General features: G+C 40.5%; 3 protein-coding genes across 4 annotated transcripts; 1 reads left to right on the top strand and 2 right to left on the bottom strand.

Annotated features, from left to right (window-relative positions):
* Positions 1-51040: 51040 nt before the first annotated feature.
* On the bottom strand, positions 51041-53400 carry chst2a (carbohydrate (N-acetylglucosamine-6-O) sulfotransferase 2a). Its single transcript, XM_036597713.1, has one exon. It carries the CDS (start codon positions 52927-52929, stop codon positions 51541-51543), a length of 1389 nt encoding a protein of 462 aa, XP_036453606.1. The 5' UTR covers positions 52930-53400; the 3' UTR covers positions 51041-51540.
* A 16270-nt stretch (positions 53401-69670) lies between these two features.
* Positions 69671-100421, top strand: pls1 (plastin 1 (I isoform)). Of its 2 annotated transcripts, none has more exons than XM_036596648.1 (16): positions 69671-69848; positions 70186-70293; positions 71881-72041; positions 74607-74736; positions 75052-75184; positions 75885-75966; positions 77591-77756; positions 78683-78825; positions 84759-84854; positions 87009-87204; positions 91636-91714; positions 93091-93205; positions 94426-94559; positions 95667-95790; positions 96295-96419; positions 100169-100421. In XM_036596648.1, exons 2-16 carry the CDS (start codon positions 70224-70226, stop codon positions 100305-100307), a joined length of 1893 nt encoding a protein of 630 aa, XP_036452541.1. In that variant the 5' UTR covers positions 69671-69848; positions 70186-70223; the 3' UTR covers positions 100308-100421. The 2 variants fall into 2 exon arrangements, with proteins under 2 accessions (XP_036452541.1, XP_036452542.1); XM_036596649.1 differs by having other exon boundaries at positions 69671-69855.
* Positions 100422-103525: 3104 nt separating this feature from the next.
* On the bottom strand, positions 103526-124824 carry pcolce2a (procollagen C-endopeptidase enhancer 2a). Its single transcript, XM_036597621.1, has 9 exons — positions 124402-124824; positions 122599-122716; positions 121249-121504; positions 119473-119594; positions 116956-117092; positions 113740-113906; positions 111112-111195; positions 108851-109018; positions 103526-105019 (listed from the first exon to the last, which is right to left on the bottom strand). Exons 1-9 carry the CDS (start codon positions 124470-124472, stop codon positions 104889-104891), a joined length of 1254 nt encoding a protein of 417 aa, XP_036453514.1. The 5' UTR covers positions 124473-124824; the 3' UTR covers positions 103526-104888.
* Between the last annotated feature and the right edge of the window lie 19355 nt (positions 124825-144179).

Raw genomic sequence — 144179 nt, 5'->3', positions numbered from 1 at the left:
CTGACCCCTTTTTGACTCTGTTTGCCTCTTTCGTGTTGTGACCTTTTGCTCTTGTCTTGCACTCTGACTTAGCTTAGCCTGTATTGCCCCGTTTGCCTGTGTATGACCCTTCGCCTGTTTCTGTACCTCGTTTTCGGATTACCCTTTATCAAACATTTTAACCACAGCCTGCTCTGTGAGTGTCTGAGTTCACATAGACTGAAATTAAGAATGTTTTTTCCTTCTCCTTTAAGGTTACCATTTCGGAGATACAAGGTTTTTGTCCGACAGCGACAGTATGTTGGATTTTGGATGCTGGTCAGCAGCAACGGAAGTTAATATGCTGATCACCACCAAAACAAGCGTGTGTTGTGTTTTCTAAGCTGGTCAAGCAACATAACCATGCTGGGCCAGCTAAATCAGCACCAGACCAGCACAAACTAGTGATGCGTTTCCCCAGTGGAGTCGACTCCACTTTATTTTAACCTCTTTATCTCCGATCCAAAACGCACTTCATATTCTTTACTTCATAGCTTTCATATTTCATAAGCTACGTTCAAAGGGTGGGTGTCGTAGGAGAGCTGTAACTTTCTTCTTTCCAGTCAAATTGACGGGTGATGTAATTTTAAACGCTTATAATAAAAGAAGCTGAACTCAAAAATATTTTTTCTTCTACTGAAAGTCGACCCGTTTTTCCACAAATCTGAGCAATAAAATGGATTTCAGATGGCGTCTCTTCAGTGATCTGCTCTGTGAAAATGATTTTTATAAAAAATACAAAGAGCATCTAAGATTTTTGGCTTTCAGCAGTAAATTGTAAGCATATGGCATTATGTTTATGATCACAAAACACATTTTCTGTTCATTTGAAGGAGTTTTCACAAAAAAACACCAATACTTTACATTTATTTCACACAGTTACTGAATAATTTGTCTAGGGATTTGGGCATGTAAATTCAGAAGGAAAAACCAAAATAGACCCTGGAGTAAAAGATTAACCAATATAGCGCCAGAGCCCATGATAAAGGGATACAGCAGAGATTTAATTATCTCAGACTCTTTCATGCTGGTCTAATCTGTTTTTTTTTCCAGCAGGGTATGAATGGCTAAATGGTAATAAAGAAAATAGCTTTTGAAATTACACTATTTTTGGTTTTCATTATCTCTTTTTCTCTCCACAAATGCATGTAACTGAGTAAAAAAGAGTCTGTCGTGTTGTTGAAGTGAAATACAGCAGCTTTACCTGTTTGGTCAGTGCAACTCTGTTGAATAAAAACCGTTCTGTTGGCCCCTGGCACCATTTATTTACATGCCAGACCAGTCTTTCTCCCTTATTAATCTGCCTAGCCTTGTTGTTATTGCCTTTAAGAGTGAATTAACCTGTGGAGCTAGAAACCAGAGGTCATGATTTGTACAACACAAATACAGTTTTTCTATGTAATTTTTGTAAAACAGTGGAAAAATAAGTTTTCTTTGGGTACTGTTTTGCCTCTAGGCTCTTTGCATGTACCTCTCCACCAGGGAAAAATACATCTTAAACCGAAAGCTTATCTCAAAATGAGCGGAAAACAATGTCACAGGCATCAGGAACTGGATTCATAAACATGCCATGTTATAATTTTCTGTGAGGGAGCTTTTAGAGGGGGATGTCTGGTTCCTTTCACCACCACTGTGAACAATTTGGTGGGTTTCTCTAAAACAGAGCATTTCACACCAAAGCACCCTGAAAGATTCCGGTCACACGACTGAATTCGAAAAATTGGTGGAATTCCCCTTTGAATGAATGTATGCATAATACAGAAGAAAAAGCAGTCCAGCTGTTTGCATCCAAAAGTCTGAGTGAGGGAGGAAAGGGGAGCATATAGGTACTGGGCATATAGAATATGAAAAAGAAGGGCCAGAGAATTAATACATATATTAATTCTTCTATAATTCTATAATTATATGGGTGGGTGTGTGTGTGTTTGTCAGGTAAATGCCTCAGGTAAAGTTATTAAGACGACATGTGAAATACACTTTGACATTTGAATTCATTGTTTCACAGCGCATTTGAATACATTTTACCGCAAAGCAGATCCAGAATGTTCACTCGTGGAACCACTTTCAGACATACAAACAAAACACTCAACCATTTTCAATTTCAGTCTTGAACTAGGAAGAAATTTTAACAATGCAAATGTTATACATAGAGTGTCTTACAGCTGCTTTAGGTAGTGGACTGGACCGTCAGTTTGCAGTCCAGTACTCTTCTATGACATTCTGAAGGTTACAAAGCTCAAGAAAAATACAGAATATCCAGAAATCTGCCATATTTCAAAAATTCAAACAATTCATATTCAAAAAATTGTGTTTTTTGGTGGAGCTCAGCACAAAAGTTGGAGGAAAGCTAAAGAACCAAAGGTCATTTGTGATGAACTATGTTTGAAATATGAATGTAAGCAGTATATACACTGTTTTTTTGGGATGGTGCACTAATTTGCTATATAGTAAACTGACTGGAAACGACTGAAAAATGTAATATTGACAATGCAGACAAATCAAACGACATGACAAACTATGTAGGGCACTATTTTTCTGCTAGGGAGCACTTTCAAGTGTCGCATTGCTGCAGTAAAAAAGAAAAAAAAAAGAAAATTCCTAAATTTACTTAAAATTTAATCCAAATACCAAACTTACTTCAATAAATGCTGCATTTCTCTTATATTTTCAGTGTGAGATTGAGATAATTAACCAGAAGATATTTTTTCATGACCTTTTACCAAGGGTGCTGACTGTATGCAAATGGCCTCTGTTCTGATTGGCTGCCCTGTATTGTGCCTCATTCAAAAGGCAGCCCAGAAAAATATGCCTCTTCTCTTGGATGTGTGGATCTTTGCAGAGCTGCAGTGATCCATTTACTTCCTGACAGCCATGAACAGCACAAGGTTCAATTGTTATCCTACATCTTCCATTCCAATATCTCTGCAAACTGTCTGCAGGAACAACACGCTTTATCACTTCAGCATGAATGGGCGGGGCTAAACTGCTGTGAGCTGAAGGGGTGGTTGATAAAGGGGGCGGGGCTAAACTGCTGCCATTACCTGCACCTTAATTTCGATATATGGGATAAGATATGGACTGGGATATGTTTTGAATGCATTAAATGTTTAGATAATACCAAAAAAGAACAAGGAAAAGTGGGTTTTCATGATATGGGCCCTCTAAGTAAAACTGTAAGGCACTAGACTGAAGAAGGGAAAGTGAATTGGCTTCCCGAAGGGCTTATAAACGGCCTGCTCTAGGGACCTTATGCACTTTCATTTGTCTGTTTGGAGGGGCTCCTCCTGGACCTCAGGATGATGTAATGCACTTAGTACAGTAATAAGCAGTGATTGCCTGCCTGTCTGTTGCCTTGTATGCTCCTGCCCATGACTGACTAGCCTTTACTCCACCTTGGCTGAGTGCCTCTCCATTAGCAACCCATGGCAGCTTAAGTCTCACAGGCTAGGCCAGCCTGGGGTCTCAGAGGAATTACGGTCCCAGTGGCAAGTGGGAAAAACACCAGCTAAAGCACTACTTACAGGAGGTTAACCCTCTGATCACTGTAATTTCACTATACATTCAATTTACATTAAAACAGAATTACATAATTAATTACATGTACATTCTGTATAAAAATTTGTGTGCTCATGGTTTTACTTGTATGAGCACAATTACAAATATAGTACTGTGCAAAGGTTAGAGACCACCCATCACTGTAAAACATAATAATTGCCCTAACCTAATTGTTTTGGTTTACTTTACTCATTTGTTAAAATCACTAATACAAATGTAGTAACACTTACTGCTTCTTGTATGATCCTTAGTTACCGAGTTACATCTAGTTAAAATCCTTTAATTTGGACTGAAGAGTCTTTTGTCCAAAAAACCTCACAGCATTCTTAGTGGTTTCGTTGGTTTCTGCTAATTAATTTAAAAATGATATTTTTACTTTCATGTTGTTGTTATTCTCACCATGATGGTGTTCTGTGTTCAGGTTTACCAGTTTACCCTATCACCATGAATGCTAACTGAATGGAAAACATGCATTAAGCTACTAGAAGTTAGCCAATGGTAATTATTAACAGTATTATTAGTCTTATAAACTGTAATTTTTTTTTTTTACAAAACCTTCAAAATGATCTTGTATAGTTTCCCATAGAATAAAAAGTAATAGTGTGTTTTTTTTGGCAGTATTCTTTTATATTTATGTATTTATTTATGATATGCTATATCTGTATTATATCTATATATACATAAGGATTCTTTGTATGCAAGTTTAAGTCATTCTGTACAAGAGTTTTTGATGAAATTGTGCGCTTTCATATCAATGGTCCTCATTCACCAACCGGTCTTAAGAAGAAATTTCGGTAACACTTTCTATGAATGTCACCTTTGTAAGCATCTATAAACACATTTATAACATGTTATAATGTATTCATAAGGCATTATAAACATGGTTATAAATATTTATAAAAAAGAATGACACTGAATTACACTTTATAGCCATGTTTATTATACATTATGAATTGTTAATATAATGCATTATAAATAGTGTTAATAACATGTTATAATGTCAGTGCCAAAGAAGTCAGTCCCAGCTTGGAGAGCGTAAAGTAAAGACAAATACCAAGCTAACGGTGGTGTACATTGACTTTCCCACACTGGGTAAAACACTGATGCAGCCCTAGTTTAAACTCTGACATTTGAATCCTGTAATGTGCTTTATTATGTATGTTTTAGTGTTTCAGTAAATCCTTCAGTAAATACTTCAACTTGAAGCCTCACTCTGAACACTGGAGGAGGCTTTAGTACAGTACGCTTCACTTTACTTAGAGCGGACAAATACGACTTATGAGCTCTTATAATTTGTTATGAACAGTACTTATAATGTATTATGTTAACAATTCATAATGCCTAATAAACATGGCTATAATGTATAATGCATTTTTATAAATATTTATAACTATGTTTATAATGTCTTATGAATGCATTATAACATGTTATGAATGTGTTTATAGATGCTTACAAAGGTGACATTCATAGAAAGTGTTACCGAAATCCACTTACGTCATTTTTACGAAGATTCCAACATTCACCAATGTTTTCTTATTCGGGAAGAACAGAATCTACACCCATTCGAGCGCAAAGGTGCAAACAGTTCTGCAGTTTAAGAACACGTCATGAATGACGTAGATTTTTTCTAAAAAAACCTTTTTCAAGAACACTTTTAAGAAAAAAATTTAGAGGAATTTAGGAAGAAATTACCTGCTCTGTGGTGGTCCCGTGGGAGTCCTGACCACTGCAGAACAGGGTAACAAAGTATGTGAGAAACAGATGGACTACAGTCTGTAACTGTAGAGCTACAAAGTGCACCTATATGGTCAGTGGAGCTGATAAAGCAGACAATGAGTGTAAAAACAAGGAGGTGCATTAACCCTTGGTCAGTTCAGATTGTGATAAAATGTCTCCTCTTTTACTAACAAACACAAATGTGCTATAGATTAAAAATTTTGAATATGCACTGCCAAATTTCTCAGCTTAAAAAAATAAAAAAAAACTTCCTTATCTGTCCATTCAGGTCATCATTTAGTTAAAGTCTTTTAAAACATTTAAAATTCTCACATTGCTGCTCTGTTACATCATGTTCTCTGGTTTTGTATTCAAGCCACAGATTTATCCTTCGCAGTTCAAGATCGCCTTTTTTCATTTTGGCTCTTGAAGATCACAGTACTGGGTGTGGATCTTGCCATAAAGGCTGCGTTAATGATTTAGACGCAGGTGTTGAAAATACGTCAAATAGAATAGGGCAACTTTATCTGCATGTTTATCAGCACAGTTTTACTGTGCTTGGTATAAGTGAACAAATCAGTAGGAAGCATAAGAGAAATATACATTATCAGTCAAAAACTTGGACACATCTGATTGAATGTACACTACATGGCCAAAGGTATGTAGTAAGGTCATCTATACTGATTGATGACAGGTGTTCAAAATCAAGCACATAGCCTTGCAATCTCCATAAACAAACATTGTCAGTACAATGGGTCATAACGAAGAGCTCAGTGACTTTAAATGTGGCACTGTCATAGGACGCCACCTTTGCAACAAGTCAGTTCATGAAATTTCTTCCCTGCTAGATCTGCCCCAGTCATCTGTAAGTGCTATTATTGTGAAATGGAAGCAACAGCTCAGCCACAAAGTGGTAGACCATGCAAACTCACAGAGCCAGGCTGCAGAGTGCTGAAGCACATAACACGTAAAAATCACCTGTCCTCTGTTGAGTCACTCACTACAGAATTCCAGACTGTTTCTGGAAGCAACATCAGCACAAAAACTGCATCCGGAGCTTCATGAAATGTGTTTCCATGGCCGAGTAGCTTCACACAAGCCCAAGATCGCAATGTGCTATGCCAAGTGTCGGCTGGAGTGGGTAAAGCCCACCACCACTGGAATCTAGAGCAGTGGAAATATGTTCTCTGGAGTGATAAATCACACTAGCAGTCTGATTCATGAATCTGGGTTTGGTGGATACCAGTTAGAACGCTGTCTACCAGAATGCATAGTGCCAACAGTAAAGTTTGGTGGAGGTGGGATAATGGGCTGGGGCTGTTTTTCAGGGTTTGGGTCACTTAGTTCCAGTAAAGTGAGCTCCATAAAACCATGGCTTGATTAGTTTGGTGTGGAGGAGCTCCAGTGTCCTGACCTCAACCCCAGTGAACACTTCTGGGATCAGCTGGATCATTGACTGTGAGCCAGGCCCTCTAGTCCAACATCAGTGCCTGATCTCAAATGTTCTTTTGGCTGAACGGACACAAATTCCCACAGACACATTCCAAAATCTTGTGGAAAGCTTCCCAGAAGAGTGGAGGCTGTTATGGCTGCAGACGAGTTGGGGGGGCAACTCTTATATAATGGCTTGTACTTCAATACTTAACATTTGTTTCTACATAGCAGAGTTTCTGATTCTACACTCTTGAAAATATGGTTCTTCAAAGGTTCTTTGGTGAAGACAATGGTTCTTTATGGAACCATGAACACTCAAAGAACCGTTTCATGTTTAAATGATTTATTGCATGGTGAAATGGTTCTTTAGATTCACAGAGAATGTGTTGCATATTGTATATTTTTTGAAAAGTCTTTCTATATAGTACCAAAATAGGTCTGCTGTTGTTATGATATCAAGCTTTTAACAGTAGAAGAGTTTTATATAGAACCGTATAAAACACAATGTCTGTCAATCTGAAGAACCATTTTATCCTGCGATAAACTCTTTGAGTGTTCATGGTTCTATACAGAAGCATTGTCTTTACTAAAGAACCCTTGAATGAATCATTTTTTTTTAAAGAATGTACTGTACTTTGTAAATGAACTGATATACTTGTAGTTCAAGTTAAGTATAAACAGCCTAATTGTTTATTGATTAATGATCAAGCTAAGAAAGTTGAAAAAACACAACGGTTGTCAATTTTCCCCAAATGCCCTGTATTGTTTTAATAAACAAGAATGTGCTTGTTCATACTTTTCTTTAGAGTGTTTCAACATCTACAGAAAGAACAATCACACAGTTACAAATCATGAACCGGGTGGAAAATGTGGTTAGCCTGCTTTTAATTCCATACGTCAGAAGTCACTCCACCCAGTGCATTTACAAGAACCTGAACATCAGTATCAGTCACGTCACTTATGCACATTTCACCCTGTTACGGGTGTCAATAAATGCAAGTTAGTGTGTTTTGTTCCAGCAAAGTCTGGAATGCAGGAACCTTTATTCTAACCATGACAATTCAGAGGAGACGGAAGAGTGTTGAACTTATGCCTTAATCCAGTGAAAGATGTTTCATTTTGGGGGAGGGGCATGAACCCTTGAAATTGTTAATATATATATATATATATATATATATATATAAACTTATATTGTAACTGTATTGAGTTAAAAGTTATATAGTGACGCCCCCCCTCCAAATCTACTTTTTGTATGGAGGCAAACAATATTTTTGAAAAGTTTCAGTCTGGATTTTGGCAGAAGCATAGATAAATGCATTTTAATGGATGCTGATTCTGCTTAAACATTGCTTGTTCTTTGCACAAACCTCGTTATTGCCATGGCAACGGGAATCAAATCTTCAACAACAACTTTGGTTAGTAATTTACTAACAAAGTGCTTATAAACCCGAAAAATCAAGATAGATACAAAGTAGGTAACATGATCGTTGTGCACCACTGTTGCCTGTCATAATGTTATGAGCAAATTACAGTGTTTGCCAGTCCATTCAAATAATAGTGTCAACATCAAGTGAAAATAATTAAATTAATTTAAAAATGTAATTTTGAACAGAGTAAAAATGCAAAGCCTTGTGCAGCACCGGTGTTTTGCATGCCGCAGAAGACGAGCATGCCTGGCTACGGCTGTACCGAGGCAAGAACCAGATTCCTGGCATCCTTTCTTTGCTGCAGGTACATTAATGCTTGGGCTCAGTTTCTGAGCTGCTGAGCTGACGTTAAGTGTTTATATTGGCTGAACTGCAGCTGGTGTGTTTGGTTATAGGACTGGTGTGGAATTGTGTGGAATTGTATAGAATTGGGGTGTCACTGCTGTCCCATAGACTGTTATTGAGGTAGGAGAGTCAGAGCACATTACATTGCAGTGCATGCTGGGGACTGTAGTGAAGTCATTGTGAAACGAGCTAATATTAATAGAAAATTAAAATCAAAAAAGTAGATTAATTTACTTGTTAATAGTATTATAAGTTAAAAATGCTCAAGAGAGTTCATCCATATATTTTATTTGTAGTCAAGTAAATGGAACTGCTTTACTACCCACCTCTGCTGTGAAGCATAATGTAAAGTAATAGAAAAGGAGACATATTATATAGGTCAAATAATATACAGGTCAGAAACAGAAAGCTAGAGCTCATCAACTGAAGAAAATGACTTCAGGCTAAAACAGCTACAGAGCCCAGTCAGGTAACATTCTCAAGAGTTCCCGTGCAAACAGATTGTGTTCGTGTAATACAATACATTTTAGCATCACAGCACTTGAGAACTATGTGGTGCATGCAAGAAGTTGGTAAAAGGGCATTAACGTTTAAATACAGCCAGCTCCTTAATTGTTGGCAACCTTGGTAGAGAGGGGTATAAAAGGGTCTTTTGTGGTTAATTAGCTCAATCTCACACTGAAAATATGATAGAATCCTAACATTTTAAGCACATATTGCACAAATTTGGTTGAAGAAAACAAAAATCCTGCAATTTTTAACAAAACCATGTCACATTATTGGCACCCCTGCATTTAGAGCTTTGTGTAACCAACCTTTGCCAACATGACAGCAGTAAGACTTCTCCTATAATGCTTAATGAGATTGAGAGTCTCTCCAGAGGTTCAAGGGTCCTAGGTCCTCTCTGTTGGACCCTCCTCTTCGGTCCACCCCACAGGTTTTCAATGTGGTTTACCTCAGGGGACTGGAATAGGGTGGTGACATCTTGATTCAGTGGTCATCTACCAATTTTGTGTGGATTTAGTATCTTTTGGATCATTGTCCTGCTGGAAGATCCAACCATGACCTAGTTTTAGCTGTTTGGTTAAAGCCATGTATGCTAACAAGGTTCCCAGGGCCTTTGGAGAGAAAACAATACCAACAACACTTAACAGTGGGGGTTCTTTTTATGCCAGACCCACCTTGAGCATTTGTCTTGTCTGACCATCGAACCCAGTTCCAATCAGAGCTCCAGTCAGTTTACAGTTGTGGTTACAATAAAAAAACACTTTCCAGATTTTTGGCATCAAGGTGGCATCTAACTGTAGTTCTGGGGACTTGGTGACCTCAAAATTTTCTGCAAATCTCCAACTGTGATCCTTGAAGAGATATTTTCCTCTTTTGCTGCCCTCCTCACTATGCTTGGGGCCAAAAATTATGGGTCCTCTTCCAGGCAGGTTCGCTACAGCTGTGGTCGCTTTAAACATCTTAATTATTCCTCCGACAGTGGATGTGGACTTATAAGTGTGTAATTATTTTTTATGGCTATTGGCTGCTTAATGAAGCACACTTTTGTCTCATTTCATTCATGTGTTCTCTAATAGATGACCGCTTAATAGTTCCCGAACATTCAGGTGGATACACTATATGGCCAAACATATGTGCTTGTTGGACATTCCATTCCAAAGCTATTCCAGTTATAACAGCTTCCGTTCTTCTGGGAAGGCTATCCACAAGATTTTGGAGTGTGTCTGTGGGATTTTCTGCCAATTCAGTCGAAAGAGCATTTATGAGGTCAGGCACTGATGTTGGGCAAGATGGCCTTTGATACCACGAAGTTAAAGCATATAATTATCTAAAATCATTGTATGCTGTAGCATTACCATTATCCTTCACTGGAACTAAGGGGCTGATGTTGCTTCCAGAGGCAGTTTGGAATTCTGTAGTAAGTGATAAAACATGATTTTTACGTGAATTTTACGCACTACACTCTTTAGCACTGTGTGTTTGCGTGGTCAACCACTTTGTGGCTAAGCTGTTGTGGCTCTTTTCACCATAGTAGCACTCATTTCCCAAACTGACAAAATCCAAGATGGCGCCAGCCTGTTGCAGCAGCTCTGCCAACATTTGTGTTTATTTGTGGTTTATTTGGATTTATTTGTTTATTATACACCAATCAGGCCTAACATTATGACCACCCTTGTTTCTACACTCATTGTCCATTTTATCAGCTCCACTTACTATATAGGTGCACTTTGTAGTTCTACAGTTACAGACTGTAGTCCATCTGTTTCTCTGATACTTTGTTAGCCCCCTTTTACCCTGTTCTTCAGTGGTCAGGACCCCCATGGACCCCCACAGAGCAGGTACTATTTGGGTGGTGGATCATTCTCAGCACTGCAGTAACACTGACGTGGTGGTGGTGTGTTAGTGCACATATAGTAAGTGGAGCTGATAAAATGGACAATGAGCGTAGAAACAGAGTCTGATTGGTGTACTATACTATAACATTGCATCTGGATTAGTTCATGATGGTCGCCTACACCTGAGAGCAGCTGTTGGGCTGTGGAGACCTGCCATCTTGCAGGAGATCCGCATGCCATTCTGGGGGTGCAGGCCCAGAGCAAAGCAGCCAGAAAAGCAGAGAAGGTACAAACCTACAGTGCCATGTATGATAATGGGCAATGTGAGATCCCTCTCAAACAAAACGGACGAACAAACAGCGCTAGCTCAGAGACAGTGGGAATACCGGGAGTGTAGTTTTATGTGCTTTACAGAGAGATCTGACCGCATGAACTGATTCCTGATGCTTCCAGTTGGTGAGAGCAGACTGGAATGACAGCGAGAGTGGAAAGAAGAGAGCAGGTAGGTTGGCATTTTTTGTGAACAGTAAGAGGTACAATCTAAGTCAAGTTACTGTAATGGAACAGCTGTGTACTCTGGACACTGAGGTATTGGTAGTTAGCATGCAACCATAATACCTTCCCAGGGAATTTTCGCATTTTATCGCAATAGTGGTGGAAATCCCATCGTCTGCTGCCGCTGTCATCCACAGCGTGACAGTGCAGTACAGACTCGCCAACCGTAAGCCCTGTTCATCATTTCTGGAGACTTTAATCATGTCAATCTCTCCTGCATTCTGCCCACATTCAAATGTCAGTCACCTCACCATGGAAATTGGACACTGGACATGCTATGTGCCAGTGTCAATGACGCATATAGCTCTACTGCACTTCCTCCACTGTGAAACTCAGATCATAACCTAGTGCACCTGAGGTCTCAGTATAACCCTCTTGTACTGAGGCAAACTGTAGTGTCCTAGTTGGAGAGGAGGTGGTCAGCTGAGGCTATGGATGGGACATTCATTATGAGCCCTTAGCTGAGGACATTGATGGTCTAACAGACTACATAAACTTTTGCGTGGACAAGGCTGTGCCATCTGAGACTGTGCATTGGTTTGCAAACAACAAACCCTGAGTCACTGGTGACCTGAAGGCCCTGCTGAACAAGAAGAAGAGGGCTTTGAGGGCTGGTCAAAGGGATGGTATGAAAAGTATACAGAGGGAGCTAAAAGGTAAGAATTAGAGAGGGTAAGGAGAACAGTGGGACGAAAATGGAGAGCAATCTTCAGAGGGGTGAGGTGAAAGAGGTGTGGAGCAGAATGAAGAAAGTGTCTATAAACTGCCCTGCAATAAGCAGGCTGAGGAGAGCTGGATGAAGGCAAATGAGCTGAAGACTTTCCACAAATCTATCACCTTGGAACATCACTGCATTACACCCTCTCTTAGTGTCCTCCCTAGTCCCGAAACAATGATCACCCCTTGCTATCCCCCCTCTCCTCCTCATCCAGACCTGTACATCACAACTGACCAGGTGAGAAGGGAATTACGACGTTTGAGGGGTGGGAAAGCAGCGGACCCTGTTTGTTGTTAAGTCATGTCAAAGTTTATTTATGTAGCGCTTTGTCACAAAGCAGCTTTGCAGAAATATCCGGGTCCGAGCCCCCATGAGCAAGCCAAATGGCAACAGTGGCAAGGTAAAACTCCCTAAAAGCAAGAGAAAGAAACCTTGACTCAAAAGGGGAACCCATCCTCCTCTGGTCGACACCGAATAGCACACAGTGACATAAGAAAGATGAACAGAGGACGAGGTTTTAACGTTTTAACATTGGATTTTAACACACACAGAGTTAGTTCTGTAAGGAGTGACTGATCACAGCTTACAGTGTTAAGGGTGCAGCAGAGACTCCGGCAGGTCAAGCTATTGCAGCCTCACTAAAAGGGAGAAACCAGAAAGGTAGCAGAGACATGAGGGCTTCCTGAGACGTCAGCACCCCTCCGCTCCACCATCAGCAAACTTGAGTGAATGCATGAGAGCAGCTGGACGATGGTGTCTGTGCGAAAGCACTAAAGGCCTGTGCAGACCAGCTGTGTGGAGTTCTGCAGTACGTATACAATCCGAGTCTGAGACTGCAGAGGGTTCCGGTACTTTGGAAGGCGTCTTGCATAATCCCAATGCTAAAGATCAAGTACCCCGAGAAACTGAATGACTACAGACCTGTAGCGCTGACATCACATATTATGAAGTCAGTGGACAGCCGGCTCAGTTTTAGGGGTTAAACTGGACACAGTGGAGAGAAGGATGCTGGCAATGGTGTCAGTGATAATGAAAGGGGCAAAGTAGGACAAAGAGCAGCAGACTGCTTCAGCCTCACTGCAGGGAGGAACTCTTTCGCAGGGAAATTCTTCCTGCAGCCATCAGACTGTACAGCTCTGCACTGTAATGAATCTGATTCATCTATTATTATAAATTGCATGGCTGTCTGCTTGTTTTAAAGACCTGTTAGCAAAAGGTGTGGTTGAAATACCTTAACTCAGTAATTAGAAAGGGTGTCTGCATACTTGTGGTCATATAATGTATAAATGGGAACATGCCTCAGGTGCATGTAATTTAGAACAGTTTCTAGTGGTGCTAATTATCGTGACACGGGTTTGTTCAGTTTATTTTTTGAAAGGTTTGATTCAATTCAGATTTAGTTAGAAGGTTTGGTCTTATATTTCCAGTGTGAGGCTGAGCTAATTAAACACAGGCATTTTTAGCATCATCTTCACCAAGAGTGCCAGTAATTATGGAGCTGACTGCAGTTAAATGCTTTTACAAGGAAACATGATCACTGTTAGCCTATAGCTGGCCTAAAGTGTCAGCTATTCAGAGGGTTGAATGGGAGCTTATGAATCATAAAAGGAGGCATTCAGTAGCAAACAATATACAGTATATTGTATGACAGGCAAACAATATAGGGTATAATCTTCTGCCACATATCAGATTTGGTTTGATTCTTATCAAGGTCAGCATTTTTGTTAACTTTTCACTGCACAGAGTGAATCAATCAGCCCAATCAATCAAAACCTGAACCTTAATACACAGTTGAGTTCAAGTTTCTTTGGGTTAAAGAGGGTCGACTTCCGTCTCATCAGTTCTCATGAAGTGATACAAGAGAACCAACAATGAGATGAAAAGTAAGAACGAGTCTGCTGGCTTTGTCAAGCCTGGGATAATGACTGCCTGACCCTCACTCGCTGAAATAGCCAGTTCCGGACATACCACCCACCCGTGCAGCTATTGAATTTCAGCCTTTGACATATAAATTGCAAAGTGCAGATGACACTGCACCCACGCCTCGTGCCGTTCTCCATTTACGCTTTCAGGCCACTGGAAGAACACTTGAGCCCAGAAGAACACCTACTGGTGGCCTGAAAGATGGGTTTACTTGCAATTGTGTCTCCTCAACCACTTGCATCTTATAGCTATAATACAAGCTGCTGCTCTCTGTTCTTTGCTTGACAGATTCTTAGCATTTCCAGTTGTTTTAAACTTCTAAATTTATTGCCATGACAGTGAAAATGGGGATTTTCAATGGTTCAGCTAGTTTGTTGTATCCATTTTCTGATTTGTGCGGCTCAACAACCTTTCGTTGCACATCACTGCTGTATTCTTTGGTCTTTCTCATAGTGATGACCAAGGGAGTTTGGCCTGTGTTTCAGCTCATATATATTCCCCAGTGAATCAGGAAGTCATTGCTGGCCATTTAAGTATTAATTGCTTTATAATATAACATATGAATAGGAATATACTTCAGTTTGATTTCACTCATAGGAATTCCTAGGGGTGCCAACAATTGTGGTACATATATATTTAAAAAAAATATTTATTTAATGATTTATTTTTTTTCTTTCAATCATGATACCTCGTTAGATTTTTGGTAATATTTTGAATGAAAGGTCAAAAAGTATAATTAAATAAGAATATTTTTTGCTCATGGATTCAGAGACAAATTTTTCAAACCTGTGTTTTTAAACACAGTGACACAAAACCCAATAAACAATTCAAATCGTATTAAACCAAGTTACCTTAATAGACACCAGTAAACATTTAATCAAACCTTATAGAAGTTTAAAGTATAATTGACAGCAACAGACTTTACTGAATCCAATGAACAGTTATTCGAACTTTATTAAACTGACTGACCCTCACTGAACCCAATGACTAATAATTCAGATAAACAAACAAACCATGTAGAACCCTATGAACTTATTTTTATTAAATTATTATTTAGATTATTAAAATTACCAAGTGATCCCCATAGAACCCAATAAAAAACTATTGCACCCAACCTTAACAGACCCTTACAGAATGCAATAGAATTTCGTTATATATATATATATATCGCTGCTGTCAGAAGAAAACCTCGTATCTCCATCTTTTAGTTTTTGACATAATTTTAAAATACCTGTTGCCCTTTACATTGTATGTAAATTTCCTGATGAATGGACTTAAAGAAATGACCCAAAATGACTTTGAAAAAGTCTGGTTCCATTGACTTACATTAAAAGTAAAGTAGGTTCCTTCTCCTGTAAATTACCATTTTGGTGATATGAGGTTTTCTTCTGACAAAAGCGATATATATATATATATATGTAAAATACATCTGTTGAAAATATATTTATTTAAACCATATTAAACCAACCCTTAACTAAATCAATAAACAATTATCCAATTATTAAATCCTTATTGAATACAGTTACAACTTATTTGAATTTTACTCATACCCAATGAACTGCACAGTTATTCAAAATTATAGAGAACCCAATGAAAACTTGTCATATTAAAACAAATTAATCGTATAGAATCCAATAAGCAATCGTTTTTTAACCTTATTAAACCAACTCACCCTTAAAAAACCAGAGAAACAACTATTCAAATCTTATTAAAGCAAGTGACCCTCATTTAACCCGAAACAGTAAATTATTCAAACTGCCTTTTCCAGCCTTACTGAACCCACTGAATGTCATTTAACCCAAAAAACTACTTTCACACCTTTTTAAAAGTAACTGATCTTCACTGAACACAATAAACCTTACTGAACCCAACAAACTTCACTGAACCCAGTGAACAATGGCAGTTGTGTTCATGCAAAACATTCAGCCAAATAAACAGTACATTTTGTACATTATTACTCAATTAATGGAAAACTGAGCTTAAGGCGACGCTAATACGTCTTTACATGTGCCATGACGGTGAAGTCGTGGAATCCTAGCAATTCCTAAATGCTTTGTCAGAGTGAAACCTGAAATGAGTGAAAAGTCAAAAGCATTGTGGAGAGAGACACACAATAGTGGGACAGTCACGAGTTGGGGGTGTGGTGGGACTACAAGAATAGCAGTCACATGATTTACTTCTATCTAGAACTGCAGGGGGATCATTCTCCCAAACCGGTTGGGAGATTTTTCAGACTTTCTTCTGACTTGGACTAAAATCCTTTTGTTTTGATTGACCCTCTACCTTAGTTATGTTTATTTTATTAAAAACAAATGATTGAACGTTCCATTTTATCACTACCAAAACAGTCATAACACTACCGAAACTTTACCAAATGTTTCAGTAGTGACTGTGGCGGAGACAATTTTAGCTCATTTTGAGGAGAACCCAAAAATGCTAGCCAGTATGTGACTAACAAACAGAGCTTAGAACAGCTGTACACACATAAAATCATCATTTTTTCATTAAAACATAAAAAGTTGGATTAATTGCAGAAAATGTTTGTTTCTGTAGAGGCAGTTCCTAATTTTCCACACTGATTTTCACACTTTGGAACACATTTATTTCAAAACAATAGGATTTAACTGCTCACCGTGTGGCCATGAGGGACAGGAATGCAGTCTCACTTCCTGCTCAAAAAAAGTTCTGCCCACGGACTGAAACTCTGAAAACATGGGGCATGATTGACTGATCATGATTAACCTTGCAAAATAATGCAATTAACTAAACAACACAATACGATTAATCACTAAACAAAATGATGTGATTAATCGTGATTAACTGTACACAGAAAAGTCATTAAGTCTGAGTAACTAAACAAAATGATGTGATTAATTGTGATTAATCGCATACAGAAAGGCGATTAAGTCAGTAACTAAACAAAATGATGTGATTAATCGTGATTAATCACACACAGAAAAGTCATTAAGTCTGAGTAACTTAACAAAATGATGTGATTAGTCGTGATTAACTGCACACAGAAAAGTGATCAAGTCTGAGTAACTAAACAAAATGATGTGATTAGTCGTGATTAACTGCACACAGAAAAGTGATCAAGTCTGAGTAACTTAACAAAATGATGTGATTAATCGTGATTAACTGCACACAGAGAAGTGATTAAGTCTGAGTAACTAAACAAAATGATGTGATTAATCGTGATTAATCGCACACAGAAAGGCAATTAAGTCAGAGTAACTAAACAAAATGATGTGATTAATCGTGATTAATCGCACACAGAAAGGCGATTAAGTCAGAGTAACTAAACAAAATGATGTGATTAATCGTGATTAACTGCACACAGAAAATTGATTAAGTCTGAGTAACTAAACAAAATGATGATTAATTGTGATTAACTGCACACAGAAAGGCGATTAAGTCAGAGTAACTATACAAAATGATGTGATTAATCGTGATTAACTACACAGCATAATGTGATTCATCACAATTGATTCATTGTTTGACAGCCCTAAAATAAATAAATATTAAAAATTAACCACAAAAGTGTTGCTTCATAATCACATGGATGATCTGTCATGTCATCCGTTGGCGTATTTCAACGTCATGGCACTCATGGAAAGACCTGGAGGCGTTTCTTATCACTGATTGTTTTATATTCCGTTACAAATGTTGAGAACTTGAATTGCTGCATTCCAAAGACTGGCAGTGTGCTGACGGTAAAAGATGGTTCTAAACTCCCATATGGAAAAACAATAGGTTCCAGATATATTTAACAAATATATATTTTGCAATATATGAAAATGGCCAAAAAATATATCTGTTAAATATATTTTTTAAAAGCATTTTAAATGTATTTTCCAAATGTATTTATTAAATATGTTTTTGTCATGTATGAAAATGGCCCAAAAATGTATTTGTTAAATATATTTTTAAAAGGCATTTATTTGTATTTGTTATTATATTTTTTAATTGTATGTAGTTTTAACAAAGGTTACAGACGTAGCTAAACAGTACTGTTCTGTGATCTGCATTGTACTTTGCATAAACCACGTACACCGATCAGGCATAACATTATGACCACCTCCTTGTTTCTACACTCATTATATAGGTGCACTTTGTAGTTCTACAGTTACAGACTGTAGTCCATCTGTATCTCTGCAAACTTTGTTAGCCCCCTTTTACCCTGTTCTTCAGTGGTCACAACCCCCATGGACCACCACAGAGCAGGTACTATTTGGGTGGTGGATCATTCTCAGCACTGCAGTAACACTGATGTGGTGGTGGTGTGTTAGTGTGTGTTGCGCTGCTCTGAGTAGATCAGACACAGCAGTGCTGCTGGAGTTTTAAACACCTCAGTGTCACTGCTGGACTGAGAATAGTCCACCAACCAAAAATATCCAGCCAACAGCATCCTGTGACCACTGATGACAGACTAAAGGATGACTAACAAAAACTGTGCAGCAGCAGATGAGCTATCGTCTCTGACTTTACATCTACAAGGTAGGATTGTCTAATAGAGTGGACAGTGAGTGGACACAGTGTTTAAAACTCCAGCAGCACTGCTGTGTCTGATCCACTCGTACCAGCATAATGTTATGCCTGATCGGTGTATTGTGAAATACATTTTAGTGTATAGAATGTATTTCAGTGTGAATTGCAATGTATTTGAAATGTATTTCAAATATATAAAAATATATGTCCATATAATTTTTTTCCATATAGGTAAGTATCTTCTTTTGTGCTTCATTTATTTATCAGTAGGAAATGCTGGAGTGGGTATTGAGGAGGGTCTGGGTCTGGGCTATTCTTGTAGTTTCATTCACTGTGGACGACATACTGTCATTATGAGTGGAGAAATGGTCCAAAACGAGCCTAAAAGTGGTCTGAAATGAGTCCCACTCCAGCCCTGCTGCTAGGCTTCCATTATGACTACGCCTGTATATTGTCCTTGATTAAATTTCACTGCCCCATCAATTACTAATTCGCATTTTAGTGGGTACAAAGTCCACTATTTCAATCCTCTGAATGGCTCAGCAGAGTTTCACCCCAACAGCTCCTGCTTTTGTGATTTCAGTCCTCAGAAAATAATTTTCACAATGTTCTAAAACTTTAAACACGGTGCCCAAACAGAGCCTCGGCTTCGTACTGTAATGCAATGAAAAGGTGAAAGACTTCGTTCCACAAAAGTGTTTGTTCACCGTAGCGATTGCCATAGTCCTCATGTGAATAGAGCTTATTTGCTGCCATGGCAACCTGGAGACGGAGAAAAGCGCACATTAGCTGTGAACAGACGATGAGCCGAAGCAAGATCCTGCTTTGTCTTGCACATTTTCTCAGAAACGACACTTATCCAGCCCCGAGGAACCCTCTGAGCAAGACGTTCTTTTCTCATTGAGGATGTAGAAGGATAAGGGCCTGGCTGTTTACACTGGTCTAGTCCTACAGCCATCTATTTTCACAAAATACAATCGAGATACTGTTACTCAAAGCTAATTTGCCATATTTTCTAAAAAGCTTTGTGGATAGAGTTTCTGCTCAAACAGCAAAGCTCCATTCATTACAACTACATAACAGGCTCATGAAGGATGAGTCATCATGTTGTCGGATCATTTAATGGACGCATCAGTGTTGGCTCTACCTAATAAGCGAAATAAGCAGCTGCTTGTGGCCCAACGGCCACCGAGGGGCCCCCCTAACAACTTTTAGATAACTACTTTAAGTTAACATTTTTTTTTTTTTAATTTTAAAGTTTAAAAACGCTACAAAAAATGAAAGTATGTATAAAATTTCATTTTGAGGTGTTAATGTTATGCTGTTTTCTGGCTTTTGCTTGGAAATAAAAAGTTGTCAGTTCTCTGGATGGAGAATGCTGGGACGGTTATCTGTAGTTAAACTGTAACTTATTAGAAGCTAAAAACAGACATTCATTAGCATCAAATCACCAGCAATTTACAAAATTTACACCACTTGTGGTAGTCACTGTTATAAGCTTCTAATTTTACAGTACATCAGCTAGCATGCTAATTGGTTTGCTAATGTTATGTAAACAAACTTAATATTCCTAACTTAGGAATGTTTATTTTTGACTATATCTAACGTTTATATGCACAAATGTTTGGGTTACATGAACACTGGTCCTTATTCAGACAATACTTCAGCATATCTTTTTCATACTAAACAAAATTAGACTGAAAATAAAAAAAAAAAAACACCATTTTTGAGATGTAATTACATTTTGCAGGTAATGTCCAAGAACTCAGGCCTTTATCTTCTGACAGGTAGATCACAGATGTATTGTGTCTGATAATTAAAGGCTCAGTGCTAATGTTATAGCCGTAACCTATAGCTAGCTAGCTAACTGCTGGACCATGCTTCTGGAACTGAGGTCACACAGGCTACCGTTATGAGTTGGCATATTTGCCTACACGGTGTCAGAATTTCTTGTGTGTCTTATTGTGCACCACAGCTGTGAAGTATAATCAAGAGCCTTGATGTTAGGGAGAGTAGCTAATGTTCCTACAGTTAAGGTGGATCGCTAGCGATCCCACTCTCATAAATGAAGTTAATCGCTTGTAATAGGATCCTGCAACAGGTGGCTAACCCAATTAGGAAGGATGCTACAAAAAACAGTGTAGTAAACCTTCATAACAAGCATTGTTCACAGATTTAGAGAAGCTTAACTAACCTACTTGCTGGGAGTTTTGTCTGGAACTCGGAACAGCAGGAGATCAGCCACTTTATGTGAGGGAGAAGAACGCGAGGAGTCAACATACACATATTGCTAACTTTGATCTGACGTCATTTTCACCAAATTTCGTCCAACCAACTCAAATCGAACTGAAGAAGACAGCAGAAAAAGTCATTTGAAAAATCTCTCAACAGAAAAGACCAACAGCGTTCTGTCTCTGCTACAGAGCCCCTAAGGGGCCGTGGTTGCAAAAAAAAAAAAAAGTTAATGACATTGCGTTCCCTCGCAAATGTTTTGCGTTCCCTCGCAAATGTTTTGTGTTCCCTTGCAAATGTCTTGTGTTCCCTTGCAAATGTTTTGTTTTCCCTTGCAAATGTCTTGTGTTCCCTTGCAAATGTTTTGTGTTCCCTTGCAAATGTCTTGTGTTCCCTTGCAAATGTTTTGTGTTCCCTTGCAAATGTCTTGTGTTCCCTTGCAAATGTTTTGTGTTCCCTTGCAAATGTTTTGCGTTCCCTTGCAAATAAAATGCGTTCCCTTGCAAATAAAATGCGTTCCCTTACAAATGTTTTGTGTTCCCTTGCAAAAGTTTTGCGTTCCCTTGCAAATAAAATGCGTTCCCTTGCAAATAAAATGTGTTCCCTCGCAAATGTTTTGTGTTCCCTTGCAAATGTCTTGTGTTCCCTTGCAAATAAAATGCGTTCCCTTACAAATGTTTTGTGTTCCCTTGCAAATGTTTTGTGTTCCCTTGCAAATAAAATGCATTCCCTTGCAAATGTCTTGTGTTCCCTTGCGAATGTTTTGCATTCCCTTGCAAATAAAATGCGTTCCCTTGCAAATGTCTTGTGTTCCCTTGCGAATGTTTTGTGTTCCCTTGCAAATGTCTTGTGTTCCCTTGCAAATGTTTTGCGTTCCTTCACAGATGTTTTGCAACAGTTTGCATTCGCTTGCAAAAGCTGTGCTTTGTTTAAGCTCAGACATGAAGCAGCTCATTGAATTTTCTGTTGATCTAGGATTGAAATATAAAGACGTGTCGCTTATCAAAATCAAACATGATTCTGCTGTTAGTGATGCAAACTGAAACTGAGGTCGAGGGTCCTCGTACAGTAAAAGCTACATTTACAGGCACTGCAGAGAACAACTGATGAATAAACTCAGCATAGTCTGGCGAAAACTGAGAAAACAGCTTTTAAGGTTAGCTATGCTAAAAACAAAGCTCTAATGTAGGCGATGTCGTTGGGCACCTCCGGTCCCACGTTTGCTTGCTGTCTGACGAGCATATATTTTGCGAGGGAACGCAATTTCATTACATTTTTTTTTTAACCACGGACCCTTATGGGCTCTTTACTCTGCCAGGTCACAGTATAAAATATCACAAAACTATTTACAATAGTTAGAAGAAGCTCATAAAAGCGAGTAGACAGGTGCTTTGAACAAGGCAGACAGGAAAACTGCACTGCACTGCAGTGGTAAACCGTGACTTTTAAAGCTAGGCCCTCAATTCAAGCCATAAATCTGAAAACTGGGTCAAAACATTTCCCAAAACACAGGGAAAAAACACCTCTAGGATAACGCTAGCTTCTGCTAGCATTTCAGATGTCCTAGAGACATTGCTATAGTCAGGCTGACAGCCACCAACTACCGCATGGCAGCTGTAGCTAGATTATACTTCAAGTTAATATAGAAATACAAAACCTTTAAAGTATTGATCAGACCTTGGGATAACAATGCTAGCCATTAACTTTCGAGAGAGTTGATTAGACCTATGATAACCAAAGCACGTTCCTCAACAATGTATTAACTGTTGGATTAACCCTTTATATCTGAATTTTTCACTTCAGGTTAATAAACTAAAGGTGCAGTGTGTAAGATTTAGTGACATCTAGTGGTGAGGTTGCAGATTGCAATCAACTGAATGCCCCTCCCTCACCCTCCGTTTCCAAGCGTGTAGTAGAACCTACGTCAAGTCTTCTCTTCTTTGAGGATTCACTCTTCCTCACTTTTTTGTGCTAAATAATATGCATGATCCTCCATTTGTAAAAATTTGGGTTCTCCAATTCACAACACAGTGGTTCGCCAGCACCGGCAGCAACCACTGGTTCTCCTTTTTTTGGCGTGTCCCAGCCGGAGCTACAGCGCCACCAAATTCAAGCCGCTTCCAGTGTTTGGTTTGTCTCTTCTGGGCTACTGTAGAAACATGTTGGCTCAACACGGCCTCTGTTAATAACGTGTCAAAAATTGTGGATTTTTGAATGAGCAGAACAACTGAACTACTAAATTGCTCCAAAACCACAAAATACAAAATATAGATGACTAGTCTCAAACAGACACACTCCATGACCATTTGTGTGCAGAAAAGAAAGCAAACAGTCATTTATCATACTCCCATATCGTTTTTCATGTAAGAATGACATGCCATTTGCAAACAATGGCTGGATCAACCTAATAACCTATGTGTGTAGTTCTCACACTGATCTTCAGGGCCCACCAGACAGTCCACATTTTTCAAAGTGTTGCAAGCTAAGTTGGAGGATCACTAGCTGTGTGATTGAACTGTATGTGTGCATACAGCACTGGGAAAATTTGATAGGAATACAGACACCCATTTATATTCTATCATCAAATCCATCTCATCAAATTGGCCAAATTGGATCAAAACATGAATTTATATATATATATACCAATCAGGCATAACGTTATGATCACCTCCTTGTTTCTACACTCATTGTTTTTATCAGCTCCACTTACTATATAGGTGCACTCTGTAGTTCTACAGTTACAGACTGTAGTCCATCTGTTTCTCTGCATACTTTGTTACCCTGTTCGTCAGTGGTCAGGACCCCCATGGACCCTCACAGAGCAGGTACTATTTGGGTGGTGGATCATTCTCAGCACTGCAGTAACACTGATGTGGTGGTGGTGTGTTAGTGTGTGTTGTGCTGGTCTGAGTGGATCAGACACAGCAGTGCTGCTGGAGTTTTTAAACACCTCAGTGTCACTGCTGGACTGAGAATAGTCCACCAACCAAAAATATCCAGCCAGCAGCGTCCTGTGGGCAGCGTCCTGTGACCACTGATGAAGGACTAGAGGATGACCAACACAAACTGTGCAGCAGCAGATGAGCTATCGTCTCTGACTTTACATCTACAAGGTGGACTGACAAGGTAGGAGTGTCTAATAGAGTGGACAGTGAGTGGACACAGTGTTTAAAAACTCCAGCACTGCTGTGTCTGATCCACTCGTACCAGCGCAACACACACTAACACACCACCACCACATCAGTGTTACTGCAGTGCTGAGAATGATCCACCACCCAAACAGTGCCTGCTCTGTGAGGGTCCGTGGGGGTCCTGACCACTGAAGAACAGGGTAAAAGGGGGCTAACAAAGTGTGCAGAGAAACAGATGGACTACAGTCTGAAACTGTAGAACTAAAAAGTGCACCTATATAGTAAGTGGAGCTGATAAAAACAATGAGTGTAGAAACAAGGAGATGGTCATAATCTTATATATATATATATATATATATATATATATATATATATATACCATCAGACTATTCTGAAACATGCTCATAAGCTTTAGGTTTGAATAGGTGTGAAACTAAGTTGCAAATATTCAATATTCAAATACATGATTTGAATGTAGTTAGCAGACAGGAGTGACACAGAGGTCTATGTTCTTTTACAGACACAAACTCATGACAAGTCATATGCAAAGTTGAATACCCCAGTTCAAATTACTTGTATTGTTATTTTTGTTGATGTGAACAAGTTAATGCATCTACAGGGAACGAATGCAAATATGGATTTTTTTTCTGCTAATAGTAATGAGCTTCTATGTATTTGCTGAGTTTAACATATTGCAAAAAATAAAACAACAGCAACACGTTATTTGACTAGAGGAGGCTAAACTTTTTCAAATGACTGGATGCTTCTCTTCTCTTTCGGACGTGTTCCACACTCATTATAGACTGTTGGAACTCAAACAACTACTTCGCTCTACAACTTCAGCATCTACAACATCATCAGCTCTGCATCAATATTATGTTCAAAAGGATTCCTATTCTTTATGGATCTATCACAGCAAAAGAAAACAGCACGTCCTTCAAAACGTAATGACAACTCAGAGAAAAGCATCATGTCCTTTAAAACGTAATGATGACTCAGAGAAAGTCTTTTATTTGGCACAAACTTAAAAGTTTGTCCAAGTTCGCAATCATGAAAACAGTCTCCAAACTCCTAAGTGGTTTGGTACACAGGACCAAATCCAACAAACACTCCAGGGATTGGGGTAAAACAGTCTTGCAAATAGAAACTCGTGACTAGGGGTGCATTCAATCTCAAAACGTTGTGCACTGTTTTTTTGTGGTTTCTGGGTTAAATGACATTCCATTGAAAATGTGCGAAACGGTGTGCAACAGGTTTTGAGACGAGTTTTTTCTTGTTTGGAGTCCCTCCTCACATCAGCTGGGCTTCTTGAACTCTGCATAACCGCCTCTTCAATAAAAAAATATGAGCTATCGCTGTATCATGGACACAGTGTTTAAAAACTCCAGCAGCACTGCTGTGTCTGGTCCACTCGTACCAGCACAACACACACTAACCTACCACCGCCTCGTCAGTGTCACTGCAGTGTTTCAACTGATAGCAAGTCTGAAGAATGTAGAGCTGTAACAAAGATAAAGAGTGGACACACTGAATATTGAAAAAGGATATTACATTTAGTGGTCAAGGCTTCTGTGTAACATCCTGTAGATGAAAATGAATACCTTGTACTTCATGGCTGGAAATGAATATATACTGTATACTGCACACCGCTGTATATAGTGGACCTATAGTTTAGGTGAAGCCAGTGCGTGGAAGCACAAGGTAGGTGTTTCTGATAAAGTGGCCAGTGGGTCATTAGCTGCTCAGGCAAAGTGGCAATCCAGCAACATGCGTGATCAGCAAGGTCAGGGAGTTTAATTATTCAGATCACTCCCACGTGCCTCCCTGCTTGAGGAACCCAGGTCAAAGCAGAAAAGCTCAGCAGGACCTGGGCAGTTTAAAAATAACCCCATTATCTTGACTTATGTAAGCGCAGAGCAGACAGGGAAACAGCTGAGTGTGCATGGAGTGTTCGGGCACGTGGGGGCTTCAGTCTGAGAGAGGAGGCGAGGACAAGGCCAGCTAAAAGAGCGTGCCGCTTTAAGACTCTTACCCTCAAGTCTTACACTGTCAAGCTGCCAGAATACCAGCCCTTTGCCCTCTGGTGTGTCTATTTACACGCACCCCAAAGAAGACTTAGGCTTTGTATTCTCATTATACAAGACAGAGGGACTTCATAACACATGCATAAGGCTTTTTAAGCATAGAAAGTAAAAGTACTTAGAATTTTGTGTGTATATATATATATACCGATCAGGCATAACATTATGACCACCTCCTTGTTTCTACACTCATTATATAGGTGCACTTTGTAGTTCTACAGTTACAGACTGTAGTCCATCTGTTTCTCTGCATACTTTGTTAGCCCCCTTTTACCCTGTTCTTCAGTGGTCAGGACCCCCATGGACCCTCACAGAGCAGGTACTGTTTGGGTGGTGGATCATTCTCAGCGCTGCAGTAACACTGACGTGGTGGTGGTGTGTTAGTGTGTGTTGCGCTGGTACGAGTGGATCGGACACAGCAGTACTGCTGGAGTTTTTAAACACCTCAGTGTCACTGCTGGACTGAGAATAGTCCACCAACCGAAAATATCCAGCCAACAGCGTCCTGTGGGCAGCGTCCTGTGACCACTGATGAAGGACTAGAGGATGACCAACACAAACTGTGCAGCAGCAGATGAGCTATCGTCTCTGACTTTACATCTACAAGGTGGACTGACAAGGTAGGAGTGTCTAATAGAGTGGACAGTGAGTGGACACAGTGTTTGAAAACTCCAGCAGCACTGCTGTGTCTGACAATGAGCGTAGAAACGAGGTGGTCATAATGTTATGCCTGATCGGTGTATATATGTATTACAGTGTACTACAGGGTACTAGAGTGACACAGTAAGTGGGGTGGTGGAGGGCCACCCTACGGGCATCTGGCCGCAGCATTCCCAGATGCTATGCAAGGTGCCTTTTTCGACAAAGGTAGTTTATATTTTTCACAGCTTGCATCTCTGCCATTCCACCTCACAATAGTGGAAGAGAAACTCCTTGGAGAGAAATTCCCAGAGTGCTGGAAGTTCCTAAGTGAACATCATTTGTTTTGTGTCACTGATTGATAAGGATACTCAGCTAACTGACTGAATGAGCAGAGTTAGCAGATACAGGTTAGCAGATAAAATTGAGCTGCCCAACACAATAGCATAGCAGAAAACTCACCTGTTTTATTTGATATCTAGATCTATTTTCTGATAGGTCTGTGGTTTGTTTACTTGAAACTCCTCTGCAAAATGTAAATCATTAGTGCTTTTTTCGTACCGATCTGTCTTTATGCGGTTGTTTCATCATGTAACAATATGGATTAGTTCATTGTAATCATGACCAGAGGGTGAGACTAGGAAATACAGCTATTATATAATGTATATGTGTGTGTGTGTGTGTGTGCGTGCGTGCGTGCGTGTGTGTGTGTGTGTGCGTGAAAAGAGTAAACTTTGGAACTTAAACAGCCCCAAAGCCTTTGCTTATATAGAGCTCTCCTCATTGTTCTTTGACAATGGCTTTCAAAAGCTTGGCTTTCTGCTTGTTTTCTCAGCATTACTTAAACACAGGGCTCGTAGCCAAGTCAAGCTTTGTCACACTGAGCATACTGTACTCGGAAATGAGCGAACACAACACAAAGAATGAGCTATTCAGAGCCGAGCTGTTGTGTTATGTCTGTTTCGCTAGATGACCAATGACAAGACTGTTCCTGCTAAGACAGAATGGACTTGTTGACCAGGTTCCATTCTGAAGACCTAATTAAGCATTCAAAGATCATGAAAGTCGTGCAAAAGCACACCAAGAAAAACGTTTTCTTCTGTTACCCTTAAGTGTTTTTATTTTAGTTTTACATCAATTTACCCCATTTTCCACCCATTAAGCTACGACTTCCCAGTCACATGATGGTACAAGGCTGGGAGGGTGAAGTCACATAAGCAACCCAACAACACAACACAATGCTAACAGCTGAACATGCTTAAAGGAGAACACTAATACTGTTACTAAGCTAACAGCCTCCTGTCTTTGCGTTGCTGGCTATTTAACATCAATTAACATTCATAGAACTACTCCTTTTCATTTTCTACAGTCTGCAATCAAAGCTTTTTTGGAGGTCAAGGTAAATTCTGAAAGTGGCCCGAAACACCACGCCCAACATTTAGAACTCGTCCAATATGGTGGGAAACCTAGAGCAGTGGTCACCAACTCTCCTCCTGGAAATTAACCTTCTTGCAAGTTTCACCTGCTACTCAAATCAAACACACTTTATTCAACTAATCAAGGACTTCTGAAGTTCTCATTTATCACTGATGCAATTATTTTTTATTTTCATTTTTAAAAAATGTCTTTTTTACCCTTCTAGGCCCCTCCTCCTCATAAATGAGCACATATGTAAAAACCCTCTCTAATTCGGCGATTAACATTACTGATACTGAGTGATGGGGGAGATGAGGTCAGTCCTTCCCATCCAGAGAGAACAAGGCCACCTGTGCTTTTTTAGACCCCTGGACACGGATGGCTGTGGCATCATTGGGGGTCAAACTCACAATCTCGGTTGCTCCACTTGGGGGCACTATACTTGTTTTTAAACTTGAACCTACATTTTAAATCAAATCAATAAAACCATATAGGCCAAAATGGCAAAAAGGCCTGGGCCACTGACAAGTGTCCTCCAACCATCCCTGTCCTGGGCCCGTCTTTCCCAGTGGCTTGATGACCGCCTCTAGGTCTTGCCACCAGGGCGTGCAGGGTTGTCCTCTTTTTCTGCTTGTCTTGAGGAATCCAGGTGCGGGCTTGCCTGATGTTAATAATAGCAGGCATGAGACCGACCTATCCGCAGTGTCTTTGGCAGCTGCTGCTCTGTGCTTTGCCACGGATCTTCATTTTCTTTTGTCTACGCTGCTGCAGCCTGAGGTGGGGTAGCTAGACCCACACCCACACCTACAGAAAAAAATGTATGCCACTGTCACTGGGGTGGTATCCCCCTCAAGGGTATGTCTTCAGTGTCACCACTGCCACAGGTGCGGGGTTATTTACGTTAACTGGGAGATGCCATTATGCGATTTGACACGCCCACATAGTTCTAAGGGAGCAGCAGGTTGAAATTTTTGGGGCGTTTCTCTATTTATTTGTATTCATTTATATATATTTACTGAGTTTAACACTGGGTACCTGCTTCTTCCTCAGCATTTCTTTACTATTACACCAATATTTTAAACGTTTTTGAACAGGGCCAGGTAAACAACTGGACCACAAGACCACTGCTGTGCCTTTGAGGGTACACTTACATTGTTTGTACCTTGGTGAGCAAAACTGTTCATGTACAGGACCCTTTTCTCACAGTCTACCTCTTTCTCAACACAGGCTCGGGCCCGACTATAGCCAACTTTCTTTTATTAATGCTATTAGCAAAATAATCTATGATGAGCAGCTCACACTGTCAAAGGCATCTGATGACTCTACTTGCTACGTTCCTGAACTCTACTAATGTCCTATAATATAATAAAGTCCTGAAAGATTTTGTTTATTCTGTCTGGGACTGAAAACGAGAAGGGGTGAGCTAAGCTCCTTCTTTAAGGAAGCCAGAGAAACAAAATCACCAAAGGCATCCACAGAATACATCAACAATAATCAAAAGGCTGCTGTGGCTGCGCACCGTTAGTCTTCTCCTAACCGCTGATGTGTTTGTTAGAGTGAATCCCACTGTGAAGATATTCATTCTTCCTTGTTTGTGTGGCAGCACTGCTCCAGTAATGATCTCTCTTATGGGAGGCTTTCCCAGAGGCCTGTGCTTCACTGTGTGGCTAAAGCAGGCCAGTATTCAAGACACCCCCCAGCAGTATTCAGTGTATGCATTCAGCTTGCATGTCTGGGGAATAAAAGAGAAGCACTGCACCATCCTCCACAACTGCACTGTTTACATGGTAACTACACACAGGTTTCTACTCCAAATTCAGTTGCTCAGCCAGGGTATGTTTGTGGTTGGAAGCTTGCTTCTTTAGTGTTGGGTGTTTTCTCAGTTTCTTCTTTCTCAGTTTTTTTCCAGACTCAGGACCGCTTGCTCTGTAAGTTGGGTACATTTGGTCAAATGTGAAAGCTGTTTTTGAGCCCAGGAGCAGTCCAGAGAACCGATCCTGCTAAAATCAGGTCTGGTTCACATCCAGGAAGCTATCCACTCCAGGTTGGCACCTATGGGCATCGCAGTGCTATGAGGCTTGGCAGCGGAGCCCGGCTGGAGAACAGCGGCCGGCTACAAAAACATGCACTATTATAAGCAGAAGAAGGCCTGGCGACGAGGCTGGAGGCCGGAGCCAGCACAGGAAGGCCCTATGGTGGGGCCAGCACAAGCAGGCTTGGCTTTGAGGCTGGCTAAGCCAGCGCGGCACCGGCGTACACAAGCAGCAGCTTCACTAGTGTCTACAATTCGGTGGGTGGCAGAGGAAGTGGAGAGCATCCCGCTACCGGCTCGTTTGGCCGTGGACGCGCGGGAGGCGTGGCCATTCCACCGTGGCAGCAGTGAGAGAGACTTAAACATGTATATAGTTGTGGTTTAAGTAGTATGAATGTGTTGTTCCTGGTGGTCTGTGGGGTTTAGTGCTTACCATGTGTGTAATACTCCATTTTCCTTTGTCGTTGTTGTTTTTGGATTAATCTGAATATCTGGGATCAAGCCAGTTGTGCTATATTGGGCCCTTTTTGGTGATTTGTGGGTTTTTTGTTTTTTTTTTGACAGTTTTTTGGGGTCAAAGCAGTCTTACTGCTGGACTTCTTGAGTGCTCTCTGTGGAACTGGAGTCTGTCAAAAAGAAAAGTTATGGACTTCTTTGGGGATATGAACTTTGGTTTTTCCATTCATCTAAACCCAACCTAAATGTTTGGGTTGAATGTTTGCTTGCCTGATTGCCCTGCTAGAAAAACCAGCATAAAGCAGCAAAACCAAGATATGTTGTGTTTTGGATGCTTGTATGCTGGTCATCAATTTGCAGTGTCTCAACTGTTAAACTGTCAACATTAGTTCAAGCTGTTACACAGTTATGTTAAATTTATTGTAAATTGTTTTGTAAATTAAGCTATTTCGATGCTGACTGGACGCAAGTTATTCACCTGGAAGTACAGCCAACCATTATGTTCACAGACATTCCGATCTGGTCTGTTATGTCTCAAACAAGCCTCTCTATCCACTAGCATCTAACATGAACCTTAAAAGTTTATGTTAGACTATCTGTTAAAGATTTTTTTAGTTGTTCAGAATGAGTATGTCATGTTTTCTATTGTGAAGGACCCCAAGATATCGGTTACCATGGTTGAGATGCTGCATTATGAGTACAGAAAGGTAAACAGGCGTCAGTGCTGTCTGTGTAGTGTTGATGGAAGCTAACGGATGACGTGTGTTGTTAAGAAACTGGATCTTTTCATGAGTCATGGTGATTACAATCGTGTCATTATCTATATGTGTTGCCCAATGTACATTTTCTGCGTCATGGAGACCATTGTGACTGCCCAAGTCTTTGCCATATTTATGCCCTCAGTCTGCACGCCCATGTACTGCAAAGCACGCCTTCATTCTGAAACTGCACGTTCTGAAAAAGAATGTCAACAAAGGCCAGAATGACTGAATGGTGACAGACGTTAAGGGTGAGATAACTGAAAAACAAGATGGCACATTTACACGTAGTAACTGGAAAGAATGTGAGATCATGTAACTGTTTATAGTGCTGACACTGAGATTAAAGATTAGATGGCCCAGACAACAGATTTGCAAGTTGTTAAAAGATGATATAATAGACACTTTCATAGTTTGTAAACAAAGATGACTTCGTAAATATTTGCGCACATTCTGGAAATGGAAACACAGCGTTCTGTCATTGACTTGCGTTAGCAGAACTAGGCCCAGTCCCATTTCTTAGTTTTACCCCTACCCTTTGTTTTCGAGTGTCACCTTGCCCCTTGAACTGAGTTACAAGGAGTAGTGGTTGAAATCTTCCCTATGAAATGGGACCCTCAAATAAAAAGAGCATCACTTCATTAACAGCTACCAGCGCTGCTCTGTAGGCGACCCTGCCAGTCTGCAGTGACAGCAGAGGAGGGTAAAGTTCAGCTCCTCACTGCTGGGCTTTAGTTACATTTAGGGCATCATATGCTTTCTAAGAGGGGGGCAATTATTTATTATCGCCCACCCCTGATTCTTCAGTGATATGAAGCTGAAGTCAGATATTCACCAGCTTCTTGTTCTGATTTTCTCATTCCACCTTAAATGGTGCAGCAGTTCTGGCACCTGAGGTGACAGGATGTAACTGCTGCACCATTTAAGGTGGAATGGGAAATTTAGCTAGCTAGCAACCGAGACATTAGCATACTACTAGTGATTTTATGCTTGTTATGAAGAAAAGGACCCTAATACATTGAAATGACCTTAAGCTAAAGATAATATAACAGTTATTATAATTTTTAACAGAGAAAATTCTCACATTTGTGTGTTTCTTTGGTCTCTTGTTCAGCCGTCTCTTGCCGGTTTTTCTTTTTTTCTCATAACACTCTGTTTAGAGTCTCTGAAAAACCTTTGGAGGGCCATCTAGCCCAAACACTTCGCCCTACCCCTCTATCTAACATCGAGACACCCTACCCCTAGACGTGAATGCACAAAACAGAGTGCTAAGGGCTCAGTGGTAGGGGCGAGGGGAGAAATGGGGTTAATGATTAAGAAGCTTTCAATTAAAATTAACACTGAATTGAATTGAACGGAACTGAGAAAATGTAATATTTGTCACTAAGACCATTAAGTTCTGCTAGTTTATTAAACATGCCTGCAGAGCAGAATCACACTCTTTCTGACTGAGCCAGCTGAGACTGAACTGATCTGTAATCTGTGTATTTCAAACCTATATTTAGTGCCTTGCAGCTTATCTCAGAGAGAGGAGGCTACTGATTGAGGTCAGTTCTTTTGCCTGATATGTACCTGTTGTAAGGGGATGGTCTCTGTGCCTAATACAGACTACAAAGAGACAGATCCACTGTGTGCCAGTTTAAAGAGTCATTTTTTGATACATTTTCCGGTTGTTGCTGCTTTAAAGGCCACCACACACCAAACACGCTGCGCCACATAGAGTAGCAGAGCGCTGCTGTAGAATGCTGGCAGCCAGATTCGAGTTCATTTTTATACCGTATTCGTTTAAAATTAATGAAAAAAAAAAAACTTGGCATTCGTTTACTACCTCTTCTCAAACTGGTTGTTTTCTAGCTGAAAGATAAGAGCTAAAAAGGCTAGGCTAGTAACATTAGCTGGTGCAACTTACCATTAACATTTGTCTGTGTGTCTGAAAGACTGACTGCCTTTCTCTGTGTAAACGTAATGATGCATTAATGTTAAAATTAATAGTAATGGTAAAATGATGCGTGGCGCAAAGTGACCTACTGAGGAACTGACCAGTGCTCAGTCATGGTGCGCACCTCCATTGTAAACAATGGTGTAGAGTTTTTGGACTTCGGACGGAGGGGAAAGTGGCCTTAAATGTTTGTGATGAATAGACATTTTGTGGCCATTAAAAAAAGCTCACCTGGGTGATCGTGCGCCCGGACCCCCAGTACAGGCTTAGCCCCCATTTCCTTTAACCTCTAATGGTGCCACTGAGTGGCATGATGCCATGCAAGCGTTGGCATGCTGACAGCATTATCAGTGAAACAGGATGATTATCAGAGAAGCGTCATGCAGTGTAGATTACTTAAGATGGAAAAAGGCAGGAAGGCGCTCTGTACTGATTTATTTTGTGTTGTGGGTTCGTCTGGAATTCAACGACAAGATGTTTGGAATCCGTGGCTCCTAAAAATATCAGCATCCGGTTTATTTCAGTGCTGTGGTCGTCAGCAGAAGTTGTGAAAACTGAATTCTTAACATACACTGCCGTCTAATTGACGTCGCTGTTGGTGGTGGCAGAGGTTTCCGGTTCGGCTCCTCCTCCTGCCAACATGTGAACGCAGCATTACATTATATTCCATCAAACTGTACTATATTCTGCCCTCTCTTGATTAGGCTGATCACCCAGTAGATAACTTAGCCAACAAGATAACAGGCCTACCCCAACAGTAGTAGAACAGGCTTTAAGTAATTTTCCACCTAATCCAGACGTAGTTGATCAGATAATGATCAGATCATGTTTCTTCTCTCGTGTAGACCAGGCATGTCAAACTACCATCTTTCCAGGCCAAAGTGCTGCGAAGATTTATACCCTAATCTAAAGCTCTGAATTCAGTTCATGAAGGCCTTGCTGATCAGCTGATGAGCTGAATCAGGTGTGTTTAATGAGGCAGGGAGCTGAAGTCTGCAGTGTTGTGGCCTGCAAGGACTGGAGCCTGACACGTGTGGTTTAGAGCTACTGGAGTTACGAGGCTAACGTTGCTGACAGAAACTAGACCTCTGAAAAAATCCATCACCATAATCAAGTGCATGAAAAATTCAGTTTAGTCCAATCAAACTTTGTCCCAGTCTTTATTAATGTGGCGCAGACACATGTAGATGTTGTCTAGAACACAATATGACTTATCGACCTTTACTGAAAATCTTCAGACTGCTGCACTGATTTCACATGCATTTAATAAACTGGCAGTCATTAAATCATGAACGTGGCAGTGTATGTTAGTACAGGGATGTTCCATGTAATTTTTCATATACATAATCCTGTGGTGATCATGCTGATTTGTTTATTACCTTTTCCATTGTAGCTTTGTCTGCTTATCCACTGTTAGAAATAAAGGCTCTGTGCAGGTCCTTTTCTCGACCAAGTTACAAACAATGTAAATGTGTGGTCAAAGGTACAACATTGGTTTTACGGTCCTGTCCGTATCTTTTGGGAACGTACGCTTCTGTCTGGGTATTGGAAAGCTATCCATCAGGCTCTCTGTACTATATTTCAGATGAATTTACCCTTTGAAAATGATAAGAGATTGCTGAAGGCCTTGCTGGCTGCAAGTAAGAACACTAGACAATGGCTGTCTGTTGAGCCCCCTCAGTTGCTTGACTGGTATGACATTGTTCATAAAATTTATATTATGGAAAATTCAGGTAAATTCTGTCAGATTTGGTTTGAGACCCCGGCGACCAGAACTTACGTAGGTTTTTTATGACCTACCTATTTATTTCCTCTCCTCTCTATTAAAGAATACGCTTCACCTTTTGTAATGGAAATAGTTTTTGAGGAGCTAATTTGAAGGGAAAGTCAGAAATTTTCATGTTTTTAGTTGGTAAAACCACTATTTTTTTTGATATTGACAGTATTATCAAAATATGTTTATCATAAGAAAAGCAAAGATTAGAAAAAGAGGATTATGTGTGAACATATTTATGTATTTATGTGTATAAATGTGTATGTTTGTATATAAAAGCATACCAGCATTAAAAGTTTTGTATTTGTAAGAATTTTCTTTTTATTGGGCAAAATCTTTTGAACCTTTAAATCTTTTTGTTCTTTTCAAAAGATTTTCCCCAATAAAAGGAAAATTACAAAAAAAACACTGGTTTTATGGTCCAATTGTGGACCTTAAATAAGTTTCAATAAATGTAAAAGTTCGTATTTGTACCTTTTCATAACCGAATCTTTTAAAACAGAACAGTAAAATAAAAGCCTGGAGACGAGACGGGGTGTGTGGAGTCAGTACAGCTTAGAACATATCATTTCAGTGGATTATGGTTCAGTTATGTTCCCTGACTAAAGGCACCGAGATGTACGCTTGAGGGTACCACCCCAGTGACGAGAGGGGCACTGCCCCAGGGACAGTTTAGTACCTTTATTTCCGAGAGTGGACACATTACGCTGACAGACATGGGTTTTGCGAACACTATAATCTATAGCTAGCCTTGCCCACAATACAGTCACATGGCATATACTGAATGATACCCCTTGCTCTTTGGAAAGGTCATGCAGTCGGCCTCTGCTTGGTGTATAATGGTGAATAATTAACACCGGAGGCTCATCGGTTTCCCATCTCCAGTTTCCAGAATGAAAAATTTCGCTGGGCACTCTCAGCGCTTCCTCTCTTTTTTCTTGACGTCTGCATCCGTCAAGAAACACGTTGAAGTAAGAATATGACATGTTTACTCCCTTCAGTATGATATGTCAAATCCAGTACCAGCTCGAATGTAGGATCCTAGACCAGAAGGCATTTGGTATTAGTTTCATGGGAGTCCTGGTGTATCTAATATGGGTCACGGTGCCGCTCTGTCTCTGTCTGACACTTTCACCTGTACCTTCTCCAGTTACACTCTCTGACGGAGCCGCCCCTCTATCTGCCAGGCTGGAAAAAGATCACCTGCTCTTACTCAGCTCTATCTGGACCGAGCCATCAGGTACCATACTTAAGGTGCGTATTTCATATCCAAATGGTCTCATTAGATACTTTCAATAAAAAGATGGCAAACTTTAACATTTGAAAGTGTTTAAATATTTTTAGATCTTGATCTTGTGTGTCTATATGTTCTTGTTTCTCTGAGATACACTTAATTTCTGTTTTCTTTCTCCATTATTTTTATTAGGAACTGATTTGGCTTCATTCAAAACACACTGAAGAAGTTTGTCAGGCTCACAATCATCCCAGATTTTGTTTCTGGATTTATAAATAATTCACATTTCCATCTAAATACACCGACCACCCACTTCACTAAGTACACCTCCTTGTTTCGGCACATACTGTCCATTTTATCAGCTCCACTGACCATATAGGAGCACTTTGTAGATCTACAGTTACAGACTGTAGTCCATCTGTTTCTCTGCATACTTTGTTAGCCCCCTTTTACCCTGTTCTTCAGTGGTCAGGACCCCCATGGGACCCTCACAGAGCAGGTACTATTTGGGTGGTGGGTCATTCTCAGCACTGCACTAACACTGACGTGGTGGTGGTGTGTTAGTGTGTGTTGTGCTGGTACGAGTGGATCAGACACAGCAGTGCTGCTGGAGTTTTAAACACTTTGTCCACTCACTGTCCACTCTATTAGACACTCCTACCTTGTCAGTCCACCTTATAGATGTAAAGTCAGAGACGATAGCTCATCTGCTGCTGCACAGTTTGTGTCGGTCATCCTCTAGTCCTTCATCAGTGGTCACAGGACACTGCCCACAGGACGCTGTTGGCTGGATATTTTTGGTTGGTGGACTATTCTCCGTCCAGCAGTGACACTGAGGTGTTTAAAAACTCCAGCAGCACTGCTGTGTCTGATCCACTCAGACCAGCGCAACACACACTAACACACCACCACCACGTCAGTGTTACTGCAGTGCTGAGAATGATCCACCACCCAAATACCTGAGCTTTGACGAACAGGGTAACAAAGTAGCAGAGAAACAGATGGACTACAGTCTGTAACTGTAGAACTACAGAGTGCTCCTATATGGTCAGTGGAGCTGATAAAATGGACAATGAGTGTAGAAACACTAGTCATTATTACTTCCATACTATAGAGAATCTAAATTGAATATAAAAGAAAGTTTATGACGACTTAATTACATGTAAACTGTATAACGGAACAACAAAAACAATTCCGGACTTTAAGGGGTTAAAGGGGAGTAGAGAGTTTAAGGGGTATTTTCATTCACATCCTTCCTTCTCTGCTGTTTTTGTTTTCTGCTTCTCCCTCCTAGTGTTGTCGCTTATTTCCAGCTGAGTGTGTAAGCAGCGAATGTAATTAGGAAGTGTGAAAAGCTGCATGTGAAGGAGGAAAGAAAAAGCAAGTGACCTTGAAGGCTTAATTACTAACAGCGGTGGGCACTCCCGCGTCTTTCCAAACAAAACCAAACCTTCCCCTCATTTGCAAGGCTTTTCCATTTCATTGCCATTTGTAATTCAAAAGTGTTCGCGAAGAGCAGCCGCGTTATTAACAGTCATGGCCTGGTATTAGTCGGAGAGCACTTTGGAAACATTTTAACATAATTTTCCATAGAAATGAACCAGCAATGACTTCAGATGATAAATAAATAATCCTGCCGCTTTCATAAGATATTGGATTTAAGATCATGAGGCCCTCTATCAAATGGGCTCTTCTGAATTTTTAATCGAGGGGTTCGTTTTAAGTGGAGGTAGAGCGGCCAAATTACCATTTTCGGGACAGGCGCTATGCTAATGATACCTCCATCTCAGGTCAGCCCGTGAGAGAAGATGATGCAAGCGCACGCTCACTGAAAGCTCGCTGAAGCGTCCGGTTATATCAGTGACTGAAGCTGTGGAGAGGGAGTCGGTCTGAATTAACGCGTTCATGCAGAATTCATACTGATGTAAGGCCTTGGTGGATTTAGCTCTAATATGGTCGTTCGTTGCACACCAAGAATCGAGCCACAGCAAACAAACCCAATTCAAATACCACTTGCAAAATCAATAGACCTTCGAAGTTATGAGAAAAATGAATAGAGTTTTCAGAAACAACAAAAAACAACAAACAATAGCGTTCCAAACCTAAAACGTTTAAGCAGTGGAACCCGAGAGGGAGTGCGTTATTGCAAAATAACATCACGGCTGTGATTTGGTCACCGTAGATCATCATAGCCGTGATGTTATACGTGATAACACACTCCTCGAGTGTTCTATTGCTTTTATACAACAGTTAAATAAATAAAGTAATAAATTAATAAACTGGGCCGTGAACGCGGCGTTTAATATGCTTTAATGTTCGCAGTTCCTTCACCAAATTATAGCTCCTTAACGAGCAGCTTGTTGCTATGTCAGAGTAACGAGCTCCGCCCACTCGCTGCACAGCCGGCAGTTCGTTCTCCAGCTCCTTACACTAAATTCCCAAACTGTCATCACCACTGAGCAGCTTTTTGTTTTTTATTGCGGCAGTTTTATGGCTCAGTCCGATTTGGTCAGACTCTGAAGATCAGACTACACGTTTGGCGGATGGTACTCGGTTCCTTCTGGCTGATTCCAGGTTGTTTAGCTGTTCTTCTGTCACAGCTGCCGACTGAAAAGCTGCTCAGTGGTGATGACAGTTTGGGAATTTAGTGTCGTCTCATCTTCAGAGTCTGACCAAATTGGACTGAGCCATAAAACTGCCGCAATATCAGGTTCAGCTCAGTTTTGTCGTTTTTTGCCAGATCCGAGACCTGTCTCATCCCCAACTCCGGGAAATGATGTCACATTGTTTTTGAAAGTCACGATTAAAAATGAAATTCAACATGGCGGACTGCACAGTGTACGAAACTATACAGCAAGCGAAAATAGTTAAATAAACTCTTAATATTTTGGCAAAACAACTTTCTTTTTTGTGTTTTTGACACAATTCTGTGATATATTTAGACGTACACCAAACTTAAGTCACAAATATATATTCATGGAATTTTAATATCAGTATGGTTGATTAGCAAACTAGCTGCCCAGCTAATATTACCAAGGCCGTTCTCAGAACCTCCATCAGGCTTGACTGGGATATAGGCAATGTTTATGTTTATTATAAAACATTCAATGACTAAGAAAACCAGCTAGCTGCTTTTAAGGCATCTCTTTTGTCAACAAAATCACGTGTTTGTTTTCTTACTGTATTTACTAATAACATGCTGGCTTAAGTCTTTCAATAACAACACTTAAAATCACTCATTTTAAAAATGATTGACTTAAATACACAATAAACAACAGGGAAAAATATAATTAAAGCAAGCATTTCGTTTTTTACTCAAAAAAACTGCGGAACGAAAAATCTCTCTAAAAAGGCTCTATTTGCAATACCACCCCACGACACCAGATGACAATAATGGCAACAGCACCACCTCCTCTCTGGGGCCTCAGATGGGTAGCTACCACAGGAGAGGTAAGCCTCAGGAATGAGATCTGTGTACAGACCCTTCGAATTTTGGGGAAAAAAGGAAAAATTCAATTATTTCTTCCCCCTAAAAAAACACAAGTTACCCATATATTACAGTAATTTGACTTGTTCTGAATCACATGGTGTCATTTTTGGTGTCATCTCCCAGTAATTTCTGTGTGAGAGCCATTTTCTTATTATTCTTAATGTTTTTTTAGTCTTTGGTCCAAAAAACTTCCTTTTGTTTGCAAATTTTGCAAGTTGTCATGAAAAATTAGTTCATCTCAGTTTGATCATTTCTCATGAAGCGATAAAAGTACAATAAGAAAACTGGACACTGTATCCGAACTGCTTTTCTTTCTCAGATTTGTGGCCAGTGAAGCTGTAAGAACTGCTGAAGTAAAGGAAACACAAAAATTCCAGGGTTAAACTGGCTAAAATGTCTTGCACAGTTACCAAGTTTAGTGAAGATCCATTAGATTTCCAAAAGAAGATTTGTGGCCTGTCTGTTCAAAGTCGTCTCCGTTTTCTCCCCCCAGACATTTCCACACTCTCCCCATCCTCTCTCATTCCCCAGACGTCTGCGCGACCACCATCTGCTCCATGTGCGCAGCGGGCATCTCTGGCCGCGTAACCGTGGCAACGCCTCGCCTCCGTGGCCGTAGCGAGCAGCGTACAGATGGTTGACACTTTGTAAGGAACTGGAGCGTAAACAGTGCTCACACTCAAAGGAGATGTCAATCAAACGAGACTTGGATAACAGTCTGTCAAAACATCTCAAGCAGCTGCTCGATCTGAAGTTGCGGTTATGGTGGTTGGGCGACAGTGTCTTATTAGCAGCGTGTCAAAGTTCCTCAGCAGAGAAAGAAGCTTATTTTTTTTTTATTTTCTTAATTTAGTATGAGCGCAGGCGTCGTTGTCGGGCCCCAGGCGTGGTGGAACATGGAACTTAGCTGCAGGTGACTGACACCCTTTGGCGCTCATGACTTGTCAAATACCAGCAAGGCGGGCTTGTTCAAATACCAGCAAGGCTCTGAACATGTGCAAAAAGGCCACAAATATTAGCAGCTGTCAATTACCTAAGAACCAAGAACCAAGTTCAGCTGAAGACTCGTTTTCTCTCTAATTTTTATTTTCTCATTTATGAATATGTGGCACAGTCTTCGTTGCTGTTAACTGTGTTGTGTATAAGGGTGGGCAGTACGTCAAAATGCATCGTAAGGCTTGATACACATTTAGAGAAGCCAGTTGAGGTGGTTCAGGAATCTGATCAGGATGCCCCCTGGACGCCTCCCGGTGGGGGGTTACCAGGCATGGCCTACTGGGACAAGACCTTGAGGTCATCCTAGGACGTGCTAGAGGGATTACATCTCTAAGCTTGTCTGGAAGCAGCTCAGGGTCCCCCGGAATGAGCTGGAGGAAGTTGCGGGGAACAGGGTCGTCTGGGATTCTCTGCTCCCCCAACTGCTACCGCGACCCTATCTGGACTAAACAGTTAAAGATGATGATGATGATGAATGCTTGAAAGCTTTTCATGATAAACAATATGTATCATGGGGCACATTTGCTACTATGTATCTGCTTTTGATGACACAGACCTACGAAGTTCATTTTGTGCCAAAAGTTTAAAGTAAAATAAAGTCCACAGGCAAAATGTTGAGTATTAAAATGTCTAAAATGTCACAGCAGCGATCATGAAGCTTCACTGACTGACAGCTGGGCTCATCACCCAGAATGTGTTCGTGTCTTCGGATTCTTTAAACTTTACTTTCAGACTTTTAACTGTTCTTTGACGCTGCAGCCTGACAAATGTGTTGTTGGATTGACGTAAAAAAGTCGCATGAATTCCGATCTGGCTGTTCAGACTGAGTCGCATTGCCTCAGGTCGGATACGTATCGGATTTCAGTACCACATATGAAAGCGTCTCAAATCGGAATTGAAAATGTCAGATTCAGTGTGTTTATCTGTTCACACTGACACACAGACACACATCTGCGTCACATATGAAGGAAAAGACCGGATTTGGGCCACTTTTACCTGCTGTGTGAACACAGCCATAGTGTTCTACCACTGATGGTGGCAGAATCTTAACAGTTTGTCTGTAACATTTAATCTTTTGGGAATAAATCAGGTGCACTGACTTCTTTCTGTGTGGAAGAGAGCTCGAAAACTCTGGACAACTCAGGGCCAGATGTACACACAGACGCAGCACAAAATTTATGTGAGTGCTCACAATGCACCTGAAATAACATTCACTTTACTAAAGCTGGCTCATGCGCCACTTTCTCCAGAACATCTGTGCAGAATGCATCAGATTTGAGCCTCAAAGTGGTGCGAAAGGCTCAGCACAGCAGGCTCCGAGTCTGTGACGTGCATTGTGTTCAGAATTTGCTGCTTTTTTTTTTTTTGCTGCCCCTCCTCAGAGACAAGACTTCAGCTATTCTTAAAGCTAATACGTTGTTTGTAGTTTTGCCTTCGCTTCACCACACACCTTCAAATTCCTGCGCCCGATGGCTGAGCCAAATGAACTGCTTCACTGAAAATCAAAAGGGGACGCAGAGCAGCTTTTTAAAATGTTTTTCATTCAAATAAGCATGTGTTAACATGTTAAAGGCTCTGACACGAAACAGTCCCACCTTTAGAATAACGTTAAAATGGCATGCATTTTACCTCTTTGTTTTCATATCAGTCCTCAAACATTTTAACGTTTGGGCCAAAAAGACGTGCTCATGTGCTCTTAACAGTGGAGAACTGTCAAATCACTATTAAGACAAAGCCTGCTCTTCATATGGAAGATACTTTGGTGTTTCTCCACTGGATAGCATGGTCAAGGTCCTTATAGGAAAGTCTGTTTACTCTTGCAATGTTGCCAGGCAGTTTATTCCAGCCATATAAGACCAGGCTCCTCTCTCTGAATGAGGAAAAAACAAAATATCATGGGTGGTGCGGTGGGTAGCGCTGTCGCCTCACAGCAAGAAGGGCCTGTGTTCGGTTCCCGGCCGGGCGACCAGGGTCCTTTCTGTGCGGAGTTTGCATGTTCTCTCTGTGTCTGCATGGCTTTCCTCCCACAGTCCAAAGACATGCCGTCAGGAAAACTGGACATGCTAAACTGCCCCAGATGCGAGTGTCTGGGATAGGCTCTGCGACCCAGAAGGATAAGTGGTTTAGAAAATGTGTGTGTGATAGAATCTGACAAAACCCCATAAATGGTTTGTAGCATTTGGCTCAGTAATGCACAAAAAATGTCTTTTTTTTTGGGGTTGTTCTGGCCACTAGGCTTTCACAGATCTCTACAACATGTGGCGTCCAGCAAGCTGATTGGCTATTTTTATTAAAGGGCAGGACTTTCCCCGTAAACACAAGCCATGTTGAGCCTTTCCCATTCATATTTTGACCAGTGACCAGCCTCCTCCTTTATAATGTCTCTGGTATGGTCTGAACCCAGAACTCTCTGTACCCCGATCGAGTACCTGTGTCCGTTTCCTTTTGCATAACAGAACCGCAAAAGTAGGCGGAGTTCTCTAGTGTGGTTGCATGGTTTCTCACGGGAGTTGACGGTATAAAGGTTGCAAAACAAAAGTTGCAACAATTTACCTTTTAACCTCCCTTTACCTTTTAATTTACCTTTTAAAAGTGAAGAGTCACAATCAGCGATTCTGACTAGCATTATTTTCCCCCGTTTTCTCGCTAATTTAGTCATATCCAATTCCACCCACTAGTTAGGACTCCCTCAATTACATAATACTACCAGCAAAGCACTCTCAGAAATAAAGGTACTAAACTGTCACTGGGGTGGTTCCCTCAAGGGTCCATCTCAGTACCTTTAGTCAGGGAACATAACTGAACCATAATCCACTGAAATGATATGTTCTAAGCTGTACTGACTCCACACACCCCGTCTCGCCTCCAGGCTTTTATTTTACTGTTCTGTTTTAAAACATTCGGTTATGAAAAGGTACAAATACGAACTTTTCACCTGGAGAAACTTATTTAAGGTTCACAGTTGGAAACTTAAAACCACTGTTGGAGCTTTGAGGGAACGTTTACACTGTTTGTACCTTGATGAATGAAACATGTACCTGCACTGAACCTTTATTTCTAACAGTGTAGGAGCGTGAAGGCTAGCACAGGCTTCGTCCGAGACCTGCGAAGCGCCGCCGCATCTTTTCGAACTGCCCCTAACGCAATGTCATTGGACAGCTGAACGCACTCGGAGGAGAACGTTAACCGCCGGTTCTGTTACTTCAGCTAACAGACGTCTGTGCTGCCTAGAATTGCGCTGAGTGATGGAGATAGGTGGGGGCCATCGTACCCTCCCAGAGAGAGCGAGGCCAATTGTGCTCTCTTGGACACCCGGCCACACATCACCAGGGATCAAACTCACGATCTCCTGATGATAGAGCCAACGCTTAGACGGTCGCGGCACTCTGGAGCACCCCAGGAAGCAAATTTATTTTTTTACTCCGGTGACCCTGCATGACAATTGCGCTTGACCAATAAGTGGTTTGCACCGTTTCTAACTCCACCCATACATTCTAGCTCAGCACTCAGTACCCCAGCAAGAACGTTAACCAAATTCAGCACAGGAACAGTACGGCTCACTGACAAATGACAAATAAAAGCAGGATCAAGGATTTGTAACCATACATACTTAAAAAAAGATGGTTATTCAAGGGTTCCTTAGTAAAAACAATGTGTTCTGTATAGATCCATTCCGTGCTTAAATGGTTCTATGCATGGTGAAATGGTTCTTCAGATAGAGAAGCACTAAAGTGCGAAGTCCTAAAAAAAATTGGTTCTTCAAGGGTTCTTTTGTTAAGACAATGATTCAACTTGGTTCTTTGCCTGGTGAAATGGTTCTTCAGATAGATGGAGAATGTGTTGTTTCTACATAGCACCAAAAGGTGTTCTTCTATTGTTACAAACTTAACATAGAACCATCTACAACACATTCTCCATCAACCTACAGAACCATTTCAACATGCAAAGAACCATTTAAGCATGAAATGGTTCTGAGTAGAAATGGATCTAAGTGAAATGGTTCTAAGTAGAACCATTTCATGCTTAAATTGTTCTTTGCACGGTGAAAGTGTTCTTCAGACTGATGCAGAATGTGTTGTAGATGGTTCTACATAGAACCTTTTTGAAAATGGCTCTGTACAGCATCAAAAATGGTTCTATGTCAAGCTTGTACCAATAGAAGAAACCTTTTTGGTGCTATACAGAACCATACACAACACATTCTCCATCTATCTGAAGACCCTTTTCACCAGGCAAAGAACCATTTAAATATAAAACGCTTCTAAGTAGAATCACTGTCTTTACCAAAGAACCCCTGAAGAACCATCTTTTTTGGGACTGTACCGTTCAGCACTGCACAGCCTGGTGTAAAAGCCCTGTTTGATAGACTGAAGCTGAGCACTGAAGATAAGAAAGTCAGAGTCCATCTGACTTTTGGGTTACTGCCAAGATGCTTGACTGGCCTTTTAAGCTCAGCCACGGGCAGCACTGAGCAGCGGACAGAGCCTCCGGCCCACTCAGCTGATTTATAACAGAGGAGAAGGGGGGGAGGGAGGGAGAGGAGATGGCCAGAAGCCAGTGCAGATGCCAGCTCTTCAGCCTGAGAGCCATCAGGTGTCCAGGCAAGGTCCCTCAACTCCCACACTGCCCCCTCAGGGCTTCTTAAGCTTCACTGCCAGACATAAAGGAGACCACTGATTTTCTTTTCAGTCCAGTACCAGGGCTAATATCCTGATTCCAATAGCGTCTTTTAAATGTTTTCTTTTGAAATTGGTTCTACACAGCACCGAAAAGCGTTCTGCTATTGTTACAATGCCATATAAACACATTCTCCATCAATCTGAAGAACCATTTTATGATGCAAAGAACTCTTTAATCATGCAGTGGGCTATTTGAGTGGTCATAGTTCTATACAGACCCATTTTCTTTACTAAAGAACCCTTTAAGAACCATCTTTTTTTTTACGTGTGTTGCTACAAGTGCAGCGGAGTCCAAAAGTCTGAGGCTGCTGCTGGATTTGCTTCTATTTTGCATTCCTTTCTAAATCAATACAAGGTTTTTCACTGTTGGCACAACAATTTGCATGAAAAGTACAGCACAGTACTCTCTTAAAGATGGGTCTTCAAGGGTTCTTTAGAAAAGAAACGGGTTCTATAAAAAAAAACATGAACACTCCAAGAATCATTTGCATGATTAAACAGTTCTTTGCGTCAGGAAATGATTCTTCAGAATGTACTAAATGGTTCTATATATAACCTACATGCTTGACATCGCAATAGAAGCCTTTTTGAAAATGGTTCTATATAGCACCCAAAAGGGTTCCTCTATTGTAACATGCTTGACGACATACCAACAGGAGAACCCTTTCGGGTGCCATGTAGAACCCTTTTTTAAAATGGTTTTGTATGGAACCATGGACACTCAAAGAACCCTTTGCATGACTAAAGGGTTCTCTGCATCAGGAAAGTGTTCCTCAGAATATGCTATAAATGATTCTATATAGAACCTACATGCTTGATTTTGTAACAATAGAAGCCTTTTTGAAAATGGTTCTATATAGCACCCAAAAGGGTTCTTCTATTGTTACATGCTTGACAACATACCAACAGGAGAACCCTTTTGGGTGCCTTTTCAAAATGGTTCTATGAACAACCATGAAGGGTTCTTTGCGTCAGGAAAAAGTTCTTCAGAATGTGCTGTAGATAGTTCTGTATAGAACCTCTTTGAAAAGGGTTCTATATGGCACCCAAAAGGATTCTTCTATGGTTATGATGTCAAGCATGTAACAATAGAAGAACCCTTTGGGTGCTACATAGAACCATATACAACACATTCACCATCAATCTGAACATTTAATGATGCAAAAGAAACCTTTAAACATGCAAAGGGTTCTTTGAGCGTTCATGGTTCTTTACTAAAGAACCCTTGAAGACCCATCTTTTTTTAAGAGTGTATGGTTACAAATCTGTTTCTTTTATTTCGGAAAATATCATTTATTTTCTGAAATATTGTTGCTGTTGTTACACAACCTCATATCTGAAAACCTTAAATAACTGTATGGACATATGCAACATTAATGCAAAAACATTTTATTCAAAGTAATTTTGATCCATTTTTATTGGTCCGTTCATTGATGCTTTCAGCAGCGATTTGGCGGAGCTTCAGTTCCCCTCGAGAGCCTCCACTGTAACAATCCACGAGCTGTATGAACAAGAGCGAGATGCTAAATACACACTCATTGGTTGGAACGTGCAGCTGCTGCTGCTCTCACTGGACGTCAGTGATGAAAACTGGTATTGAAATCATATGATTTTCATGTCACATTCATGCAATTAAACAATGAAAATAGTTCTGGAATAACAAAGTAAGAAATACATTCTTATGAAGCTTATTTTGTCCACTCATGTAGCTATAAGACAATGCCATGCTTTTCAAATCTGAGCAAATAAGATAAAAACAGTTCGATTCATTCTTTTAGTCATTTGACTTAGCATGCATATACTTGTATCGTGGTCAGTGATATGATGTGCATTGCTGTGTCCATTATTTTCCTATTAAATAATCTAATAAATATGTATCATATCTCACATTATTCTGCAGTACCTCCTTTATCTGAATACATTTTCAGTCCATCAAAATAAATGACATTTTAGGCATTTATACCTCTCAAATTGTAAAACTGTCAGGTGGTGAGACCGTCTAACCATATATGCAGATTCTAAATTCTAAATGAAATAATTTCAAATCATTTTATATTTAAAATTATTTCAAATCATACCATGTTGCCAAATAAGGCAACTTTAAAAGTCTTCATTTCAGGGAAAAACAGTCCATAGATTCTGATTTTCTCATGTCACAGCACGACTGACAAAAAAGGCCTTTATTCTGACATGCTTTTAAGAACGAGTGGGCGGGTACATCAACCCGAAGAAGACCTCCAAATGATTTTTATGGTGTATTAAAAGTGGGCAGGCAGCGTTCTGTTTTTTTTAATGCACCAAAGATCTAGAACACGTTTCCAATAAACAGGAGGTTCCCTCTGTCACTGTTTTTAAAAACCAACAAAAAACTCATTTCTTTATGTTTTCTCGTTTGTTTTTACTGGAATATTTTTTTTATATAAAACAATATATAAAACTTCACCAATCAACAAAACATTTTTTGCATTCTATATGCATTATTTTTCCCACTTTTGCAGCATGAAATACAGATTCCATAACAGTAAAAATACTGCTAGAAGTAAAACTTGGTTCTGATACGGATGGATTCTTAAAACTAGACATCTGGATCGGATGTATTGACACTACTACTCATCCTCGCTCCCTGCCACTTTGCTGCTGCTCTTATTTCTGTCTGAGATGCTTCTCTTCTCCTGCCGGCCCCTCCCTCGCACTTATTTGTGCAGCCCCCGAGAAGCTCTCCGACACACTTCACCACTTTGGCGAATTCTAAGAGCCTCCGAGCCCAGACGGTCCCCAAGGACGTCCACCACTCTCCTTACTTTTGTGGGTTACTATGCTCAGATATCTGACACTACGGCCCAAAAGGCGACAAAGCAGTTGCTTTGGAATGGAGAACTGTGGGCTTCTGAGAGCTCTCAGCTCAGAAACTGTACTGCCACACAATACAGTATATATGAGATTTAGTTTGAGTTAGAATGGACACAGTGCACCAGAAAAAACAGCAGTGCCACATTTACAGCTGAGAAAAACCACACTTAGTACAATGTCTTTTTTGTTTTTAATGAAACGTTTGCAAAAATAATTTAGGAAGAAACATGGGAGTGATTGGTAACAGTTGGTGAAACAACATAACAACAAACAGCTGGTAAAAATAAATTAAGATGATGTAAAATGGGCTGATATCCAATCAGCTACTTGTTACTATGCTGTTACTATACACTGGTGGTTGTTGTTGGTTTCAGGTTCTCTATAACTGATCTAAATCTATCTATTATTCGTTTTTCTAACCGGTAAGTGTTGCTGATACCCATGACATAAGAGTATTGCAACATAATTCATCATGATAATGTATGACCACAATGATCACCCCTACTTCAAACCATTACATTGTCCACTGTCCTGAATCTTCACTGTGTATGCAAGTACACAAATAAACATAAACAGAAAGAATATCCCACCTTTAAGAGATGAAAGAGCAGAATCACATGTGGCTGTACATCAATTAGGCCTGTCACAATTATCACACAGTCTAATTAGCAATTATTTTCCACGGTTATTTACTTCATGTTTGCCATATAAACAGAACAGTGTTTATTTCTCCTAAACAAAACCATTCGTGCAGGTTAACAGTGGTCACTTTTAAAGAATCTGAAATACTTTTATAGTGCAAAATAGTAAAAACAAAACTCAACAATATATAGATCAACCCAAGTCAGCGTATCTTTCAAAATTCTGGCAAAAACCAGGACCAAGAATTCACATCTTCATTTCTACAAGACTGAACTTCAGCAGCTTTTTGCACCTTTATTTGCAATTCAAATTTCCAGTTCCACCTTAAATGAAGCAGTGTACATTCTGACCCCTGTACATGTGCCTGAATGCAGCTGCTGCACCATTTAACATGGAACTGGAAATTCAAACAAGAAGCCAACTTCAGCTTCGAGAATTTGTCTTGTGATTGACTGTCAGACACTACAGGAATTTGGAAAATATTAGTTATTCATGCCTCAGCACCAGCTGGTCGGCATGTTTCGCACACAAGGCAACATCAACACAGCCTTGTCTGATGCAGCCGTCCAAGTTTTCCGGCTTCTCAGGTGGTATGAGAGAACACATGGCATTCGCTCTAGTGTCTAACCCCAAAAGGCCGTCCATTCCTTTATGTCTGCTGCCTCAAAAACAAGAACTACTTCAACGGACTAGACAGCGGGAGGTGATTAAGGGTCTATTGTGCATTCATTTTCAGTTGAAACGTGACTAAAACATCCCCAACTCAGCAATTCAGCTTTAAGCTATTAAGCTATTGAGCTATTAAGTATTGACAGCTACAAAGCAGATAGCTAATCGGCCAGTTTGGTCACTTTTGGCTTGGACGTTAATATTTGCATTAGGGCTGAGCAATATGACAATATACATATTGTTATCGTGATAAATTATGTCACATTAAAATACAATATGCTTTTCTGAACATATCATGGTTACTGTCAGTACCTTTAGAACATCGACCAACTGCATGTTTTATTATAAAGAGAGCAAAATTAGTCCAGTTTAACTGGATTTAGTGCAACACAGTGTGACAAATATTGCATTTTTGATAGTATTTTTTTTTAAATGTTGCATTACTGGTTCTTTCTTCTCTGTTCCAGCTGATCAGATTTCTGAAAAAAATAAATATCGTGACATGAAAAATTCTTTAAATATCGCAGTATTATATTTTTGCCATATCGCTCACCACCTATATGCATGCAATGTAAAAAGAGATAGTTAAATAGTTAATCGCAATTATTTAAAGGAAAATTTACCGTCAGCTGTAACGTCATGATCGTGACAGGCCTAATGTCAATATGACACGGTACACTATTACAGGAATGCAGCTTTTCCTGAAAGGGATTAACCCTTCAGGTGATGTGTTTAACTCTACATGGTTAATTATACTTTCAGCAGAATTCCCCAAAACTTGTACAGAAAACATCACTTTGTGTGAAAATATTAATACAGTTGATCAATAGAGTTAATAGAGGTTTTTAACCCACAAAGGCACTTTATCAACAAGAAAACCATAACATGAAGTCACTTTACATTAATGGAAATAAGATCCCTAAACCACGAATACAAGACATGTTTGTACAGAAACCTTTCAGACAATGCTTCGTGTGTTACTGATGAGTCAGATCAGAAGGAGAGAAGTTAGATGTCAGGTATTTCAGGTAGTTACACTTCAAACAGACCATCTGTGCGCATTTCTGCACCTAAAATAACTCCAGATTAAGGCTGAAAAGACTGACATCCTCTGGATACAATTCATAGCTTTCCTATTCAAAGCAAAGCAGTTAAAGAAAAACTAATGGAAATTAGTGAGGAATTACTGATCTGCTTAAATTAACCTCCCTCTTGTCACATTACAATGATAATCAACACTGTACTCAGTACACGAAAAGCGTACGATCTGGGTTAAAGGGGAATTCCACTGATGTAAACAGAGTTACTCAGAGTGGTTCGGTGTGAAATGCTTTATCGAGTCAGAATTGTTCACAGTGGCGGTGATAGGAACCAGACGTCCACCTCTAAAAGCTCCCTCACAGAAAGATACTATATGAAATGGTCACAAATACGCTGCCTGTTGCTTTAGACGTTGTTTTACGATAATTTTGGGATAATGTTTTGGTTTAAAACGGAATTCTTTAATACATTCATGGCTGAAAGGTACAGGCATGGCACAGTGCGGCATTTACCATTCCATTTACCATCATTTTTACCACCATTAACTTTACGTATAAGAACATTTAGGCTCACTGGTTGTTTTGGGTATTAAATTTAACGGCTATATTTGCGTTGTAGACATTATAATTCTTGGCTTGAGTCAGTAAGTTTTCTCTAAATGAATCATTTCACATCAAATCACTCTGAATGACTGTTTGCATCTCAGTTACTGAATTATGCAGAAAAATCAGTGGAATACCTCTGTAATATCTTGGCATATATTAAAAGGTAAATGAGACACTGTACATAGGTTATGCTTTCCAGTCTTTTTTGGTCAAGCAAGCTGCAGCGGCAGCAGTCTTTCGACATGAAAGTACAGTGCAAACGCACAGTCAACATGTCGGACGCACTGAACACCTTCAGAAAGAGTACCAGACTCAACACCAAAGCAAACCATGGTCTTGGGCGGCGACAGGAGTTTTAAACCCTGGGTATCGTCATTAAAGACTTTTTCAGGTCTTTGGCCTCTGATGACGTGCGAACACGCAAGTACCCAAGCAGGGACATGGCTTGACCACAGTATTCCTCCACCTGTCGGATCTGCTGGTAGGAAAGCACGGTCCTCCACCCGTAAGCAGCCTTGGTGGCGTTCCTGGACGAAACCATGAAGGGATCGTAGGAGGAGCTGTTGCCACTGGTCATGTTCATGGCAAAGGACTCCATGTCACGAGTGGCCGTCAGGTTAATGAAGCTGTAAACGTTCCGCAAGGTCTTGATCGGCTTTTCCACCAAGTCCTCGTACCGCACCGTCATGTACTTCCCCTTGAGCCAGCTCGGGGGATTGAGGGCAGTTTTCAAAGTTTGGGACATGTACTCACAAATCACCTCCAAGGCGCTGACGGCTTGGTAGTCCGAACCTTCTTTTTTGTTCGTTTTTTGGTCCACGTGCGGCACATGGCGAGTCTTAGGGTCCCGGCTGCGCACCACTTGCATGTTCTCCCGAATCAGGCCGTGTTTGGAATTGATTCTAGAGTTGGCCACGGCTCGGGGGTCCCGGACCAAGTGGATGACTTTCAGATTGAGAGCGGGGTCTTCCATTAAGGGAGCCAGGACGTTCATGTCAAAAATGCGCACTCCCTTGATCACGACAGTGTTATATTTTAGGCACTCCTGCTCTAGAAGGTGGATTTTTTGAGAGGGGCACTTCCTGCAAACGTTTTCATCCACCATACCCACCACGTCTTTTCTGTAGGACGAGCAGAAAGGCTGGGAGCAGATGACTTTGTTATAGGTGGAACCAAAGATACCTAGGGTGCTGACATTTTTGCCCGGGGGGTTGGTGTACAGCCGGAAGACGGAGAAATCACACCTGTAGAGGGCGTTGAGCATGTCTCTGGCCGCCCCTTGGAGAGAAATGGCATCTCCAGGGTAGAGCTTTTGCCAAATGTGCCACATGGGCTCGTACAAGAAGAACACGTCCGGGTTTTGGTTGAACAGCTCGCCGAAAAAGGACGACCCGGACCGCCAGGTGGTCAGCACGTATACGAGCTGCCTGGTCCTCGGTGGTGGCTCCTTGAAGAGGAACTGGATGTCCGGTCTGCTTTGGACCCTGGGACTCTGCGCTTGGTGGTTGCACTGCTGCGGCTCTTTGGTCCACCTGTAGTTGGCCAGGTTCAGCATGGTCAGAGCGAAAAGCAGAAAGTAGGCGAGGAAGACGAAGATCTTCTTGCGACGTAGCACCTTCATCACGATACCGGGGTTGGCGATTATCTTGGTGGGCTTTCGTGCGAATATTCGGTGTCTCCTCCCAAAACCCACATCCTTCTCCCAAGGCGGTGTGAACTTAAGCTGGTACGGCTTGCTTTTCATTTAGCCAGCAGCGTTCAGATGATGCTCCAACAGCACTAAGCCCTGTTAGCTCCAACAGCACTAGCAGGACCAGAGCAAGGGGTTGTCACAGCATCCTAACAGATCCATCCACTACTCAGGCCTGGCCTTCAGGGTGAGAGGGAGCCCCCCACAAAAAAGACCCTTCCAAAAACAGCCCAGGCAAGGCAAAAAAACTGCACTACAGTCCTCAAAAGCTCCCACCAGCAGGATTTAGGCTGCGTGTAGTGCTGCTCATAAAGCCTGGCTGAGAAGGAGAGCTCACCGCTCAGCGCGCCACAGTTCACAGCATCACCGCGGCGACGGCCGAGAGCAAAACACAACACCGTCCGCGCTGAAACGACCAGCCGGCTCCAAAAATCCCTCCCGTCGAAAAAAGACGGACAAAAAACAGAAGAGCTGGAAAGCAGGAGATGAAAGCAGGAGCTCCTCTCCGGCTCCGTTACTCCGGCCGTTCAGCTCAGAGTCTGTGAGGATTCAATCAGAGCACCCAGACACAAAAAGCCCACAGGCCCCGCCTCCTCTGAGCGCCGATTGGCGGAATCAGCGACCCCGAGCGATCCGATTGGTTCGGACCGCCTCCATCAAAGACCCTCCGGTATTTCGCAGCGTGAACGGAGGAAACGTCATATTCGCCGCGCGCTGTGTGGCTCTGATGTGGGAGGAGCAGCGATGCTTACGAGCTGCATATCATTGAAATAGTTATAAAATAATGAAATGAATAAAAATAAACAAATAAAAAGTGTGGTTGAGCGTGAATGAATGAATAGATAGACAGATGGATAGAAAATCATGGGGGACTTTTAACAAAGCAGGATTCCTCAGTCAGCCTGATAAACTTTGGGCTTCAGTTATCCAGCCTACAGAGAAGCCCTGCTTTGTGAAACACCACCAGGATTTTGTTAATCAATAAAAAAAGGAAAATAAATGTAGAATTTAATTTAAAAATGTAGAATTTAATTAACAAACAAATAATTGAATAAATAAGTAAGATGCAGTTATTACATAAATAAATACAGTAGACAGAACCTTCAGATCTCACTCTTTTATTTATGCTTGTTTTGTGAACAGTTTTAAGTGATATTCATATATACCAATTGGATGAAATAAATATTATTAATAATTATTACAAATAATTATTATTAATACACTAATTGATCGATATTCTAGTAATATTTTATATAATTAAAAATACTTTAAAAATTAAATGTATTTTGTGTAATAATAATAAATATAATGATACTTATTGTTATTATTATTATTATTATTATTATTATTATTATTATTCCTAAACCACAGTAATTGGGGCATTCCAACACTCTTAAAAAAGGATGGTTCTTCAAGGGTTCTTTAGTAAAGACAGTGGTTCTATATAGAACCGTGAACACTCAAAGAACCATTTACATGCGTAAATAATGCTTTGCATGGTGAAATGGTTCTTCAGATTGATGGAGAATATGTTGTATAAGGTTCTAGGGAGCACCAATAAGGGTTCTTCCATTGTCAAACGAACTCAGTGTCAAGCTTGTAACAATAGCAGAACATTTTCTGGTGCTGTATGGAAACATTTTCAAAAAGGCTCCATATAGAACCATCTACAAGACATTCTCCATCAATCTGAAGAACCATTTCACCAGACAAAGAACCTGGCTCTATTTAGAACCACCATCTACTAAAGAACCCCTGAAGAAACACTTTTTAAGAGTGAATGTAAGATGTAAACATTAGAACTAGTAGCCCTTGAATACAGATGACTAAATGTTTTCTGTTTTAATTACAGCCGTATGTTTTGTTATGTGTTTTCTTGATTTATTGATTGATTGATTGATTGATGATTGATTTTCTGAGCGTAAGTAAGCGAACACGTCCTCCACCCAGAACACACTTATATAAGACATTTGCTTTTAGAAACATTTTGTGTTTGTTTTTTGGGGAAAAAACCATGAAATGTGTCTTTGTACAGGGCAGATTTTATGTTTTATTCATTAAATTCAGCTAAATAAAGCGTAACTGTGCATTAAACTGTGCAGTAGTGTGTTCACAGTAGAGGATGTGTTCATTTATTTACACTCAGAAAATCACCAGAACATACTTTGACTGGAGGTGTTCAGACTTTTGCATACGACTGTATTATTGACCGCTGGGATGTTGTTGTTGACTAAGACGCAGTTCAGCTTGGACGAAATCTCAGTTCAGTTCATTTACATAAATCTTCAAAACTTACATAAAACAATATGATGTAGACATAATAGGATATCGTGTTTCAGTGAGGCAAAACAAACAAACACACAGCACAACACAAACAGTGTGGCTGAAATGAAAGCGATGCTCTGTATGAATGATGGACGAATTAAATATGAACACTGTGAGTTAAGACTGTAAACGTTTGTGAGTGTCGAGTTCTCTGTGATTGTATTGACCGTTAGTCAGGCTGAAGTTCTGAATGCCTGTTCTGTATAGCAGGGAGTGCAGTATGAAGCAGTGTGGGTTTATGTTCAGTGTATAAATGATAAACAGGAGCACGTACGTTAGGTGGGCACCAGAAAGCTGTAAATAAATGAAGGAATGTTAAATATCTGCATCCAGAATGATGAACAGAGCTGTAGAAGATTCTAAGACTGAGAAAGCTGTAAACACTGAGAGTTCAGTTACAATAGAATTATAAAATGAATATCCAGAATTGGTCATATTTTACCTATCAGAGCAGATAACGTGACAAAAAACGTAATGTGCATAGACAAATATAAAAATATATATATTTAAAAGGGATGAATATATATATATATATATATATATATATATATAGATAGATAGATAGATAGATAGATAACAATATTTATAATTTTTTATTCAAAATACAAAACACATTTGTATTTTCACAATAGTAAAAAAGGTTTACTCAAAATATTCAAAATACAACTAAAACTACAAAAAAACTAAAATATTATATATAAATATTATAATATTATAATATATAAATATTATGATCAAACAATTACAGTATATTCATTTATCATTTTATTATCACATCATTCCTTGTCCTTGTTCACAGAAATCTCATAATATTGAAAACTACATAAATCATTGCATATATATATATATATATAGATTGATAGATAGATAGATAGATAGATATAACAAGAAAACAATCTGACAACTTTTTGACTATATATATATATATATATATATATGTGTGTGTGTGTGTGCGTGTGTGTGCGCGCACGCGTGTGTGTGTGTGTGTGTGTATGTGTGTGTGTATGTGTGTGTGTTTGTGTGTGCGTGTGTGTGCGTGTGTGTGTGTGTGTGTGTGCGCGCGTGTGTGTGCGTGTGTGTGTGTAAAACAATTTTGTAATTTCAAAATAATACAAATGTTTACTCAGAATATTCAGAATAGAACTGAATCAACTACAAAAACCAAGTGAAGTCAATATTTCAGACAGTGGTTCTGTAAGGAGCCTTTTGTTGCAAGCTTGACATGATCACAGTAGAATCCTTTATGGTGCTGTATAGAACCATATACAGCACATTCTCCACTAATCTGAAGAACCATTTCACCATGCGAAGAACCATTAAAGCATGCCAGTGGTTGTTTGAGTGTTCGTGGTTCTGTGTGGCTTTATCTGAATGAGCTCTTGCTCAGACATGAAAGACTAACTCAGGTTACAGCAGAAGCGTCAACATGGATTATCTTGTAATACTGACTGTATTACAGAGTGACTCACTGTGCGGTTGGATTAGTTCAGCAATGGGCCTTTTGTTCCATTCCAGCACTGCAGTGATGTGTGAGAGTGCGTTAGCTTATCCATCAGCGCCACCTTCTGTCCATCCTAAACTCCTGCACCCTCCTCACAATCACATCTACAGCTTAAGACTCCTGTGTTAGTAGGATCTCCTTATGAGTGCTTCCTTGCTCCACCTGTACGCAACACTAACGAGGAATTCCATCAACAGCTTCTGCATAATTCAGCGGTTGAGATGTAAACAGTGGTTTGAGGTGAAATGGTTCATTATAGAGACTCAGATTTCTTTACATTGGTGGTGATACGAACCAGGGGTCGCCATGACTACAAGACATATATAGCCATTTTATTTACTATCCAAAACCACCAGTGAACCTACACGTGTCTTCTGAGTTTATATGTAATGTTGATGATGGTGAAATGTTACCCCTCTGCTCTAAAAGGCTTAAAAACTGCATATTCATAACCAATTCATGTAGTAACTTTCTGTGAGGGAGCTTTTAGAGGTGGACGTCTGGTTCCTATCACCACCACTGTGAACAAGTCCGACTTTCTAGGACATGGCCAGTCACAACAAACCACTTTATATCTTGTTTTACAATCGTTTTAGATACGATTCAGGCCTACAGTGTATTATTATTCATGCTTTCATGGTGGAGGGGTACATGAAGGGTGTTCTAAGGCAAAATAGTCCCAAAGAAAACTTCTATTTGCAGATTTGTCACTATTTTACCATCATCAACATGACATACAAAGCTTGCATCGGTTCGCTGGTGGTTTTGGATAGGAAATTAAAAGGCTATATTTGTTCCTATTACCACCACTGTGAAGAAATCTGAGTCTCTACAATAAACTGTGTTGCGCTGGTGCGAGTGGATCAGACAAAGCAGTGCTGCTGGAGTTTTTAAACACATTGCGTCCCCTCACCATCCACTCTATTAGACACTCCTACATTGTTGGTCCACCTTGTAGATGTAAAGTCAGAGATGATAGCTCATCTGCTGCACAGTTTGTGTTGGTCATCCTCTAGTCCTTCATCAGTGGTCACAGGACGCTGTTTTTGGTTCTCAGTCCAGCAGCGACACTGAGGAGTTTAAAAACTCCAGCAGCACTGCTGTGTCTGATCCACTCAGACCAGCACAACACACACTAACACACCACCACCATGTCAGTGTTACTGCAGTGCTGAGAATGATCCACCACCCAAATAGTACCTGCTCTGTGGGGGTCCTGTGGGGGTCCTGACCACTGAAGAACAGGGTAACAAAGTATGCAGAGAAACAGATGGACCACAGTCTGTAACTGTAGAACTACAAAGTGCTCCTATGTGGTCAGTGGAGCTGATAAAATGGACAATGAGTGTGTACAGTGTATATTCACCCGTGAATAAGAAATTAACTGATTTTTTAAAGGATAAACGTGATCATGCTCACACGCGTGAGGAAAGTGTTTACAGGAGAAAGACCTGATTCATATCCAAAGGAGGATTATGGTCATAGCTGGTCCATTTTAGCTCTGCATGAGGCTGGAAAGAAGCCATGTACCAAAGTTTGAGCTGCTCACACTGCTGACCACTCAGCTTTGGGACACGAGTATTGTATGGATAGATGAGACAGTACTGGGCAGACTGTTACAGTCTCTGCTTTCTTCCTTTCTCAGATTCTTTTTAGGCTCCTCGGCCTCCGTGGAGAGCTGGGAGAAGACCGAGAATGCCATAGCCTGACTGGTTTCATCATTGCTGAACTCACCTTCACTATGGAGAGTGACCTGTGGCCTGGAATCTGGCCCTTCTCCTGGACCAGGAGACCCAGTGGCACTACAATAGGTGAGGTATCTTCTCTTTCACTTATCGATTCAGCTGACTTAGAATCACTTTTCTCTGTTTTGGTCAGTCATGATGTTTCTCAGTGACCATTGCTAGTAATAATATGAGGACATACAAGTATGTAGAACCCAAAATTGTAATAATAATAATGTAATAACCCCAAAAATGTGATAAGAATTTGCACTTGAAAAATGTAATAAAACCCAATAGTGTTATAACTAGTGTAATAATGAAATGTCTTAACTGATAATGTATTAATACTTTATTATTTTAGTGAGAGTTTAGACATTCAGGTTGACCGTATGTAATAATTAGAAATTTATTATATTTGTAAGTTGCTCGTTTTTGCTAAAATACATTTTCATAATGAAGGATGTGATACTTTTAAAAGCAGTTTACAAAGTTTTATGAATGTCAGATGAAAAAAAAAGATATTTATGATTATGAAAACCAGTAAATCAGTCAAGGTTGACTGGAACACAACAAGGGGGCAGTATTACATACACAGATCAGCCATAGCATTAAAGCCACCGGAGCTCTACAATTACAGACTGTGGTCCATCTGTTTCTCTGCATACTTTGTTACCCTGTTCTTCAGTGGTCAGGACCCCCACAGGACCCCCACAGAGCAGTGGATATAGCAGTGGTGGTGGTGGTGTGTTAGTGTGTGTTGTGCTGGTATGAGTGGATCAGACACAGCAGTGCTGCTGGAGTTTTTAAACACCTCAGTGTCACTGCTGGACTGAGAACCAAAAATATAGCCGACAGCGTCCTGTGGGCAGCGTCCTGTGACCACTGATGAAGGACTAGAGGATGACCAACATAAACTGTGCAGCAGCAGATGAGCTATCGTCTCTGACTTTACATCTACAAGGTGGACTGACAAGGTAGGAGTGTCTAATAGAGTGGACAGTTAGTGGACACAGTGTTTAAAAACTCCAACAGCACTGCTGTGTCTGATCCACTCGTACCAGCACAACACACACCAACACACCACCACCATGTCAGTGTTACTGCAGTGCTGAGAATGACCCACCACCCAAATAGTACCTGCTCTGTGAGGGTCCTGTGGGGGTTCTGATCATTGAAGAATAAGATGAAAGGGGGCTAACAAAGTACACAGATGATTTCAATGTTATGGCAGTGGAAACAAAATTTTCATAAATATTAAAAGTCTCCTTATATTATCAGTTAAGACATTATTATTGTATTGCATTATTGGGTTTTATTACACTATCAAGTTAAATGCAAACCATTATTGGCAAATTATTATGTACTTATATTGTAACTGAAGTTTGGGGGGAGGAACATCCCTGAAACCTCTCCTTCTTCCAATCTAACGCCGTATAAATTCATATCCTCACCTTCTGTTCCTGTGACAAAGGGTTCACAGTGCCCACCGCCACCCCATCTCCTCAGTCCTGCATCAGTCCTACTACAGCTATGAGGGGGTCCAGTCTTCTAGATACAGGCAGAAAATGCTCAGAATTCCAGCCCAAGTTCTCAGAGTTCTCCCCCCTCCCTCTATCAGTCTTCCCTCATACTACCACCACCATGTTGAAGGCATGGTCTGAACTCAGAAAACCTCATTGGGTTCTACAAAGTGCCTCCCTGTCCTTTAGTTTAGTTCTATGTATGTTCACTTTGTACAACAGACATCATCCAGATTACACAACGCCTTCCCAGAATTGTAGTCTAGCCCTCTAGAGTGTTGCTAAGAGAGTCAATGTCAGGAAAAACTACCTGAGGCACGAGGAAGAACCACTGAAAGGAACCAAAACTCGATGGTTAGAACATAAGAAAGAAACGTTTACAAGACAGATTAAACAAAGATACAGGGATCATACGGAGAAAGGATCCAGGAGACAAACCCGTAACTGGTGGTAAAACTATCTGAAAAAGATCTGATTGTGTGAGACACACATGTGATGGGAGATATAAGTGAAAGGCAGAACTGCAACTTCCAGAATCAGGGGTTTCAGGTTCAGGTAGGAGTTACAGAACTAATCATGGTAGAAGTCTGAGAGAGATATGATAGTGGACTGCTCTCAGGAGCAGTCTTCAGTGGAGTGCTATTCTCTTCTGCTACATGACACAGTAATGACTCCCTGACAGGAGTCCATGTAGAGTGATGTTGGTAACAGTAGAGTGTTTTGAGGTTCCTGAGTGGCTGCTGATTCTTTGAGAAGTGACAGGTTCCAATTGCAGAGTGTTTGCTTTTCCATTGCTACCATCAGAGCATGAAACAGGCAACGTGCCACCAGCAATTTGAGTCACCAGATTGGATGATATTGGGTAAAATGGATAACAAAAAGCCAAGCCTGTACAGGTTTTAGATTAAATGGGGAAGCAGCCCGACAGTGTGAATACAGCCAGATATGTTTCCCAGTATTGTCACTGTGAGCCTAGAATATAAGACCCACACCACTGCAAAAGTCAGAGACCACCCTTAATTTATTAAATGTTCATATAATAAATTAAATAATAAAAATATAAACTGAAGTTTTCAAAACTGGAGTTCAAAAAATGATAAAAGATGTAGAGAAAATGGGCCTCCTAACAACCACCTGGAAGACCTGGTAGACACCAAAACTGCCCCCATCAGATAAACAGCACTTAAAGCTTTCATCTCTGAGAGAGAGGAGAAAATCAAGCTGCTTCAGATCTGAAAACATCCACAGGTGTTTCTGTCCATCCTTCCACTGTGAGAAGACGACTCAGCGCTGTGGGTCTGAAAGGATGTGTAGCTGTCAAGAAGAACCTCACTGAGAAAAGGAGATGGACACATCAAACAAAGAAGCTGAACAATGGACTGACCACCCCAGAGTCCAGACCTCAACACCACTGAATGTGTTTGAATACTTGAAACGTGAGAAGCAGAAAATGCAACATTGCAAAAAATGATATTTTGTCCAGTAAAATTATCTTAAATATAGTAAATAAATCTAATATTTCTCCTGTTGAGATGGTTGTAAGCTTAATTTAAGCTTATGTACCTCATTTTTGAATATTTTTACCTGTTTTAAGTAATTTTATTAAGTAAACAGTTCTCACTATATTGGCAGATCATTTTGCTTGTTTTAAGAAATGTGCTTGAAACCAGCAAAAGTATCTGCCAGTATAGTGAGATCAGTTTACTTAATAAAATAACATAAAACAAGTGGAAAAGTGTCTAGAAATAAGCAGAATAATCTTATAATCAGTGCACAACCATCCCAAAATGGGAAATATTAGATATATTAACTAAGATCATTTCCCTTGACAAGATGCCATTTTTTGCAGTGAACCAACTTCTAAGGCTGAACTTTGGAGGTGTGAAAAATATCCCTGCAGATTTCTTTGAAAAACTGAAAGTAAGGCCCTCAAAATGAATGGGAGCTGTAATAAAGAGGAAGAGTGGACACAGTTTTGGAGGTTTACATGTAATTTTCTGTTAAATATATGCCATCTGGACCTGTCCAGGGTGTGTCCTGCCTTCCGCCTAATGACCGCTGAGATAGGCTCCAGCTCCCCCTGCGACCCAGAAAGATAAACGGCTTAGAAAAAGTGTGTGTGTGCGTGTGTGTGTGTGTGTGTGTGTGTGTGTGTGCACAATATGCCATCTGTTTTAATAAATGAGGAGTGGTCTCTGCCATTTGCACTACTCAGCTTCCTCAGCGGTCTTTAAAACTCTTCTTCTGGATTCTCAAATCACTCCATCACAGTGAGCCCCCCTGACCTTCTCACAGACCACACAGGTAACCTCTGTGATAAACCCTTCCTGTACAAACCACCTAATCAGTCAAAACGAGCTGCTAGAATGACGAGAGTTGCAGGTGAATGGCAGAACTGAGGACGTCGCACTTCAACTACTTCCTGCTCCAGCGAGGGCCTGACTCAGTGTGGAAACTGATCCTCCTTTCAGAGCTATCAATAATGCAGATGGAGATTCAAAGCCCCGAGCTCTCTTAAAGAAGTGAACCAGCCCTGGATTGGGTATCGGCGAAGCGTCTGGGGGGCCTTTGAAGCAGCCCGATCGGCTCCCTGCTCTTTCTGTTAGGGTTCTTTTGAAAGAAACCGTTGCTTTTTCAGTCTGGAGAAGAGCTCAATCTAAAGAGTGGGTCCATTATGCAATTCCCAGGGCAGTTGTGAGACATGGTGACTGTTGCCTAGATTCCATGTCAAACAGGAGGCCGAGAGACTGGTGAGCGGTAAGACTTCTACTGCAGCTCCTTTAAGGGTTTGATTCAGTGACTAAGCTGGTTGGGTAAGCGCATTACTGTATTAGCATTTCTATGGAAACCGGTTCTCCTTCTGCAGCGAGAGTCTAATGAAGTTGCCTTGCTGAGGGGGAATTTTTAGATTTTTGAAAAACGTCTGTATAATTCAGTGGTTGGGATGTAAACAAAGTCATTGGGAGTGGTTTGATGTGAAATGGCTCATTGTAGAGGATCTTACTGACAGGGGTCGGTTCAATGCAAAGGAAATTAATAATAATGTAGTTGTGAAGTACATTAGTACTGGTAAAATAGTGGTAATGTTTTCTCTGGGGACTGCTTGGCCTTACCACACCCTGTATGTACCTCTCCACCATTAATATCCTTTAAAAATATGTTTTAGGCCAAAATGTCCTCACATAACTATCATAAAACAATGTCTCGGGTATCAGGCAGTGTATTCATAAACATTTCATGTAATGTATTTCTGTGAGGGAGCTTTTAAAGGCACGAAACTCTTCAAACATCTGGTTCGTGTCACCACCACTGTGAACAATTCTGACCCTTTCTCTATAGATTTCACATCAAACCACTTCACATCTTAACCACTGACCCTCTACTGCAGGCGTAATGAGAGCAATATAAACCTTCACTTTCTTGGATTCACTTTTCTTGCATTAAATAGTCCTTGATTATTAAATTACACAATTATAAAGTAATATATATAATGATTATTAATGATTGGTCCCAATTATTACATTCAAAAACATTTAAAACATGTTCAGGGGTCCTTTTGGAGTATGTTGCCTTGAGGCAACATTGTGAGACAATGGGAAGATATGATATAGATCCATGTTCCTGAAGTGGTGAGACCTGGCTTGTGACTGGCTAAATCCATTCCACTGTCGCACATTGTTGCTTTTAGGCAACAAACATATTTTTTTGCAAATTCTCATAGCAAAAAAACCTGATACTGAATGTGAAAGAGGAGGCTCAATTATGCCCACTAAGAGAAAGTTTGACCAAGTACATGCTTTTTAGTGACTTACCCAAACTCTTCCCTTTATTGTTAACCCTATTATTGTCTTTAAATATGTATAATGTTATTGTAAAGTGAGGAAAATGCGTCTGTTGCCCTGAGGCAACATCATGCAATAGAGGGTTAAATTAGACGGAAGTTTTGAAAAACTCTTAAAATTTCTGGTCTGCTTGCTAGGCTTTACGTTACATTGCATTAGCTGTGTTCCAAAGTCTAGGCTGCAGCCGAGCTAGGCTGCATTTCTCTGCCGCTACGTCATAGAAGGCCGATCTAAAGTGGAGGACCCTTCATTAACAGCCTAGAAATGCAGGCTATGTTCTTAGTGATTTCGAGGACGCATCAGATGTGTCCTTCCAGGCCTTTGGTTACCCACAGTTCTCTGTGCACGAACGACGCAAAGGAGAAAAAAAAAGCACCACGAAAATGGCAAAACAAAGCCGTTAGAGCGGAACTTTAAAATGTAAGTTACTCTTGTCCTTGATTTCATCTTCATGACCTTATAAAGTGTTAATTACTGATTAATTAAAGCCTTCATCCATTTATTGTAATTTAATCGGACGTATTAGCAACCATAGCAACAAACACAATGCAGCAGGCTCCATTTTCTCTCACCAGCTCTCTCACAAGTTTTGCGCCGCAATTGCAAGAGGCGGGATCTTTCTGGTGACGTCACCACGGAGCCATCGTTAGGACTGTTCCATTTGTGTGACCAATAGGCTACTAAGGAGGAGTCTTCACAGGACAGTCCTACTGAGGACTTGCCCTACTGAGGACGCAGCCCTGGCTTTGGAACGCAGCTATTAGTTGCTATTACTTGAACGTGCGTACTCTCGATCACTGGACTGCTTAGTATTATACACGGCAGCCAGTCCAAGCACTTTTAGGAGCTGCATCTTGCATTAGTCAACAGCATTGTCCTTGTTGTATTGTGTATTGTCCCATATGGACCTCTCATGTTGCTCTCCTCCGGCAAACATATGTCCACTAACACTCACCGGTGAGACTTCCATGCCAGTTCATTTCATAACAGGTTCATGTATAGAGACGTCGTACACATGGCAGCAAAACAAGCACTGATAGATAGAAAGTAGTAATGATTAGTGGGGATGGGCAGATGAGCCTAATGTAAAAATGACTGCTGTTAGCTTTGTCTGTCAACATCAACGGAAAAATGGAAGTATGAGCAAAAATAGCTTTCAGAAACCAACTTGAGAAAAGAGTATCAGGTCAAAAACCTCCCTGGAGTCCAGCATCTAAAGGAACTAAAGTTAGTCAGGGACTATTGTTCTCTTTTTAGGATCTCTTTGAGCTAAAATAATACACTAAAGCTCCAGAATTAGACGTGTGAGCACCCAGGAGCTGAACCGGCAGAACAGAATGAAAGGCCCTTTTTTTCACAGCACATTCAAAAATAAGAAGTGACCCAGTGGAACTTAGCGTTCGAGTTCATTTTCCACCTGCTTTAGACAGCTGTAACCACCATAACTGCAATTAAAGATTTAATTGTCTTTTTTGGTCTTTTTATGCCACTCTAAAGCACCTGAATTGGCTGGTTGCTAGTTAGCTTAACGTATTGGCTAATATGAGATTACATGCTGTACTGTTGTGTGCACAGTCCAGCAAGGCTCCTGTTTTTTCTCTTGAGAGTGAACTGATGAAGTCAGTTGTCCAATTATTTTAGCTAATAATTTAACACTAGTTCAGTCTAGTGCACTTCTCTGCATTAACACTGACAGAAATGTCTACAGAATCATGTGTAGACTCAAATAATCCTTCTTTTTTTGTAGTCAAGTCCAAAAATATGAGCAAAAACATTCCCTGTTCTGTGGAGGCTAGCACAACTGCAAACAGGGTAATGTCAGCTTCTTAACTAGCTAATGTAGCGGACTTTAAAATTAGCAGTTCTTTTTTAGAAAAACAAAACCAGCTTAACTGGTCACCAGCAAAATCAGCATATGTTGTGTTTTGGAAGCTGGTATTCTTGTCATCCAGTATGTGCAAGCTGGGTGACCAGCTAAAACAGCACCACACCATCACTAGACTAGCATAAACCAGCTTAGACCAGCATGAAATGAAGGACAGCGCTTAACTTTTCCTTCAGAACAAAGGATTTGCTAAATTGTTGTTGGTTTCTGCTGCCAGTTTTACCAAAAACAGAAGAGAACAACCTTGAGTAGCATTAGGACTTCTAATCTCAAACAGATACTAAAACCCATAAAACTGGAACCTTTGGAGTTTGACCGATGGAAAAAGCAGTTTCAGTCTTCTGGTGCTATCTCTGCTTTTGTTTTGCAGTGCAAAACCTAAAAAAAAAGAATTGTGAACTACAGCACAGTCTTACAATTGATGGTTCTTCAAGGGTTCTTTGGTAAAGAAAATGCTTCTATATAGATTAACATAGATAAACACTCAAAGAGCCCTTTGCATGATTAAAGTGTTCTGTGCATTGTCAAAGGGTTCTTCAGAATGTGCTGTAGATGGTTCTATATGGAACCTTTTGGAAAGGGCTTATATATAGAACTAAAAGGGTTCTACCCTTTTCAAAAAGGTTCTATATAGAACCATCTCCAGCACATTCTCCATTAATTTGATGTACCAAAACCCTTTAATCATGCAAAGGGCTCTTTGAGTGTTTACGGTTCTATATAGAACCATTTTCTTCACTAAGGAACCCTTGAAGAACCATGATTTTACGTGTGTACATGTGAATAAAAGTGAGGAACAAGTAGCCTCATCACATTCCTCAAAAATACCTGACCTGAAGTGGCACTTACCACCAAAGTCCTTATTCATGGTTTCCTTCTATTCTCAACGGCAGTTGCCATGACGTCACAACAGTTCCTCTAGAATGGGCTAAACTTCCGTGTGACACTTTTCACCGGGAGTAATTACAACGCAATCGAACTGTCTCAAAAGCACAGGAACGTTATGTGCTGTCAGAGGGGGTCACAACCGAGGAAGACGAGGCCTAAAGAGCACGGCTAACGACATTAAACTTAAAAAATCCCCCCAAAATATTCATGTTTGCTCCTTCCATTTTGTGATAAAACATCATAAATGCACAAGAGATACATTCTGATGAACAAAGCGAATGTAGAATGCACATCTGATGGTACTTTAATCGGCCTACGAAATACTTTGCTACTGCAGTGCTAAACTAATGAACCATTACGGTTACTGTGGCAACATAACCAATTATAATGGTTCCCAGAGTAAATGCATCTTAGCTGGCTATGTATTCCAGTTTCATTTAAAATCCCTAACCTACCTTCCACAAAACAGCAGCGACGTGGCTACAAGATCTGCCCAGAAAAGGGGATACAAGACCATCCTGCTGTCTCTACTACACCGCTGTTTTGAACCATAACCCATGCCGAGGTTTCCCGACAGACTGGCCTGGCCTGGCTGCACCTCAGCTTTGAGAAATGTGAACTGTTCGCAATTGAAACACAGAACCCTTCCAATATTATTGCTGTAGATAATTAGAAGCTTCTGTGCTTTTATAATTCCTCAGCTCCTCGTCATCTACACCTTCAGAAAAACAAGGTGGTTGACATCTGGCTAGAGTTTCATATCATCAACCCAGACTTGGGGTAGGTTCAATGGATGAGGAACAGACTGGGTGACACCGTTTAAAGTTCTTGTTAAACGTTCTTGTCCATGTCGCCCCCTCGACACAACTTCCATCTTCTTGTATCCAAAAAGCGAAGCCTAGCGAGCAACACAGTTTAATAACTGGCTAATGATAAATCTCTTTGGCCTTGAAGCTAATCCGTACGCTATCGGTTGTCAACAACAAACGCATACTGGCAGTCGCGCCCATTCTCGTTCCAAAGATGCGCAATGCATGATGGTAAATGTTGTTGTCTAGGAAAACCGTGGATAGGAAGGTTCACTCATCGGCCATCTTTGCAACGTCACTGGGCGGTTATTTCCAACCATAAAGGACCAGAATCCTCTCTCTCTGAATGGGGAGAGACAAAATACTCAAAATTACCATTTAAAACATATTTGAAGTCATATAGATAAAAGATAAACCATGACAAAAACATCATGACCCTGCTGAAATAGAACCCATAGAAACCATTGAGTGTTTCTGTTGGTTTATGATGGTGTTGTAATGTGTTTTGGTTTTTTAATGGGTTGATATCACAATGTAAAGAATCCTAGTAGTTTTACAGTAGTGACCAAAGGCTGATTCTAAATGCATTTGATGGTTTCCTAATGGGATCTAAAGCTGTTCTACAGGAAACTGGTGGTCACCCCACCATTCGAGCCATTCCAATTAGAAAGCAAAACCATTAGATTTGATTTCTAATGGTTTCTAATAGTTTTTAATTCCTTGTTCAGCTGGGTAGTTTGTAGCATTTGGCTCAGTAACACACAAAAACATGTTTGTTCAGGTTGTTCTGCAGCAATGCTAAGCAGCCCATGCTAGCGTCCATTGCTAGCCACATTAGCATTTTTGGATTAACGACTGATTTCATGATGGTCTTGTTTCTTTTTGCCATTTCGGCTTAGCCGGCCGTGCCGCTGATAAGGTCTAATTACCACGCTGTGTGCAGCGTTCGGGTGTAGAGTGTCTTTTGTGTTCCTGCCTTGCTTTAGCCCAGTGCATTTGAGTCCGCCTGCACTAATTGAGCTAGCATCGATTCACGAACATCCAGGAAGCTGGACGTCTTCTCCTCTGTGTGAGCTTGTGTAGGTGTTTTACATGTGCTGAGTCTCAAATGGCTCCATATTCCCTATGTAGTGCACCACGTAACGCATGAAATAACAGATTCTAGTGCATTATATGTCTTATATACAGCCACTTGTATTAAGGTATAAGCTCTGTGACTATTTCAGTGTAGAAGCCATAGTTTTATGACTTATGCAGTACATTATATATGGCTTTGTGATCAGTTTGAGATTCATAGTGGGGGCATAGTCAGTGCTCTACCTAACAGATGACTCATATGACATACTGTGTCAGTCAATATCACATATTAAAGAGCCCATATCATACTTTTTGTTGCATTTATTTTCCCCACTAAGCATCACATGTGGTTTTATGTACTTTAAAACAGTCATTATTCATTTTTACATGACCATTTTCTAACCTTTTCTTTGTTTCTTATAACTTCACTCCTTATTACTTCAGTGTTAATGGGCGGGGCTAAACTGCTGTAGGCTAAATAGGTGTTGGTTTTCACGACATCACAAAAACAGTTGGTTCAAAATGGGCTTGCAGCTTAGTTCCCATACATGGACTGTAGGGATTGAGGTGTGGATAATACGTTTTGCAACCTTAGCAATGATTATATACTGTTTGATTCTGACACAGCAGTGCTGCTGGTGTTTTTAAACACTGTGTCCACTCACTGTCCACTCTATTAGACACTCCTACCTTGTTGGTCCACCTTGTAGATGTAAAGTCAGAGACGATAGCTCATCTGCTGCTGCACAGTTTGTGTTGGTCATCCTCTAGTCCTTCATCAGTGGACACAGGACGCTGTTGGCTAGATATTTCTGGTTGGTGGACTATTCTCAGTCCAGCAGCGACACTGAGGTGTTTAAAAACTCCAGCAGCACTGCTGTGTCTGATCTACTCAGTGCAGCGCAACACACACTAACACACCACTACCAAGTCGGTGTCACTGCAGTGCTGAGAATGACCCCCCACCCAAATAATACTTTCTCTATGGGGGTCCTGACCACTGAAGAACAGGGTGAAAGGGTAATTGTCGACCTACAAAGTGCAGCTATATGGTCAGTGGAGCTGATAAAATGGACAGTGTGTGTAGAAACAGGGAGGTGGGTTGAATATTATACCCATATGGGAGACCCAGCCATGTGTGAGGCCGTCCTCTTCATCAGCTCTCGCTGACTCGGCACTGCTGCAGGGCATTAAACGTTAACTCCACCGCTCACTTGGTGAAGTTGCCTCGCCTGGAGCAGAGTTCAGAAGGGTCGAAGGTTTCTTCCTCTTTGCATTTACTACCCTGTTCTTCACACCTGTCCACACTTAACAATCTGCACCGCTCACGGACCCTACTGGGTCAACCCTCCTAATTTCACACAGTAGCCCGGACCCCAGCCTGGGTGGAGTGGGAGTCACAGTAAGTGGTAAAGGCCATCCTTATACATCACTTATAATGTTTATGTAACAGTTTTCATTGTCAGCTTAACATTGTATTCAAGCTAAAGTTACCTAATGCTGATGAATCATGTTAATCATCATATTCGAGAGCCACTTTGTGGAAACCGGTGCATGAATCAGCACAGCTGTAGCCAAGAGCTAATCGTACCTATGAGCATGTGGTGATTTAGGTTATTGCCTCGGTTGCTATGGGCTGCGTCTTATGACTTTGGGTATAGATTAGTGAATTAGTGCTCAATATCCATGTTTTTCAGGAGAAATTTACTAATGTCTTCTTCTCTAATGTCTCTCTACAGTTATATTTTTTGGCGAGAGAGGCTCGGGGGAGTGTGGCATGGAGAACAATGTGACACAGATCTCTCGAGAGGACCTACAGGACCTAAGAGAGGCCTTCAACAAAATTGGTCAGTGTTCTAGCAACTCACCAAAACACAAAACGCACCATCTTGTCAACGAGTTGCATATAAAGAGTAGATTTTATTCGCCAATCTGAAAATCACCTGATTCAGAGTTGCGTGGGGTTCATGTGACGAGTCAAACATTATCAGATTTTACAGGAAGCTATGAAATATGACATTTACAGCAGAGCACCAACACATACTTGTGGAAGAGACAGTTTGATAAGAAATCTGTCTAAGTCTGTCTGGGCTGCCTGTACATTTTTACAGATGATAGTACGTCATACAGTGTCAGACATATAAGTGTGGCTGCTTCAAGCATCCCATTCCACTGGCAAAGCTGAGAGCACACTATTGAACTCCTGTGTCAGCAACTTCAGCCTCGTAAAAAGTCGAACGCTGAGAGACGTTTTACAAGAAACTGTTCCACTTTTGCGGAAAAGTTTCCTGCCGGAGATGTGAGAAAAGCTGCTATAGCTGAGCTAAAGCTTAAAGCAGAGCAAAGCAAGTCTGCGTTTTTGTTTATATTATATTTTTTAGCCTGTACTAGCACATCAGCACGAACTGAGACGTATTTACAGCCAAGATGGTAAAATGGACAAAAATGTTGTGGCTCCCAAGACCCGTGTCTCTCCTAACATGTGGGTTGCCGACACCTGCCCTAGACAATGACAGCAAAATATTCACACTTGAAATCAAACATCACTGCTTGAAATCAAATCTAAAACTTGAAGTCAAATCTTGATTGCCAAATGCCTGAAATCAAGAAATGTATTTTCAGATCGATTCCCAGCCCTAACTAATTGATTAAGTATGAGCTTCCATTACTTGTTAGCTACATTAGCCTTATAGCTCCAGAGCCAAACTAAAGAAGCAAACCCTGTATTTGGTGTGGTGCTGCTTTCAAGTGCAAGTCGAGCTTTAGTTTTCTACGAAGACAAACTTGTTCATTCGATTTAGGCTCTGGTTTAAAACAAAGAGGATGTGAAACGGTTGTTGTAGCTTCTGTTGTCTTTGGCCTCATTTCCTGGCGTTTTTGAAACTCAAACTGAGCAGAAAATGTGAGGTAATTGTACATCTTTAAATGTACTTTACTATTAAGATGTGTTATATTTGTATAGTGTTAGTTGATAACGTTGATGGACCGTTTGCGTCTTGCTTCCACCCTGATTAAAATAGCGCTGACGCCACAACTCGGCCAAGTTTGATACACTCGACTTCATCGTCCAACTGTTCGAGAGTGTTCACGTGGTGGTAAACTTTTTTCTGATAAAACTGAGACCACTTGAAAGCAGCATAAGCGGACGATTGTGCGAATTTCATGTCTTTGAGATGTAATGAGTTTCGTCCATCAACAGAGAAATGGGCCGAGCTGTGAACGGCGTCGAGAGTTTATTTGATTTACAATGCCTTCAGTGGGATTTATAAAAATGCATACTGCTTATTGATTCTAAGTTACGGCTTCTTGCTGGCACCACCCCGCGGACGAAAACTCACTTTTATAAATGGGGACGAGAAATTGTGTAACATATTTACCAAATGAAAGTGGATCCATTTCACTAATATTGATCTGCATCTCTGTCTCTCTTGCAGACATTGATAACAGCGGTTACGTCAGTGACTTTGAGCTGCAGGAGCTCTTTCGGGAAGCTAGCTTCTCTTTGCCAGGGTACAAGGTGCGAGAGATAGCGGAGAAGTTCATCGCCGGGGACACCAACAAAGACGAGAAAATTAGCTTTGAGGAGTTTGTTGCGGTAAGGCTTTTTATTACTGTACTGAGATATAATATCATCTGGAGCTTCTAATATACACAACCTATTACAGCTGGACTCTTACTGAGCCTACTGAGAAAGTGGATTTGTCGAGGGCAATTCCACCCAAATGTCAAGATTTTATACGACACTGAGGTCAGATAACACAACCTGATTGGCTGAAAAGCATTCTATACATTCTATACCTGTATCAATCCACTGACCACTTGTTGCTGTGTAACAACAGTGGACGCTTTACTTTAAGCTGGTGCTAAACATTAACGACACATTAACATTAGTGAATTAAGAGGGTTCTTCTATTGTTACAAGCTTGACATCATGGCAATAGAACCCTTTTTGGTGCTATATAGAACCATTTTGAAACAGGTTCTGTGCAGAATCATCATCTACAGCACATTATTCATCAATCTGAAGAACCATTTCACAATGCAAAGGACTCTTTAATGATGCAAAGGGTTCTTTGAGTGGTCATGGTTCTATATACACCCTTTTTCCTTCATGAAGATCCCTTGATGAACCATGTTTTTAAAAGTGTAGTAGGGCTGTTTGGGTCCAGAAATTTTGGACTCGACTCCAACTTACATTTACGGCATTTGGCAGACGCTCTTATCCAGAGCGACTTCTAATTTGATCATTTTTAAACAGGTAGGCGAAGGGAGTGTTAGGCGTCTTGCCCAAGGACTGTATGTAGTGTAGGGTGCTTGCCTGAGGGGACTGAACCCCAGTCTATGGTGTAGAAGGCAGAGGTGTTACTCACTACACTATACCAACCAATTCTGATTCCAAGTGGTGGGAATCTGTAGAGTCGATTCCACACAACAGTCTTGATTCCAAAACACAAAACATAAAGAACATCTGTTAACATCTGGCAAAAATAAATAGCGCAATATTAATTATCGTTGACTTTAGCGAGGTAATTGGGAGAGCTAATGCTAGCTACATTAACAGGAGCAGTCTAAGTTTACCTGATTCTCTCGTTAACTCCTTCAGGTGGGAATGACAATGTCAATTGATTGTAAGTCAATTTTTCGTAACAGATTTTGCATTTTATTTTGTTTCTGTACATTTAAAAACGTACATTTAAAACAAGTTGGGCTTCCGGTGTTGGATCAGTTACTCAAAAGTAATCTAAAAGTAATCTCACCACTCATTACTTTACATCCCCATACAAATCAGTACCAACTGGAAGTACAACAGAAAATTGAACTGTGCTTTCAGTTTATTCAGACAGAAAGAGCCAATCAAAGTAAACATTATTTACAATGCCGGTCACTAACCCTGCCTTTAATATGAGCAAGACAGCCAGTCATGTTGCATGAATGAATGCCCTATTTTGCCACGGCTGAAAGCTGAGCCAGAGTGCCGTCCCATTAGTTATTGATGAGTTGCATGAATGAAGGCATTAAAACCTACAAACTAGCCACTAGTTCAAAGTAGACAAAACCAGCTGGAATAAAACCTTTATGAGAAAACTTAAATGCATATAGAGTTGTTCTCAAATGATAATCGAGTCAGGTCTGTTTAGGTGAGGTTTGGACTCTGGCCTCTTCAGCTCTTTATCCCTAAGTTTCATATTAATGTGATTCGATGCTTTGAAAGATTGTTTGCTGAGTGTACAAACATTTCCCACACTCACCCTGCTCACATTCACAGAGTCAGTTGACGCAGGTTATTAGTGCTCAATTTATGTACAAGAACAGTGCATAGAGAGGAAATATATCGCTGCGGTCAGAACAAAACCTCTTGCCAAAATTTCATGCTGAATGGACCAACAGAAATGCTCCAAAGGTGCTTGTAAAAAAATCTTGTTCCATTAACTTCCATTCAAAGTAAAGAATGTTTCCTCCTCCAGTAAAGTTAACTTTTGGGAAATATATGGTTTTGTTCTGACTGCAGCGATATAATCTATATAGAGGAAATTTATCATATATAATATGCTCCCCTGATAGACAAATCAGACAAACCTACCCCCGACTCTGGGGACTTTTTTATTTTGCAAAACTACAGGGCGATTCACTCGAAAGAGGCCCTGAATATTCTGTTGTAACTCCGGTTAGGCTGAAGCAACCCGAACCAAAAAAATATGCTACATACCTTGACGTATGTGTAATCGATTGTATTACATGCAATGCTGGAAGTGATCTCCTATTCTGCCAGACACATGAAGGGGTACGGGGGGGTCTGCACCCGGAAGTTGCAAACAGACATTAAACGTTGTGACAGCTGTCCAGCGCTTACCTCATCGCTCTGACGCAGGGGCATCCCAGCTTGTTTGAAGCTCCATATACTGAGGAGCTCATTGCGAGTTGTTTTGTTCAGATTGCTTCATCCTAGCAAGAGTTATTACAGAATATTCGGGGCCTCTTTCGAGTGAATCTCCCTGTATAAACACAATAGAGTACTCTAGATTGAGTCTTACAGCTGAGTTATTCCTTGCAGTAACCGTGCTTAAATTGCTAACCTTCACAAGATTTAGCTCACTACTGTGCTGGAGTGTCTGACCATCTCACACCTTGCGATCATTTAATATTCCGTCTGATCCCACAGATATACCAGGAGCTGAGAAGCAAAGAGGTGAGAGAGACCTTCCGCAAGACCATCTCCAGAAGGGATGGCATCCGCTCTTTCGGGGGAACCTCAGGAATCTCCAGTGAAGGAACGCAGCACTCATACGCTGGTAGGACTTGGCTTGGCTAAAATGCTGAATCAGTTTCAGAAACAAATCACACTTTTGTCACTCTTCAGAACGGAAACCTAGTCGTATCTCTCCCAAATGTATCAGCTTTAATATGCTAACATTTATGGCCTTCTTCAGTCGCTCAGTGCCATATTTTAGCCTTTGCTGAAAGCTGAGCCAGACTGCCGTCCCATTAGTAGTGATGAGTTGCATGAATGAGGTCATTTTATAGCCCTCGCCTCTGCATGGCTTCCAATAGTAATCTGAGTCTGCCACTTGTATTGCTAATGTTTTGTCTGTCGAATTGGCCCTCAGACGAAGAGAAAGTGGCCTTTGTGAACTGGATCAATAAGGCCTTGGCAAACGACCCTGATTGCAAACATCTCATCCCTATGGACCCCAGTGATGACAGCCTGTTCAAATCAGTCAAGGATGGAATACTTCTATGGTAATATGAGCACACGTGTGTTTGTTTATACACCACTGTGGAACTGTGCATAGCATTCTTTTCACTAGTTTCTACTGATACATCTAGGTCAGGGATCGGCAACCAAAACGTTAGGAAGAGCCGTTTTGTGCTTTCAGCAAAAATCAAACCATCTTGGGAGCCACAATATTATGTCCATTTTACCATCTTGGCTGTAAATATGTCTCAGTATGTGCTGATGACTTAGTATAGGCTAACAAATTTAATATAAATGAAAACGTAGACTTACTTTGCTCTGCTTTAAGCTTTAGTTCAGCTATAGCTGCTTTTCTCACATCTCCAGCGGGAAACTTTTCCAAAAGTGGAACAGTTTCTTATAAAATGTCTCTCAGCATTCGATTTTTTTACGAGGCTGAAGTCGCTTCTCATTCGCCAGCTTCTTGTTTGAATTTTCCCGTTCCACCTTAAATGGTGCCTGAGGCGCCAGAATGTAACTGCAGCACCATTTAAGGTGGAACGGGACAGTTCGAATGAGAAACTGACTTCAGCTTTGCAACTTTTTAGTGTTTGACAGTTTCTCACTGCAGGTTAAACGTATTAGGAAACCAGCTGGAGTGATTATAAATGTAAATAAGTTTATTCATCTCCAGTTTATCATAAGCAGTGTGCTTTTGTCTGTCTATAGAAAGCTGTTGCATTGATTAGTTGTATTTATTTGCAGCAAAATGATCAACCTGTCCCAGCCAGACACGATCGATGAAAGGGTCATCAATACAAAGAAACGCACAACGTTCACCATGACTGTAAGTACTTATCTCTTCAAACATACAGATGGATAAGAAATTAAAGGTAACATAAAGTTGGTTAGAAAGGTCCCTCAGTTAATGTTTTGATGATGATGGTGGAGACTGTTGGTCCAGAATCCTCCATAGGTGTTCAACTGAGTTGAGATACCACAGCGCATGATCATCATTTTCACACAGTGACCCCTCATTCCCTGCCGTGTAGATGGGGGCATTGTCATCCTGGAAGGGACCACTCTCATTAGAGTCAGACTCACTGGACCCCGTCACTATTGAAACACCGTCCACCTGAGCTTTCTTTGCGACTGAAGCTCCTGCCATCTTCGCCCCAATAATGAACCCTCTTTCGAAGTCACACTAGAACTTTTTTCCAGACCTGTGACCGCTTGATCTGTGAGTTCAGTATGTGTCAAGTGTGAAAGCTGTTTTTGAGCCTGGGAGTAGTCCAAAGAACTGATCTCTGGTCCTCCTGAAATCAGTGGTCTGGGGTTCCCTTCCATCGAACTCTGGTGCGGTTCCGGTATCTGCTCCCGGCGCCATGTTTGGCGATGCATCATTGGTTAATTCTGTAACCTGATTGCTTCGAATTATCGCGTCACTTCCCTTTTCAAGTTTCATGATGGCGGTGAAATGCCATGTATCCAGAAAGTGCTCTTCTACGCCTTTAGTGTTTGAATCCAAGGAAAATAACAAAGAACATCAAACGGATGAAGCTAGTGCCTACCACTTTGTAAACCTGCACGCAGAAAAGTGATGTATAGAACTGCACAATCGATCCACGGTTCAGAATTCTTGTGTGTGAAAGCAAACCAGCAATAATGAGCCGTTGGGTGCGCAAGTATTCGGAACAAGAGTAAAAACACCCTTAGATCTTTTCCTCTTGCCTTAATAATCCAAAATTGAGGTCAGCTGGCTCCGCTCAGCCTTTTTATACTTCCCACAGAGCATGGTAGGATGTTAATCGCTTAACTGCATCATGCAGGTCACCTGTCTGGAAGCATCTGCTGTACTGTATTCATTCAGGTAATATGTTCATATACAAATTGTAGAGATGGACCAATAGATCTGCAGATCTCCCATTTTGGTAGGTCAGTACACAGTCCAAAAGTTTGTAATCATCTTTTCTAATTAGTGAACTCACCCATTGCTGACACAGGTGTTCAGTTGCACACACAGCTTGCATATTCTCCACAGAGAGCAGTGCCAATAGAATGAGACACTGTGGAGCAGCTGCACATGAGCCTGAGGTCACCATGCTCAATGCCAAGTGAGAGCTAGATGGGTATAAACCCCATCACTGGGCTGTGGAGCAGTGGAACTGTGATCTCTGGAGTGATGGAGCTCCATCCAATACCTTTGGGATGAGTTGGAGTGGTCCAGAACTGACCATCCAACATCAGTACCTGATCTCACTAATGCTCTCGTGAATGAATGCAATCAAATCCTCACAGCAATGTTCCAGTATCTAGTGTAAAGCCTTCCCAGAGGAGTAGAGGCTGTTACTGCAGCAAAGGGAAACAAATTCCCCATTAACACCCATCATTTCAGAAAACAACACTGGATAAGCAGGTGTCTACAAACTTTTGGCCATCATAACTTAATGCATTTTTCTCTCGTTTTACAGGAGAACTTGATTCTGGCCCTTAATTCAGCCTCGGCCATTGGTTGTACAGTGGTCAACATCGACGCCCAGGACATGATTGCTGGGACCCCCCATTTGGTGCTGGGGCTCCTTTGGCAAATCATTAAGATCGGCCTGTTCGCAGACATCGAGCTTTCACGCAACGAAGGTCAGACAAACCTTAGACCAGTGTTCCTCTTAGTGACCTGCACAGTTTCACCAGCACACCTGATCCAGATCATGAAGGGTTCTTGATAATGAGCTGAAGAGCTGGATCAGGTGTGTTGGGACAGAGAATAGATGAAACTGCTCTCTAAAATAGAAACTGTTAAGAGAACTCAGCATTTCAAGGCAACATGATGCACTAAGATGAGTTTTCTCAACAGCAGATTCAACATCTTTACTAAGGTTCATTTCACTGCTGTCGGAACAAAACCTCGTATCTCCACCTTTAGTCGCTTTTCAGTTTTTGACATAATCTGAAAATGCCTGTAGTCCTTTACATTGTGTGTAAATTTCATGATGAATGGACCAAAGAAACGGCCCAGAATGACTTGGAAAAAAATCTGGTTCCATTGACTTACATTAAAAGTAAAGTATGTTTTTTCCTTCTACTGTAAAGTTACCATTTTGGAGATACGAGGTTTTCTTCCGACAGCAGCGATTTGTTTCACCAACTTAGAATAGGCTGCTTCTGATTTCTTTACAGTGGTGGTGATAGGAACCAGGGGTCACCATGACTACAACACAAATATAGACATTTTATTTACTACCCAAAATGACCAAAATGGGTTTTATATGTAATGTTGATGATGGTAAAATAGGACACATCTGAAAAAATAAGAGCTTTTAGAGACTTTAAACTCTTCAGACGTCTGGTTCCTATCACAACCACTGTGAACAATTCTTTCAGTTTAGAATGGAAAGCTTCACATCAAACCGCTCTGAATCTGATTTAATTATGCAGAAATCAGCAGCGTTCCCTTTAAAAATGCCTGATTGACTGAGCCTCTAGTGGCTTAAACTGAATGAATCTGCTCATACCTTAAGAAACGGCCCTGCCTGTGATGCGCTAATATGGTATGTGTCTGTTAGCTCTTATTGCGCTGCTGGGGGAGTCTGAGGAGTTGGACCACCTTCTCTCCATGTCCCCTGAGGAGCTGCTGCTGCGCTGGGTGAACTATCACCTCGATGCTGCTGGATGGAAACAAATCAGAAACTTCAGCGAGGACATCAAGGTACGACCACCATCCACTCTTCTCCTATCAGGGCTACACCTGCACAATACAGGGCCCGTTAATCGCAACAGGGGCATAGCTAGAGCCTTTAGCCTGGGGTGTCCAGGCAAACTGATGTGTTGGTTTGGGACATAACTGAGTCTGTCCATCATTTCCACATGAATAAACTATTACATCAATACAGCTACTTTACAGCAAGTAAACTGAAAGACGAAGCTGTGTTGATGTAACATATTTTTGCCAGACTGCACAACACATCACTGTAGTGATTAGTTATCATGATAAACTAATTTTTGATCGTTAACTCATGTTACCATTGAATAACTTACTTCATAAGGTTGCTCACAGAGCAGCACCACTAAAGGGACCCGGCTCACATTCATTCACCTGTGTGCTGAGCTAATTAGCCAATCACAGCAAGATACGCTAATTAATGAATGCGGCATCATCAGACTGTCACCACCCTGATGGTAGGGTTTCACCATAAAGCTTAAATGATGCTTTATTAATGACTGTTGACTGATGATGTCTCACTTTCCACAACTGGGGTGGCCAGAAAGGTGGCCATGCTTCATTGCAGGGTGGCACTGGTCACCCTTGCCACCCCTTGGCTACGCCTCTGCATCAGAAACCTTATTATAGGGTTAAAAAGGGGCTATCGTGATTAACTTAATGGGCACAATGGTCTTTTAGCATCAACAATGAGACCAAATGGTCAGTTGCTGCTGTTTTGCCTCACTGCATATCGTCACTGTCCAAAGAAAAACATGTATCTCCAACATAGTAACTTTACAGGAGAGGGCAAAAACCTTCTTTACTTTCAGTGTAAGTTAATGGAAAGAGATTTTATTCCAAGCAGTTTTGGAACATTTCTATTGGTCCAATCTTCATGAAATTGTAAAGAACGGCTTCTGAGCTCAAACGATGTAGAAAAGTAAAAATCGCAAAAAAATGGAGATGCATGTTTTTCATTGGACAGCGACGGTCTGCGTTTACAGAAGTTTCCCTCTCAATGCACAGAAATTTGGGAGGAGATTATTAAACTGAAGCACTAAGTCCAGTTTACTAACAGTAAATACTGACTGTGCTGTACCTCTTATTCTCCAGGGTATATTTTGGTTTGTCCATCTGAATTTACACACCCAAATCCGAAGGCAAATTATTCAGTAACTGCATGAAATAAATGTACATCCATCCATCATCTAAACCGCTTATCCTCCTGGGTCGCGGTGGGGTTAAATGTACATTTTTATTTTATTTATTAATTTATTTTTTGTAAAAGCTCCCCTCAAATTAACAGGATATGTGTTTTATGATCACACATATTGCTATTTACTGCCGAAAGCCAATAACCTTAGATGTCTTTGTATTATTTTACAAAAATAATTTTTACAGAGCAGATCACTGAAGAGACGCCATCTGTTTATAGTTTATACACCCACCTTTTGAATGTAGCTTATGAAATATGAAAGTTAAGAAGAATATGACGAAGTGCGTTTTGGAACCACCGGTGGTCTCAAGGAGTTGAAAAGGTTAACACGGCAGAACACCTCGTCTTATTTTTGGCACAAACACAGCCATCGTCTGTGCTTAAGACAGAAAGAGTTCACCTGTTTGCTGAGCATATTAGCCAATCATAACAAGACATGCTGATTATTAAATACAGCATCATCTGACTGTCACTACCCTGATGGTAGAGTTTCACCATAAGGCATAAATGATGCTGTATAAATGATTGCTGACTGATGATGTCTCACTTCCCATAAGTGGGGAAGCCAGAAGGGTGGCCATGCTTCATTGCAGGATGGCACTAGCCACCCTCGCCACCCTCGCCACCCCCCGGCCATCGTCTGTGCTTAGAAAGAGTTTTTCAAACACGTTTGTTTATTTGTTATGGAAAGAACAAAAACACTTCGCCTGTCATGCATGTCGCATTATTCTAATGCTTTGGTGTCTTAAGAGCTGGTTTTGCATATATAATGATTGTTTTTTCTTTTCCTTTCCAAACAGCTGTTAAAAGCACATGGCTTATTCTCACAAAACCGCCTCAACCTTAAATTCATAACCGAGATGTTTGTTACACCATATAAGTAAGAAAAAGCTGCAGCAGAGGACGCTGACCTGCTAATTAACACAGAAAAACTCATGAAAGAAAGCAATTAAACTCTTATCTGTTCAGGACCAATAAAGATCAACACAATATTAACACACTGACGATTTCTAGCATTTATGCCTTCGGTGTTATTGAGCTGGTTGTGATGATGGTGCCACGTTCAGGAAATTATAACACAAATTACAAAAACAAAGCAAATTAAAACACTGGACTTTGCATTTCTGACTAGTTCAATATGCAAATAAGAGCCTCTACCAATTACCATGTTTTTAATGTGTGTTGTGAGTGTCCTGATCCAATCCCAGTTGCGGTTGAGCTTTTCTCTGGGTGTTTAGATGAATCAGGGTGTTGGTGTAATCCAACAAAAGTGACTTATTGGTCAAAGTAATGCACACTTTAACCATTGGTTCACCAGGACGCTGTAACACATCACAAGACACATCAAAATCATAATGCGCATCAATATACTGGATACATATCCATTTTATCAGCTCCACTTACTATATAGGTGCACTTTGTAGTTCTACAGTTACAGACTGTAGTCCATCTGTTTCTCTGCATACTTTGTTAGCCCCCTTTTACCCTGTTCTTCAGTGGTCAGGACCCCCATGGACCCTCACAGAGCAGGTACTATTTGGGCGGTGGATCATTCTCAGCACTGCAGTAACACTGAAGTGGTGGTGGTGTGTTAGTGTGTGTTGTGCTGGTCTGAGTGGATCAGACACAGCAGTGCTGGAGTTTTTAAAACACTGTGTCCACTCACTGTCCACTCTATTAGACGCACCTACCTTGTCACTCCACCCTGTAGATGTAAAGTCAGAGACGATAGCTCATCTGCTGCTGCACAGTTTGTGTTGGTCATCCTCTAGTCCTTCATCAGTGGTCACAGGACGCTGCCCACAGGACGCTGTTGTCTGGATGTTTTTGGTTCTCAGTCCAGCAGTGACACTGAGGTGTTTAAAAACTCCAGCAGCACTGCTGTGTCTGATCCACTCGTACCGGCACAACACACACTAACACACCACCACCACGTCAGTGTCACTGCAGTGCTGAGAATGATCCACCGCCCAAATAGTACCTGCTCTGTGAGGGTCCATGGGGGTCCTGACCACTGAAGAACAGGGTAAAAGGGGGCCAACAAAGTATCAGAGAAACAGATGGACTACAGTCTGTAACTGTAGAACTACAAAGTGCACCTATATAGTAAGTGGAGCTGATAAAATGGACAATGAGCGTAGAAACAAGGAGGTGCTCATAATGTTATGCCTGATCGGTATATAAACACAATACTAGTACTTTGTCCACACCATACACACCTAATTGCAGTGGTGAGCAACACTGTTACTGAGTCACCCACTTATGGAAGGTCGTAAACATGCATTCTGAGCTATTTTCCAGAGGAATAGCACATTTAACTGTGGCATCCCAATCCATTTAGACATGTGAAACTGTTAAACGTAGTCCTAAGTATAGCTAGCACAAGGAAAGAAGCCACTGGGGTCACGTAATTACATGATGTTTGACATATGTGTCAGGCACACAAAGCTCTGTCAGTTCTATAATGGGAAACTGGCTGTCAAAGTGATTTGGCCTTGCTTTATAACCACTCCATCAAATCCCTCTCTATGGGCCTGCTTAGGGCCAAAGCAGCCATGCAAAAATAGCTCATTGCCTCATTTCCAGCTGCAGGAAAGATTGTGCAATTTCTCCAAATGTCCTCTCCTCAGTGAACTATCCAGAATTGTGATAATGTCAGATTTAAAAGTTAAATCAGTGATATCCCTGTTTAAACCAGCTGCACCACATTGTTATATCTACAGTATATGGACTGAGAATTGCATATAATTGCATAATGTCTCTTAGCTGGTGAACTCTGCTCTATAATTCCTCGCCAGACTGCAATTGTAGTCCAGAGAAGTTGTTTGGCTATAAACGATTTAACACTTCTCATCTCAGCACAGTAACCTCCGCAGATTGTGACTCATCAGCGCTACAGATAAAAGGGTATATTTTCATACAAGAAGCTTATAAAAACCCCTGCAGCAATAAAACCCACGTTTGATCCAGCTGAGCTGTGACTGTTCAACACTTCATCCAGGAGTGATTTATAGCTGTTGGGACTGAATTAGCATGAAATCATCTGCAGTCCCAACTGGCCATCACTATTCCTGCTATTACTAGCAGTGCTAACCAGTAAGAGCTGGGCCTTCAATTCGGGCCATAAATTAGCTCAAAAACACATCTACAATAGTACTGTTCGCTAGCACTTCTATGGGGTTCTAGTAGTACATAGCATTAAGCTAACAGTGATGCACATAAACATTTCTTGACCAAGCTTGTAAGGAACAGTTCATACACTTTATTTGAAGCTTGTAACAGACAGTAACATATATTCTAGCTTGTTTAAAGTGGCTCTTTCAGTAAAGACTGATATAGAGCTGCTGCCACTGTTTTTCATCTGTAACAACTAACCGAAACCTGGTATTCACAGTGAATGGCATATCTAGAACTTCTACAAGGCCTAGAGTGAAGATACTTCTCATAAAGTAGGTTCTACCCATAGTAAATCAAATCATTTTAGTTGATTCCACTGTCACTTCTTACTTATGTCGGTGGTTAATCTGAGGATGTAAGGCCTTCTGTTCAGTTCCTGAAGTCCTGAGCTTGCTTAACTGTATCAACCTGAATATGATGGGAAAATACGTCCTTTTGGATAATTTTAAATCGGTCGTTTTTAGAATTTAACCATTTTGTTTCTAATTAAAATTAGCAATACAGCTGCTGTTTTGGACGGGCATGACAACTTTACAGGTGGACCCAACCTTGAATTTCACTCCCGTGGATGGGGGGGCTACTAGCTACAAAAACGAAGCATAAATCATAACTGAGATATCTGCTAAGCCTCATACAAACACTGCAGTCAGAAAAAACTGAAGACAGAGTTTTTCAAACACATTTATTTTTTATGAGAAGAACAAAAGCACTTCGTCTGCCATGCATGTCACGTTATTCTAAAGCTTTGGGTATGTTTTACTAAAATCATGAATGTGTCTTAGGAGCAGTTTTCTTTGCAAAATCATCCTTAACCTTAAAATCAAACTGCAGTAGAAGACACTGACCTGCCAATTAACACTAAAAAACTGATAAACAATTAAACTCGTTTCTCTCCAGGACCAACGAAGACCAACGTAACTGTAATATTTTAATGTTTTACACTAATGTTAAAACCTCATCCTCTGTTCATTTTGCTCTTGTGTTATTGTTTGCTATCCGGTGTCGACCAGAGGAGGATGGGTTCCCCTTTTGGTTCTTGGTTCCTCTCAAGGTTTCTTCCTCTTGCTTTTAGGGAGTTTCCCCTTGCCACTGTCGCCACTGCCGACGTTAATGGGGGCTCGGACCCGGATTTTTCTGTAAAGCTGCTTTGCGACAACGTCTGCTGGAAAAAGCGCTACATAAATAAACTTTGACTTGACTTTAATATCTGACTATTTCTAGCATTTACGCCTTCAGTTTAACTGAGCTTGTTGAGATGATGGTGCCACGTTCAGGAAATTACAAACCTAAATTACAAAAACAACAGACTGATCCAGTCGCACAGCTGTGGACAGATTATTAAAAAATGTGATTTTTGTACCAAATGAAATCCAGTTTAACTGTCATAAACAAGGCTGTTTTAATGCAATGCTTCATCCAAGAACGAATGCCGGAGACAAATTTTGCAATCAGTTACTGCATTGTTGGACGAAGTCTTCTTTCACGGTCCAGATACGGCATATAACAGAATGAGAGCCTGATACTCTGTGTTTGTTTTCTCTCTCAGGACTCCAGGGCCTACTTCCACCTCCTGGATCAGATCTCCCCGAAAGGGGACGGAGACGACGAGATGCGGATCGTCATCGACATGTCCGGCCTGAACGTGAGTGTGTTCAATGGTCTTCCCTCTCTCCACAGGTGAGCGAGCGTCTGTATGGACCGCACTTGCTTTCCGTGTAATCGATCCGCGCGTTGAATCACATGCCTTTGTGCTGATAAGATAAAGGCCAGTCTTTTGATCCTCAGGCCTCAGATGCCCTGAGATAGTGAAGTGAAAGTGAGGCTTTAGTGAAGCTGTCAGTCAGGGAGTTCACTGGAAAGCACTGAGGGAATTAGGCAGAGTTTACAGAGCAAGGTTTTTATTGATTTTAGTCATTTAATCACTGCTATCTGTTGTTCTGCAATAGTACAGCTGTGTTCGGAATAGTCAACTACAGTAGCTTAGCTCATGTACTGATTGTGTCTACAAGTAGTAAATAGTGTGCGGTATGTGACCAGCATGATCCCTGGATGACAGACTACTCCAGCCAAATATTTCAGTACGTGGGCAGAGTTTTTCGTGATATACCGCTTTTCCCAAATGCGATGTGATCATTTCAGGATGACGTAGCCACTGGGGGGGCTCATATGTGGATCTACAGTGCTTATTATTCAGTCAAACTAGCTCATATTACCAACTACACGTGTAATGAAATGAGTTTTTAACAAATATGTCTTTGCTTATGACTTCATTTCCAAAGTAATTGCATTTTCTTCTCCTTGGCATTAAAACACACAATTTTCCAGGCAGTAAATTGCACCAGGTTGTTAATTTGCATAGTCTCCACCCCTATTTTTGCACCTAACATTCCTGCCTTTCTTTAAAAAAATGCATATTTATGTCAGGCTTTTGTCCACATGTTAATAAATCAGCTGTGAGTGCTTATATTGCGCAAAATGCATCGGCACCACTGCAGACAGTGAACAGAAGTAACTGTAGACTTTTGCTCTGAAAATCCCAGAAACTGTATTGGGATTGATCAGAAAATGGCATTAGGTATGCTGAATCAATATATACCGTATGGACAAAAGTATTGGGACACCTACACATCACACCTACTGGAACTTTTATGAATCCCATTCTAAATCCATAGGCATTAATATGGAGCTGGTCCCCCTTTGCAGCCATAACAGCTTCCACTCTTCTGGGAAGCTTTCTACAAGATTGTGGAGTGTGTCTGTGAGAATTTATGCCCATTCATCCAGAAGAGCATTTATGAGGTCAGACACTGATGTTGGACGAGAGGGCCTGGCTCGGAATCTCTGTTCTAGTTCATCCCAAAGGTGTTTGATGGGGTTGAGGTCAGGGCTCTGTGAGGGCCAGTCAAGTTCTTCCACACCAAACTCACCCAGCCAGGCCTTTGTGGAGCTGCTTTGTGCGCTGGGGCTCAGTCATGCTGGAACAGAAAAGGTTCTTCACCAAACTGTTCACACAATGTTGGAAGCACAGAATTATCCAGAATGTCTTGGTTCTGAAGCATTAAGATTTCCCTTCACTAGAACTAAGGGTTCTAGGCCAACCCCTGAAAAATAACCCCATAGCATCATCCCTCCTCCACCAAACCTTACAGCTGGCACAGTGCAGTCAGGCAGGTAACGTTCTCCTGGCATTCGCCAAACCCAGACTCGTCCATCAGATTGACAGATAGAGAAGCGTGATTTGTTGCTCCACAGAATACGTTTCCACTGCTCCAGAGTCCAGTGACGGCCATGGAAGCCCAGTTTGTAAAGCTCCTGATGCGCGGCCCTTTTGCTGATGTTACTTCTAGAAGCAATTTGCAACTTGTTAGTAAGTGATTCAACAGAGGATAGAGACTGTGAGCTTCAGCACTGACCGGCCCTGCTCTATGAGGTCTACCGCTTCGTGGCTGAGCTGTTGTTGCTCCTAGCTGCTTCCATTACACAATAATAGTTGACAGGGGCAGATCTAGCAGGACAGAAACCTCACAAACTGACTTGTGGCAGAGGTGGCATCCAATGACAGTGGCATGTTTGAAGTCACTGAGCTCTTCATTATGACCCTCTCCTGCCAATGTTTGTCTGTTGACATTGCATGGCTATGTGCTTAATCACTAAATCACTGAGCACAACTTGAATGAAAGCATCGACTCCTAAGTAAAGACTGTTAATCATAACAAAGAACTGGAACGTCATTCTTGAGACAGAACGTGAAAACATCACCGGTCATAGCTGATGGGAGCGTTTTTCTCTTTTGCAGGAGCCTGACGATGAGAAGAGGGCGGAGTTAATGCTGAGACAGGCGGCTCGTCTGGACTGCAGGCAGTTCGTCACGCCCCAGGACGTGGTGGCGGGAAATCACAAGCTCAACATGGCCTTTGTAGCCAACCTGTTCAACATGTTCCCCGCCCTGAGCAGGCCCAGCGACAACGGCATCGACCTCACCATGCTGGAGGGTGAGTTGTGCTCCGCAAACAGAGCTCTGTAGGAGGTAAAAGAAAGCTTTTGTGTGAGATCAGTGCTGTTTGGGATCCAACACTGGGTACTGAAGTTTGAAAGGCCTAAAAAAATATCCACTATATCTCGAGGGGTTTGAGAGGCCTCAGAAACATCCAGCGATGGAGAACAAACAGCGCTGAAGCTTTCTGTTCTCTCCAGCAGAGGCAATACATTCAAACCTAGTTTTCACAAAGGAACAACAAAAATGTGGATTATTAACACTGAAAATAGCTTAAATGTACAGCACAGTGCAAAAGTACATACATACATCATCTAAACCGCTTATCCTTCTGGGTCACGGTGGGGTGCTGGAGCCTATCCCAGCTGTCATTGGGCGGAAGGCAGGATACACCCTGGACAGGTCGCCAGTCCGTCGCAGGGCACAGTGCAAAAGTCCTTTATTTAATTACCAGTCAAAAAGAATTCACAGAAGCCCAACAACAAAATACAACATTTTTTTTCAGTATTTAGTGTGTCCACTCTTTACCTTCATTACAGCCTTCATTCTTTTCAGGAGGGTCGCTTTCAGTTTTTCAAAGAAAGCCAAAGTTCAGTCTTAGAAGTTGGTTGCATTTTCTGCTTCTCACGATCCGAGTAATCAGATACTTTCAGTGATGTTGAGGGTGGACAGTCCATTGTTCTGAGAACACCAGCAGCTTCTTGAAACTACACATCCTTTCAGATCCATAGCATTTTTTCCATAGCAGAGTTTTTTCGATTATTTTTTGATCTCCAGTTTTGGAAACTCCTGTTTTTTTTTTTCTCCATATATAAACGAATTGTCCTATATCTAATATCCTGAGAAATATATCCTGAAAAACAAATTACGTGGGCTAAATGGCTGTTTAAATTGAAGTATTTTAGGGTGGTCACTGATTTCTGCACAGTACTGTACATGCCAACAGTGTATAATTTCATTTTTTGTTGTGAATTAGCAAAACCTAAAATAGGTAACTAACGTTAGCTCAACAAACTGACCAAGCAGTTCCATGACTATTCGCTTCCCTCAGGCTAACATTACTAAAATGTTCATTACTAAAATGAAATGTTTAGTTGCAGTTATTGCTGCACAAGGTGGCCACACCAGATACTGAAAGCAAAGGTTCACATACTTTTGCCTCTCACAGATATGTAATATTATATCATACATACACACATCATCTAAACCGCTTATCCTTCTGGGTCGCGGTGGGGTGCTGGAGCCTATCCCAGCTGTCATTGGGCGAAAGGCAGGATACACCCTGGACAGGTCGCCAGTCCATCACAGGGAATATTATATCATTTTCCTCAATAAATAAATGACCAAGTTTAATATTTTTGTCTCATTTGTTTAAGTTCTCTTTATGTACTATTCAGACTTGTATGAAAATCTGATGAAGTTTTAGGTCAAATTTATGCAGAAATATAGAAAATTCTAAAGGGTTCACAAACTTTCAAGCACCACTGTAGCTAGTTCTATGTTGGCACCATAAGAAGTACAGTAGAGTATCATGCTGCCATTGAGCAAAAGAATGTGAAACATCATCAACACAGTTTATCACTATCAGTTCCAGTCGGCAGCTCCTTGTTCCCAGCTCAACGCGGTGCTGTCTGACTGCATGTCGTCCATGGTGAACGGTTATAAGACCAGCTTTGTTGTGCACATTTCCAGAGGCATCTTGCAGATCTATAGCCCAAAAAACAATACTTTATCAAGCCCTGTCAAGCTCAAGTCAGGTACCACACCTCTATACCACACTGATGACTGCTGATGGACAAATACAATTGTTTTTTATGATGGCAGTACTCAAAATGACCAACAGGGGGAGCACGGTGTCTAATCTCATTATCACACTCAGTATTTAATTCTGCTTTAGAAGGTCAAAAGTCTTTGGGTCTTGGCCAAAAAATGTTTACGTTATATCTCCCCTCTTTTTCCTGCCCAGACCTGACCCCTGCCATTGTAGGTACTGTGTTGTCACTGTTCACTTTGCATGTTCAGAAGCAGGTTTCACTCTCTCCTCTCACCTCTCCTTCCTCTGTGTTAATAATAATCACCAACACATGATATTATTGTACATAATGCCAATCACACAGACGACCAGAGGAACTTTCACACTGTCATTTCCTCGGTTTTACAGTGTGCTCATCGTTTTGTTCACACAGTTGGTGTGACTGAATTGCATACCCAGTAACCTACTTGGTTATGGTCAATAGGAAGAGTGTCCGTTACAGTTTTTCCTCGGTTGACACCGGGACCTTTCTGTGAGATAGATACTAGTACTATTTTTGCACAAATAGTGTTGTTTTAAAAAGAAAATCCAAAAAAGTTGGAATGCTAATAAAAGCAGAAAGCGTGATTAGTAAGTTTTGTTTGAAAACAGTACATTTTCATAAAAATCACACTTGATGTTTTATCTTATGAACTTTGTTTTGTTTTGTTTTTTTCAATTTTGACGCCTGAAACATGTTCCAAAGAAGTCTAGATAGAGCATGTTTACCACTGTTTCACATCAGTTCCTTTTAATAACACTTAATAATCATTTAGGGACTGAAGACACCAACTGATCCATTTTTGAAAGCAGAAGTTTTTATCATTCTTCTGCTGCGCAGCCATAAAGGGCTTTCATTGATGTATTTTGCGCTTCAAAATGCACCTTTTCAATAGGAGACGGGCCGGCCGGTCTAGCACCTGCACTCTTTGATTATGCAGCCATGCTGTTTTAGCATGTGCAGAGTGTGTCTTGGTGTGGTCTTGTTGAAAAAAGCATGGACGTCCCTGAAAAAGACAGTGTTTAAAAGGCAGCATATGTCACTCCAAAATGTGTATATATCTTGACACACCCTCCACTAACACACCCTCAGGCCATGAAAGACTCTGGCTTTTCAACTTTATGCTGGATGGCCCTTTGCCTCTTTGGTCCCCAGAACATGATGTCCATTATTTCCATAAACGATGTGAAATTTGACTCATCAGACCACAATATATACTTCCCTTTTCAGATGATCTCGAGCCCAGAGAAGTCGGTGGTGTTTTTGGACATTTTGGGCCTAGTACAGTCTTAATTTGCATTTGCGGATGCAGTGATCAACAGTGCTTATTGACAACAGTTTGCCAGTTTACAGTGATATCCATCACAGAAGCATGCTGGCTTTTAAAACAGTGCTTATAAAGAGTTGAAGGTCACAAGCATTCATTTGTGGTTTTCAGCCTTGCTTTTTACATGCAGTGATATTATGCACCATAGAGGGTGAAATACCAAACATCCTTCCAATTGCTCATGTAGGAGCATTGTTCATAAACTGTTGGATTATTTGCCCAAGCTTTGACCCATCTTTGCTGATTAAAAACCTTTCCTAGATGCTCAAGCATGACTGCATTACCTGCTTAAGACGTTTCTTAAATTGCTCCGTCCCAACTTTTTTGAAGCATGTTGCAGACATCAATATCAGAATAAGTGTGTATTATTATAATGAGATAAAACAATAAATATGTCTTTGTACAGTTTTCATTTAATTACAGATAAAAGTGGGTTTACTGGGTTTATCACTGCTTTCTGTTTTCATTTGCATTTCACATCCTGGACATGGTTTGTTTATGACCAATGGCAAAGCTGCAAGATAAGTTTAAAGTTCAAATTAATTTGTCAATACATTACATTTGAAACAACTGCCTGAACAGTCAGCAATTAGAACAACAGTCAGTGTGTTAATGAGCACAACATTCAACGGATTGGGCATTCAAACATGCTAATTAATGTTAGCATTTCTATACCCACAGATGTGGCAATTGCTTTAATGCAGGTACTTGGTTTTTATAGTACACTCATATCAGTTTCCAGTGACTTGCAAAGACCAAACTGTATGTTAACAGTGAGAGTTGTATTGCAGAAATGTGCTAAATCGATTTGGAAAAACTGTAACATCACCCCAACGGCCCATGACACTCACTGAACTTGGAGCACATGCTCGGTATTTACAACAGGCCAAAAGTCTGCCAAATGAATTCTGCTTCTACTGAACCTCGCCAAAGGGTTACTACAGCATTACATAAGGCAGCGCTATGTGCTGAAAAAAGACTGTGAAGGGCTTTGGATCGCTGTACGTGGGTATGTAATTATGTAATGCACTATTTTCTCTAAAAGCATATAGTCGCAGCACAGCATGTGTGCAGTGATTGTATGAATTAGAGTGAGCAAAGAGCAGCCTGCCGTGTTCCGCACTATTTACCACTCAAATTGTACAGCAGCGGCTGAAGCCGTGGGATGTCCATTAATATTCTCCTTACATTTGCTAATGCAGAGTCCAAGTTAAATGCAGTGTGAAAGTTTTTACTGCACACGTTGGCACATTACAACCCTCAGCCGTGAGTTAATAACCCTGGACTGTGTTTATTTCCAACTCTGCAGGAGAATCGCGAGAAGACAGAACCTTCAGGAACTGGATGAATTCACTGGGAGTCAGTCCATATGTCAATCATCTGTACAGGTAAGGCAGCTAGGTGCGATGGGGAAGACCGAGTGAGCTACATTTGACACGGTAGCTGTGGTTGTTTCTATAAATTGTATTAAATGAGTCTCTATAATCCCTCCAACCACCCACAGAACATGCCTTTGGTCTGGATGCTAAGAGCAGACAATAAAACATTCAGTGATTGCTTAGAGGCTCATCTGTATATTGCAGACGCCTGCGACATCAGTATTGCAGTCTGAACTATATGGCCAAAAATATGTGGACACCTGACCATCACACCTATATGAGCTTGTTGGACATCCCATTCTAAAACCATGGTCATTCATACAGAGTTGTCCCCCCTGTCCGCGGCTATAACCTCCCTCCACTCCTCTGGGAAGCTTTCCACAAGAGTTTGGAGTGTATCCGTGGGAATTTCTGCCTGTTCAGTCTAAAGTGCATTTGTGAGGTCAGGCACTGATGTTGGACGAGAAGGCCTGGCTCACAACTGACGTTCCAGTTCATCCCAAAGGTGTTCAGTGGGGTTGAGGTCAGGGCTCTGTGCAGGCCACTGGAGTTCCTTCACACCAAACTCATCAAACCATGTCTTTAGGGGGCTCACTTTGAGTCATGCTGGAAAAGGAAAAGGGCCTTCACCAAACTGTTGCCACAAAAACATAGAATTGAATTCTTCTCCTGGCATCCCCCAAACTCAAATTCACCAAATAGTCAAGCGTGATTCCTCCCTCCAGAGGCAGCGTGCTTTACACCACTCTAGCCGATTTACACCGCTTGCCATTGCCCATAGTGGTCTTAGGCTTGAGTGCAGCTGCTCGGCCATGGGAACCCATTTCATAAAGATCCTGATACGTGGTTCTTGTGGTGATGTTGCTTCCAGAGGCACTCTGGAGGACTGTTTTTCCAGAGGCACTCCAGAGGACTGTTTTTACACATTACACGCTTCAGCACTTGGCGGCCCTGAGTTTGCGTGATCCACTGTTTCATGGTTGAACTGCTGTTGCTGTTAGACTCGTCCAGGTCGCAATAATAGCACTTGCGGTTGACCAGAGGTGTTATCCTATGACAGCGCCATCAGTCACTGAGCCCTTCAGTACGACCCATTCCACTGCCCGTGTTTGTCGATGGAGATTGCACGGCTATGTGCTTGATTTTATACACCTGTTAGCAATGGCTGTGGCTGAGACACCTGAACTCAATAATTACATAGGTGTCCACATACTTTTGGCCATATAGTGTATCACAGTAATGGTTAATAAACAATGCATTGTGCTGCTCTAATATGTATAGATCCTTAACTCTAAACCCAGAGCATGTCCTGAGGCAGTGTTTCAGCAGAACTCGCAGCTTTGAGTACTGTAAGAAAGAACTGAGCTGACCTTGTTTTTCTGCAGTGATCTGATGGACGGTCTGATCATTCTTCAGCTGTATGAGCGGATCCAGGTCCCTGTGGACTGGAGGAAAGTCAACAGACCTCCGTATTCAATTCTCGGTTCCAACATGAAAAAAGTTAGTATGGGTTGTGCAAACAAACCACGGATGGAAGTTTCATGGTTCTCCAAACAATATGTGTATATTAATAACAGGGAACAGTTTAATGTAATTAAATTGAACATTCTTAGACAATTACAGTAAACAGTTAGGAGCTATCTTTGCAGTTGGAAATCCTAGATGTTTAGCAAAATGGGTGATGTTGATACTCTTTTAGTATAAATTAAAGCTTAATTTCCAAAACCTTCATATATTTCACTTTTACTACCTCCACATTAACGTTTTGGCTGTGTCAAACTTTAGATGAGTTCTAATCACATATAGCAGGGGTGAGGAACTGAAAGCCGGATTCCTGCACAGTTTGGCGAGTTCCCTGCTCTAGCACACCAACTGATGAGGTGAATCAGGTGTGCTTGAGTGGAAAATTCACGTAGCTGTGTAAGAATTCGGCCCTCCCAGACTGGAGTTCCCCATCCCTGGCATATAGATTTAACCCTCTACGGCACAATGTTGCCTCAGGGCAACAAACCCATTTTCCTCACTTTACAATAACATTATCGATCTTAGTGGTCACTTTTAAACCTCTTTTTTAACATTCAATTTGTTTTGAGAATTTGCAGAAATGTGTGTGTTGCCTAGAAGCAACAATGTGCGACAGTGGAATAGATTTGACCAGTCACAAGCCAGGTCTCACCACTTCAGGGAACACGGCTCTATATCATTTCTTACCATTGTCTCACAATGTTGCCTCAAGGTGAAAATGACCCCTGCACACATTATTTAAAAAAAGTTTTGATATTTAATAATCAGGTCCATTTTATGCAAGAAAAGTGATTTTAATATTTTTTTAAATTGCTCTCATAACACGTGCAGCAGAGGGTTAGTATCAATGTTTTTTTGAAATACCAATCAATAGTCAATTGTTCATTCCTTAACACAAACTGCCTTGAATCTGACAAAATGTCAGTAATATGGGTACTGACCAATTCAGTTAACATTTCAAGATTAGCCTGATGTGACAAGCTTGATGTAGCACTGCATTAGGAAAGTGCCAGATAAAGTAAAAGCCAAAGTAATATAGTTTTTCACTGTCATGAGCAACATATTCAACATGCCACCCCAACAACAGTGATACATAGAGCATGTTTTGTTGTCTTTGTATTTATTCTAAAAAGAAAGTGGTGTATAAACGCTGCGGTATGTTATTCTAATAAAGCCAACTTTTGTTTTGTTTGTAGCTTGAGAACTGTAATTACGCTGTAGAACTGGGCAAAAGGGAAGCGAAGTTTTCCTTGGTGGGGATCGGAGGGGAAAATATCAATGAGGGCAGCGCTATGCACACCCTGGCACTGGTATGGCAACTAATGAGAAGGTACTTCATTCACATCCATGTACTGCAATGTAAAATAATGCATGTAAGCTTTTGTTTAAGTTTTATTTAATAAAAGGTTAATAAAATTCACAATCTTCACAGTTTCACTGCATTTGCGGTTAACTATGGCACATGCAATACCATGTGAAGTTTGGAATCACTTTTTTTTTTGTTATTTTATACATATATTTATATATAAAATGTACACAATATAGAGTTAAACGTTGTAAACTCTGAATGTGTTCCTAGATGTTTTATTCAATATTTATAGTATTTTGGAACAACTAGAAAGTTGTTACATGAAAATATTACATTTTAATTACGTATTTACACTTTTTTGTCAAGTTTTCTTCTTTCGGTAACAGTGACGTTTATGGGGGTCTGGTTACAGCTTGGGAGGCCAGCTAGGAAGCAATATGTCTCAGAGAAAGCGCTATAGTGGGGATGACAACCATCAACCAGCCAAATTTATCACAGCATAGTATTGAATTTTGTGTGTTCTTTATCACAGTCGACTACTTAACTAGTGCGCTAGCCAGGTAAGAAGCAGCCTCCCCAATATTGAACTATGTGTTCTTTACCACAGTCAACTTTACTACTTAACTAGTGCGCTAGCTCAGTAAGAAGCAGCAATCTTGGTTGGTTTAAAACTCCAGCCGTGTAAACACCGCCATGTTGGCAGCAGCTCCCGAAAAACGGTGATGATCAAAGCTTTGGAGGTGACTTTTTTATAGGTGGAAAAAAAGGGCACAAGGGTGCAATAACTTAGTGCCTTGGAGTTCATTCTGATTTATAAGATTTTCGATTGGTAGCATAGAACAATTTTTTGGACCAGTCAGAAATCTGGGGTGGCCCAGCTTCCAAGTGAGAGGCCCTAGGCCCCCCAGGCCCCCCAGGCCCCCCTGTAGTTATGCCTATTTGATAAGTTCTACAGCTTTCTCTGTCATCTTAGAATTCATCTACAGCTCTGATCATCATTCTAAACACATGTAATTCTTCACTGTTGTGTTTTTTTGGAAGAATAATTTTACAAATGCATCTGCGACCAAACTGGGTTTATATTACACCGATTTCAACAATAGTGTATGTCATATCTGCTGTTTGCAGGTACACAGTCAAAGTTTTATCGGACATCGGCGTTGGAGAAAAAGTTAACGACCAAATCATCATCGACTGGGTGAACAGCACCTTACAGAAAGGACAAAAAGACTCGTTTATCAACAGCTTTAAGGTAAGAGGCGCAGGAATCTTCTGTATGTCGCTGCTGTCGGAACAAAACCTCGTATCTCCAGAATGGTAACTTTACAGAAGAAGGAAAAAACCTACCTTACTTTTAATGTAAGTCTATGGAACCAGACCTTTTATCCAAGTCATTTTAGGTCATTTCTTTTGGTCCATTCGTCGTCAAATTTACACAGTTTTGTTCCGACACCAGCGATATGTTCTCTGAACAAGCTGCTGCATTTTGATGTCACCTTTATCCAATTTGTTCAATGATGCTTGAAGATTTCAGATTAGGCCCATGCGGTGCAATCCAGTTTAGCTCATCAGTAAATCCTCCCTAATAGCTTGGCTAGAGGACAAAATGATATAGATCAAGGCGAACGAAGCCGTATGCAGGTGATGAATGTATCTGAACCTTTTTTCTGATGACAAATACATCTAAGAAACACCATTAATCTCAAGCATCACATGCTCAAAGTGTATCATCTCCAAATCCTCTCAATCCTTTTAGGACAAATCGATCAGCACCAGCCTGCCGGTGATCGATCTGATCGATACCATCGCGCCCAGCGCCATCAAGAGCGAGATGGTGAAGAGAGGAGACATGAGCGCGGAGGATAAACTGAACAACGCAAAGTAACTCTCCTCACTCGCCGCTAATGAATCAACCAGATAGAGATCTGTCACAAAGGCCCTGTTTCAAATCGACCCCTTGTTCTGTATGTACTGAATTACCGTCTCCAGAATGACAGTGAGTGACCTGATTAGGTCAAACAGAGGACTAGGTTTACTGGAACATCAGGGCACCGAAACCTTCTGGAAAACTTTTGATGTCAGTTGATTCAGTTTAGCAACACTCTTAGCAAAAAGGGTTCTATATAGAACCACCTACAGCACATTCTCCATCTGAAGAACCCTTTCACGATGCAGAGAAGCCTTTAATCATGCAAAGGGTTCTTTGAGTGTTCATGGTTCTGTATAGAACCATTTTCTTTACTAAAGAACCCTTGAAGAACCATCTTTTTAAAGAATAAATAAACTGCTAACTGACTGGCAAACAACATAAAAGCTAACCAGAGGCTAAAAGCAAATTACACATTTTCACTGCTGGAAAACTTTGGACGGGATACAGAAACTGTGCGCTCACCTTCGATAGCATAGCAGTAAACAAACTGCTAACTGATGGGCATAATTTGTAAACCTGACTTTGAAACTGTAGCATCAAGCTAACTGCTAACAAACTACCATATGTATGGCATAAAAGCTAAAAAGAAGCTAAAAGCGTTTACATATTTGCACAAATAGAAACTTCAAACTACGCTTGACTTCAGTGGTGTAGCCGTAAAATTACAGCTAACTGACTGGCAAACGTATGAAAAACATGCTAAAAACTGACAAACTAAGCTAATTTGTAAACCAGACTTTTAAAGTGTAGCATCAAGCTAACTGCTAACATACCACCAAATGTATGGCAAATGACCTAAAAGCTAACAAGAAGCTAAAAGCATATTACATATTTCCACAAACAGAAAACTTTAAACTACATGCTTAACTTCGGTAGCGCAACAGTAAAATAACTGCTAACTGACTGGGAAATGCACGAAAAACATGCTAAAAGCTAACAAAAGCCTGAAAACAGCATAGCGCACATTTAAACTACTGGCAAACTTTGGAAACTTAATCATCAAGCTAACCGCTAACATAAGAGCACAGTATTCCGTACACTTCAGTATTCCGTACACTTCGGTATTCCGTACACTTCGGTATTCCGTACACTTCGGTATTCCGTACACTTGCAACTGTTCCTGTTTGTGTAATAAAAACCACTTTCTTGACATTTGTCAACGATACATCTGAAACATTGTCATGTATCCTTTTTTCCATCAAATCGGTTGGAAAGACCATCTAAGCTGGGTTTGGACATCAAATCTGTGCAAATAGTGACCGACCCCCCAGCGCGATCCGAAAATGGCGGGTGGGGAAACCCAGGGATGCGAATGTGAGTGGGGTGGGGAAAACTTTCCCCACCAGTTAAAATGCATTTTAGCACATTTAAACATCATATTTAACACTAAAATGAATAATAAACAGTGGATCATCACTGAGCTTCACAGCTTCACAGCACTGCCTCACTTTACTGGGCTTTTTTCCACGGTAGCCTCATTCACTGCACATATTGTTTATATTAATTCAATTTCATAATCAGTATAATCACTTAATGTCTATTTTTATGCAATTAGATTTCATAAAACTTCAAATAAAATGCAGGGAAAACACTGAACGGAAATCCGCTCCTTCCGTGGAAGCTGGTGTACGGAGTACTGACGCAGATGACGTTTTTTCTTATTTCTTTAAAAGTATTGGTCCAAATGTGACCAATCAGTCCAACCAATCATTACATCCTGTATGACCGGGTATTTCCATAATAACTACTGAAACGCGAAATGTGCCAAAGTACTGTACAGAATACAGCGCTATTACGTTAGTGAACCCAAAATGTATGGCAAATGACCTTAAAGCTAACAAAAAGCTAAAAGCATATTTCACATTTTCACAAGGAGAAAACATTTGAAGTCCCATGTAATCTACACACTCGACTTCGATAGCATAGCAGTAAAATAACAGCTAACTGACTGGCAAATATCTGAAAAACATGCTACAAGCTAACAAAAGCCTGAAAGTACTGTATTACACATTTCAACTTCCCGGAAAACCTGACTCTGAAAGTGAAGCATCAAGCTAACCGCTAATATACTCCCAAACGTATGACAAATGACTTAAAAGCTACCAAAAAGCTAAAAGCATATCACACATTTGCACTAATGGAAAGCTTTTGACGTGATACATAAACTACATGCTCAATTTTAACAGCACAGCAATAAACTGCTCAAGCTAAACGCTAACAGAAAGCTGACAGCAGCATTTTACACATTTCAAATGCGGAAAAAAGCTTGAAGTCATCTGTAATTTGCGTAGCATCAAGCTAACTACTAACTCATTGCCAAATGTATGGAAAATTACTGAAAAGCTAACAAAAGACTTACAGGACTTGAACATTTCAATGGTTGACCAAAAAATGTTGTATCTACAAAACGTTTGGTCATTGTGGCTCGATATACTAGATTATTTAGGGCACTGTGGGATGGCATTTCAATCATTTCTACCCTGTAAGTGGCTGAAATGGCTGAACCGTCAGTTAGTTTACGTCGTACGCTACAAGGGGTCAGTTTGAATAATGCATATTCTTTCTTAACCTCTTGAACTTTTGTAATGATTTGTTCTGAGCTTCATGACCGCAACGCTCTGCATGAACTCCTAACCTGTTTCAGGGAGTTATAATCCAATTTTAATCTCACACTGAACTTCTTACCTGCCATGTTTTCATATCTGATGTTCTGCATACACTAACCGGCCACTTCATTAAAACCACCTCGTTGTTTCTACACTCACTGTCCATTTTATCAGCTCCACTGACCACATAGGAGCACTTTGTAGATCTACAATTACAGACTGTAGTCCATCTGTTTCTCTGCATACTTTGTTACCTTGTTATAATTTGGCTGGTGGGTCATTCTCAGCACTGCAGTGGTGGTGGTGTGTTGTGCTGGTTCGAGTGGATCAGCAGTGTTGCTGGAGTTTTTAAACACTGTGTCCACTCACTGTCCACTCTATTAGACACTCCTACCTTGTTGGTCAACCTTGTAGAAGTCAGAGACAGTAGCTCATCTGCTGCTGCACAGTTGTGTTGGTCATCCTCTAGTCCTTCATCAGTGGTCACAGGACGCCGTTGTCTGGATGTATTTGGTTCTCAGTCCAGCACCGACACTGAGGTGTTTAAAAACTCCAGCAGCACTGCTGTGTCTGATCCACTCAGACCAGCGCAACACACACTAACACACCACCACCACGTCAGTGTTACTGCAGTGCTGAGAATGATCCACCACCCAAATAGTACCTGCTCTGTGAGGGTCCATGGGGGTCCTGACCACTGAAGAACAGGGTAACAAAGTATGCAGAGAAACAGATGGACTTAAGTCTGTAATATTAGATCTACAAAGTGCTCCTATGTGGTCAGTGGAGCTGGTAAAATGGATAATGAGTGTACAAACAAGGAACAAGGAGGTAGTTTTAACGAAGTGGACAGTGTATGTTCTTTGGCTTATCTCACAGGTCTTTCCAGAGGAGGATGGGTTCTTCTTTTGAGTCTCGGTTCCTCTCAGAGTTTCTCCTCACACTCTCTCCCTTGGCTCATTAGGGGACTCCAGCTATGTTTCCGCACAGCTGCTTCGAGACACTGTCTCTTGTTAAAAGCATTATAGATGAAATTAAATTAACCTGGGTTGAGTTGAGACGCACCCTTAGCTCACTATCTCTCTCCTTCACAGATACGCCATCTCGGTGGCGCGTAAAATCGGAGCCAAGGTGTACGCTCTCCCCGACGATCTTGTGGAGGTCAACCCGAAGATGGTGATGACGGTGTTCGCCTGTTTGATGGGGAGGAGCCTGAACAAAGTGGAGGGCTGATGTCAGCATTCCTTCTCTCGTCTAGTCCCTCAGTCTCTTTTACCGTCTGACCTTTCCCCCTCCCCCATCTGTTCCCACTGACCATGCTTTTGGAATACCGGTTGAAGGAATCCTTCACCCAGAAATGTTAACAACGAGTGAAACCCACAGGGCGCAAATTATCACGATGTCATTTAAGCAATGTTAACTGACCCTCTCATTCATTATATGCACCATTAGCATTTCAGGGGTGAGGTGAATCCTTTGACCTTCCTCTTTTCACTTACTATTATTTTTTCTCTTTGTATGAAACTTATATGATGATTGCCGGAGCAAAACACGTCCACTGATCATTTCATTTTTGCTGGTAATGTAATACGAATTCACGCGTTCAACTCTGTTTCAATCGTTTGTAAATGTTTGCCTTCCAATGAGTCGTTAAAACAAGTCTGTCAACATTAAACATCATATCTCGTGCATTTAAAAGGATATGCAAAAAGACTGATCGTTCATTCCTGAAGCATTCTCCTCAAGGTTGTCCTGAAAGCTGTCTCCTCTTCCACCTTGGCAAATGGCACTTAGTTGGGAAATGAATGTGTGGAACATCCAGAAACGTTCAACCTATAATAAACAGAGCGGCTAAAAGCCACAATTTCAAGAAATCACGTTTTCATGAAAAGAAAATGTTCTAAGGGAGCCTAAGGGAAACGTTGTAAACAGTTATCAGCTACCCTGTGTTTTAGCATGTTGATAATTTCGAGCTACAATAAGCTACAATGAACGGTTACTCCTCTGGACCATTTTTCAGCTTTCACCAGAAATCACCAGAAATACACTCGCATTCCTCCATGCCATCGCTACGTAAGCCTGCCCAGCTCTAATCCAGGGGGACACTCTGTGGTGGTGCTGGAATCTGGAAGTCATTGTGAAATTCCTGCAGCGAAGCAGCTCCAAGGTTGACCCCCTGCCCCCCCTCTTCTCCCGCAGGAATCTCAAGCATTTCTGAATGGTCATCTACCATCTAGCTTATTATTAAAAGAATACTTCAGTGAACAATCGAACGTACTTTCCCCTGACCTCAAATGTAGTTGACCAGCCAAGACATGTTTGTTGACTGAAGTTTGCTCCTTTAGTTTTGCATGGAGCTACACGACTAATGTACATAGGAAGTAATGGAAGCTTATACCTCACTGATTAGCATCATGCAAGCTGCATGACCAAATCATCGCACAGCTGCCTTCCCAGAATTAAAGGCACTAATCTGTCACTGGTTGAGACCAAATACTAACCTAAAATACTAAACAACTTAATTTAGCTTTGTAACTTCATTTGTCCCAATACTTCTGCTCAGCTGAAATCAGAAGCATAAACACGACAAATGACATCTTTTCCTGTGTGATACATGTTGTATGGAAATCAGCATGTGTTTATATGCACTCAATAATCCAATCATAATCTGATTTCTGCAGTTATCTGATTATTCAAATGGTCATGTAAACAGTGCACTCCGATTTCTTAGATCAGAGTAAGGTCTAGAAATCTGATAAAGAGAGCTGGATTTTAGCTCAGTAATCAGATTTCTCAGTGCATGTAAACTCTTACTCTGATTTCTTTCGGATTTCTCAGTCTGCGCAGGCGCAAAACAGAGTGCGGTACCAGAAATAAGCGAGCAGTGTTGCCACGAGACCCAGCAGAACACTTTTGGAGCGACACTGAAACCAAATACATGCTTGACGAAATGAAGGATTTAAATATTCTTCATCTTCTAGACCAGGGGTATTTAATTAAAATTCAAAAAGGTCCAGTTAAAGAAAATTTCCTCAAGCAAAGGTCCGGAACATCATAATCATGATTCAGTGGCATAAACCGAAACTGAAGTAGCCTAGTAGTTACATCAGCAGCAAGTCTGTAGTCAGCAACTGAATGTCAAATCAATTAAAGTACAATTTAATAATATTTCAACAATATTTGTCACTTTTCACACTGAACTGGAACAATAACAAATACTCCAAATAAATATTCTGTTCTCACTTCAAGTAAAAACAAGGGCTGCGTTTAAAAAATGAAACACTTTTTCATCATTTTTGTCAACTCAGCTTCACATCCTAAAAGTGAACCGAATAGGTCCGGATAGGGCAACGTCTGGGTCCGGACCCGGACCGCGGCCCGCCTATTAGTGACCTCTGTTCTACATGATGTATGTTCATATTTTCAGGTAAAGTGGTGTGTTGTTTTTTAAAAAAAGCCACAGCATGAAGTTTGAGTTTTACATTACGTTTATGTTGCGTCTTCTTCTGTGAGTTTATTGGCTGGTTGTAAAGCAGAAATCTGATTACTGTCTGACTCACGTAGACCCGGAGTTTCCCCATTATCTGATTACTGAAGTGCATGTAAACGTGTTGATCGGATTACTGACAAAATCTGATTTTCTGCAGTTATCAGGTAATTAAGTGCATGTAAACACACTCAATGACCAGAAAGCTGACATTCTGCTTTAGCCCAACGCTCATCTTTTGAACTAGAATACAAATTTTATGAAAATATAACAAAAATAACCTATTTCTCACTTTAAATCGCCCAGCACTAAAGTAGTTTGCATGATGCAAGTTAGAAGTATAAGTTACCTTGTTAGCTACAGTAGCCTGAAGCAAACTTGGCTAAGATGATCAACACTACATTCGGGGTACGGCGGGAGATTTGGGGTAAATTAGATTTTTTGCTTCAGGGTAACTAAGAACAACATGCAAAAGGAAAAACAACACAAGGCTCTCATCAAAAACAGAATGAAGACTCCGCAATAGGGCTACAACTCAATGGACGATGATGATATTTCAGTGGGGCATAAGTTTGATGTACAGTTATTGCTGAATTTAAGGGATATGAAGCCAAACCATTATTAAAAACAATCTTCAGTCTTTCATCTAAAATGTCTGGCAACCATTTTAGAAAACCAGAAAAATGGACCACAAATTGTTTCCCAAATCGAACACCACTGAGACCCATACATACACCACATCAACCACATTCCCACAGTGGAACGATTCCAGATTCCTGTTCTAACTTTAATGTTTTTGTGCCAAAATGATAAACTTGGTTGAAGAGCCGAAGCTTTTTGTCGTGTGTCTGGGCTGGAGAGGCTGCTATGTTTGTATATTTCTCTGTATTTCTCCTTCTATTTGTACTTGGCAATAGCTCTTCCTTTGGCAGAGGACCATTTTTTATATGAATATCTGTTTTCATCTCTATAGCTGGAACACCTTTTGGCTGTATCAGGACAGTCCATTAATCTGTGAGGTAGTTTTCCAGCATCAAGGGCCGATTTGAGCAATTGAGTCACAGGACCAGAAACCCAGATGCATCGAATTGGAATGTTTCAAAAACAAGATTTCAATCACTTTCTTTTAATTTTCATTTAATTTTTTAATCATCTTGAATTTAACAACAAAAAATAAACAAAACATAAAAATGTCTAAAGGATAGTTTTCTGGACATGAACTGAGCCCATTGGTGGAATAAATTAGTGGATTCTAGATTAAATAGTTGGCTGGCTTTGCACAGTGAAACCCTGACGCACAGTTTTAGTTGTTTTGAAACCTATATGAAACTAAACTGCACTTGAATTACATGTAAAGCGTCTTGCAACTTAGCCACAACAATTGCAAACATCTCTATTGCACAGAACAAGTTTCATGAAACAGCCAATGCTGATAACGCATCACAGGATCACGCTGAACTACATCATTTCAAAAGACTGATTACTAATAGCGCTGACTCGACAAGAAAATGATGAGAAGATGGTCTTTTGGACAGCTGAATAGGAGATACTCCTCACTGACTTCATGCAAGGTTGATAGTTTTTCATTTTGTCAGTTAACCGAGAGAAAACAAGGAACAAGTGGGAGTTTCTCGAGGCACTTCTGTAACCAGCTGGATTAACAGCCATAAAACCTCTTTTTAATAGCCAGTTTTTCAGCCACACTCGTTTAGCCCTTTTAGTTTGTGTTTCTTCATCAAGCACATTTAAGACAGCCATTTTAAACGATGACAAATTAAGCAAGAAATTAAGCAAAGATCATAAAAATGCTACCAAATATTCACTATAGATCGATTGCATGTTGCAGGGGAGTTTATATCACATGAACGACACAATCAAATTTTTATGAGCTGTTTAATTTGGCTAACTGGAGCAGCAACTAAATATGTTGCGTGCAACTTTATTCTTGAATTGTTTCACGTAACTGTCAAATTGCACGGAAATTAGGTTGCAGGCAACCTAGTTGCCTAAAAGTTTCACCGTGTAAAGCCAGCCTTGGTCTATATCTGGGAGTCCAAGCTTTAATGTTTATAATATCAAATAACAACAGACATAAATAAAAACATAGTTTGAGGTGTATAGGTTCATGGTCACATATGGCTCCTTCTTTAAGGTGAAAGACGTTCCTCAGCACTGTGTCAGTAAACGGTCCTTGCTCAGGTATGACCATGGGTTCAGGTGACCATTCACACTTACAAAGCATCCAGATTTGGTAAATATAAATACCAGAGGTTATATGTGCGTTTGAAAACACAAGACTACAAATCCATGATGGCCACCTCCTACCATCAGCAGTGGACATTGGTCAACACAGTCAGGTCTCTCTGCTTCTTAGTTTTGAAGGCCATCACGAAGTTGTGGGGAGAAACGATGCCTTGCCCCTGCTCATCGATCTGGCCCATGACTATGTAGTTCAGACCTAGAGAAGAGAACCACAATAAAACCATCAAAAAGAGATACAATAAAGTCATCTATGCTGAGTGTGGACGAGAGCAGTATCCCATGACAGAGTGGCAGATAGGCCCTGGTACAGTCGGCAACATGCAGCTCTTTTACTGCCCTGTTGTGGCTCCACAGCTGAATCAGATTTGTAGGTAAACATAAAATAATCCTCCTTTACAGTAAAATAAAGCTCTGCTGATCGTTCAACACAGTTTAACAATAAATGGTCTTAAACTCTGGAGTTAATGTAGAACTGCTAATTCACCCTTTAACCCTGAAGGCTGGCGCACAGACTGCTGGTCACTATAACAATGCAAACAATCTTGCCCAACTAGTAGCTAACAAAAAGGCAAAGAGAAAGATTTAAGAATTTGGAGATTTGGAGACGAAAGGACTTATTTGCGTGTATAATCATTCCAGCTGGTTTCCTGATGCGTTTAATCTGCAACGAGAAACTGTCAAACACTAAAATGACGTGAAGCTGAAGTCGCTTCTCGTTTGCCAGCTTCTCTCAAGTCTCCTGTTCCACCTTAAATGGTGCTGCAGATACATTCTGGTGCCTCAGGCACCATTTAAGGTGGAACAGGAAAATTCAAACAAGAGAGCTGGCGAACGAGAAGTGACTTCAGCCTCATAAAAAATCTTGTTTTACGAGAAACTATTCTACTTTTGAGGAAATGTTTCCTGCCTGAGATGCGAGAAAAGTGACTACAGCTGAGCTAAAGCTTAAAGCAGAGCAAAGTAAGTCTGCGTTTACGTTTATATTTTTAGTCTACACTAGTACATCAGCACATACTGAGACATATTTATAGCAAAGATGGTAAAACGTTACTTCAATAAAATGGACATAAAATGTTGCAGCTCCCAAGGTGGTTTGATTTTTGTTGAAAGGACCCCTGAACTAGTAGCTAAGACTGCACAAAATATTGTTTGCTAATTGTCATTGTGTTATTAGATTTTGCGATACTGAAATTTGAAGAAGGCTATGATTTGCAAATGGAAAAACAGTTTATTCTGAGGATCGTGTGAATTAAGAAATGTAAATAGTTTAGGTCAAAATAATTCAAGCCCATCTTTAATCATGTTATATCACAGTTTTTTTTAAGGTAAAGTGAAATAAAATTTGACCGTTTCCCTTGTTAGTTCATGTCAGTCCCTGGTAGGGGTGGGCAATTATCATATTGTGATAAATAAAGAACACTGACCAATGCATGTTTTGTTACTAAGACAGCATAATTAGTCTTTTTTAATTTGATTTAAGGCAGTGAAATCACTGTATTCATAGTTTTTCATAATACACAAATGCAGCAATATGACTGCAATAATCTCGTCCATATTGTTCAGTCTTTACAGCAAAAAAGAGAAAAATATTATTAGGATTTTATAAAGCATCTCCGCAATCACTTTTGTCTTTCTAATTCCACAAACATTCCACGGACAATGACATATGTCCCCCCAAATTCCCAGTTCTGCTTTCAAAACAAATTCCACTCTAGTGGCTTTTCTGCCTCGCAAAAACGAAACGTTTCTGCTTAACTGTCAGACTTTCCATTTGCGCCGGTGCTGCCACATTTCTACGCTAAATAAACCGAGGTAAAGCATGGAGCTGAAATGAGAACCATGCGTGCCGTTATTAATGCTGTCTATGACGGGGAACAGACAGACAAAATGGGCTTCAGGTTACATGCTATGATGTTGAAAATGGCATATCCTGCTTAAAATGTGTCACCGCCTGAGATGGAGCCAAGCAAATCTGGAATTTGCCGACTAAAATCTCCACATCCTCTCAGATCAACCCCACACTTTTAGCCGTAAACCCTTCAGTGCTGATATTTCTGAAAGCTTGAACGTTAGAAGTGGAGGGAAGTGAAGGGAAACTTCACTGAGAAATGCCATTTTGGCCAGTCAGCGTTATGCAGCAGTATTATGCTAACTGCTCCACAGTCGCCTCCACGAGCTTCAGTTCACTGTTTACCACAGCAGCACAAGGTGAAGATGCCACCCGTCCGGGATTTCCCTGTATTGTCCAGGTTTTTGGTTCCATTCTTGGACACAATTTGTCCAGGAATCCAAGCATTTTCATGTAAAGTTTAAACTGCTTCTTTGTATCCAGTTAAGCCGTCTGCACACAAAGAATGAGACTGATTAGTTCATATTACCCTCAAACAAGGGACAACTGCTCTGGAACGGTACATTGTTGGTGACATGTTTAGGCCACAGGCAGCACTGCAACGCATTAACTGAGAACATTAAGTTCTGTAGCTGATCTGACGTCTATCTCTTTTAGTCTGCAGTGTGATCAGAGCTATTTGTCTACTGAAATTAGAAAAAAACAATCAGGCCGCTGATCGAGTGTCCAGGAACCATAGTGCTGTAGCAAGGATGTCATTTTAAGGGGGACCAATATTTTAAATTGCTGGCTAATGTTAGTAGTTACTGTGAAACTGACAGCACACCACAGCAGTTTAAGGCCAGAAGCCTACCTTTCACAGCGCTAGATGTCTAAAGCAAATGGCTCAAGTTCTCATTGTTTCACACCGTTGAACTTTGCTTTCTCTACCACAGTTAAGTACCTGGTAATTTGGTAAGTAGGAGGAACTAATACAGTTCAGCTCATACAGTTCAAGTGACGGCTATCAGGAGAAAGAGTGAAGCAGGCTAATGCTGTCTTTATATCTTGGCCTCGAAGAAAAACATTAAGCCTTATTGCAAAACTGGTAAAAAAACAGCGACGGTACGCGACTGACACTGGCATGTAGCCATGTAGACTTTGCCTTGTTCCCGATCTGGAGAGCCTGACTTCCAAGTGGGAGATCTTAGGCCCACTGACCACCTCAGAGTCCAGACCTCAACGTCACAGAATGTTCCTGGGATTAACTGGATGGTGAGAAGAAGAAAGTGCAACCAACTTTTAAGACTGAATCTCGGAAATGTGGAAAAATATCCCTGCAGATTTCTTCGAAAATCGTGCTGACCCTGTCATCAGGAGATCAGGACCAGCACGATGCTGGTCAGCACAGGCATCTGTAAACTGACATAACAGGACTCGCGGGTTGGCGCTTTCCTCCGAGCGCATTCATCTGTCCAACGACGTTACGTTCAGCAGCAGTTTGAAAAGATGTGGTGGCGCTTCACAGGAAAGCCTGTGCTAGCCTTCGCTCTCCTAGCACTGGTAGTATCGTGTGACTGGGGGAGTCCTAATTAGTGGGTGAAATTGAATACATCGAAATTGGGGAGAGAACTGGGGGGAAAAAAAACTGGAAGTGAGTCTCCCGAAAAGAATAGATCCTACTAAAGGCAAAGCATGGAAACACTGAATACTGATAAATCTGACATCAAGTTTAGTTGTTGAGGCTTCTGTGTCATTTTCTGTTAAATGTATGTTTCCTACTTTTATTTTCCTGATGCTCAAAAATAAATAACTTCTATTTAATTCCTGGAAATTAAATAAATGAAGGGTGGGGTCTGACTTTTGTACAGTACTGTAATTTGAACATGCTAACTGGTGGGGTATACCTTTATATTACTTGTTTGCTAATTACACAGGCCTCATAGTTCCACTGCAAAACTAAAGAAGCACATTTCAGACTCCAAACATTTCTTGGCTGATCGACTCCATTTGGGACAAAGGGAAAACTATGTAAACTTTTTGTTTTTCGTCAAATTATTATTTGAATTGGGGTGTGTTCGAGCAGAGAGGCACTAAAACATGCAGCGCAGAAGCACCTCAGGACCAGGAGCGGGAAATTCTGCTATAAGGTTCAGCTTTGAGTTGGGAAAAGTCACTATTACTATCAAGCCCACTCACCTCTTCTCACTAAAGGGCATTTTTTACAGAGGACTGTGATTTTGGTGCTCATGGTCTTCCCAGCCTGCTGAATGGCCAGATTTCCTTCCTTATACACGTTGGTGATGGAGAAAGTGGCGAGGACAGTCTGTTCTCGCATGGCTGCAGAGATTAGGGTGCCTGTTATCACTGTGAAAAGAAGACATGGACAAAAATATCACACTCTGCTTGTTCAGAATCAGACACAGTAGAGCTGGACAGAACTGTGACATCCTTCATAATACAATGGTGCAATAACAATCCCAATATGATATTCAGTGAACTGTTTTGGACAGTATTTGATTACAACTGCATTTTACTGTGCACTGTAATGATCAAAACTGGTTTGAGATGAAATAAAGCATCTTGTTTTTTTTGCACTTCTCTTTCCTTCTGCAATGAAAACATAAAAAACAGTAATACTGCCATTACTGTACAGATATGAGCTGAAACAATGCATTCTCTTAGCAATTAACCTGCTGACGATAACAAAAGCATGCTGTAATTTATATGAATTATTTCTCATTCATAGTGCATAGAATCAATATCACATATGTGTTAATTAAGTAGAAGAGACATTTTATTATAATTTGGCTCTAAATATATATAGATGTGTGTAAATATATATATATATATATATATATATGGGGGAAAATCCCCCCTTATGCACACAGTCTATGTACTGTAAAGCTAAACCATATCTATGCAAAGCATAAGGATGCTAGAGGATGATGATGATGCATACGCCTAAACACTTGGAAGAAATAAACTAAAAAAATCAGCCAATGTTGCTGTTATGGCTCCAAAACTGACATCATAAAAGGGGGCATCTTGCCCTGATAGTGTGCACCCCTCATCTATTCAACCTACAGTTAGAATGGCCAATAAGCACAAGCTAATTATTTTCTAGCATCAGTAAAAAAAAACACAAAACATATTTTAACAGAAAATACACAAAAGCCTCAACAACTAAAATATAATATCAACATTTGTAGTATTCAGTGCGTCAGTCTTCGTCTTTATTACAGCTTCTGTTCTTTTCAGGAGACTCACTTTCAGTTTTTCAACGAAATCTGCAGACACACCTCCACAGTTCAGTCTTAGAAGTTGGTTGCACTGGTCGACTACTCATGATCCAAGAAATCCTAAACACATTCACTGATGTTGAGGTCCGGACTCTGAGCTGGTCAGTCCATTGTTCTGAGAACACCAACGGCTTTAATCTCTCTCAAAGATGAAAGCTTTAAGTGCTGTTTATCTGATGAGGACAGTTTTGGTGTCTACCTGGTCTTCCAGGTGGTTGCTAGGAGTCCCATTTTCTCTGTATAATCTTTTTTTTTAACTCCAGTTTTTTCACTTATTCTCCTTCGCGTATGCTTTCTTTTGCAAGTGGATTGTCAGAAATACCTCCAGACAAGTGACGCGTAAATAATTGCAAAAACTTGTGCTAAACGACTGTTTTGACTGAAAATGAAATACATTAACAGTAGTCTCTGACTTTTGCATGGAACTATATATAAAGGATAATATTATATAGGGTAATATTAATACAAATAGAAGCATCTGCTAAATATGTGAATGTAAAAAAGTTTTTTGAATCTTTATTTCTTTACTTTACAACTGTACACAGTTTTTCCTCAATAACAATGCTCAATAACTTGCAGTCAAAATAAACAAACTGCAATACATCACAATATATCACTGCAACACTCAAGTATCATAATAACGTTGTGTAGCCTGCTGCAATTCACACCCCTACAAGTTGTAAATCGAATGTTAATTGTTCACTAATGTATTGTTTACTAATTTGTGTAACTAATTAACTGTACAATTAAGTAATGATATTCAAATTGTATATCAAAATATCAAAAATACCCCTCGACTAAAGTGCTAAAGGTTAAGCACAAAACATTCGGTCACTGAAAGAACACCGTGGCTTCCTGTTCTCTGAGGAACGATCAGTTCTTTCCACAGTACAGACGCTTCTCACTGCTGTCTATTCAAAACATTATCTGTTTGCTCGTATTCCAGCTCATAAATATCACCGTCTAGACGAGTGACCAACAATGGGCCATTCAGCGTCCAAGCTTTCCCTTTTCAGCAAACATATTAGACAGAGGACAGCAAGCACCGGAAGCAAGAACAATATCAGATGCAATCGTTTTCTATGCTTTGCTTTGTCGGCCGTGCGAGTCTAAATAAACAACAGAAACGCCAAAAAAACAAAAAAAAAAAACCCTTACCAAAGTTACTTGAGCAATAATGACTTTCAATTGTTCCGGTCCTCGTGCATTTCTGCTTGCAGAGAGCTTCTGAATACGTAAGTGCTGTGGGGAAGAAAAACACATTATCACCACAGTAGGAAACGTCAGCGTAATTCCACAACTCTGAGTTATTATAAAAGCATGCTGATGCATTTGTGCTTATGAATAATAGTGCAGCCAAATGAAAAACAGCCCGTCTGGCCAAGCTAATACATTCCATACTGTCCAAAGACCATTACATATACAAAATCATAACACTGCTATTAAATTTACTGCCTGTCAAAAGTTTGGGGATATTTTGCCTTCTTGTGAAATTTTCAGACTGATGTTGCTTTTCATTGAGTGAGTTTACAAGCGCTTAATAATCTGATTTGTAATCTGATTTCTGCAGTTATCTGATCATTCAAATGGTCATGTAAACAGGACACTCCGAATTCTTATTTCAGAGTAAGGTCTAGAAATCTGATTAAGAAATCTGATAAAGAGAGCTGGATTTTAGCTCAGTAATTAGATTTCTCAGTGCATGTGAACTCTTACTCTGATTTCTTTCGGATTTCTCGGTCTGCGCTGTGCGAAAACAGACGGCGGTACCCGAAATAAGCGAGCAGCGTTTAACACAACACCCACGAGATGATGTATGTTCATATTTTCAGGTGAAGTGGCTCAATGTATTTTTATAAAGCCGCGGATTAAGTTTGAAGTCTGTGTTACGTCTCTTCTTCTGTGAGTTTACTGGCTGGTTGCAAAGCAGAAATCTGATTACTGTCTGACTCATGTAGACCCAGTTTCCCATTATCTGATTACTCCAGTGGATGTAAACACATTGATTACTGAAAAAATCAGATTTTCTGCAGTTATCGGATTATTAAGTGCACATAAACGTGCTCACTGTCACTTTTTTAAATTAAAGGCGAATTTTCAAAATTTCTAAATTTCTTTTTATTGCCTCTAAAAGCTCCTTTACAGAAAGTTATTACATGAACACACCGACTGATCCCTGAAACATTGTTTCACAATAGCTTTACAATATTTTTTTGCCCTGTTTTTGGTCCAAAGGTACATTCAGGGCGTTGTGATGCAAAATAGTCCCCAAAGAAAACTTTTTTGATTGAGCACTATTTTAACATCATCACCATTACATACAAAACTGTAGTGTAGGTTCACTGATGGTTTCAACATTATACTCTAATTAAACTATATAAATCAACATTCTGCTGGGGCTGGTCAATATGATTATATTTATCGTTATCAGGATAAATTACATCATTACAATGGGAGAATAGTTAGTCCTGTTTATTGGATTTGGTGCAGCTTATTATCTGTAATCTTGAATAAAAATCAATGAAGTTTTTGACAATACCTTTCAAATGTGGCACAATGGGCTCTTTTTGTCAGTTTCAACTTATTATTTATATAAATAATAATAATAATAATAAATATTGAGGAATACTGTGTATTGTGAACATTTCTTGAAATATTGCATGCTGGCCATATCATCCACCTCTACAGTACACTGATGAAGATAAGATGGCAATAACAGATAATTCACTCAGTCCTTCACCATGTTTTGACTGACTTCTCTTTGATTTCTCTTTCAATGTGCTTGCAATCATCAGATTCATCCGCTCGGGAAAGGGGCCCGTGACACAACCCATGTTACGAAATGTTCTTCTGCATGTTGTGTGCAATTACACATTTCCACCAGAGAGGGCTTCAAATTCTCCAAACTTACAGAGTGTAGCTTTAATCATCTCTGCAAAATAGACAGTACCGAGACTGTTTCTCAATATTTTTACTGCTTACTCAGAAGCGCAGAGTGTTGTTTTGAATGAAACAGTTTCACCTGGAAACTTTCCGCGGACGGAGCTGTTAAAATCCCCAAAACTTACATAGTTTATCTAGCTTCATATTCATCAAAGTGTCTTCCTTGGTATAAAGAGCAGGTTTGCCTAAATAATGATTTGAGCGTTTTCATTCCCAAACTATCTTTTCTAAACTATATTGAAACTCTTTTTGATTAACCCATGCAAGCCCAAGCAAAGATGTGGCTAATTCTGCCATTTAATTTACTCTTCTCTGACTATAACATGATCTTTTAGTGCTGATGTTGCATTGACTTGATATGTAGGGAACACGATCCAATAAAGCTGGCAAATTTGTATCGCAAACACTTGAACAGGAATAAAAATCACCTATCAGATGTGTTTTATCAGTAGCCTGTTTAACAATGATAATGAGCGCTTAACGATTCCAAATGTGCTCTGAAGGGCGAACTCATGCACTCACTTAAAAAGAATCACAGTGCATCCAAGAATAAAGGCAGCATGATGCTTCTTTTATATAGTGATAGTTAACCAAGGTCAATCCGGACATAACCATGCAGCTTTAAATGAGTCAAAGGGGACAAAGCCAAAGCTAAACCACTGGAACCTTTGAGTGCTGATGAGGGCTGTTGTGGGCTTTGACATCATACCCAACAGAGCACTTGATCCCATTTTGCTCTTTTCATTAGTCTTTAATGTGCAAAGTTAATGCAAACTGGTAAAGAAAGCATGACAGGTAGCGGACATGCATACGGAGCATTAACAGTACAGGGGGAGCACAAACCTGTGGGCCTCGCGGTGGTTGGAGTGGTTGGAGCTGCGGTTAGAGGAGAGCCTGTGATGGTGGAGTTTTTAGGCCTGAACAGGTAATGACCAATAAAGCCATCAGCGGTCAGACTGAGGTCAGAGACAAACTGAATGAAGAGCTGGTTGCCGTCAGAGTAGATTGGGCTGAACAGACAGAATAAGAACAGACAGATAAGAATGACATTAGACACTGGAAAACCTGTTGATTAAAATTGAGATTTTTTGAGAATCCAATCATGGGCTTCATTTCATTTTCTGTTGTTAGATTTCACATATTGACTAATACACATCATATTAAGCTGCAACAAACAAAATGTGAAGTGGGTGCATTAAGTTGAGACAAATAAATATAGATAAAAGAAAGCATTACATGCATTCATTGGGACATCATAGAGCTTATCAAGTCAAGTCAAGTCAAGTCAGCTTTACTGTCAATACTACAAAATGTACAGGACATACAGAGTATTGAGACTGCATTACTCTCAGACCCCATGGTGTAGCAAAAACATTAAATAGAAAGTAAACAGGAAAAGTGTGAATTTAAATATACATAAAAAAAACACTAAACACTAATCATAAAAATAAACACTCACTGTAGAAAAATAGAATAATAAAAAATATATAAATATAGAAGGTCCTGAAATTAACTTCTAACATAGTGCTCTGACATATTCAGAGGGTGGAGCTGAGTAATGTTTATTTGTTAGATATGTAGCCAGTTCTAATGTTTTAGCATGTATACAAGCAGAAGGAGGGGTTTTGCTTACATTTCATCTCAAGAAAAAATAAAGAATTAAAAAATATCAGCTTTGCTGATCCTCTGTGTGAGAGCGTCAGTTCAACAGTGCTACCAGTGTTAGTTACTAAGTAAACACTGCTAGGAAGCAAGACAGCCAATAAGCCAATTTGGCCACTTTAATAACTGCATACAGTGAACAAGAAAAGACGATTAAAACATTAATCGTGATAATTTAGATGACAATTATTCATCAAATTGAATGATTTCATGATTTGCACTAGGGCACGGTGGGTAGCGCTGTCGCCTCACAGCAAGAATGGCCTGGGTTCGATTCCCGGCCGGGTGACCAGGGTCATTTCTGTGTGGAGTTTGCATGTTCTCCCCATGTCTGTGTGGGTTTCCTCCGGGTACTCCGGTTTCCTCCCACGGTCCAAAGACATGCAGTCAGGCCAATTGGACGTGCTAAATTGCCCCTAGGTGTGTGTGTGAATGTGTATGTCTGTCTGTCTGCCCTGCGATGGATTGGCGACCTGTCCAGGGTGTATCCTGCCTTTCGCCCAATGACAGCTGGGATAGGCTCCAGCACCCCACCGCGACCCAGAAGGATAAGTGGTTTAGATGATGGATGATTTGCACTATTCATGATTTTGTGACGGCCCCAACAGAAACATGGCAAAAGGAGGTAAAAGATGGTTTTGCTTTTCACAAATTTACACACAACAGTAACTTTCATGAAGTTCACATGATGATAATGTCTCCTGTTCTACTTAGAAAAACGAAAATTGGGTGGACTGAACCTTTAGAATCCACACTTCCCACACAATTTCTTCACTTGTTTCAGGGAGCCAGAAGTGAGAAACAATTAATGTAACTTTACAGCTTGTTTTTGTTATCAAAGACGATGACAGCAATTTTTAATGGTTAAATATGAATTAAGTTTGTTTAACACTCAGGTACGCTAAGGTACAGAAGCTTTCAATTGTTGCTCAGTTTATCAATCACTTTTACATCAAAATCGCAGTTTAAAAGAGTGCAATTTTCAAATGACAAGAGCCGCAATTTTAATTATAGCCATTTTTTATTAACAATGTTGTCTTAATTGGGGAACGTTAACCAAATATCCGATCAGCTTATAAACTGCAGATGAGTTAGACCAATCAGAAGCAACCTAACAACTATATGCCGTGACATCAGAACCACAACTAACTGGCAGTCTGGCATGTTCAAAAAAGTGGATGTTCTAGTCTTCATGACCAAAATAACAGGCCTGGACAAAAAATCTGAATTTTAAAAAAGGTACTAAATTCTTAATAATAAGCTTTACCCAAATTCTAGCACTGAAATATATTACTTGGAAATTCACATCTGCATACAAATGATTTGAATACAGATCATTTTTGTGATAAATTACATCATAATATGCTTTTCTGAGTACACGATGGATCATCAGTACTTTAAGAACACCTACTAACTTCATGTTTTATTACATCGAGAGCATCATTAGTCCTGATTCATTGTATCTAGTGCAGTTAAAAAAAATATGATCATAGGTTTTGATGGTATTTTGTAAATGAAGCACGGTTGGTACCTTTTTGTCTGTTACAACTTTTCAAATGTGAGAAAATGTAAATATTGTGGCATATGGTGCATCTGGAAAATTTCCTCAAATATCATAATATTATAATTTTGCCATATTACCCACTTCTACCTTTCAACCTCCTTGAAATTCAATGTAGTTTTATTTCAGTGTTCAGAAATACATACATACATCAACTAAACCGCTTATCCTTCTGGGTCGCGGTGGGGTGCTGGAGCCTATCCCAGCTGTCATTGGGCGGAAGGCAGGATACACCCTGGACAGGTCGCCAGTCCATCGCAGGGCAGACAGACAGACATACACATTCACACCTAGGGGCAATTTAGCAAGTCCAATTAGCTTAACTGCATGTTTTTGGACTGTGGGAAGAAACCGGAGTACCCGGAGGAAACCCACACAGACACGGGGAGAACAGGCAAACTCCACACAGAAATGACCCTGGTTACCCGGCCAGGAATCGAACCCAGGCCATTCTTGCTGTGAGGCGACAGCGCTACCCACTGCGCCACCGTGCTGCCCTGTGTTCAGAAATTAACATTTTAAATTTGAAGCTTTTAAAAAAAAAAGCTTTTAAAAAACTGTAATTAACGTCCTTCTCCACAGGGCACTGTCACAGCTTTGCACTGCGATATCACGCACTGGTAAACCTTTATAAATATGTAATTACATTGCATAAAGTAAAAAGAACACTACAGTAAAACAACAATAACTCTAGACAAACATAAAAAACACACGTCTAGTCTGACCCTGGTATTGTGTGGCTGAAACACTGAAGCGTGAGAGTAAGCTGGATGTATGGAGATTCTGTAAGAACATGAACTGACCACAACACTAGAACAGCAGAGATGGGCTCTTACGCAGGAGGGCTGTCTCCACAGAATCGGCCGATCCTCCGCGCTTCACTCACCTCCCCGCCATTATACACAGCCATGTGGTCGTAGCGGCAGTGGTTGTCCCTCTCCAGGTCAAACTTCTCAAACTTCAGCTCTATTATCTGAGATAGCAATGCAGAGCGAATCAGGAATACAGTCGATCAACTATATTTTATAGTCGAAGACGAACAAATGACACTGAAACCATGCAACATCATGTATGTGACCGTATCTGTTTGTTTTAAACGAGTAGTTGAAATCAAATTCACAGTTTTTCTCATTTTACTCAAAATGTAGACAATCAGCCAACAGATGTTTGGTGTCTTTAGTTTATCACTGGTTCAGTTATTCATGTGTACATTAAGTCAGAGGTTTGTGTGGGACTGTTTTTTCAGTCCCGCTCCCGTCAGCTCCTGCTAGATTTCATCCCGTCCCCGCAGAAAATCGGAATGCTTAGTCCCGCTCCCGCCCGCACAGTTCCATCAAGGCAAACTGACATCCAATATCTGACATAGTCTATTCACAAATACATTAATCCTCTGCTATAACACGGCAGTCATGGTCATCAGGCTCACTGTGAATAACTTCACCAAACGCCATTTACTCCCAGTAAACACAAAGCAGGAATTAAACCTCAGAGAGGTTATTTTTGGTGTTTTCCTGGGCAGTTTTGGCCGTCAGACTGAAGACTCTGCCGTCTCTGTTAGCTACACTAATTTGCGTGTTGTTCACATGATCAGTTGCTACATAACTCTTTAGCATGACTTCATTCATTTTAACTGTTTTACTGTTATCATTTTATACTGTTTATATATATGATATAGTGATCGTTCTACTTTATTTCGGCTATTCATTCATTTGCGGGATTCCTCCTGCGCACAACACTGAAAATTAGTCCCATGCCGCAAGATATTGTGGCGGGTCCTGTGGCTCCCACGGGAATGTTGTGGACAACATGGACAGGCTGCTGACTGGCTACAGCTGCTAAAAGAGAACCCTACGCCGGCCACTTGAGATATTTTAAACATCTGGTATTTTTACATAAATTGTTATTTTATTTTAAAAACAATACGGTGGGTCCACCAGACCACTGGGTAACAACAACATCAACACCACACAAGGGTTAAAACCTGAATTTTAAATGTCCATTTTTATAGATGGCAGTATGTTAAGCAAGTCTGCTTAAGACTACTTAACAACTCAACACGGTTTGAGGCAAGAGTGTGATGAAACGCAGTTTGGCACATTGCTAATTAGTGGTTGTAGGCTTCCTAGCTACAAGAGCCTCGCAGCTCCAGTGCAAAACTAAAGAAAGCAATCTTCAGACACCGAGCATGTCCTGGCTGATCAACTACATTTGGAGAAACTGTGCAAATTTGACTTTAAGAGACTCGTCCAGCAAAGAGATGCTGAATCTCGAGTTAAACTGAGTAAATACTGTGTTGACCCAATAGGCTCTAATCCGTGGTGCATTTAATTAGCAGTGCAGCAGATCAGCCAGCAGTTAATTATCCAGCCAGGCGAAGGCTGTTTACTCTCTCTTTCTTTCTCACATTCTGAATCCTCCAGCTCTGACATAAAATGGGTTTTTTAGCCTCTTAAAGGAACAATTTGTGAAAAAAACCTAATTTGTTAAAAACTTGCAGAAGTACAAACAAAATTCAAGCTGTTTTTAACTCTGCAACATTTGACCATTTTAACAGATAACAGTGTGTCATACAGTGTCAGAAACCACATAAACACGTTTACTTGTGATTGATAAACAACTACATTAGCCTCGTGGCTCCGGTGCCAAACCAAAGAAGCAAACTTCACGTCTTGTCTGATTCACTGCATTTGGGAAAAGAGGAAAATCCTATTTTCACCAAACTATCACATTAAAGCTACGTTTACATTACAAGCCTCGTTGCTCAAATCAGATTTTTTGCTCAAATCCGATCTCTCTGACACGATGGTTCACACTCGTTTAGGTAAGTGATTCAAATCTGTCATTAATGTGACGAACCGGCATCCTGAAATGAGCCGCATGCGCAGATCCTACTCAGTAACGTCACGTGAATGAATCACGTTCATCATCAGCACAAACTAACGAGCAGAACGAGCTTCGCTGAGAAGATCATTAACTCTGATCAGCTCTCAGCTTCATTATTAGAGCGAGACGAAGGTGGAAAAGGTGAGATGAGCTGCTTTTCCACCGTTTACAGGCTTTAACTTCTGTTCGGTGCTGTTGCCATGGTAACACTGAATGATGGCACATGTGCAGTGGAAAAAAAGCACATGAATTCTGACCTGAGCGTCACATTAAGGTCGCATGGCCACGCATCGGATACGTATCTGATCTATGACCACATATGAAAGTGACTCAGGTCGGATTTGAAAAGATCAGATTTGTGTCCACACAGCCCTGAAAACATCAGATCTGAGTCACATTAGAACAAAAGATCGGATTTGTGCCACTTCAGCCTGGTAATGTGAACGTAGCCTACAGGTAATTAAGCTCACCTGGTGCTGAGGTGCCACGATGCGCCATGAACACGTCACACCGGCAGGGTAATCCCTGTCTGGCCAATTAGGAGTCTTCAAGGTTCCAGGTTTATTCAAGAATCCACCACAGTACCGGTCTCCTGCCACGGACAGCATTACACACGCACTGAGGATGTACTGTATCAGTAATCAATAGTATCAGTCTTTGTGGCTTTTTCAGTGCCATAAAGATTGGATGCACCAAATTATCCAAAATACAGTTATTATTCACTTTATGCATTGAATAGAGTACCAGTTAAAAGTGCCTGACTGTGTGAGTTTTCATAACCATAAAGACATTTAAAAACCCAGGGAACCTAAATCTGTGTTTTCTTGCTAATCAGGTTGATCTTGTTCTTGCAGGCAAACAGTAAACATGTACTAAGTATAATGTACTTTGAGTAAAGTTCCAATGACCAACAAATGACCGATATATTTCACTATATTTCTCCCCTCTTGATGTAAACTGGGCGGACGTAATCTTGGGTAAAGCTTCTGTAAACATCCCCCTGACCAATCACAGGGCTGCATCTCTTGCCACGCCCACACAGGACAGTTTCAGACTTTTTTCATCTGTTCCTTCATTCACGCGTGGCTTCTTCTGTCCATCTTTTCATCCGTGACTTTTTTCATCCTTTTAGCGTCACATAAAAGCTGGATAATGATCTCAGTTCTGTATGAGGGGCGGAGCAGGCTAGGAGTGTTGGATGGAGAGCCGTCAATTAAGCTGCTCATTAGCCACGCCCACACAGTTCTCAGATCTGATTGGCAGTTTTTAAGCCGTGTTTTATCATATTTATATCTTATATTTTTCATTCAAGCTTTGCTGGATGTTTAATATAACACCCACGTTTATTATCATACAAACATGTTAATATTTTACTATAAATCTAAACAATTATTCCTAAAATAATTAGAAACCTGAAACCTGGCCTCTCGACTCTGGAGCAGTGAAAACGTGCTCTGTGGAGTGATTAATCAGACTTCACTGTCTGGCAGTCTGACGGACGAATCTGGGCTTGGTGGATGTCAGCAGAGCACTACGACGTGCACGGAATGCATAATGCCGACAGCGCCTGTTTTTCAGGGTCTGGGCCCCTTAATTCCAGTGAAGGGGTGAAGACCCTTTCCTGTTCCAGTAAAGTGAGCTCCATAAAGGCATGGCTGGGTGAGTTTGGTGTAAAGGAACTCCAGTGGCCTGCACAGAGCCCTGGCCTCAACCACATCGAACACCTTTGAGATGAACTGGAACGTCGATTGTGAGCCAGACCTTTTCATCCAACATCAGAGTCCGACCTCACAAATGCTCTATTGACTGAATGAACTCCTATAGTTACATCATCCTAATTATTATGTGTGCCTCGGTAAGTTAATTAGTTTAATATGTTGCCCTTGTAGATCTGTTTCAGCCAGTCAGGCTGGGGTGGCTCTAAATAGCTTTACTGAACAAAAGGTCAATATTTCTGATTGGATGTCTTCACTATCGTTCTAAAATGCGGAAAATCAATATGAAGAAAACCACAGCTATGAGTAGGTGTGACCAAACTTGTGACCGATCCTTTCCAAATCTAATGTTTGTGCAAGCCGAACCAGATAGAGCACACCCAGCTTACATTACAGCTTACAGGAAACAACAGTGGACTCCAAAATCATCATACTTATCCATCTACAGCACGGCTGAACTCAAATAACACAGGGCTGGGCCTCTTTCCATATTTAGCCTGTAATGAGCTGGTAGAGTAAGAGGGTCATTACCTCCTTCGTTCGGCCAAACGGCTGCGTAAGCGGCCAGGAAACCACTCCCAGCTGTGTTGGCATCCGACACCATGACCACTTGCATCTTGTTGCTGCTGGTGACCAGCGCGCCGGGCCTGGACGTGCCACAGAAGCGGCCAAGCCGCTGGCCGCTGACATGTCCGTCATAAACGTCCACGTAGTCGTATTTGCACAGATTGTCGCTCTCCAGGTCCATCACGCGGAACGAGAGGGACACCACTCTACCCTGAGGCACCTGTGGACATTTGGCATTCAGGGCGGTTCTGATGCCAGCTCTTATCACTAAGGACAAGACCTCAAAAAATGAAGGTTATAAAACCTTTATTGCTTTTGTAGTCTATTCATTCTGCGTAGACACTAAACATTATACATGATTTAAAGGGTCCATATTTTGTAAAAAAACAAATTTTCTATCTCCAAAATGTCAACTTTAAAGGAAAATATATATATATATATATATATATATAGCGGTGCTGCTGGAGTTTTTAAACACTGTGTCCACTCACTGTCCTCTCTATTAGACACTCCTACCTTGTCAGTCCATCTTATAGATGTAAAATCAGAGACAAACAAGAAACAATACAGGACAGCCAAACAGAACAGAGCTCATTTACATATATCAGTCTTAAAGGCACAGTAACCAAAACAGCTTGTTTAATTCCAAGAGGTAGTGTAAAAATTAATTAAAGTGAATGAAATAAAAGTGAACCTTTGGGAAAAAAATAAAACGCCCCAAAAAATGTAGACCATGGGCCCTTTAAAGGAACAGTGCTGTTCTTGTAAAGGGCCCAAACTTGCGCTACTTTCCCCCCACTGTGTAAATTCATTTTTTTCAACTGTTGCTCTGAAGGGCCCACATCCTACTTGGATATCAATTTTTCCCATTTGATGTATAATTCATTTTTATGTGACCATTTTCCAACCTCTCTTTGTCCCTTGAACCAGCTGTTTTTTGTTACTGTGCCATTAAGACGGATATGAGCTCTGTTCTGATTGGCTGCGCTCATTGAAAAAGCAGTCCAGGCCGAAACACTCCTTATATCTTCAGCATGAGTGGGTGAGGCTACACTGTTGTAGGCTGAATAGGCAGACATATGTAAATATGTTGTCTTTTTAACATCAAAAAAACTATAAATTCAAAAAAGGCGGTTTTGCAGCTTAGTTTCTATATTAGGACTGTGTATGAAATTTAACACTGTTTACGTACAACATCAAACTCTCATGTTTCCACGATATGGGCCTTTTAACTCTATCTGTCATAGGATTATAACATAATTAGCTATCAGCACATTAAAAAGCACTAATGCCGTTATGAAATGAACTCCTCACCGTGATCCTCCAGACACATTTGGTGTTAGACGGGTAAACCGCAGGGTGACCCTGGCTCCCAATAAGGCCCGAACGCCCAGTAAAGTTCCCACCACATGCGAACACTGGCCTGTGGGAACTGTGGGGACAAATAAACACAACAATTTACTGCCCTCACTGTTTTAGCTACTGTCTCATGTAGAGACGTTTATTAAGTAAGCATTTTCAAATTTCTACTCAGTGAAGAAAGAACTCTCCGTTTTACTGAGCTACATGAACTTTGAATCATGAATATTTAGTTTCTAATTCCATTTTAAGTTTAATTTCAAATCTAAAAGGATCCTAAAAACATCTCCCCAAAGAAGAACTCCACCAATTTTTAAATTCCACATTTTTTTTTCAAAATTCTTTCACAATTCAATCACTGAGATGTAAACAAAGCCACTTAGAGTGTTTTAAGGTGAAATGGTTCACTGAAGACAAACTTTCAAAGTCAGATTTCTTTACAGTGGTGGTGATAGGAACCAGGACTGTGTTGTCTACAACATAAATATAGTCATTTTACTTACCATCCAAAATGGCCAGTGAATCTACACGTGCCTTCTGAGTTTTTATATAATGTTGATGATGGTAAAAAAGTGGAAAATCTGAAAAATAAAGTTTTCTTTGGACACTATTTTGCCTCAGAACGCTCCCAGTGTACCTTTTCACCATGTATCTACTTTAGAAATGCTCTCAAAACTGTCATAGAACAATGTCTCAGGCTTCAGGCAGCGTATTCATAACTACTTTGTGTAATAACTTTCTGTGTAGGAGCTTTTAAAGGCATTAAACTCTTCAGACGGGTTTAATTTCATTCTGTTCTGATGGTTTAGCTTTTGGTCATGCTTTGCTGTCACTCACACTTCTCATTTCTGAGGTTTATCTTCTTATTTTAGCCCCAAAAAAGAGAAGAATAGCTAACGGACCCTGTTAAATTAAAGGGGAACTCCATAGATTTTTCAAAAATTCTACATAATTAAATGGTTGAGATGTAAACAGAGTCATTCAGAGTGGTTTGGTGTAAAATGCTCCATTTTAGACAAACTTCCAGCCAGAATTGCTCACAGTAGTGGTGATAGGAACCAGACGTCCACCTCTAAAAGCTCCCTCACAGAAACTTATTACAAGTAATTGTTAGATATACGCTGCCTGGTGCCTGAGACATTATTTTACAACAGTTTGGGGATAAAGTTTTGGACTAAAATGTATTTTAAGACATTCATGGTGGAGGGGTACACACAGGGCAGTCTAAGTAAAAACAGCCCCCAAAGAAAATGTAATATTTTCAGATTTATGACTATTTTACATCATTTTATATCACCAGCATTACATATGAAACAGGACACGTGTGTGTTCTGGTGGTTCTGGATAGTAAATAAAATGGCTATATTTGTGTTGTGACCCCTGGTTCCCATCACCACCACTGTGCATGCCTCTGTTTACATTTCAAGGAGTGAATTATTCAGAAATTTGGAAAAATTGGTGGAATTCCCCTTCAAGGAGCTCCACTGCAGTTCTGCAGTTCTATAGTAAGGTTAACTAACTTACATGAGGGTTTTTTGTACACAAATTCGTTTTTTGTATCTACTTTTACTTCTTCTTGACTTTATCTGACTGAAATAACTTTACTTTTCCTTTCCGAGGGTAATTCGGGCTCCTTAGTCCACCTATTCCACCTCTTTCCTCACTCAGACAGCGGACACACAGCTATCGCTACACCCGAGCCGACGGTTAGCATTAAGAAAGTTAGCGTTAATGTTCTGCCATTTCTGGCGACTTTACCTTCGTGGTCGTTCGCCAAAAGCCAGGGAGAAAAGGAGAGGACCCCATAAACTCCACGCTGCAGTCCACATTGTCTACGCTCGCTTGGAAGAAACGTGACATTCAGAAAGCGGTGGTCGCCTGGAGGAAGAGAGCAGCTCGGAAGTCTCCCAGAGGATTTTCTCTCAGGCTGCAGAGAGAATGGACGGCTTGTTCGAGCAGCTCCGCGGCGGGAACGACGGCATCCACACCGTTTTCAGCGCGGAACAGTGACCTATTGACCAGGCTGGAGTCGGTCCATCAGCCAGCTTTTTAATTCGAATTTTCCGTTCCACCTTAAATGGCGCTGCGGTGTAGAGGCTGAAGCGGTGTAGATGTGCCAGAACGGAACGTTAACGGCTGCATTTAAGGTGGAACGGAAAATTCGAATTTAAAAGCTGGCGAGTAAGAAGCTCTCAGCCTCGTGACATATTGTGAGGAAAAGAGGGGGGTTAAAATATTAAAATAAACAAATAAAAACCACAAAGAGGCGAATTTTACACATTCGTATCACTTTTTGTACTGAAAAACTGGAATTAACGTTAGCCTAACTTACTTGTTTACAAAGTGTTTACTAACTACAGAGTTCATTTAGATTTAAAGAGCCACATCCTACATTCTTCTTATATTTTATTTATTTATTTTTATCTGAGATATACCTATAACATTTGTGATTCTATATATAGTAGTAATAGCCATAATTCATTTTTACTTGATCCTTTTTTCCAAGCTATCTTTGTCCCTTATAACTAAATCGGACTGGTTACTGTGCCTTTAAGACTGATATATGTAAATGACTCTATTCTGATTGGCTGCTCTATATTGCAGTTTATTCGATAAGCAGTCTGGGTTCAAACACTTGTAACTACAGCATGAGTGTAAAACTGCTGTAGGCTGTATGTATGTAAATGTACTGGTTGTTGTGACGTCACAAAAACAATCAGAGTTTAATTTCCATATATGGATTGCGTGGACTGAGGGGCGAATGGTAGTTATGCTTTATATAAAACTCATTTATTTAATAAAAGCAAGGATAATTCAGGTTTCCGCAGTATGGGCCCTTTAAGGTCCAGGTTATGATGCGCAAATGAGTTCATATTCTGTTACAAGTAATACTCAACACAGTCACAGGATCATTTCAGCTTCTAAATTTTAAACTCACTGCAAACTTCACATGGACTAGTTTTGGAGATCTGTCCCAAAAGGGGGGTTGCCAGTTTCTGGTTAGAGCTCATGGCCACTAGATGTCTACATTGTACAGGGATTTGCCAGCCCTGCCAATCCACCAGTTGTGGGCAATTAGTTATGGTGTATTTATGGTGATTGACCTTATTATAGACATTGAAAGTGTCTATAGTGTAGAAAATTATCTGTGGAGGTCAAAATCTATGGATGGGTGCAGAGATGTAGGCCACAGCCTACTTACTCAGGCCTGGCCAAAGCATAGTGTACATTATGAGTTATTCATAATACGCAGCCTAGTTTAAAGGGTCCATATCAGGGAAATTTTCCTCACTTTTTTCCAAATAGAATAGTTGTAGTATGTAATTTTGTTCACTTTTCAGTCCATATATGAAAACTCATTTGCAAAAACAGCCTGTTTTGAATTCTTCATTTTTGTGATGTCACAAAAAGCAACACATTTCCATATATCCGCCTATGCGGCCTTCACCCATTCACACTGAATTTAGAACTGTTTCTACTTTTCGGGCTGCTTTTTGAATGAGCCAGAAACAGCCTGTGTGGTGGTTGTGATGTCACAACCAGCTTAGCCACCCATTCACCTGTTGTTAACGCTGAAAGTCTGTGGCAGAGTTATCACAGTGGAAGACGTTGAGAACATGATTAAATGTTGTGCTGTTGGAAAACAAATCTGGCTGATTTTGTGCCACTGTCCCTGAGAATAGCCAATCAGAACAGAGGTAATTTACATGTATCAGTCTTAAAGGGCCCGTGTCCTACATTTTTCTTGTATTTTATTTGTTCACCTGAGGGCCACTTACAATGTTTGTGTGGATTTATGTACAAAAAATGGTTGTAATTCATTTTTGTGACTATTTTCCAAGTTACCTTTATCCTAATAGAAGTAAACAAGCTGTTTTTGTTGCTGTGCCTTTAAAAATGATACATGTAGGAGCTCTGTTCTGATTGGCTGCCTTGTATTGCGCCTCATTTAGGAAGCAGTAAGAGCTAAAACACTCCTTATAACATGTCTGAATAGGAGGTAAATGTAAATGCATTGGGTTTTGTGACATCACAAAAACAACTAATTGAAAATGGGCTGTTTTCGCAGCTCGGTTTATGGAATAGGGAGTGAATCGTACGTCTTTAAAACTTTAACAGTGTTTACATAGTCGATTAAATTACTTTATTTCAGGAAAAAGTGAGGACAATTTGTTTTTCCATGATATGGGTCCTTTAAAGGCACTTGAACAAAAACAGCCTGAGATCGGGAAACAGTCATGAGAAAATGAACCATGACTGTTTTTGGTAAATAAAACCACACAAACATCCCAAGTCGTCTTCAGGGGGGAGAGTCTGAGTATTCGTCCGCTTCCTAAACAGGCAGGACGCTGGCGGAGAGAAAGCATCTGCTCGGAGCAGCTGTGGACGTAAAAGCACCAGACAGACAGGCCGCACAGTCCCTGCTGCACGGATGCCCAAATACGGCCATTACAGCAGCCTTTATGTGGGAGGAATCTTTCATCTAGTCACGTAATTTTCCCATCGCAGGCAACTGAAAATTGCCTGCAGGCTCGAGCCGTCTCCTGCTGACCTGCCGATGTTAGCTGATTGCCCCCTAACACACCTTGATGCGCCTCGGATGAGGAGGAACGACTTTTACGACGCACTTACATGCATCCGGGCGCCACTGCTTTCGCATTCTCTGCAGAGTGCAGAGGAGGGCAGGTCGTCCATTTGGGTTGCGGCCATTGTGGGCATTAGTATTAGGGCTAATGGAGAGAGGTGTTGCCAAACAGGCAAATGTGTGACACATAATTCATTAAAGCTAATACACAAGCCTCGGAGAAGGCGGCCCGCTAATTCACTCTAACTTAAACAAGCACTTCCAGAGAGGCTTGGCCGGAGGTCTCACGCTCTTTGGACGGGCGGAGTTTGAACCGATGTAACGGATGTAGTTGACGCTGTCAGAAGTTGACGTATTAAGATTAACCTCGTATGTGCAGCCACTGCCTGTGGAGCAGTACGGCCAAACCTGTTAGATTCAGCTAAGCTGGAATCATTTTTCAGTTGGAGAATCGCTGTAATGTTACTGTCACCTAAATCAGGGTTTCGACCCCTGGGCCACGGACCACAAGTGGGCCATGACGCACCCTCTGGTGGTCCTCGGGCCTACAGAGGGGAGCCACTGGTCCTTAGAGGGCCGGGGATGGCACTGGAGGGAAATCTTTAGCCACCATTGGTCAAATCACAGCCCCGTTAGATGGAGGACAGTCATCATCTTCTACACAACGTAATTCATTTGGTACTTTGTCATCAAAATAAGTGAAAAATAATTGACTTAATAATAAGAAAGATCAATAAAAAGACTTGTAAAAACACAGCAAAGCAGCCTTGTCTATTTTTTGCCTCGCCGACATTTCACTCGTCCACTCATGAGAGACTAGTATAAAAATGGGTTTCAGAAACATTTCACTTAATTTGCCATCATTATTCTTGATTTATGGTACTAAGCAAACCTATGTTAACCTAATCTGCTGATCTTTTATGTCCTCTGTCACACGTCACATATTGCTGTGCTGAAAATATCCAACTATAACAGCCTGAATATCTGCAATGCATTCAAACAGAAAAACATGCATGCAGGTTTGAAATTAGATAATGGGGAAAAAGAGGTCACTGCTGTGCTCTCCTCATTCAGTATCCGGTGAATGAACATGTACAGAATGCAGAATTGAGTCGAGACTGGGTCAATGTTGTTTTTATTATTAATTTTCAATTGTATTATTATTATTATTATTATTATTATTATTATTACCAATGGGCCAGGTTGGCCTTGTGGTGGAAAAGGTTCTGAACCCCTGACCTAAATAACAGAACAGCAGGACTGTACCCTTACTTTTACCAAACAGACTCAAAATGTTGTAGCTAGTTGGGCTGTTTGATTCCAGAAATTTTGGAGCCGGCTCTGAATGCAGCTCCATGTTAGTCAATTCCAAGAGTCAATTTCACAGAACAATCTTGATTCCAAGCATGAAGACTTAGAGAAGGACATCTGACAAATATAAACAATGCAATATTAATTATGTTTGACCGTAGCAAGGACTTTTGCGGAGTCACTCAGAGTACCCTTTGCATCATTAAAGGGTTCTTTGCATAGTGAAAGGGTTCTTAAGATTGATGTAGAATTTGCTAAAGATGGTTCTATGCCCCACCAAAAAGGGTTCTTCTACTGTTACAATGTCAAGCTTGTTGATACTGTATAGAAACATTTTCAAAATGGTTCTATATAGAACAATCCTTAGCATATTCTCTTTCACTATGCAAAGAACCGTTTAGTCATACCGGGTTCTTTTTGAGTGTTCATGATTCTTTATTGAACCATTTTCTTTATTAAAGAACCCTGAAGAACAGCCTGTTTAATCCTAAGGGATAAAGAGAGGATGTAAAATGGTCATGTAAAGATGAATTAGGACTGTTTTCATATATAAAACTGACAGACATTGTAAGTGGAGTTTAGGAGACAAAAATAAAACACGAGAAAAATCAGATATGGGTCCTTTAAACCTGAACCACTTCATTACAAACGTTCATATGGCCTGTTAACTGTCCTACAAAAGTTCAAAAAATAGAGAAAGCTGTACAATTAATATCAGAATAAATTTATAATGAAATGAATACATACATACATACATACATACATCCATCATCTAAACCGCTTATCCTTCTGGGTCGCGGTGGGGTGCTGGAGCCTATCCCAGCTGTCATTGGGCGGAAGGCAGGATACACCCTGGACAGGTCGCCAGTCCATCGCAGGGCATGAAATGAATATCCAGAATGAAATTCTAATAAAATTAAAATCTAGACTGAAAGTCTAATAGAGTAAATATCTTAAGAGTTCTATTAAAAATGTACATCCAAAATGTTCTAATAAGTTTATTGAAGTTCTAATAAATGTAAGATCTTTTTAAGAGTGTAGCTGTTACCGTAGCTGGGAGTCGGGAGTCAACTATTGAATAGTGGAAGGAAGTCTTTTAGCCATTGTGGGGCAAATCAACAGATGAGCTAATGCTAAAGCTAATAGCTTAATGTTAGATATCTTTTCTAACTTCAGATATCATAGTTAGCCTAGTTCACAGACGGACGCTAAATGAAAAGGGTCCAGCTTGTAGCATTGTGCTCTCTGTTTATATACCTTGGTATTTACATTCAGTGGTCATTTTACCTGGTAAACCCACCAGTAGCTGACTGAAATGCTCAGTAGGCTGCTAGGCTAAATGTTGAGAGTGTAGTAAGGTGGAATTTTGTACAGTGTCGACTTTTAACATTTACAGTTGAACCTGTGAGAATCTACATCAACATTCGACAGCGTCAGCTATTTTCACAAGTTGACCCTCGTCTGTTTAGCAGTGTGGCTATACATGTTTTCTTTAGCTAGACTGCTAACGTAAGAACGCTGTATTCCGTACAGTATTTCGGCATTTTTCGCGTTTTAGTAGTTATTGCGGAAATACCCGAAGTTGTACACGATTTAATGATTGGTTGGACTCTGCAAAATCTGCCTAGCAACCAATATGCACTTTGATTGGTCGCATTTGGACCAATATTTTTAAAGAAATAAGAAAAAACGTCATCTGCGTCAGTACTCCGTACACCAGCTTCCACGGAAGGAGCGGTTTTCCGTACAGTGTTTTCCCTGCATTTTATTTGAGGTTTTATGAAATCTGATTGCATAAAAATAGACATTAACTGATTATACTGATTATGAAATTGAATTATTATAAACAATATGTGCAGTGAATGAGGCTACCATGAAAAAAAGCCCAGTAAGGTGAGTCAGTGGTTTGAAGCTGCGCAGCTGAAAGGGGTCTGCTAAGGTCACTTAGCTGACGGTGTAAACTTAGATTAACAACTCAGTACTAAACATACTGTGTTTCATGGTGATGATCCACTGTTTAATATTCGTTTTTGTGTTAAATATGATGTTTAAATGTGCTAAAATGCATTTTAACTGGCCGTGAAAGTTTTCCCCACCCCACTCACATTCGCATCCCTGGGTTTCCCCACCCGCCATGTTCGTGTGGCGCTGGGGGGTCAGTCACTATTTGCATAGATTTGATGTCCAAACCAATCTTAGATGGTCTTTCCAACGGATTTGATGTAAAAAGGGATATATGATAATGTCTCAGATGCATCTTTGACAAATGTCAAGAAAGTGTTTTTTATTACACAGACAGAAATATTTGCAAGTGTACGGAATACTGAAGTGTACGGAATACCGTGCTCTTACGTTAAGTCAGCTAGCTGACATGGAACCAAACCATGGAACTACTTGTAGTCTGGGAGCTGATGTTACGTTGCTTTATCAGCCATCTATCCAACAGTGCTGTACAACTAATTCAGTAATGAAGCAAAGGAAGCAGACAGAGGAATTACTCACATTCAAACACAGGATTTTCTTATTTTTCAAACTGACTCAGTCACTCAAAAGCGAAGGGAAATCTTTTAGCCGCTGTGGGCTAAACCACAACCCAGACAGTTGAATGTTAGATGAGGGGCAGTCGTCGTGTTCACATGGTAAATTATTTTCTGCCCAGTGAGTGATGTGGAAACATGCTGGCTTGTCAAGATCACATTGAGATCAGAGAAAAATCTTCTCTAACTTCAGCTATCGTAGTTAGCCTAGCCGCACTCATTCAGACTCCTCAGTCGTGTCTGTGACACATTAAGGCACTCGTGTTTCGTAGTAATGTTTGCAGAGAAAAAGAGAATAAAAAATTACTAACTATAAGTGGCATAAACCATTGTTTTAGGGTCCCTAAGCCAGCAGGGGGCCCCGGATACACTGCAAGAAATGGTATCTTGTCAAGTGAAATGATCTTAAATCTAGTCAAAGTATCTAATATTTCCAATTTTGAGATGGTTGCACACTTATTATAAGATTACCTACAACATTTCTAGAGATGTTTCACTTGTTTGAAGTGATTTTATCATATAAAACGATCTTGCTAGTAGTACTGGCAGATCGTTTTGATGGTTTCAAGCACATTTCTTAAAACAAGCAAAATGATCAGCCAATATAGTGAGATAATTTTACTCAATAAAATCACTTAAAACAAGTAAAACATGTCTAGAAATAAGATAAATAATCTTACATTAAGCTCACAACAATCTCAACAGGAGAAATATTAGATTTATTGACTATTAAAGATAATTTTACTTGACAAGATACCATTTTTTGGTGTGTAGGTGGTTTTTTGTCATTAAGCAACATGTTCATTGAATTTTATAATGGAGTGAGTCTGTGGTTTCCATGGATGTTGTTCATGCTTGCATACATAATAATATATGGGTGGGATTTTGCTTAGGGCCCCCAAATGTTTAGGAACGGCCCAGAATACAGACCTTTATTGGCCATTTGAGCTATTAAATGCTCATGATAATTGCTGAAAGGTTGATAGGCTGAACGCTAAGACTAACTAGTACCGTGGAAAAAATATACTAAGTAGTATACTAAGAAAATAATTTACCTCGTGCTGCTCATCTAACGTTAAACTGTTAGCTCTAGCATTAGCTCTATTGATTTAACCCACGGTGGCTAATAGATTTTTTCTTCGATTTTGAAAGACAGAGTCAGTTTATTTTTTACTAAACAAATCAGGTCTGCTTCCTTTGTGCAACTGAACAGCCCTGTTGGAGAGATGATTGACGTCCCTGTTCAGAATGTAAACAGTACCTAAAAAAGCCCTTTATTGGTTCCATGTTCACTGGCTACATTTTCACCTCTACACTCAACTTTTTATGCGAGATTATCTGTATATATACCTGTATACATACCTATATATGTATATATCGCGCATGCGAGTTTAAGGCTTAATGCGCAAACTTTCGACAGCGTCAACTATTTTCACCTCACCCGGGACCCCCTCGGCCTTGGGAAACACGCACTCCACTTTTCGAGGGAAGCTCGGATTTCAAGCCTGAGCCAGATGTGGGTCATGGCAAAGTCGGCCAAGCGCCTCTGAATGAACGGCAGCCAGGATGCATGGGAAAAAAAGCCCTTGAAAAAGTCCCCAAACAAATTACACCTAAACAACTGGGGGGAAATTGGAGGAGTCGTTGGGCCCCTGTCATTGCTGCCGATCAAGTTTCACATTCGCACATGGAAGTCATGACGGCAATTGCACGGTGTGTTTTCGTGCGCGGGGGGCTCCCGATATCACATGTCCAGTGGATGCTCCCCGTTTGAGTCCGCGCTGTGATGAAGCCCATTTTTTTTTCCCATGATGCTTTGTGCTGACTCTCTCAGCCTCTGCTTTTCATTTACTCTGCTTTCTGAACTGGTTTCCCCCCAGGGAGCACAAGGCCAAGTGGTGCCAGACCCAGCACGACGTTTGATTTACAGCTTTGACTGAATGGGAAAGTCCTTCGTGATAACTGCCTTGGTGCCTTGGACACAGCCAGTCTGGGAAAAGGCGGCGTGTAAAACCTCAGGCAGAGCAAAAGCGGAGATGCTAGAAGAAAGTCACGAAAGCGACACTTCGTTGGAAAATCAAATTTACACAAATGTAGTCGATCAGCCGAGACATGTTTGGTGCCTGAAGCTTCTTTAGTTTTGCACTGGAGCTTTGAGGATAATCTAGCTAACAAGTAATGCAAGTAATAGACTTGTGTACGATGTTTCTGACACTGGTATCTATTAAAACGGACACTAATACAAACAAATTCAGGCTTTAAGTAGTGCTGTGTGGTTCTGATTAGATTTACAATATCACAATGTTTTCCAAACACATCACAGTATCTGATTACATTTAAGCTCGCATTAATAAAGTTCAGGAAGCTCCCTGGGTGTGTAAAGTTGCAACCCAGCCTGTTTTGTTTTGATTAGACTGTTTTATTCTGTTTTTTTTTCCTCTTACTGTTCTGTTTTTACTCTAAAGGGAACCTTACACTTTATTGTAAATGTCACAACGGGACACAAGACACATTTCCATAAAGGAAACTTACAGCTTTTCAATTCCAAAAACAATCTGAAAGCACCCAACAAATGACATTCCCTATATGTCAGTATGTCTGTAAGTTTGTACAAACATCTGCTCATCCAGTATGTCCTCTGAAATCATAGAGAGTTTGTCCCCCTTTGCTGCAGTAACAGCATCACGGTGAGAATTTGATTGCATTGAGCCACAAGAGCATTAGTGAGGTCTGGTACTGATGTTGGATGATTGGTTATGGATTATAAATGCCACTCCAACTCTACCAGAGGTATTTGATGGAGCTTCATCACTCCAGTAAACACTGTTCCTCAGCTAGAGGTATATGAATCTGCCCAGCATTGGCCTCTAGATGATGCTTAGTATTGGGGCTGGTGACCTCAGGCCAGGGATCAGTAACCCAAGTGTTAAGAAGAACTACTTTGTCCCTTCGACAAAAATCAGATCACCTTGGGAGCCACAACATTTTATGTCCATTTTATTGAAGTAATGTTTTACCATCTTGGCTGTAAATATGTCTTAGTACGTGCTAATGTACTGGTATAAGCTAAAAAAAACATAATAGAAACGAAAACCCAGACTTACTTTGCTCTGCTTTAAGCTTTAGCTCAGCTATAGCTGCTTTTCTCACATCTCTGGCAGGAAACTTTTCCTCAAAAGTCGAATAGTTTCTTGTAAAATGTTTGACTTTTTACGAGGCTGAAGTCGCTTGTCATTCGCCAGCTTCTTGTTCGAATTTTCCTGTTATACCTTAATTGGTGCCTGAGGCACCAGAATGTAACTGCTGCACCATTTAAGGTGAAACGGGAAAATTCAAACAAGAACTTGGCGATTGAGAAGACTTCAGCTTAACTTTTTAGTGTTTGACAGTTTCTCGTTGCAGTTTAAACATATCAGAAAACCAGCTGGAGTGATTATAAATGCAAATAAATCTTGCATCTCCGGCAGGAAACTTTTCATCAAAAGTAGAACAGTTTCTGGTAAAACGTGTGATTATAAATGCAAATAAGTCCATTTGTCTCCAAATAATCGATGTTCATCTTAAATCTCTCTTTTTGCCTTTTTGTTAGATACTAGCTAGACGGGATTGTTGTCTGCATTGCTATGTGACCAGCAGTCTGCACACCAGCCTTCAGTGTTAAAGGGTGAATTAGCAGTTCTACGTTAACTCCAGCGTTTAAGACCATTTATTGTTAAAACTGTGTTGAACGATCAGCAGAGCTTTATTTTACTGCAAAGGAGGATTATTTTCACCTACAAATCTAATTCTGCTGTGGAGCTGCAACCCTGGCTTGTATTTGGACAACAGAAGTATTCAATGTGGGGTCTGTCTAATGAAGTTTTAACCTCAGAAAACAACAAAAACAAACTGGTGCACCGAACAAGTCTTGGCTGATGGACTACATTTGTGATTGGGGGACATTCGGATCCAAACAAATTCACCAGTTGCTACTCTTAGAATTGCTTGGTCAACAGGCTGTAGCGCATTCTATGAATGAGCTCTAGGAGCAATGTGATGTTTATTATAGAAATGCTTTGCTCTTGCTCTTTTGTTATTACCGCAATCTGAAAAGAAAAGTAATTGCTTTTGAGGAAGAATTATTAGCTCTGACAGTTATTAGTTGGCTAACGTATGATTCTGTTACTTTGCTAATTAAAGCAGGGAAAATCCTTACGTTTTGTAGCGCATGGAAATAAATGATATTGATAATGGAGGATCATGCCAGCTAAAATACAATAAAGGCCCTATGTATAAATACACATAATCTCAATAAGCGTGAGAGCGTTCTTCAATCGCAACAGAGATCCGGCTGTGTTTATTTGATTCTTCTGCACTGCAGCAGAGTAAAGGAACGTATGGATATAACATTGAGGATACAAAGAAAACATGGAAAAAAGACAAATTACAGATGCATATTGCATTCAAAGCACAGGTTTCTGCGGTACGGTTTTTGTGGTGGGCCAGCAAAAGCACACCTGATGATCATCAAGGCTGAAAGGAGATGAATCAGGTGTATATTTTGCAGGGATGGATGGAAATTGTGTAGTGTTAGAGGGGGGATACTCGAGGACTGGAGCTGAAAATCACTTTTTTAGAGTGAAAAAAGCTGTAGATAAGCAGAAATTTGCCCTCAACACGAGAAAACACTGAAAACGACAAAAGACAGCGAAACGTGAGAACCGTGACAGTAAGCATGACCTCTGCTAAAGCCTTCATCTGGTGGAAATGTAATGACACTTGGTTTTACGCTTTGATATATCCTCTTTAAATGCAACTGAAGTCAATTTACAAGAACATTGTATATTAACAGGAAACTGCATTATGGGGATATTAACCAGAAACTGCTACGCGACCGCTGCAGTCCATATTGGTCCCTGGGTTAAAAGCACACCAAGCAATGGATCTTTTTTAATGGCTTGCATATTACTGGGTAATTACGTGTCACTTGGGTGGCCACATGACTTCCCAACTAGAAGTAATTTCCATTTTAATCCAACCAAGGAAAAGAAGATATTTAAAAAGGAATAGTTCAGTCAGGAAGGCTAACGCTGCGAACAGTGAAAGAAAGTGGGTATCTATGAGATTGAGGCCTACAACATCATGGTAACTGGTGGTTAGGGGAGAGCAGGGCACAAACACAGGTTAAAATGTATTATCTTCTCATTTTCCCACAGCATCGTCCTCTTGGTAGCGCTATTTTGAAGCATATAAATAAATGTAGATGTTACAACTGAAGTTTGGGGGGAGGAACATGCCTGAAACCCCTCCTTATTCCAATCTGACGCCCTATAAATTCACATCCTCACCTTCAGTTTCTGGGACAAAGGGCTCGCAATCCCCACCACCACCCTATATCCTCCCTGTTCCTCAGTCCTATATCAGTCCTACTACAGCTATGAGGGGGTCTGGCCTTCCAGCTACAGGCAGAAGCTGCCCAGAATTCCAGCCTAAGTTCTCAGAGGTTCTTCCCCCTCCCTCAATCAGTCTTCATTCATACTACCACCACCATGTTAAAGGCATGGTAAGTTGGAAAACTTGCATTCACACATCTTTCAGCCTGGGTTGTTCGTGGTAGGTCCTGGTTTCAGGCTGTTTGTATAAAAATATTAATCTTGCACAAATACTTCAGCAAAATCCAAAATACATTGTTAGCCATGGGAGCATATTGGAGCTGTTCCTTTAATAAGCCTGTGAACCAGTGCAACTTCTCCTTGTGTAGTTGTGCAACCATCCAAACCCCCCCCACGCTATTACATTCCGTTCATTTCTATCAGCGCTCCATCACATTTTGTGTCAAAACAAAATGCAGTTTTAAAACAGAAGACAGACTTCAGTCCAATTCCATTTCCACCGCCTGGACAAAATCCCGCGGATTTTGTAAAGCAGCATTCCGCATTCCGATGGAAACCCTAACAAGAAATGAAATATTGATCGCAAAACAACAAATCAGACCAAAACTGAGCAGAACTCTTAGAGCCCACCACACTGTGGATTAATGAAAAACACAGCGAGTGTAAAAGTAAAAAAAAAAAAAGTGTTAAAATACAATCCAAACATAATTTCCTTCCCACCGGGGCCCTCTTAATCAATGCTACGGCCAAGCGCGCGGAGAGGGAGAGTGCTTTCCAAATGGAAAATGAATTCTGAGTCAGCCCACTGGAGATTAAAAAGGTGGAGAGGATGAATAATGGTGGGAGACCATGGAGGGAAAAGCAGCGAGGAAAAAAAAATTGTGGCGACTCATCAATATTCCCAACTGAGAACGTCTCGCGTGAAATACTGCAGCTGAAACAAGCCGCTAATGGAAATGTTTTTCGGTTCATTTTGGTTTCCTCTCGATTGTGGGCACACATCTCCAGAGGGTTCGTGCTGGGGAGGCACTGTCCGTCTGCGAGCGAAAGGCCTTGGCGTTGGTTCTAACTTTGTGTAATTGAGCATAAAGTGGTCAAAACTCAACGTTAGTGTAGAGTGCTTGCAGTGACGGGCCCAAATTATAGAAAACTGAATTTATGTCTTGCTTTATTTTTAAAAAAGTTTCAAAACTGTTATATAGTCCACATATGAGAGCTAATTTCTATGGTTGTAATGTCACAACTGTGAACATAGTTACATCAGAGAACATGTAGAGAGGAGAATTGCCACACTGTAATGTCTTCCAGGTTTCTCAAACGCTAGGGGGCGCTCCAGAGTGAGTCCAACATGAATGGGTTAAAATGGAGCATTTGAGCAAAATCATAGTTTATAAATGCTTAAACATTTTTAATGTAAAAGAATACATTTATTCACTGAACACAGAGCAGCATAAAACATTTCAACACCGCTGTTATATTTTTAAGAGCTTTTAAACTCGAGTTATAGGACTTCAAAACGGCACCTCATATACATCCATGACGCCAGTGAGCGCAAACAGCCAATGAGCTGCTCCGCTCGCCAACCAATCAGCACTCAGTAGCACTAATGCCAGCGTTCTGCTGCCCAAAACCTGTTTGCTGTAGAAAAAAGGAAACATATAGGTGAGATTTCTTTGCTTTTTTGGTGAAATACATCCTTCTACTTTCTAAAATTAAAGGAAAGTTCTGTATAAATGATTAGAAACTATTTTAACTTTTTGTTTAGCTCCATTTACCCCCATTCATTCAGGACTGTTTTTGATATAACGAGGGAAATAGGAAGAGACCGGGCTCCTCATAAACCGGCTCTGGTTACATATGACTATCCATTCAGCCGACAGCAGTTTAGCTGTTCACGTTGAAGCGATAGGGAGTGCTGTTACTGCAGACAGTCTGTAGCAGAGTTGGTGGAGAAAAAGACTGTTGGAATTTTTCCAAAATTACTGCATAAATGAGTGGTTACGATGTAAACAGAGTCATTCAGAGTGGTTTGGTGTAAAATGCTCCGCTCTAGAGAAGCTTACCGAGTCGGAATTGTTCACAGTGGTGGTGATAGGAACCAGACGTCCACCTCTAAAAGCTCCCTCACAGACCCTTTTTACAAGGTTATGAATTATGTTGTTTGATCTCTTAGACATTGTTTTATGAGAGATGTGAGAGAAATTTGGCATAAAGTGTTACTTTACTTCACATCTTTTCAGATTTATCACTATTTTACCATCATCAGATTTACATATAAAAACTTAGAAGACACGTGTGGATTCTCTGGTTGTTTTGGATAGTAAATAAAATGGCTATATTTGTGAAATTCCCTGTTTCTGGCTGTTAGGAAGCAGATGGAATTGAATGTTTTTCTGACATTCCAGAGGATTGCCAGAGGAAATTTACATATATCAGCCTTGAAAGCACTGTTACCAAAATTTAACATAAAAAGGTTTTCATTTTAAGGGATAAAGAAAGGCTAAAAGGGTTATAATAAAATGAATTACATTATGTCTAATATATTTACATTTTACTGTGCTGTTATCAACATTAAGTGGCGTTCAGTGAAGAAAATAAAAGAAAAATGTGGAATACAGGCCCTTAAAAAGGAGCATTCCATCAATTTTTTAAAAGTATTCAGTCTAATTAAATGGTTACGATGTAAACAAAGTCATTCAGAGTGGTTTGGTGTGAAATTCTCTGTTCTAGAGAAACTAACCAGTCAGAATTGTTCACAGTGGTGGTGATAGGAACCAGACGTCCACCTCTAAAAGCTCCCTCACAGAAAGTTACTACATGAAATGGTTATGCATTCACTGCATACTTACTTTTTAAAAGATATTAATGGTGGAGAGGTACATGCAGGGCGTTGTAAGGCCAAATAGTCCCCACTTTTTTTTTTTCAAATATACCACTATTTTACCATCATCAACATTACATATAAAAACTCCATGTAGGTTCACTGGTTGTTTTGGACAGTAAACAAAATGTCTATATTTGTGTTGTAGTCATGGTGACCCCTGGTTCCTATCAACACCACTGTAAAGAAATCTGAGTCTCTACAGTCAACCATTTCACACCAAACCACTCTGAATGACTGTTTACATCTCAATAATTGAATTATGCAGAAACTTTGAAAAAGTGGCTGAATTCCCCTTCAAGTCTATTTGTCTTGCTCCTTGTAAATAAAGGTTGGAGTTTCCTCTCAGAGAAAGCAAAACCGTGCGGAGATATTTCGATATTTCGAATAATGGCCAAAGCGTGTCAAAGTTGCACGGCCTGCTGACTCCTAGAACAACAAACGGATCAATGCTAAACGATCGAGCGGATATCCATGGAGCGCAGCCATGGATAGCCCCGTCAAAAGGCGTGTCGAAAATGACACTGACCTTCTGGAACTGTGAACACCGCTCTGCACTTTTTCCAAGAACGGTCAATGCTCCTGTGACCCGTGGGCCTCCAGCCGCAGCGCTAAAACCAAAAGCCGTTTTCATCGCCTCGCTGCTCCGCTCCACATATGGGCTGGGCGGTTCACATATTTCAACCATGTCTTGAAGGCTGGCCACATGGGGAGAATACTTTATCCACTGCTGTCAGCTTACTGTATTGAGCCAGAGCCTGGCCCTGAAGCACACTCTCTTTCTCTCATCCCTCTCTTCCTCTTCTCTATTCCCCGGCCAGACTCTGCCAGTGGCTAAGTGTCCACACACTACAAAACAAGGTCCTGTCGAGACGCGCTGCTGGGAACAGATGTGCAAGTTGTTCTAGAGTTGGGTACTTTTGTGCATTTGTGTGGGCGAATCAGCGCAGGGCAGTAAAATAGATTTTACATTACTAGTATAGCATTAGCATTAGTAGCATTAGTAGCATTAGGAGATATGTCTAAAGGACAAGTTGCAGAAAAAGGGAGAAAGTCGAGAGTGAAAAAAAGTTTTAAAAGCTTGAGCTACAAAAATGAGTAAAGGATGTTGGGAAAATGAGTCTCCTAGCAACCACCTGGAAGACCTGGTAGACCACCAACACTGTCCCCGTCAGATAAACGGCACATAAAGCGAGAGAGAGATGTCGTAATGACATACATGACAGTTTTACAACCTCTCTTTATCTCTTAATATGAAATGGGCTGTTTAGTCACTCTACCAATAAGACTGACATATGCAAATGAGCTCTGTTCTGATTGGCTGCCCTGTCTTGTGCCTCATTCAGAAAGCAGTCCTTAGAACTTTAGCGTTAGTGGGTGGAGCTAAACTGCTGTATGCTGAATAGGTGGACGTATGTAAACACTCTGGTTTTTAATTAACTAATTCAAAACAGTCTGTTTTGCAGCTTTTTCCATATATGGACTGTATGGAGTGGACAGTGAATGGGCTATTTTGATTGTTTAACAGTGGAAGCACATGGAAGTCTTTTATTTTGGAAAAAAAAAAAGCTAGGGAAATTTGGTTTTCCATAATACGGGCCCTTTAATGGCCATTTTGGCTGGACATTAAATAAATGAAGGATGGCCCCTGACTTTTGATTTTCAATCTTGCTGTAAAAATGTTATAACCATAGCTTTTAGCCCATAAGATCTTCATTGAAATTTAATAAGTGTATGTTTTTGTAACATCACAGAAACAACTAATTCAAATCAGTCTGTTTTGCAGCTTAGTTTCCATAAGTGAGCTGTATAGAGTGGACCGTGAATGGGCTACTTTGAATGTTTAGCAGTGAAAGCACATGGAAGTCTTTTAATTTTTTAAAATAGGACAATTTTCATGTCCAATTTTCTCATGGGCCCTTTAGTGGCTATTTTGCCTAGAAATTAAATAAATGAAGGATGGCCTCTGACTTTTGATGTATAATAATAGCCTATAGCCCATAAGTTCTTCATTGCAATTTAATAAGTGCATGTTTGCTGTGGCGAGCAGGATTTGAGGATGTTTACTGTGATAAAGATTATAGTCGATGCATGACTGAAAGGCCAAAATCAATATGGCATTGAACTGAAAGGAGTTCCTATATCTGCCTTATGCTTACCACACCAGCTCAAAGCACTGAATGTCTGTGTCCTACGTGACCCGCATTAACTGTTGCGCGTTGAAACAAGTTTAACTGTGAATATACTGTTTGTGAAGCTGCTACATGATGTATCCATAGCTAAGACACACGATACCAGTTCATACAGCATGCTGCAGCATGTTCAGTGTTGTATTACTGCCGTAGGCTGCTATTTGTCTGGTATGTCTTATTGTATGTATTGTACACTCTTTGTGTGATGCATCTTCTGCATACAGTAGCATGTAATTTGCAGCACTGTCAGTTGTTATTTGCAAGATGTTTACTTCTTTGCACCTTGGAGACCAGCGGGATGAGATTTTTGCTACATGTGTACATTTGTACTGTACAAAGACAAACTGAAGTCTGTTTTTCATTTAACATACTTTGCAAATTCCAGCAAGACATTTTATGATGACAATAATACATTAAGTTAGATTTCATCTGAAAATCCTTGCATGCATCCAGGGTTGGGATGTGTAGGAATACAAGTACTGGGAATAAGTATGCAGAAAACAGAAATTATGTATTTGTATTCGGTCCAAGTTAGATTTTGTAAAGGCAGTGTATTCAGAATACAGTTATATTTTGCATGATTATGAGGATACTTTTAAAATACTTACACTAAATCAAAAATCACAGTGTGTAAAAAACAAGTTCCTGCTAAAGCCTGAGTAGACTGATAAATCAGTCTGATCAGTTATTAATCTCAGCATTACTGAGCTCTGCTAAAGCCTGAGTAGACTGATAAATCAATGTGATGATCAGTTATTAATCTCAGTGTTACTGAGCTCTGCTAAAGCCTGAGTAGACTGATAAATCAATGTGATCAGTTATTAATCTCAGTGTTACTGAGCTCTGCTAAAGCCTGAGTAGACTGATAAATCAATGTGATCAGTTATTAATCTCAGCATTACTGAGCTCTGCTAAAGCCTGAGTAGACTGATAAATCAATGTGATCAGTTATTAATCTCAGCATTACTGAGCTCTGCTAAAGCCTGAGTAGACTGATAAATCAATGTGATCAGTTATCAATCTCAGCATTACTGAGCTCTGCTAAAGCCTGAGTAGACTGATAAATCAATGTGATCAGTTATTAATCTCAGCATTACTGAGCTCTGCTAAAGCCTGAGTAGACTGATAAATCAATGTGATGATCAGTTATTAATCTCAGTGTTACTGAGCTCTGCTAAAGCCTGAGTAGACTGATAAATCAATGTGATCAGTTATCAATCTCAGTGTTACTGAGCTCTTTTGAGGAATAATGGAACTGAACATTTTTACAAGTAATAATCTTAGCAATTTGTAAAATTTAATTTGTAAAATTCCCCTTTAAGACAGTTATAGAAGGTTGAGGTGAGTGAAATTATGATTAGATCTTCTAGTCCTGAGCAGCTCAAACTTGTTTTCTCCCCTTTTTTCTTATCCAATCTTAAACATTACAGACATCCTGTGGTTAAAATCACATTATCTCGTAACATAAAACTAATCCTTGAATAGTACTTAAAGGGGAATTCCACCAATTTTTTTAAATTTCTGAACAATTCAGTCCTTGAGATGTAAACAGAGTCACTCAGAGTGGTTTGGTGTGAAACTGTTCATTGTAGAGGCTCAGATTTCTTTACAGTGGTGTTGATAGGAACCAGGGGTCACCATGACTACAACACAAATGTAGACATTTTATTTACTATCCAAAACCACCAGTGAACCTCCACTTGACTTTTGAGTTTCATATGCAATGTTGACGATGGTAAAATAGTCATAAATCTGAAAATAATAAGTTTTCTTTGGGGACTATTTTGCCTCACAACACCCTGCGTGTATCCCCCAGCCATGAATGGATTAAAATAAAAAGAATTCATAAAACAGTGTCTCAGGTGTGAGGAAGTGTATTCATAACCATTTCATGTAATAACTCTCTGTGAGGGAGCTGTTAGACGTGGACGTCTGGTTCTCATCACCACCAATGTGAACAATTCTGACTCGGCAAGTGTCTCTAGAACGGAACCGTTTCACAGCAAATCGCTCTGAATGATTATGTTTACATCTTAACCATTTAACTATGCAGAATTTTTGAAAAGTTGGTGGAGTTCCCCTTTAAGTAAGCACAATAGTAAGTAAAAATGACCTCCCACAGAGACAGGGCCACAGTCTTTCACAGCGTACGAACAGAAAACAGCCTGAAGGGGGCGCTGTGGGACAAAGCTTGCAGTGTAGACCCCACTGCCACCCCCTCCCCCTGCTTCACTACACGGCCGAGTTTTTATTATGCCTACAGTGGAGAAAAATAAATAGGAGGAGAATTAGAAGTGAAAAAATGGAAAGAGGTCTTTTGATCAGGCCATTAAAGATGAATCTTGTGTGCAGTGTGCATTTTTTACCGCAGGGGAATGCAGAGGAGGAGGAGGAGGAGGAGGAGGAGGAAGAGGAGGAGGAGGAGGGGAAGGAGGAGGGTGGGAAATATTTCCCACAGCCGGATTTCTCTTTTTAGGATTAGGATAAGGCCAGAAAATTAGGCCTGTCCAATAGAAACAGCCCCACGCCTCTAATCCTATTGGACGGGTCTGAACTTCTCTGGCTCACTTGGTGAAATCCCCCCCTCCCCGGTGAAGCTGGAGGGTGGGGGGCTGTTGTTGATTGCCCCCTCCTTTCCCCCCTTTTCGTCGCTTCTCC

The sequence above is a fragment of the Colossoma macropomum genome, unplaced genomic scaffold (assembly GCF_904425465.1).
Source record: "Colossoma macropomum unplaced genomic scaffold, Colossoma_macropomum, whole genome shotgun sequence".
Taxonomy (NCBI): domain Eukaryota; kingdom Metazoa; phylum Chordata; class Actinopteri; order Characiformes; family Serrasalmidae; genus Colossoma; species Colossoma macropomum.
The sequence above is the reverse complement of the archived record's forward strand: the minus strand, read 5'-3'. Positions and strand labels throughout refer to the sequence as shown.

Coding starts and splice junctions, on each gene's coding strand:
- pls1 (XM_036596648.1), top strand. CDS start 70,224: ATGGAGAACAATGTGACACAGATCTCTCGAGAGGACCTACAGGACCTA. Junction 75,967..77,590: donor GCACAACGTTCACCATGACT/GTAAGTACTTAT, acceptor CTCGTTTTACAG/GAGAACTTGATTCTGGCCCT. Junction 87,205..91,635: donor CGACCTCACCATGCTGGAGG/GTGAGTTGTGCT, acceptor CCAACTCTGCAG/GAGAATCGCGAGAAGACAGA.
- chst2a (XM_036597713.1), bottom strand. CDS start 52,929: ATGAAAAGCAAGCCGTACCAGCTTAAGTTCACACCGCCTTGGGAGAAG.
- pcolce2a (XM_036597621.1), bottom strand. CDS start 124,472: ATGTGGACTGCAGCGTGGAGTTTATGGGGTCCTCTCCTTTTCTCCCTG. Junction 111,196..113,739: donor AACCACCGCGAGGCCCACAG/GTTTGTGCTCCC, acceptor TCTTCCCCACAG/CACTTACGTATTCAGAAGCT. Junction 105,020..108,850: donor ATGCCCTTTAGTGAGAAGAG/GTGAGTGGGCTT, acceptor TCTCTTCTCTAG/GTCTGAACTACATAGTCATG.